We start from the raw sequence: 120,835 nt of genomic DNA on the forward strand, positions 1-120,835 counted from the left end.
CAACAACCTTTCTCTATATATAGGAGGAGAGATTACTCATCAGTAAGAGAAAAGCGTGAGCAGAAACCCCTTTGAAGCAGGCAGTTTACATAAATCGATCTTAATCTCCACTTCTCTCCTTCGTACCAATCCTTCAGTGATATCAGAGCCAGCTTCGATGGTATGTCAGCTTCGGTGGTATGCACGCGACCGACTCCAAATCACCGAGCAAACGTCACTAGAAAGATCAAATAAAAAAAAAGAGGTCAGAGCTATTATTATTTTTGTTTAGATATCGGGCAAAATCTCTCAAGGAGAGATCGACATTTTTTCTTTTTTTCGCAAAGTATAAAAAAAGGGGGCAGACCCCATCTAGGATCTGCATCAGGTTTCAGAGGGTCTCGGGCAATCTCGAGAAAAAGAAACAAAAAAAAAAAGAGAGAGAGGGTCTCCATTTTTTAAACAAAAAAGGTCGCCGACATCCGACGACCTCGATAAATAAATAAATTAAAAAAAACAAAAAAAAATTAAAGTAAAGTTTGATTCCCCGACCTTTGTATCAAAGCAGAAGAGATAAGGGTCTCTTTTTTTTTTAAATACAAAAAAGGATCGCCTCCAGCATGCGACCTCAACAACAAAACAAAAAAAACACAGAAGCTAGAGGTCGCCGACATCGGGCAACCTTAGAAAAAAAAATCAAAACAAACAACATCAAAAGAGGGGAAAGCAACACAGTGGGACGCCCGACCACAAATTTTCTTTTTTGGCATCCTTGTCATCTGACAACTGTGAAAACATAAAAAAAACTAAATAAAAACTAAGGATTACCGTTATTTATCGCCATTTTTTTTGGCATCTATTTTTTTTCGACGACCCCTTGACAACACCTTGTCATTTTTTTGGGGGGAACAACCCATCAGATAACGACATCCTATCATTGACTAAAAAAAAAACTGGCATAAAGCAGTTTTTTTTCTTTGGTGATCTGCCGGTGGTTTTTCTCACTGTCGAGAAACAAACAAAAAAAAAAACAAAACCAAAACAGAAAAAAGGGGATTACCATCTTTTTTTTGTTTTTTCTTTCTTTCTCACCATTGTAACTCTGGCGACACCTGCTCCAGCGACTACAGGACAGATCTGACGCCATCACCGGCTTTTTCCTCTCTCGGGTGAACGAACCAGCAGCGATCTCGCCGGCTGCAAAACAGAAAAGAAAAAAAGAGAAATAAAAACAGAAGCTTCATCAAGAAGCTTCTGTCGATTTAAAAAAAAAAAGACTTATATACTGGTTTCCAGGTCAAATTACCTTTTTGCACCGATATTTGTCAGAAATTTTGGTTGTATCCTTTTTCAGATCATTTACATTAATACCTCAACTTTTAGTTTAATTATCGATTATATCCTTCTGCTATAAAATTACAACAGTATCATAGTCTTTGTTATGTATTACTTTTGGGTCCCTTAATTACAGCAGAAGTCCTAGTTTTTGCTAGAAATTCTAGAAAAGACTCAGTCTCTGAATTTTTTTTCTGAAACAGGGTCAGATTTTCTGTTTTTTGCAAAAAAAAAAATCTATTACTTTTTAAATCCTCTTTTTTGGGGGGATTATTCTTGCAAACCTTTCCTCTGACTTTTCTGAAATTCTAGAAAAGTGGTCAAAGTGTGCAAATTAGTTCAATTTCAATTAAAATCAAAGTGCTTGATTGCCATTTTTGTTTTGCATGAAATAGTGATATTGAACATGAATTTTCTTTTTATTATGAACATATTCTTTTATGCATTCATGGTTGATATTCTCTTATTATTTTGCTTGTTGATTGTTGGACTTAAACTTATCATGTTATACCATATTAAAAAAACCAACAACAAAAAAATGACAAGTAGAGTTTGTGTTACTGAATTAGCTAAAATTGATAAACTCAATGGTACAAATTTTCACATTTGGAAGAGAAAGATTCCTCTTATTCTGACTCAAGAGGGCATAAAAAATGCCCTTACTACTGAAATGAGTGACCCTGGTCCTATTGCTTCTGACGAGGTTAAAACCTTATATACCAAATACAAAAAAGACAACATGTTGGTGAAAACCATCATGTTAACATATATGGATGGTGATCTTATTAGGGTTTTTGAGGATTACCCTACACCAAAATCTATGTTTGACGCTATCTCCAAGAAATATGACACAACCTCAAAAACACACATTCAACTTCTCTTGAAACAATACAATTCATGTTGTATGCAAGAGAATGACAATGTTGTTAACCATGTCAACAAAATGCTAGTTATGGCAAAGGACCTGACAATTGTTGGGAATGTGATTCCTGACCGGATGCAGATCTCCATAATTCTGCATAATTTACCATCCACTCGGAAGATGGTATAAAATGCTCTTAGGTTCAATTCAAAACACCTAACCTTGGAAGAACTTTCTGCTCAACTAAAAATTGAGCAACAACGCATGCAACAAGACTGAAAGAGCGAATTATACTTCGCTAAAGATGAACTTTCTTGAGGCTATAACCCTTTAAGACTCCCCCAATTCAAGAAGAAATACTTTAAAGGCAATGGCAAATCTGATAAGAGAAATGGTCCAACATTCTGCAAGTCGCAGTCAGCCGCCTCACAGGTGAAGTGCTTCAAGTGTGGAAAACCTGGACACTTCAAGGGAGATTGCAGGAGCCGGACAAATAATCACACTGGCAAAAACAATAGAAGCAATCGACAAAATGAGAGGCAAGATATTATCTACGTGATATCAGAATGCTCTTATGTGGACCAAGCTATTTCGGTTGGTGGGTGGACTCTGGGCAACGCGACATATTGCTATGACAAAGGAAGAGATGGTGGACATGATCGATTACAAACTTGGTGAACAACGAGCGTATAAAGGCAACAACACTTACTCTGATGTTATGGGTGTTGGGACATATCGGATTGAAACCACCAAAAATAATATTTTATTGTCCAATGTCTTGTTTGTACTGTCAATAAGACATAATCTAATGTTTGTCCCGACCATGGTTGCCAAGGGTTTTGAAGTTCGTTTTTTACCAGGGAAGGTCACTATAGAAAACATGGTTGAGTCCTATTTGATGGGGTCTTTGATCAGAATCAGGGATTGTTTAAAATTTATGACTCAGACATGAATAAAATTACTTTGACCTCTGCTTATATTGATATTGTCTTTGATATGGATGTAAATGTATGGCACTAAAGACTTGGTCATATTAACTTAAAGAAAATGAAAAAACTTGTTGAATTACAATTAATACCAAACTTTAATGAATCATCATTTCATAGATGTGAACCTTATATTTATAGAAAAATGTCAAGAAAACCATTCCCACAAAATGTCACTAGAGCATCTGAATTATTAGAATTCATACACACAGACATATGCGGTCCCTTCAGGACTCCAACGCATAAAGGAATGCAGTACTTTATATTATTTATTGATGATTTTTGTCGGTACAATTATGTTTATCTTATAACTTATAAATCTGAAGCATTAGATAAATTTAAAGAATATCGTCAAGAAGTTGAAAATCAACTTTGTAAGAAGATTAGAGTTTTATGAGGGGGGGGGGGGGAGAATATACCTCAGATGAATTTGCTGAATATTGCAAAACCAATGGGATCAGACTGCAAACTACTACTCTGGGCACACCTCAACAAAATGGTGTGCCTGAAAGATTTAATAGGACTCTTCTTGATATGGTTAGATGTATGTTATCTAACGCTTCATTACCCAAAGTATTGTGGGGAGAAGCTTTATATACAACAACATATGTCCTAAATAAAGTTTCATGTAAAGCTATTGTCATAACCCCTTATGAGTCATGGATAGAAAGAAAACCTAGTCTCAGCCACCTTCAAAGATGGGGTTTTGTAGCTCATATAAAAGTTATAGAACGATCAAGGGATAAACTAGATACTAGATCTATAAGATGTATTTTTAACGGATATTCCAAAGGATCTAAAGGCTATAGAATCTATCACCCAGATAAGGGTTTAATCGAAAGTAGCGATGTTATCTTCTTGGAAGATCAAAACATGGAAGAAGTTATTTCAAAAATAAATGAAGACGATCCTCTTGATCTACAATATGATTCAAATGACATACATGAACCTATAAGTAACGGTGAACCTTCTGAAATCCCTCTTTCTTCTTCTTCTTCTTCTTCGCAACAGTCTCAGGTTGAATACAAAAGGTCTAGATCTCCTCCGTCTTACTTGGATGACTATTATGTCTATCTATGGGAGGAACTGTGTTATGCTTTAGATATGGATGACATGAAAGATAACATGTCATACGGTAAGGCAATAAATTCATGTGAGTCAACAGACTGGGTAAAAGCCATGGATGAGGAAATTGAGTTCATTGAGAAAAACCAAGTCTGGGAATTTGTTGATTTACCTGAGAAAAGAAAAGTCATTGGTTGTAAATAAGTATTAAAGAAGAAATTCAAATCTGATGTCAGCATTGACAAATTTAAAGCAAGATTAGTTGCTAAGGGTTTTTCTCAGAAAGAAGGATTAGATTATGTTGATACATACTCTTCGGTTGCAAAATTTGTCTCGATAAGGATAATTCTTATAATAGTAGTTCACTATGACCTAGATCTACATCAAATGGATGTTAAAACTGCCTTTCTTAATAGTGAGCTTAAGGAAACCATTTTTATTGAGCAACCTAAAGGCTATACAATAAAAGGCAAAGGAGATAAAGTATATAGGTTAAAAAAATTCCTATACAGACTCAAGCAATCACCATAGTAGTGATACTCAAAGTTTCATAAGGCTATTACATTATTAGGATTTGTGGCAAATAAGTTTGACCACTATGTTTATGTCTGGAAAAGTGAAAGTAAATTTGCTATTCTCTCACTATATGTGGATGACATTCTTCTGACTGGAAACGACAATGATATAATTGTCAAAACTAAGTCATGGTCAAATTCACAATTCGAAATAAAAGACATGAGAGAAGCATCATATGTTTTTGGAATTAAAATCACTCGAGATAGAAGTTCCAAACTTTTAAGCTTAAGTCAAGAAAGATATTTAAATCATATACTCAAGAAATTTAAAATGAGTGATTGTAAGCCAGTTAGAACACCTGTGGTAAAAGATGTTAAGTTGAGAAAAAATGATAGTCCAGGTGATGAACAAGAAAGACTAAATGTCCCTTATGCTCAAGCTGTTGGAAGCTTGATGTATGTTATGCTTTGCACCAGGCCGGATATCAGCTTTGTTGTTTGCCTCGTTAGTCGCTACCAGAGTAATCCTGGTTGGCCACACTGGCAAGCAGTAAAAAGAATATTTTGATATATTAAAGAGACTATAAACTTGAAATTATGTTTTCAAGGTGATTCTTTAGAATTAACTAGATATTCTAATGCTGACTTTGCAAGTAGCAGGGATGATAGTAAATCCACCTCTAGATATATTTTCCTCTTGGGAGGAGGTGCAGTTTCTTGGCCTTGTAAAAAATAAGGTTGCGTAGCACAATATACTCAGAAAACTGAATATATTGCATGTAATGCAGCTGCCACATTTGCCGTTTGGATAAGCTGCTTCATTAGTGATTTGAAGCAGAAAATAACCAACGGGCCAATCCAGATTTATTGTGATAATCAGGTTGTCATCTCTCTTATGAAGAGTGGACCTGATAATTCAAAAAGTAAATATATAATGGTAAAATACCATTATATTCATGATATGATTGAAAGAAATAAAATCAAAGTCAACTACTTGCCTACATCTGGTATGATTGTTGATCTTTTAACAAAGAGTATATCAGAGGAAATGTTTTTAAAATATGTATCATGTATGGGATTAAGATATGTCTAATATAGACATATGTCTGGATGAGAAACTCAAATATATAACTCATTCCGGGATATTGATGCAAGAAAAACACTACAATAGTGGGAGGCCAAAACCTACATCTAATTTTTTGTTTCACATGGTCAAGTGAGAGATGTTAGTAACCATGGCCATGTTTCACGAAGATTTTTCACCCGTTAAAGAGAGAGGAGGGCCCACTCTTTCTTTAACGATTGAGATTGCCCTATATCAGGGCCTTATCCATAATGAGCCTCTTATTCTAGATAAGCTCCAGGTGAAACAGTATATCGTTGCTGGGGGATAAACGGCTACCCATAGGGAGGTAAACTCCCAACAACCCTTCTCTATATATAGGAGGAGAAATTACTCACTGGTAAGAGAAAAAGCATGAGCAGAAACCCCCTTTAAAGCAGGCCGTTTACATAAATCGATCTCAATCCCCTGTTCTCTCCTTTGTACCGATCCTTCAACATCCGTTTTTGGCTGAAAAAGTTTACATAATAGAGATTCTAGAGATGAGTTGACCATGAAAAAGCCCACAAAGCTCAACCTTTCGGCTCGTGTTGTCTATTTGGGGAAAGTGGAGAAGTAGAAAATAAAAAATAAAAAATTGGTCGAAGAAGATGCTTTTATGAGATCTCTATTAAAAACTTTCTTGTGTTAACCGTTAAGATCAAGCAATGGGATGAGCTTACTTTGAGGCTAAGTCGTGTGTGCTTGACAGACATTAAAAATGTTCTTTTTTTGTCAAACACAAACCATTTTCTCGTGAAAAAAGATCGCTTTTTTCTGGCTTGCAAAGGAAACACGGTGTCTGACAGGACAATTCGACTCATGTGGAACCCACATTTCCCCTCACCCGACGCATGCTTTTTCCATCCGATGCCTCATTTGTTGATTAATCCTGAAATGAGGTAGATTGTACTCACTTTTTTGGCACAAATTCGAGTTTTCACCTCAACTTGAAAAAATATTACAAACTAAAAGTATAAACGAACATGGCCAATTTATTGTTTACTTGACACTTTTGCCCTCTTATCGCCTACAAAAGTAGACGCCTTCTTTGAACCTACTTTTATGAGATCTCTACAAAAGTAGGCACGTAAGTCTTGCCTAGAAAAATCAGGCACCGTGTAAGTTGTCGCCTAGAAAAATCTGGAGTCATGTAGATTGTCGTCCCAAAAAATCAGGCGCCTAAATGTGTAGCCAGTAAAAGTATCAAGTGAACAGTAAATTGGTCATGTTTCTTATATATTCTAACTTTTAGTTATCAATGTTATTTCCAATAAAATCGAGGACCATCTATGTCATTGTCCAATTAAATTTAGCAAAACCTTTTTTTTTTAGAATTTTTTCAAACATGAACTAGATATGAACATGTCTTATTTACAAAAAATACCTGTAAAAAATTTATAATTCAGATTTATATGATTTATTGTTTTATATAAGATAGGGCCTACCAAAATGTTAAGAAACTGCTACTAATTATTACAACCATAAATTCCATTTTTTTTCCACAGAAAACACAAAATATATTTAGCCGTCTCTTGCCCTCAAGGAAAACATTATAATTTTTATAAGCAATTACGTAGATTGTCATTGCTAATGGCAAGTTAATTAAAAAATATAACAAACATCGCCAATTTACTTGACATTTTTTCCTTTTGTGGACTAAAAATTTAAGTGATTGGTTTTTTAAGCGAGAACTTGGTGCCGGATTTTTTCAAGCTAAAACTTTCATGACACCTGGGTTTTTTTATGCAACAATTACATGGCGTTTGATTTTTTTAAGGGACAATTACATGACATAGGTGTCTAATTTGTCGGGGGTAAAACCATTAAGAAAAAATTCAAGTGATCATAATTGGCATATTTTAAGCAGCCAATTGGCCATATTTGACATATTTCTTTAGTCTCGGTCAAAAGTAAGCACCATTGTTGTCATTATCGGTAATTTTTAATCATTTGCATATATAAGCTTTTATTTTCAGTTAGAATTTGTTTTGTTTTTCATGTATGCATAATTAGAAATAAAATGCTTAATTTAAAATGTGGGATTCCCATGGGCGTCTCCTCTCTGCACAAGCCGACGTGCAGCATAGGCCTTGGGGGCAAGGGTCACGGGAGTTTTACGCTGCCAACAGGATGATTGTGGGTATCAGTGTTGTAAAATGCTTAGAAATAAAAAGCTTTAAAATTTTATTATTTTATTAATATTATATATTTTATTATTTTGATCATGAAGCTTACGCTTCAACGCCTCGAGGCTTATGCCTCGCTTCGTAACAGGCTCAACGCCGCGCTTCGCCTCATCGCATTTAACAACCTTGGTGGGTATGACAGGTTGAGCAAGTGCGACCTGGTCTTCATACTGGGTGTGGTTTCTTCAGGTTATAAATTTAAAAAAAGTGTTTAAGAAAAAATAATCATAAAAAACAAACATAAAAATTAAATCTAAAAACTTTAAAATGATGAAACCAGCTGATTTATCACAATTTATCTTGATTTTTTCAATTAATCACAATTTGATGAAACCAACAGGGGCTCCGCTTGTTTGGTATGAGCAGCTGGTGCACGTCTCCTTGTGTTCAGACGTTGCAAGTTCAAATCCCATGGTGTCGTTGTATAACCGGTAGGGGTCTCCCTAACCGCAGCTTACCTTTCAAAAAAAAAAAATTTTGCTTAAAGATTTATCATCTGAGGTTGATCGATTTTTTATACGATTAATCGTGATTTTTTGAAGAACAAGCCTTCCTAGTGAAATGCTCGAGTATGGCGGCTATGCAATTTACCCTTATGGAGAGAGAGAGAGAGAGAGAGAGAGAGAGAGATAGAGAGAGAGAGTTGGATATGAATAAAAAAAATGGTACAGTGGAAGTTCATTGTTTTTGCCAGTTTGACTTTGGCCTTTACATCAAAGTTTTTATCGTTTTTATATCATTTATATGACATAATATGACAAAGCATGCTTTGTGGGCGGGTGGGGAGGAGGAATACTTTGACAAAAAAATACCTATTTTGAACTGATGTAATTAAAACGTAAATGACTTTATTCTTACGTTTGTTTATGGCCCACTTGAGTTCCTCCACGACAATTTGGTTCTTAGCAAATTCACCATGCCAAGCACATCATCATATTCTAAAGATTATATATATATATATATATTATCATTAGGGATACCAATGGATTGGGCAAAGAAGGGAGTCTGATTAACTATCCGGGTCAGACCCATGAGGTCTGATTATTAAATGGATCGGGTATGGTTTATAAAATTTTATACGAAACCGGGTCCAACTCAAGTTCCTGTTAAGATCTGTAATTTTTCAATTTAAAAACTTAAAAGATATTATTTTACCAAATATGAACTGGGTCTGGTTTATGTAATTCTTATAAGATCCAGGTATGTTTTTCTTATGAAAAATTCAATCAGACACAAATCAAGATTTGATACCCGCATTACTTAGTCAGATCCGAATTTATACCCACCCATTTTAGCAGCAGGGTCCAACCCCTTGACACCCCTAATTGTCTTTCAAGGATCGATCATGAGCATCGCTGTCTTCCTCTATGGAATTAATGAAGTCGGTAATGCTTCCTTTTTGACCGAGTAATGAAGTTGGATCGCCTATCTCGGGTCAAAAAGCCCCACAACTGTTCGGGCGATGCTCATTTCATTATGGGCTAAATAACATGACAGAATTGACGTTAATGAGAAGATGTATATGGGAGAAATTAAAGCCTGTTTGCATTGATATTTGTAAGAAAAGAGCACAACAATGCCCTGATCTAATACAACTGTTGACAATTGATCATCATCCTTAGAACTCATTGTATTTCTGTTAACAGTGTGTTCTGCAACCCACGTTTAAGAAATAAACAAAATCAGTCCAATAAGAAGTAAAATTCACTGCAACATCATTTTCATTAGCATGCATGATCCTCACTATACTTCAAAGTAATAGTAACAATAGCAGTTTTCTTTAATAACAAAGGAAAACCCTCACCAAGAACCGTGTTACTGAATGGGCCTGCCTCTCTGCGAAGTAAACCTGACTACCCGACCTTACATGCCCCAAAGTGATAACACCAATGACAGCATCTATGCATTAACAAGATTCAATCAGCTTGACACAAACCCCAGCTGACCACATTAGTGGTTAATAATAATTATCCTCGTCACCGCCATCGCCAGTACCAAGATCATCACAACCATCATTTTTTTTATCTTGATCATGTCTACAGCCAGGCCAAGCTCACCGTGCATAAATTGAATTTAAACTTTAGATGCTCCGCAACGGCTTGCGACCAGGATGGTTGGTAAGAGACAGCAAACTCTTCCCAAAAATAAAGACCCCAAAAAATTGCATCGTTATCGCCATCTGGGTCTCCTCCGATTACGCTGACCAGGAACATAATCTCCTCATTCACAGTCCCCAAGTAGTCAACACTCACGCAGCAGCTATCCACTGTCATGTAGAGGAACTCACACTTGACACTGTGATCTCTCACCCAGAACTCCATCGTTAACGCTGCGACATCCAAATGAATCAAACACAAGAACCCTCGAAATTCCGCCAAGAAGTCCAAATTCTTATCTAGAGCCAAGCAAGGTGGATAAGGTATTGTCCAAAACCTCTCCTCCTTGACGTCAAAAGCCACGATCAATGCCGGTAAACCATTAACAACACGGCCGGTTTTTCTATGCCGATTGGAAGGAAAGATCCAATGGATAACCCCCATTGACAGCTGGCCTCTCAAAGAACAGCCGGTGAGACCCATATGCTCCATCGATCTTCCGCCATGAAACATCAGTGCCAATGGTAAAGATATCGCACTCGAAACGGGGATAGATGGGCTCAAAGACGAGCAATTTGTAGGCACCAGAGACAGGATCATGAACAATTTGGCAGATTTCCGGTTTGCACAGGCCAAATTTCAAAAGCTTTCTATGTTAATAAAATCAACTAATTACTATAGTTGATGTCTCTTAAAAAGTGAATCAGATGCACTTGCTACTCCAATAGCTTTGAAACTGAGAATGATAACTTTTCAATTTTTTTTCACACTTAAAGACAAATACATTTGCTCTATTTATAAAGAGAAAAGAAAAATAACCTAACCACTACTCTGCTTCTAATAACTTCTACCACTATCTTATTTTCATAAAACAAAGAAACCACTTTTTCTAACTTATATCATGCTTTCACTTCCTAAAAATTAGCCATTACTTTTGAAACTGCTATTTAAGTAAATAAGCCATTTTTACATTAACCTTACAATTCTCGCCTTTGATGTGAAAACCCAAACACCTTTAATGAAGACCTGAACTTAACAAACTTTTGAATTAGGAAGAACTTTTGTGAATCCATCTACAACTTGATCCTTTGTGGGACAATGCTTAAGCACAACTTTGTTTGCCACAACCTCTCTAATGAATTGAGGCTTGAGTTCCATGTACTTTGTTTTGCCATGGTATACTCTTTTTTGTCATTGAAATGATAGCTTTATTATCACAGAAAAAATTTGTTGCTTTATTGGTCATGATGCGAATCTTCAAGGATGTGCCTCATCCAAATAGCTTGATACATTACTGCAGATGCTACAATGTATTCAGCTTCGGCTAAAGATAAGGTCGTGGAGCTTTGTTTTTTTGAACTCCATGATACTACTCAAGATCCAAGTCCAAACACGAATCCGCTTGTGCTCTTTCGATCATCCACCGAGCCTACCCAATGACTATCAGTAAAACCAAGCAATTTAAAGTTAGTAATTGGTTTAAACCAAATTTCATAATCAAATATGGTTTTAATGTAACAGAGTATCTGTTTTGCTGCTCCCAAATGATGCACGGCTGGGTGTTGCATGAATCTAGATATCAAACTCACATAAAACATAATGTTTGGCCTTGTATGAGTCAAATACATCAACCCACCAATCAAACTTCTGAAATAAGTCTCGTTTGCCTTCATAGTTTCATCATTCATTATCAATTTCTCATAGGCATTCATGGGAGCTGAGCATTTTTTGCAATTTATCATGTTGAACTTCTTAAGCAGGTCTATTGCGTACTTTTCTTGTGATACAAAAATTCTATTATTAATTTGCCTTACTTGAAAACCAAGAAAATCGTGTAGCAGTCACAAATTAGTCATCTCAAATTCTTGCATCATTTTACTTTTGAATTCCTCTATAAAAGTATTGAATGAGCTTGTATAAATAATATCATCAACATACACACAAGAAGAATATTTGATCCTACTACCTTGGTGTATAGAGTGGGTTCACTTTCACTTTTTTGAAAATTATTTTTGTAGAGATATGCATCCAGCCGACTGTACCAAGCTCTTGAAGCTTGTTTAAGGCTATACAAAGACTTTTCCTATTTATACACTTTTTCTTCTTTTCCTTCAATCACAAAGCTTGGAGGTTGCTCTACATGTACATCTTCATCCAAATACTCATTCAGAAAGGTTAATTTAACATCAAACTAAAATACTTTCTATTTCCTTTAAGCTGCCAAAGCAAGAACAAGTCTAATAGTTTCAAATCTAGCCACAGATGAATATGTTTTAAAAAAGTCTACTCCATATTTTTGCACGTATCCTTTAACAACCAAACGAGACTTATATTTATGTATTTTACATTCCGCATCGCATTTCACCTTGTATACCCATTTCATGCCAATGGATTCTTTCCTTGTAGGTAACTCTGTTAGTTCTCATATATCATTCTTTTCTATAACATGCAATTCTTCTCTTATAGAATTTTTTCACTCTTTATTCACACATGCATAAGTAACTGGCTCAACAACCATAAGAGCAAAATCACACTTATGTATATATATATATATATATATATATATATATATATATATATATATAGTCCAAAGTACGTACCTTTCTAGGTGTCGTATTTTCTTTTAGAGTGGATTCAGTGCCCTGATTATCAGTTGGTGGAGATTTGACAACTTTCACAGTTTCATCATAGTTGGTGGTAGTTTTTGACATATTTCTTCTCTCTTTTTACAGCACCACCTCCAACATATTTTCATTAAATAAAAAATATTGAATTTTTTCTTTACTCTAATCCCATACTTGTTCTTCGTAAAAAATAACATCTATGTGAATAATTATTTTTTGTGATAGGATTGTATAGGTGGTAACCCTTTGTTTCATAATAATAACCAACAAAAATGCATTTTCACTCTTTTTATCTAACTTAGAGCATTCACTTGGATCAATCAATGCATAAGCAATACAACCAAATATTCTCATGTTCTTTATAAGGAGTTTTATTTTTTATTGCCTTTGTTGGAGATATATTTAGTAGATACACTGAGTTAACTACTACTTCTGTCCAAAAATTATTTGAAAGTTATTTTTCACTTAACATACTTCTTGTCATTTCTACCACAGCTCTATTTTTTATTTATGAGACTTTATTCTGTTGAGGGGTCTTTCTCACCGTCAATTGCCTGTGGATGCCATTTTGCTTATAAAAGAGACCAAAATTGTCAGACAAAAAATCACCACCTCTATTTGTACGAAGAACTTTTATGGCATACCCACTTTCTTTTTCAACAAAAAACCTGAATTCTTTAAACTTTTCAATGGGTTCAGATTTTTTTGAAAGAAAATATACCCAACTCATTCTAGTAAAATTATCAATGAATAACAAAAAATATTTATTATTATTCATTGACATGGTTCTCATTGAGCCACAAATGTTAGCATGCACTAATTCCAATGGCCTTTTAGCTCTCCATGCTTTTTCAACTGAAAATGGTTGTTGGTGTTGTTTTTCATAAACACACCCTTCACAAATATTTTTTGGAAAACTAATGAAAGGTAATCCAGAAATCATATTCTTTTGGCTTAACCATTTCAGACCATTAAAATGCAAGTGACCATACCGTAGATGCCAAAGAAAAGATTGCTCATCAACGTTGGCTGCCAACACATACTTATCAAAACACAAAATTTCAAGAGGAAATATTTTATTTTAAATCATTTAAATTTTAGCAATAAGCTGCCCAGATTTTTTAATCTCACATGCACCATTATCAAACAAAAGAGTGCAACCATTTTGAATCAATTGCCCCACACTAAGCAAATTCTGTGTCAAACCAGAAACATAATATACTTCATAAATTAAGTTTTCAATACCTGATTTTGTTTTCATTATCATTGTTCCTTTGCCATCAACTTGAACCTGATTATTGTCCCCAAGCTAAACCTTCAATTTCATTAATTCATCAATATATTGAAAGAGACTTTTTTTTCCTGTCATATGGTTACTACATTCACTATCCAAAAATCATATATCATTCTTACTTATATTAGAATCTATACAAGTAAGAAAAAAGATTTTTGTCTTCTTTTATAATATTTGCTTATTGTTTTTGCTTTTTTAAAACAATTTGCCTCAACGTATCCAATTTTTTTGCAAAAATAACATTACCTTTATAACTACTGTTGTATTTTTGGTAGTTTATATTGAACCTACCTTGCCCTCTTTCTCCACTACAATAGCCGCCACGATAACTCCCACGTGCATGACCTCGTCCATCATTTTTGGGTTTACTACTTTCTTTAACTTCAACTTTAGATGAAAAAGTCTGCTCTAATGTGCTTTTAGATGACCTGTTTATATGTTGCTCATGTGCTAAAAGAAAACCCATTAACTCATTAAGTGTATAAACTGAAAGGTCCTTAGACTCTTCTATTGCAGTAACAACATGATCATACTTAAAGGGTAAAGATCTTAAAACCTTTTCAACAACTTTTTGATCAGGAATAAATTTATCAAAAAATCTCATTTGATTCACAACAACTGAAAGTCTTGAAAAAAAAATTAAACTGACTCACCTCCTTTCATTGAGAAAGTTTCAAATTCTCTGCGCAAAGTTTAAAGCTTTATAGTTGTGATCTTGCTATCACCATGAAACTCTTGTTTGAGAATTATCCAAGCTTCCTTGGACCTAGTAGCATTAGCAATTCTGAGAAAAATATTGTTTATCACTGTTTGCTGCAATACTAACAAGGTTTTAGCATCCTTTTTTTGATACTTTTTAATTTCATTTTTTTTTTAAAAAAAAAACAATTTTTGCATAACCATTTTCTACTAAATCGTAGAGTTCTTGTGAGATGAAAAATGTTTTCATCTTAATACTCCAAAACTCATAATTCTGACCATTAAAAATTAGCACAAAAAGACTCTGATATATTCAAAGTATTAGAGTTAGTCACCGTACTAATTTTTAACAAATATTTTTTACTCCAGCTTCAGCCTAGATGCAGAACCCTCTTTTGTTGAATTCTTCTCTTGTACACTTTTCTTCACAAACACGACGCTGATACCACAAATGTTAGTAATCAACTAATTACTATAGTTGATGTCACATAAAAAAGTAAAACAGATACACTTGCTACTAGGATAGGTTTGAAATTAAAAAAGATAACTTTTCAGTTTTTTTTCATACAGGTAAAACCAATACATTGCTCTATTTATAAAGTGAGGGAAAAAAAAACCTAAAAACTGCTATTCAGGTCAATACACTATTTTTAGATCACCCTTACATTATACTCTTCAGAGTTGTGGGGGTTGACGATCCGGATGGACAGGCTTTCCTTCCAGTTCCCGTTTTTTTTTTTCCGCACGGGCCGTGGTGATGGTGGCATTGGAACCGGCCGCCAGAGACCCTCCTTCCCCCACCCGAAAAAGCAGATAGTTCTTCGTACGTTTCCACGACGAAGTAGCTCTTCAGCTTGGCTCGACGGAGTTGCATCCGTACGAGTTCTTTGGAGTCGATGAGGTCACGCCAGCCTTTGCAGACGCACCTGAATCGGAGGAGCGACATGACGGGGAGTCCTGAGAGGATGGCAATGCTGATGTCGGTTGGGATGGTGGGAACCGTAAGTCTGGTAACGGAAGAAGAAGCCGCTTGCTCCTCCATTTACCCTTCTTGTTTCCACATATGGTTGTTAATCCAGATTCAATCCTAAATCATTGGATCTTTTTTTGGATTCATTGTTGTAATCCTCCAAGCTAGCGTCAAATGAATGAACTAAAACATTTTATCACTATCTCAGATGAAATTGTAAGGTGTAGAAAATGCGTCATGGAGGGATTTGGTCGTGAATCCATTCATCCTTTAGGACCCATTACTTATTAGGGCTCATTTCATTTTGCAGCCCTACTGATCAAGACTTACCCCACAACCTTGTAAAGAATAAACCGCATCATGAATCTTGCAAACCTTGTAAAAATGATGTTGTGTTATTGGTTGGAAAATCCAAGCTATCAGATTCGAAGTGGGATGGGAAACTGGTCATACTGAACCCAGGTCAGATCATCCATCGGGTTTGGACTCAGTCACAAAGCTGCATATGGAATCTGACTTTAATTATCAACCGGATCTTTTTTTCTTTACCAAATCCAACTAATCGGGTTCGGACTCCGTCAGATATCGGCTCGAAACTGAACCCTTCCTTGCATTCGGTTGGACGGCTACGACTTTAATTATCAACCGGATCATTGGATCTAATGTTATAGGATACAATTCTTTTTCACAAAGAAAGGGAGAAATTTTCAAAAAGAAAATAAAACAGATTCGACTTATATTATTAGTCAAATGCTAAAGATGGTTAGCAAGGTTTGGGAATCGGTAAACATGTGACATTAGACTGAGGCCAGAACCGATTCCATCCTGGCCTACTATAAACTTTTCATATGGAAATAAGACAATATGCTAATATCCCTGACATAATTTCATGGAGCTTTAGAACTGATCCAGATCCACAACCGATTGTAAAACCAGATCCAGCTTCCAAACGCCACCTGATTTACTACAAATGAAATAGCAGATGCAGTTTGCCCCATTTCCGGCCATGGGAGTGAATGGGGCTGATCTGAGTCATCTGACCAGAATATCCACATCTGCACTGCACACCTTTTTTTTTTTTTTAGGGAAAACGTTTCATTTCATCATTAGAGGTTCTCATACAGGTATGGAGGTTGACGAGAATTCAACCCTTTAGATCTGTGAGCATACCCACGTTCAGATTTAAAAAGAGAGGAAAGTCAGTCAAGAGGTCTGAAACCTCAACGGCTCCCAATCTTAAAGAACACTTCTTTCAGAATGCGCATATAAGCTAATTTAGGGTGTGTTTGATGGTGCATCCAAGATTGAACGACATAACAAACAGAACAAATGTTCTGTCTGTTTTGTAATAATTGTACCTTTGTTTTGACTGAACAAGAAGCTACTTTCCTTGTATTTCATGTTTGATTTTTACAATATATGGACAGCTTAAATACATAGTGCCACTCGATCTGTCCAATCATATTAACAAGTTGATTATGGATTTTAGCCCTCGATATGGATCTTGGATTGGATCTAAATACCAAAATATGTTTAAAATTTGAGTAATTTGAAAAAAATAAAAATTGATATTTTTTGTATACAAATGCTTTAATAAGTATTATATTAGATGTGATTATGAAAGTTTAACAAAAGATTGTGGATTTTAGCCCCGGATATGGATCTCAAACTGAATTCAAGTACAAAAAAATGTTTAAAATTTGGGCAATTTGAGAAAAAATAAGAATTCATATTTTTATATACAAATAAAAACCATAAATAAATCATAAAACCCTAAAATAAAAATAAGTAAATTATAAATAAACCAAAAAACTATAAACTATAAAAAAATAAACCATAAAATTAAATCAAAAAGACTTTAATTCAAACCCTAATCAAAGAAAAAAAACACAACCCTAATCAAATAGAAGAAAAGCCTTAATCAAATTAACTATAAAAAACCTTGATTAAAAATTTTGATTCAATGCCCTAATCAAAGAAAATCAAAGAAACAAATTCTAATCAAATCAAAGAAAAATCTAATTAAATTAACTATAAAAAGACCTAATGTAAAAAATATTTATTCAAAGCCCTAATCAAATCAAAGAAATACCCTAATCAAATTAACTATAAAAAACCCTAAGTTAAAAATTTTGATTCAAAACTCTAATCAAAGAAAATCAAATAAAAAATCCTAATTAAATTAACTATAAAAAGATCTAATTTAAAAAAATTGATTCAAAGCCCCAATAAAACAAAATCAAAGAAAAAAACCTTAATCAAATCAAAGAAAAAACTTAATCACCTTAATCAAAGATTTTGTATTCAGAGCTCTAATCAAAGCCCTAGAGCCCTAATCAGAGAGAGAGACCGGTGTCATCGCCGGCAGTGTTGTGACAGCACCCTGTTCTCGCTGACCAGTGGCTGCACAGGGGAGAGAGAGAGTACCGATGAGGATACTAGACATATGTCTCACTTCCGGCCTCTTGCCAGTGGCCTCACTGCCTGCCCGCTGGACGAGAGAGAGAGAGAGTCGGGTAAACCCCATCCTGACGTTCATATGAAAACATGTGCTTTTGGATCTAAATTAGACCCAAGACAGTAGAGAGAGAGAGAGAGAGGCCATGACCAATGCATTAAATAAAAACAGGGAAAGTTTTCTAAAAAACTAGGGCCTCTAGTTTGGGAAAGGAGCATGAGTAGCATGGTCATTTTAATAAATAAATAAATAAAAGGAATTATTGGTGGTAACTAAATTAAGTACAAGCAGAAGTTTTGGTGGAAAATATCAAACTCCCAAACTTTTGGCATGCATATGTACTAGACGTAAAAGTTTGATCGTGGTTTAAAATTTTTCCTATTTTGTGGGAGTGTGTGTTATAATAGTAAGATCTATTGAAAACACCCAATGACCGATTCACAAATCAGATATATGATATCTGCTTGAAGCCTACAAACGAAAGTAACATTTATAACAGTAAACATTTATAATATTTGGCACTAACAATCATATCATGTGATCATGTCATTAACTAAGAATCCACTACTCCCTATATGTTAAAGATAAAATGTCGACAATAATAATCCATTAGCGTGGGAGCAAACCAACAGTGAAAATGAATTCAGACATATGGTGTTAAATATTGGATAAAATTTTAACCACAAACTATGAAGTCAGACATATGAATTCATCTAATACCACAAAAGGCTAAACTGTATAGTCTTGTTCAATCAATACTATGGTGTTAAATATTGGATAAAATTTTAACCTAAAATTTTTGTCTTTCAAAAAGAGAACACCTGATAATTGATACACAAATTCAGACATATGAATAACTGATTTTAGCCTACAACAAAAGCAAATAATTATAATAGTAAGGTCTATTGAAAACACAATGACCGACACAAATGCAGACAAGAATTCTGCTTACAGACTGCAAACAAAAGGAACATTTATAACAGTAAGATCGATTTTTTTGTCCCTTGTTTTTCATAGGGACCTTGTATCTGCATATATACCATCAAGGAGGGTCTGGGTATTTCAACACCAATTTCACGAAGTAAAAACTTTATCAGATGAATTGGCTAGAGCACTATATTTGGGGTCATGAATCCTTCTTCATACCCCTGGAATGCCTAATATGGGGCTGTCGCAACAAACACATAGGCAAACTGCTCATTTGTCTCACTTAGGTTCAGCATACACAGACCAACTCCATTGGCCAACACCAAAATAACAGCCAGAACAAAATGGATGATAGGAGAAACATATATTCCCACTTAGGTTCTAGGGCCAACACTAAAATAACCAATGTCACAGGGTTCCCAAGTGACAGAAAATAATAGAAACAATAATAAACTCACGATACACAGATTCAAGCATTCCAATACCTATGTATCAAAAAAAATAAGAGCATAATTGACATAAGAAACCGCGTTTTCATTGCTATCTATAAGAAAACACCTACAAGCATAAGAAGCCCTACTCTAAAAGAGCTATCAACATTGAAGCCTTATTCCTAGGGCTGATGATGATGTTTGGGTCAACAGTGCACCATCACCCCCACCGCCATCATCATCAAAGATCTATTACTTTATCTTCAGGTTCGTATTCAACTTCACCGTCACTAGTGCCAGGATCATCAAAACCATCAACATCATCAACATCATCACCATCATCATCTTAACTAACATCATTATCTGTCAAAGAAAATAAATGCAAAAGCAAGGCAAGAACAACAAACAAATGCAAAAAGAGAAATGTGCACAGGATCATATCATCAACATAAAGATTCCTGACTCTCCAACATGTCAAAGAGAAAATGGTTCAACATTACTAATCCATCAGCATGGGACTAAACCCACGATAAAAAAACATACATTTCATAAGCCAAATGCCTAAACTGGTTTTCCTATTCATTCATCGGCATGGAGCTACTTCTTGGAAAAGATGTCAACTAAAAGATTTAGCTTCCAAAGGAGCACCCAACAATTGATAAGCAAACATATACATGTGTTTTAAGTCTACAAAGAGAGTAACATTTGATTCTCTGAATGCAAACATAAAAGCTTGGGGAAAAAACGTTAAAGGGACAATCAAGAAACCAAGAGCAAGTTTGACTAGTTCTATAACTATTATGAGACTCAAATCTCATCTCAAGAACTCTGTTCTCATGCATTTATTTATAAGTTCTTCACAACTCAAGTATACATTTCAACTAACATACAATAATTTAATACATGCAACTCATGCTGAAATATCACATATACATGAAATCATTTATGTCATTCAGGACTAATTCACATGCATTCAATCTCTAATCATAAAAATTTTGTATTTCTATCATGCAGTTGCAAACTCATTAGAATTCAGCCATGATCTCAAGCAAACATGATTTCACACACAAGCATATTTATATTAATAAACAAACATTATCTATATATTGTCAAAATTATCAAAACACTTCTCTCAAGGTGGTCTGTCAGACCTCGATTTTTGTGCCCCTGATTTAGTCGAAACCATAGAACAATTATATTTCTCTCTATGATATGAACCCAACTCACGAAACTTCACTCAATTCTGAGTTCGGGGTGCAAAGTTATGTTCATTTTACTTCATTGGATGTCAAGTTATACACAAGGGTAGTTTGGTCATTTCACCTCTCTGCGATTTGACCTGCCTTGGCCTAGGTCAAATCGGGTTCAGCCTGAATTCAGAATACTAGGTTTACTGAACCTAATCCAGACCCAACTGGGTTTTGGTTTAGACCCATCCGAATTCTTTAAAATTCATCTTGAATCCGCTTACTAAATAGTGCAGATTCGTATCCAGTTTGGTGTAACTGGACTGGTTTTGTTCTGTCCCAATCAAGAACCAGAATTGATCCAGTCCAGAACAGTCTGGATCAGACCCAATTCTAATTTGGATCTAGAATTGATCAGTCTAATTACAAATAAGATCCAGATCCAGTTATTATCTGGATCCAGAACTGATCCATCTAATTATGGACTGCATCCAGATCCAGTTTTGATCTGGATCCAAGACTGATCTAAAAGAAGACACTGTTAAATTGCTCTTAAAGAAGGGGAAAATGATCAGCTTCTCGAAAGGGGAAATCACCTTGGAAGGAGATCGTTCAATTCCACCTCATTGGCACAATCCTCCATATGCTTAGAGAATGTAGATATGAAAACTGGAGCACCAAGATTTCTACATATCTCATGCATCTCAATATGCATCACATATTTGCTTATGGTATACTGGCCGTACATTAAATATATCCATACAATGATCAAAAGTACTGGCAGTCCAAAGGCAATAGTCACTGCTCCCAATGAAACATTTACCTGGAAACCCTATATGGGTCATCTTTCTAAATGCAAAGGCAAACAGCATTTGTCCCACTTAGGTTTGGTACACTATACAAAGACCACTCCATGCCAACAAAAATAACAGCAACAACAATAAATGCATGACACAAATATTCCCACTTAGGTTCAATTTACATAAACTGCACCAACGTAAATAACAGGAAAAAACTAAATGCACAATATACTCAGATAATCAAACATTCCAATGCCAATTTACAGAAAAAAAACATGATTATAATTGGCATTAGGTTTTCACTAATATCTATAAGAAAGGTCTACAAAGGCAATAAACACTAACAGAAATATCAACATTGAAGCCTTAGGGCTGATGATGTTTGGGTTAAAAGTTTTCTGCAACCCATGTTAATAAATCAATAGACACCAGTCCAATAAAAGATAGAGTCATCACCATCATCATCATCATCAATATCATCATCATCACCATCATCATCAATATCATCATCCCCACCATCATGGTCAAGATAAATACCAGCAACACCAAAGAAATCATCATAAAAATCATGGTTACCTCCACCAAGAACATCATCATCACCACCAAAATCAAATTCAACTTCAGGTTCATATTCAACTTCACCATCACCAGTACCAGGATCATCAGAACCATAATCACTATCACTATCAACATCATCATCATCATCATCATCATCACCAACATCATTACCTGTCAAAGAAAAAAATAGAGAAATCAAGGTAACAACAAGAGGGAAACAAATGCAAAAACAAGAAGCGTGCACATGATTACATCATATCATTAACTAAGAATCCCTACTCCCCTATATAAGACAAAATGTTAAGACACTAATAAACCATTAGTGTGGGACTAAACTGACGGTGATAATGAATACATCTAATACCACAAAGTGACAAATGGCTAAACTGGAAATTCTTATTCAACCACTGCTATGGTGTTACATATTGGATAAAATGTTAAACCTAAAAATTTTGGCTTTGAAAAGGAGAACACCCGATAATTGGTACACAAATGCAGACATATGAATAACTGATTTAAGTCTAAACAAATAAAAGCAAAAATTATTCGAGTAAGATCTATTGAAAACACCCAATGACCGATACATAAATTGGACATATGATATCTGATTAAAGCCTACAAATGGAAGTACCATTTATAACAGTAAGATCGATAAAAATACATTTATAACATTTATTATATTTGACACTAATTATCATATCATGTGATCATATAATTAACTAAGAATGCATATTCCCTATATGTTAAAGATAAAATGCTGACAATAATAATCCATTAGCGTGGGAGCAAACCAACAGTGAAAATGAAATACATCTAATATCACAAATGGCTAAACAGGAAAGTCTTGTTCAATCGCTACTATGGTGTTAAGTATTGGATAAAAAGTTAACCTAAAATCCTTGGCTTTCAAAAAGAAAACACCTGATAATTGATACACAAATTGAGATATATGAATATATGATTTAAGCCTACAAACAAAAGCAATAATTATAACAGTAAGTTCTATTTAAAACACACAATGATTGATACACAATGCAGACGTATGAATTCTGCTTGAAGCCTACAAACAAAAGTAACATTTAAAACAGTAAGATTGATTCCGTACTCTCCTATGTTTCATAGGGACCTTATATCTGCATATATACGATAAAAAGGGATAAATGTCGCTCCTTTTGTCCAAAGCTAAACCTTACTATTTCTGTTTCTTTGAAACAATGGATAGACAAAACATTATATTATGGGGTTCACCATAGCAAAATTCTTTTAGTGCCGACACTAATTCACTATTGAATAACTGTCCGAGCAAAGAAATCCTATCACGATTATGGTCCGATACTGAGGTCCTTCAGACCTCTACAACCCATAATTGGATATCACAGATCTAATTCACGACTGTATCAGGGGACATTACAACCATTTATGCTTACATCAAACCTAAGGAAATCAATGCACAAGGAAAAATCATGAAACCAAGAGAGCTTCACCTGCATCGTTTTCAACCGCAATCGTCCTTACGCGGGCAAGACTCTCAATGTATAAATTGAATACAGGACATTGTATATCCTTCGCAACCTTAGGCTCCACGGTTTCGAACACCTTGAGGTTGGGATCGTAAGATAAATTGAATATCTGATCATATCCTTATTCATAGGTAGGCATCAGCTTGACCAGGAATAGAATCTTGTCATCACTGACAGTCCCCAAGTACATGGTATACATCCTGTAGGAACCGATTGCCATTTCAAGGAACTCGCAGTCAACACTGTGATCTCTGATCCAAATCGAATTCCCATAATCCTTCAACACCCAGAATTCCATCGATTGCCAGGCGACAGAGAAATGAAGCAAACAGAGGGAACCCCGAAATTCCACCAAAAAGTCGTAGTCCTCGTGCATAGATAAGCACTCCGGAGGCGGCATTGTCCGAAACCTCTCCTCGCCAACGTCGAAAGCCACTATCAGCACCGGCGAACCTTTAACGACACGACCAGTTTTCCTGTACAGCTTGGGAAAGAAAATCCAATGGATAGCCCCATTAACTGAAGGCCTGGAGAAAAACGCCTGTTTAGAACCATACGCTCCCTCAAGCCTTCGCCACAAGACATCGACGCCAATTGCGAAGATCTCGCACTTGAAACTCGGGTACATGGATTCGACAACTAGCAATTTGTACACACCGGAGGCGGGATCGCCAACAATTTGGCAGATTTCAGGATGGCCCAGGCGGGATTTCGGAAGCTTCACGCTCTTCCGCGTCGCGGGGTTGATGATCTGGTAAATGCGGGGCCTTCTTGGGAATACGAGGTAGACGTCGTTGCCCAAGCAGCAGAGGCCGTCGCACCAGGATAGGATGGTCAGGATGCTCTTGAAATCGCTGATGCTTGATGGCGGCATCGGGACGGGCAGACAGAGCACCTCCTTCTGCACACGGAAGAGGAGATTGTTGGTGTCGAAGAAATGGAGTTCTTGGTCGCCTTCGGTGACGAAGGAGGGCTCCTGCTTCTGCTTGGCCCGACGGAGGTGCTGCTCCACGAAGTCTTGGGAGTCGATGAGGGCGCACCAACCTCTACAAACCAGCCTGAATCTGAGGAGGGGCCTCACGGGGAGCCTCGAGAGAATGGCTGTGGTGATGTCGTCTGGTATGGGTGGGAGTCGTGGGACCGTGAGGATGACAGGGTAAGAAGAAGAAGAAGAAGAAGAACCCCCTTGCTTCATCGAGACCCCCTCCTCCTCGAGCTTTTTTCTTCTCTGTTCTTCCTTCATGGGGTTCCAACGCGAAGGGTAATTCTCTAAGACTGTGAAACTCGGCATCTGGGCGGTTATCTTTCTGCCCTGTTCCCAAATTATAAAAGGGAAGGACACATTTTCAAATGCCCACAAAATTTTCCCTTTAATCATACATCTTCAAATTTCCCCCCAAATCTTTGTGTTAATAATTATCCCGACAGGAAAATTACAATTAAGCAAGCTGTTATGTCTCTGTTTTTTTTAGGAGGATATTTCAAGGATAAAATGTCTAAATTATTCCTATTAAATAACTAATGTATTTTAATATATCAGCAATATTCCGAACATAATACGATCTCGAATAGAAATTCACAGTTTCACCATGATATTGACAAGATCAAAACATTTTTTATATTCTTTTTTGTAATTTATATTTTTTATCTTCATGCACATTTATATTTTTCAAATATTTATGTATACCAATATTGACAGGAGATTTTTATAAAAAAACAATATATCACAAGATTTTTCTTGTGGAGATTTTGTCAATAATGAGATCTAGGACACTACTTTTACCTAATTACTAAATCCCACAAAAAATGATTGTACTATATGACAAAAATGATACGTTTTCTAAAATGCCTTAAAAATTTTTAAATTTGTCATCTATCCAAAATCATAAATACTATTATTTTTATGACCTTTTTACTCATCACACCTATCACTTTCAGTGTGAATTTCATCTATATGTGATTTTTTGAGGTTCAAGTTTAAAAAAAAATTATATTTTTTTATGTAAAGTTATTACATTTTTTATGCGAAGTAACTAAGGCATTTGCGTAGTTTGTCAATTCAAATTTGAAAGAATTTTCATATATTTTTTATATGCATTTCTAAAAAAAATTATGTGAAGTAACTCGAGTCTTTGCGAAGTTTTTATGTTCGAGTTTAAAAAAAATACAGTTTTTTTATGTGAAGTAACCCAGGTATTTGCGCAGATTGTCGATTCGAGTTTAAAAGAAATTTTGCAGATTTTTTATGTGAATTTAGGAATTTTTTATATGAAGTAACTCGGGTATTTGCGAGCTTTCTTTTAAACTCAAACCGACAAACTGCATAAATACATGAGTTACTTCGCATAAAAAAATTTAAAAATAAGCATTAAAAAGTTATGAAATTTCTATTAAACTCGAACCTGCAAACATCGTAAATACTTGACTTACTTCGCATAAAAAAATATAGGCAATTCGCATAAAAAATATGTGAACTGTCTTTTAAACTCGAACTGACTCTTGGGCTTGTTTGTGTTATATAAATAGTAGCGACTAAGACATCGCATATTCTGAGGTTCACATTCTAGTGTTATTCTTGCATAATTTAGGGTTTTCTTTGTGGTCCTCACCAAAATAATTCAACAACTATTTTTAGCATTTCAGTAACCCTTTTTTGGTGTTATGACGATTAAGAACTCTATATCCATGAACTATATCGTCATTTAACCATGTGAAGTATGTGAACGTCTTGAAACTTGGATAGAGTGGGCCACACCCTCACTGTCTTTGCCTCAATATTGGCTGAAACAAAGGTTTTTAGACGTTTACCATACAAAATGTAAGCTGAAATTTATGTCACTCCGTAAGAAGCACCCACAAACACCAGCCAAAAAAATAGATTAAGAGGTTGTTGTCACAATGATGTCTCATATTCCTGAAGCATCTAAGGAGGGGGGTGTTAGGAGACTCAGCGAAAGAGCATTTGTTTAAGTCATGCGCTCACTCAAAGGTTGTTAAAGATATACCTGAGTTGCCTCATTTCTTTATTGCGAATGTAGATGATAAAAGAGTAAATGATGAACCTCAACAAGAGGAGGACCGAGTTGCACAACGAGTGGATGCTTCGCAGCCAGGGGTGGAGACAATTGTGCAACAGGAAGATGCTTCTCAATAAGGGGAGAAGGCAACTCAGCAAAGGAAGGATTGAGTTGCACAACAGTCGAATGCTTCTCAGCTAAGGTTGAAGGCAATTGTGCAATGGGAGGACGCTTCTCAACAAGAAGAGAAGGCATCTCATCAAGGGCCGAAGACATCACAACAAGGGGCGAATGCCAAGAAGAAAGTGTAAGTTTCAAGGATTTTCTCGAAGAGTCGAAGAAGGTCTGATGCTCATGGACAAGAGCCACAAGATGATGATAGTTGCATGCACTACTTCTATTGGTTTGAAGCCCAGCAGTAGTTTCAAGCTCTCCCAAAAGACATGAAGAAAATGCCTGATGATATGCATTTTTGAAGTTTCTTCGAGATCTCACCATGAAGGATCAATCACCCCTTCTTAGAGTCGTGGTAAAGTTTTGGGATCAAAAAACTAACACCTTCTAACTTGGAGATATGAAGAAGACCATCACATTGGAGGATATGACACGAATCACCAGATTAAAGTGTCACAGTGTGCTAGTGAGTAGTCAGCAGTAGAGAAATCATAAGCAGTTGGCTGCCATGATTTTGGGAGTAACAGATGGTGCCTTCAAAAGAGAAATTATGAAATTAGAATGGTAGAAGAATTATCATGTCCTCACAGCGGCGAGGAGGTTAAAGGACAAACTATCGTGAGTTGGAGGGAATGCTGGTAGTACTAGAGAGAAGGATTTAAGAGCATTATTTCTCTACTTCTTCGGCACATACTTATTCATTCACACTAGTGAAAAGTGGATCCATAGTTTCTACGTTAATTTGGTAGCAATCTTGGATTGCTTCGATGAATACATATGGGGGGCAATATGAAATTTATCGTGTTGTTATGTGTTAATCCTTGTATGAATCCCTATAGGTTTAGTTATGGGAGCACATATCTATTGGAAGGCCCATAAGAAGTTAGGTTGTCGATGAATTTATTCGGTTCGTAATACGGATATGAAATATCAACAAAGATGCACCTCATGGAAGGAAGTCTTGTCATCATATGGGTTGTGACTAGTACTTTAAAATTTATAAAAGTTGACTAGGGAAGACCCAAGTATATTTTTTTGTAAATATGTCATACATATTTCGAAGTAATGCAATATATGACTAACCATGAATAAAACTTTATCAGGTAGGTAAAATGGTGCCTTAATGAAGATGCGGGTGAGGAGGAGGATAAAAGTGTTGTAGCATCGAGGCAACAAGCACTATAGAGGGGGTGAATAGTGCTTCTAAATATCGTCTTTGAAATTTTTAAGAATTTTGAGATTCGCAAAGCAATCACACAAAAAACACAAGAATTTATCCTGGTTCGGCCTTCCAGACATACATTTAGTCCCCAAGCAAAACTCACTTGAGATTTTCACTATCAACCTTGTGTAACCACAAGAATATACAGACCAAATCTAGTCCCACTTTCAGTAACAAACCTACTGAAAGCAAACAACTCCTTTAAACCAAGGAGTCCTTTCCTTTTATAGGAAAATATAAGTAAACAACTTACAATCAACGTATGATCCCTTCTTATGAATGCAAATGGAATGCAATTGGATTTTGAGGTTGTTGAAATACTCAACTCATGAATTCACTGTCTCTCAAAAGAATTTGAGTGAAAAACTGGAGTGAAAATATCAAGTGAGTGAGAAAATGAATACTTGAATGAATAGGAGTGAAAAGCAAAGAATAATTCAATTGGATTTGATTCAATTAGATGTTTTTTAGTATGTAATGCACTCATATTTATAGTTGAAAGATTTCATACATTGAGGGTATGAAAGGGTGTTAAAACAGTCCATTTTGAATGATCAAAACATTTGAAAAATGAAAAGACACCTTTTAAAAGTTTTACGAAAAATGATTAAATTAGTCGACTGGAACAATAGTTAGTCGACTGAAATCAAATATTAGCAAACTGACAGTTATCGTCGGTCGAGTAATGTGTTTATTATAGCTGTTTGAAAATCTAAAGTTTTGAAACTTAGTCGACTAAAGAAAAAGTTAGTCGACTGATAATATCATCAGTAGACTGAAAAATCTTTCAGTCAACTGCTCCTAAATTTTTTTAAAAATACACGTTCTGTCTGGTCGACTGATAAAACCTTTAGTCGACTGCTGCTAAATTTTCTGAAAACACACATTATGTTCGGTCGACTGATAAAACATTCAGCCGACTGCTGCTAAAGTTTTCAGAAAACAGACATTTTGTTCGGTCGACTGATAAAACCTTCAGTCGACTAATTCAGAAAATTGATATTTTTGCTTTGAAAATTTGGCACGAAAAAGTTGGTTGACTGGTGAGTCTGTTGGTCGACTAATAAACATGAAAAATTAAGTAAAGAGTTTTCTAAAATGATTTTCATGAAGGGCACTTTTAGAAAAGTTTTTTTAAAGACTTTTTAGGTGAAATGCAATCGAAATATGCACTCTAAGTAAGGTTCTTATAAGAATCTAAGACATTTAATGAATTTTACATTTGAACACTAGTCTTCATAGATTCTTCATCGAATTCTTCAATTCTTGTCATCTTTCTTCATTGCCTTAGCTGAAATGCAGTTGATTCACTTGTTCATCATCAAAACCTTGTACTTGAAGTATCGTGTATGACTTCATTGTCGTAAGAATCTCTCCTTTTTTTATGATGAAAAACTAGTCAAAGATGGAGCATTTAGATGCATAGATTGAAATTTTACTCCCCTTATCAATATGCTACAAAACATAAGAAGTTAGTACAATCAAAGCATATATATCACATATTGATTGTTTTGCATTTTCATCATTACTTCATGCTTTGCAATTTTTAATGCTTTCACATGCAATTTCCTTTTTCTCTCCCTTTGTCATAATCAAAAGGAGTAAGTGCAGTCATAGCATAAGCAAGATGCAATTTCAAGTTCAAAATATTACAACCCAAAAATTATCAAAGGTCATGAAAAGTCATGTTATTTTATCAAAGCAATAACAGTAAACAAAGTTCAAGAGAAATGTTAGTTATGAAAATTTTCAAGTAAAACAAAAATTTCAAAAAAATTTATAAGTCTAATAATGAGTAAATGCCTAGTTCTTCAGACATGGCCAAAAGCCAAAATCCATCATCACAAGCCTCATTGATATTCTTTGGTTTTATTTTAGATATGAAAGCAATATTTGCAATATATTGCAATTGCGTTCTAGCTTGGACACCACTCTTTATTTCTCCAATAATTTGCTCATGTGGATAATTAGGAACTTCTTTCCAAACCAGTGGAAGAGGAATATTTTCTTGAGAAGTACTTTCTATCAAAGGTTCTCCTTGAAGTATGACTTCTTCTCCTTCGCTTAAAGGTATAACCTGCTCACAATTTTTATCAAATGCAACATGTAAAGATTCTTCAATACAAGATGTTCTTTTATTAAAAACACGATAAGCTTTGCTTCTAGAAGAATACCTAAGAAATATTGCTTCATCTGATTTTGAATCAAACTTATCAAGATTATCTTTGGTATTTGACAAGAAGCATTTACTACCAAAAATTTTGAAATATGAGATCTTTGGTATACAATCATAATACAATTCAAAACATGTTTTATGTAAGATTGGTCGAATAGGAATACAGTTTAAAAGATAACATGTTGTATTTACTGCTTCAGCCTAAAAGTATTTTGGTAACTTTTTATCTTGAAGCATGGTTCTAACACATTCTTGCAAAGTTCTATTCCGTCTTTCAACAACTCCATTTTGTGGAGCCACTCTAGGAAAAGCAAAGTTGTGAGATATACCATGTAAATTACAAAACTTTAGAAAATATTCATTTTCAAATTTACCACCATGATCACTACGAATTTTAATAATAGATGTAGATTTTTCATTTATAATTATTCTACAAAGTTTAGAAAATTCAGAAAAAACATCATTTTTGCTTTTTAGAAAAATCACCCAAATAAATCAAGAATAATCATCTATTATAACAAAAGCATACTTGCTACCATTCAAACTTTGAATTCTAGATGGTCCAAATAGATCTAAATGTAAAAGTTCGAGAGGACGTTTTGTTGAAACTATATCTTTTGCTTTGAAAGAACTCTTGATTTGTTTACCCATTTCGTAAGTATCACATAAGTGATCGTTCCTATATGATATTCTAGGTAGGCCTCTAAGAAGATCATTCTTGGATAACTTAGAAATTAATTTAAAGTTAACATGTCCAAGTCTCTTATGCCATAACCATTGAATTTCATTTGAAGTGATAAGACATTTTTCATTAAAAGTGGGTAACTCATCTAGATAAAGTTCATATACATTATTCATTCTTTTACCTTTAAAAATGATCTTTTTAGATTAAAAATAAGAAATTAAACATAAATCATGTTCAAAAGAAATGAGAAAACCTTTATCACATAATTGACTAATGGATAATAAATTATGCAATAAACCATATACTAAAAAAACATTTTTATCAAGGGAAATTTTGGATTACCAATGTTACCAATACCGATTACTTTTCCCTTGTTATTGTCACCAAAGGTGACGGTTCTTCCATCCTTACTTTGGAGGGTGGAAAATAACTTCGACCTTCCAGTCATATGTTTAGAACAACCGCTATCCAAGATCCATTTTCTCCTTATTTTGTGTACCTACAACAAAATTGGAAGACAAAGCATTTGACCCTTTTCTATTTTTGGGTTCATGAGAGCTAGTCTTAGGAACCCATATCCATTTAGATTTCGGTTTCCTTTGAGAATAAATATTCTTTCTATAAAGAGATTTAGCATTTCTAGAGTAATCATGTCTAGGCTTATAAGCTTTATAAGTACCATGATTAGATGCATTTTTATTATAACTAGAAATTTGAGTTCTTCTAACAAATGATTGAGAATTTTGACTTTGATTCTTTACCACATAATTTGGTCTGTTTTAAGTATCAAAGAAGTTATATCTCAATCCGGTTTTGTTAACCGAGCATCCTTGAGAACCAAGAAGTCTTTCTAGATTTTCTTATTCATTAGTGAATTTGGTTACTATAGAAAGAAGATCATTTGATTTTTCTTTTAGACTTGTTATTTCTTCTTGTAAGATATTGGTTCTAATTCCAATTTCTTTTATCTCAGATGCTTGACAAGAGTTTTCCTTCTTGAGATCTTCTATCTCTTGAAGTAACACTTTGTTTTGAAAGTCAAGAGTTGAATTTCAATTTTTAACTCTTTTTTTTTATAACTTAGACTCTTAAATTTAGCATATAAATCATTAAATGCTTCTAATAAGTCATCATACTCATATTAACTTACCGAGTCTTCTTGTGCTACAAAGCACATATTGGTGACTTCTTCATTTGATTTTTCATCGGAAGAGGAGTCACTATCATCCCAACTTGCTTGAAATGCCTTTTTCTTCTTGAATTAGTCATTGAGCTTGATTTTGAGAAGAGGAGAATCTTTCTTGATGTGTCCTGCCTTTTTGCAGTCAAAGCACTTGACTTCATTAGGATTAGAAGAATCAGTTTTCTTTACCTTCCTTTGAAATCTTTCATTTTTTATGAATCTTTTGAATTGCCTAGTGATGAGGGCAATATCTTCATCTTCTTTTGAATCTTAAGAGTCAGAAGTGACCTTGAAAGCAAGAGATTTCTTTTTGGGTTCTTTTTCTTGTCTATCATGAAGTTGGACTTCATATGCCATTAAGTTGCCAACCAAATCTTCAAGAGAAAGCGTGTTTAAATCATTTACTTCCTCTATTGCATTGTTTTTTTTTCATTCAGGAGTTAAACACCTTAGAATTTTTCTAACTAAATCCACTTGTGAATATTCTTTTCCAAGAAATTTTAGAGTGTTAGTAATATCGGTCATTCTTGTTACCATGTCCGATATAGACTCATTTTGCTTCATTTTAAATAACTCAAACTTATGAACTAAAGAGGCAATTTTAGATTCATTTACCTTTGACGTACCTTCATGAGTAACGAGAAGAGTATGCCAAATTTCATTTGTTGTGGAACATTGAGAGATGTGATTGAACTCTACCTTGTCAACGACACAATACATCGCATTCATGGCTTTGGCATTGAGTGAAGCAGTTTTCTTTTCTTCATCGGTCCATAGGCTGAAACCAGTTGATGGTGTTTGGTACTTTTCTGAAATAACTCTCCAAATTTCAAGATCCATAGATTGTAGGAATATAGTCATTCTTACTTTCCAATATCCATAGTTTGTTCCATCGAAGAGAGGAGGACGAACTGAAGAGCAACCTTCTTTGTACTGAGAAGATGTTGTTATGCTAGATGATGGTAAGATCAAAATATAGCAAACCTGCTATGATACCAAATGAAAGTGTTGTAGGATCGAGGCAACGAGCACTAGAGGAGGGGTGAATAATGCTTTTAAATATCGTCTTTGGAATTTTTAAGAATTTTGAGATTCGCAAAGCAATCACACAAAGAACACAAGAATTTATCCTGGTTCGGTCTTTCTGACCTACATCCAGTCCCAAGCAAAACCCGCTTGAGATTTTCACTATCAACCTTGTTTAACCACAAGAATATACAGACCAAATTCAGTCCCACTTTCAGTAACAAACCTACTGAAAGCAAACAACTCCATTAAACCATGAAGTTTTTCCCTTTACAGAAAAATATAAGTAAGCAACTTACAATCAACCTACGATCCCTTCTTATGAATGTAAATGAAATGCAATTGACTTTTAGGTTGTTGAAATACTCAACTCATGAATTCAATGTCTCTCAAAAGAATTTGAGTGAAAAACTAGAGTGAAAATATCAAGTAAGTGAGAAAATGAATACATGAATGAATAGGAGTGAAAAGCAAAGAATAATTCAATGTAATTCGATTGGATTTGATTTAATTTGATGTTTTTGAGTGTGGAATGTACTCATATTTATTGTTGAAAGATTTCATACGTTGAGGGTATGAAAGGGTGTCAAAATAGTCCATTTTGAACGATCAAAACGTTTAAAAAATGAAAAGACACACCTTTTAAAAGTTTCAGGAAAAATGGTAAAATTAATCGACTGGAAAAATAGTTAGTCGACTGAAATCAAATATTAGCAGACTGACAGTTATCGTCGGTCGACTAACGCGTTTATCATAGCCGTTTGAAAATCTGAAGTTTTGAAACTTAGTTGACTAAAGAAAAAGTTAGTCGATTGATAATATCATCAGTAGACTAAAAAATCTTTCAGTAGACTGCTGCTAAATTTTTCTGAAAACACACGTTATGTCCGGTCGACTGATAAAACCTTCAGTCGACTGCTGCTAAATTTTCTAAAAACACACATTATGTACGGTCGATTGATAAAACCTTCAGTCGACTGCTGCTAAAGTTTTCAGAAAACAGGCATTTTGTCCGGTCGACTAATAAAACCTTCAGTCGACTAATTCAGAAAATTGATATTTTTGTTTTGAAAATTTGGCGCGAAAAAGTTGGTCGACTGGTGAGTCTATTGGTTGACTAATAAACATGAAAAATTAAGTAAAGAGTTTTCTAAAATGATTTTCATGAAGGGTTCTTTTAGAAAAGTTTTTCTAAAGACTTTTTAGGTGAAATGCAATCGAAATATACACTCTAAGTAAGGCTCTTACAAGAATTTAAGATATTTAATGAATTTTATATTTGCACACTAGTCTTCATAGATTCTTCAATTCTTGTCATCTTTCTTCATTGCCTTAGCTGAAATGCAGTTGATTTACTTGTTCATCATCAAAACCTTATACTTGAAGTATCATGTACAGCTTCATTGTCGTAACAGAGGAGAACCAGGATGTTGTTGTGCAAACAAAGGCTATAGTGAAGAAAGACATTTAATTGCACATCATGATGAAGTGGAGCACCAGATGGTCAATTGAGTGGTCCGACAATTTGGTTATGTTCAACAATGAATCGATCGCCCTAGCGCAGTTAGCAAAAATATCTCGATGACAATTAAGGATAAGTCAAAGGATTACCCCATCCTATTCCAATTAGAACTTGCAGTCTGACATGAGGGCAGCCAAGACATATGCTTGTCCTCTATGGTAATTGTCGATAATAACGATTATGTAGCTTATTATCATGATGCAAGCAATCCCTCCTAAAAGAGAGTCGAGGAGGAGGAAGAGAAGGAGGAGGAGAAGGAACAGAAGGACAAAGAAGAAGAGGAGAAGGAGGAGTATAGCTAAAAGCACAAAAAAATGCAAGTAGAGCAGATACTCAGTTAGCTCTTGTACTGGCAAAGATCAGGCAACTGAAGTATACACTTGCTGCAAAGGAGGCCTAAATTAGTGTGTTGAATGAAACACTTGTTATAGGATATGAAGGAAAATGCTTAATGGTATGCATTTCTGAAGTTTTTTTGAGATCTCACCATAAAAGATCAACCACCCCCTCATAGAGGCTGTGGTGAAGTTTTGGGATCCAAAAACCAACACCTTTCGATTTGAATATATAGAGATAACCATCATGTTGGAGGGCGTGGCATGAATCACCATATTAAAGTGTCACAGGGTACCTATGAGTGGTCAACGGTAGAGAAATCATAAGTAGTTGGCTACCATAGTTTTGAGAATGATGGATGGTGTCTTCGAAGGAGAAATGCTAAAGTTAGCATGGTTGAGGAATTACCATGACCCCACAGTGATAAGGAGGTTGAAAGACAAACTATCATGTACTGGAGGGAAGGTCGGTAGTACTGGGAGAAGGATTTGAGAGCATTCTTGCTCTATTTCTTCGACACATGCCTATTCCTTGACAGCAGTGGAAAGTTGATTCATAGTTCTTATGTTAATCTAGTGGCAATCTTTGATTGCTTCGACGAATACGCATGGGGCACAACTACACTTGCACACCTTTATGCCTCTTTGAATAAAGTGAATGCTGAAAAAGTAAACTTAATCAACATGTTGGTCTTGTTAGAGGTAGTTACTCCTTTATTATACTTAAACAGTTTTTAAGCTAAAATATTTTTTATATAATTTACCATGTTGGCCGTGTTTTATATTTTTTTATATAATTTAGCATGTTATTATGTGTTAATCCTTTTGGTTATGAGAGCACGTATTTGTTGGAAGGCTCCTGAGAGGTTTGATTGTCCATGAATTTTTACGTTTTGCAATGTGAAGATGAAATACCAACGAAGATGTACCTTATGGAAGGATGTCTAGTCATCATATGGGTTGTGACCTTCAAGAAATTGCAAAAGCTAACCAAGGCAAATATATGTATATTTTTTTGTTAACATGTCATATGTGTTTTGAAGTAATGTAATATAAGACAAACCATGAATGAAACTTCATTACGTAGGTAAAGTGGTGCCCCTATGAAGATGCGGGTGACGAGGAGGAGAACCAGAATGTCGTTGTGAAACCAAAGGTTATGGCAAGGAAGGATGTTTGGTTGCATAACATGAATGATGTGAAGTAACTCAGGTATTTGCGCAATTTCTCAGTTCGAGTTAAAAAAAAATTTATAGATTTTTTATGTGAATTTAGAAATTTTTTATGCGAAGTAACTCAAGTATTTGCGATGTTTGGAGGTTAGAGTTTAAAAGAAAGTTTGCTCACACATATTTTATGTGACATTATTATATTTTTTATGCAAGGTAACTCAAATATTTGCAAGGTTTGTCGGTTCGAGTTAAAAAAATCATAGATTTTTTATATGATGTTGTTACATTTTTTATGCAAGGTAACTTAATTATTTGTGATGTTTGTCGGTTATAGTGAAAAAAAATTATACATTTTTTATGCGACGTTATTACATTTTTTATAAGAGGTAACTAAAGTATTTGCAATGTTTGTCAGTTCAAGTTAAAAAGAAATTCATAAATGTTTTATGTCGTTATTATATTTTTTATGCAAGGTGATTCAAATATTTGTGATTTGTCGATTCGAGTTAAAAATAAAATTTGCAAATTTTTTATGCAACGTTATTACATTTTTTATTCAAGGTAACTCAAGTATTTGTGATGTTTGTCAGTTTGAGTTAAAAAAAATTATAAATTTTTTATGCGACAATATTACATTTTTTATGTGAGGTAACTAAAGTATTTGTGATGTTTGTTAATTCGAGTTAAAAAATAATAATTTTTTATGTGAATTTAGAATTTTTTATGCGAAGTAACTCAAGTATTTGCGGTGTTTGTCGGTTTCAGTTTAAAAAAAAAGTTTGCTCACACTTATTTTATGCAAATTTAATAATTTTTTAATACGTGATAACTCAAGTATTTACTGAGGTTGGAGTTTTTGGTGGAAATGGAGAAAATTCACATATGAAAGAAATTCACACAAAAAATGATAGATGTGAGGGCTAAAAAGGTCATAAAAATAACATTTTTTGTGACTTTTAAATGCAGAAGAATTTGACAAATTTAAAAGCATTTAAGAAAACCTATCATTTTTGTCCTACAGTACGTTCATTTTTTGTTTCATATACATATAGCCAATATTTTAAAAACACAGTGATCTTAAAACAATGTTTGTCAAAACCCGATTCTATCTCCCACGTAACATCATATTTTCAAAATATCTTTTTTTACCTTAGAAATGCACAATTCCATCGTGATATTGAAAAACAAAAATTTATGTATTTTATACCAATATTTTCTCAAGATTTTGCCTAAAAACTTTTAATATAACACAAGATTTCCCGAGGTTATATCGATAACGAGAGTTGTGAAGCTATTTTTACCTAATCATTAAAACCTCTCTTCACTTTGTATTTACAAAATACAACAATTTTTTTTACGAAAAAGTAGACCCTGCCTGAGTGAGGAAGTCATATGACGAAGGGGATGACAGATGATGAGTGGTGAAACCGTATCGAGTCATGTGGCTCAAATTAAAAACAGGCTCATCTGATCATAGAAAGCCATAAACATCTCTCTGACCTCGATTCTTTCACACAAATTGTAAATGGAATATGCATCCCTACTTGCCTTTTGTACATCCTGCCAACCACGGTATCCTTCATTTTGCCGTGTTTCTAGCCTTATAAGAGGCAGCCAACTCTCAAATAGAGTTAGCAATATCAGTTCCAACGAAACACGAACAATTTGATCCTGATGAACTTGTACTAATCGGTAGACAAGTTGATGAAGAGGGAGACTCTTCGAGACTATTTGAACCGACAGCCAGTTCAGGTGACGGGAAGAAGTGCCATTGAATCTTTTGACTCTTTCATATCGCTTCTTCATTCAGAATTAAGAGGCAAATCTCAACGTTGCTTGCCTTCAATAGACGTGATGACAAACACAAACACGGAAACCCTATGTAGTCAACAGGAACAACACTGGGAACAACCAATCTGCAGACCAGAGTTTGTGGTATCATATAACCAAACTTTTGAACAAGGAAAGCATGGGATGATGTGTGAGTTTCAGATTTGTTGATCATACCCTTCTCTTACAGGAGATGAGGCTATCTGCACAAGTCCCTGGCATAGTCCTCCAGCACCCACAACCCCATGGCTCAAGTATCTGAACTGTATGAAAACTTCATCAGTAAAATCTCTGCACATCCCAAACACCTCAATATGCAATGCATATTTGCTTATAATGAACTGGCCATACAATTATCCAAACTCCAAAGTGCCAAACAGCGAGTGCTAGCATAAGATTTGGGCCATTTGACAAATGTTTTAATCTTTTTACCCTTCCTTTCCAGTGAACATGACTCCTTCATAGTTCATACACATGAAAGACAATGTGGGTCCTCGCTCTAGATGCAAAGGCAAACAGCTCAAAGTCCCACTTAGGTTCAGTATACATAGACCAACTCAACTGGCCAACAGCAAAATAACAGAAATAACAATGAATAGCAATAAATGAACAATACACTGCAATTATCCAAACATTCCAGTGTCGATTTACCAAAAAAAACAATATCATAATTGACACTAGGTTTTCACTAATATGTACAAGAAAAGGTCTACAAGTACAATAAAAACTCCTCTAATACAAATATCAACATCGAAGCCTTATGGCAGATGATATTTGGGCTAACAGTGTGTTCGACAACAAATATTTAGGAAATCAATGTGGATCGGTTCCATAAGCAGTAAAATCAACGCCATCATTGTTGCTAGCATCATGATCCTGACTGTCATAGACGAAATAACTTCCACCACTACCACACTAATCATCATAGTAATAATCATGGTTAGCCCCACCAAGAACATTATCATCACCACCAATGTCAAATTCAACTTGGGGTTCATTCATCAACTACAACAGTACTGTGATCATCAAAACCATTATCATTATCATCATCATCATCACCATGAACATCATTATCTGTCAAAGAAAATAGCAGAGAAATCAAGGTAACAACAACAGGGAAACAAATGGAAAGTAATAAGCATGCACATAATCATATCATTAACTAGCAATCCTTACTCTCCTATATGTTAAAAAGCAAAATGGTAAGAGAATACACAGATGATGAATATATTTAATACCACAAACGGCTAAACTGCACTTCTTATACAATCATCATTATGGTGTTACATATTGAATAAAATGTTAACAAAAATTTTTTGGCTTTCCAAAAGAAAACACCCGATGGTTGATAAACAAAAGCAGACATATGGATATCTGATTTAAGTCTACAAACAAACGCAAGAATTATAATAGTAAGATCTATTGAAAACACCCAATGACTGACAAACAAACGCGGGCATGTGAATATCAGGTTCAAGTCTGTAAACAGAAGTAACATTTGTAACAGTAAGATCTATTGTTTGTTTCCTTGCATTTTATAGGAACTATATATCAGCATATATACCATCAAGACGGATAATTGTCACTCATTTCTGATCTAAGTTAAACCTTACCATTTCTGTTCGATGAAACAATCGGTAGACACCCAATTATAATTGTGGGGGTTACCACAGCAAAATTATCTCTGTTCCCACTTTTTTTCCATAAGGGCCTGTCATTATTCACTATTGAGTGACTGACTGAGCAATGAAATCTCATCGCGAATATGGTCTGTATACAGAGTATCTCCAGACGCTCTACGAACCGTAATTATGATCACATCAAAACAAAGGAAAACAATGCACAAATAAAAACCATGAAATCAAGAGCAAGCTTCACCTGCATCGCTTTCAACCCCAACTGTCCTTAAGCAAGCGAGACTCTCAATGTACAGATTGAATACAGGATTCTGCAGATCCTCAGCAACTTTAGGCTTCACGGGTCGGAACAGCTTGAGGTGGGGATGGTAGGAGAGAGTGAATATCTCCTCATATGGTTCACGTACTGAAGGAATTCCATGAACCAGAAATAGAATCTCTTCATCATTGACAGTCCCCAAGTACATCGTATACATCATTTGGAAACTCACTGCCTTGTGAAGGAACTCACACTCAACACTGTGATCTTTTATCCAAACCGAAGTTGCGTAGTCCTTCAACATCCACAATTCCATCGTCAGGCTTGCAACATCGAAATGAAGCAAACACAGGGACCCTCGAAATTCTGCCAGGAAGTCGAAATCATTGTCCAGATGCGAGCATCCCGGAGGCTGTATGTTCCGAAACCTCTCCTCCCTGATATCAAAAGCCACGATCAACACTGGCGAACCTTCAACGACACGGCCGGTTTTTCTGTACGTGTTGGGATAGAAAATCCAGTGAACAGCCCCATTAACAGAAGGCCTCGCGAACAACGACCGGAACGGATCATACACTCCATACGCTCCGTCGAGCTCTCGCCACGAGACGTCGGCGCCAATGACGAAGATCTCGCACCTGAAACGGGCGCCCATGGATTCGATGAGGAGCAACTTATACATGCCGGAGGCAGAGTCGTGAACAATTTGGCAGAATTCCGGATGGGCCAGTCCAGATTTCGGAAGCCTTATGCTCCTTCGCGTGGCTGGGTTGATGATCTGGTAAATTCGGGGACTTGATGGGGTTACGAGGGAGGGGTCGCTCCCCAAACAGCAGATGCCGTCGCACCAGGATAAGATGGAGGGGCAATCATCGTAAACCTCGCTTGATGGTGGCGTCGGAACGGGCTGCCAGAGTGTTTCCTTCTCCACGCGGAAGAGGGGATTGTTGGTATCGAAGAAACGGAGTTCCTCGTCCATTTCAATGACAAAAGAGGGCTCCTGATTCTGCTTAGCCCGAAGGAGGTGGGTCTCCACGAAGTCTTTGGAGTCGATTAGGGAGCACCAACCTCTGCAAACCAGCCTGAATCTGAGGAGGGAACTCACGGGAAGCCTCGAGAGGATGGCTGCGGTGACGTCGTTTGGGATGATAAGTAAAGGGGAAGAAGAAGGGTCCTCTCGCTCCATTGTGATTTGCGACCCCCTCCTCCTCCTCCTCCTCCTGTTCCTATTTCATTCCCCTGTGCGGCTATTTCTGGTGCGTTGCTCTCTTTTTCGTAGCTTTAATTCGGGCGGTTGTTCAGATTTAAATTCGGGGTTTTTCCTGATAATGACGTATTATGATGTGTTTTAAATATGTACCACAGAGAGTGGCCGCATCATCTTGAGATTTTTTTAATAGCTTCCTTGTCAAGATTTTCTAGTGCCAGATTTTTTGTGTCATTGCTGTGAGCAACAGAGAATTCAGTAGCGAATGACAAAATTCTTGTGATTCTGATTTTTTGTTTTTCAAAATTGAGATGGTACTTAACGAATATATTTTGGAATGCAAAGTTAGTTTTTACCGAGTCAGAATCGGGTGCAATCACATGGCACAAAACTTGTGCATTAAACACCTGATTGCCCTCCATCAGACCTTGGGCCCACAACTGACAGGCCCTGTCCCAATCTGGAGGGTGAGGGTGAGGGTGATCAGGTGTGAAGGCTGTAGTCATGTCCACAATTTTCCCTCAAAATGACAAAACATTCGTATCACAGTCATTTCAAAATTAATTTATTTTACCGTTTTATTTTTGTAAAAAGACTGAAGCTATGCACTCTTATACAAACCGTTCAACCATAGTGACAAAAGTTAAAAACTGCAAAATATTGTTTTTCAAAAAACTTGAGAGAATTTGAAATTTTTTCATAAATCTTGCATTTTTTGGTAAAATCTCGATGATAAAAAATAAATTTAAAAGTATATAAAAAATAAATTTTATAAAAAAAAATATTAATAAATATTATTTAAAAATAAAAGCACATGATCTTTTCACAATAAATAGCCCGTTTAAAACGTAAATATCGCATTTAAATCACGGTATTTATGCTTTTTTCATAAATCTTGCAATATTTTGAAAATCTCATGAGAAATTGCCGTTTTAAACTTTCATGTAATTTCTAGTGATATTATCACAAGATTTTTCATAAACGTCGCTATATTTGTCACTATGCGTCCAACCATAATTACCAGAAAGTGAAATGGACACCTCCAAGTGAGGCATGAAGCAAAAGCAGGGAAAATAGTGTTAAAAGGTAGCATGAATTTTCAAGTAAGATTTATTTTGAAAACATATGAAAAATAAAAAGAATGTGAAGGGGAAAGCGTTTAAGAAGTGAATGAGAAGCAAGCTTTACACAAATGAGAAATGAGCTTCCTTAACACTTTTTTTTTTGGGGAAATTTCTACGAATGGCGCTCTCCGTTTTGAAAGTGTGCTAATGCACTTAAGAAATTATGGGTTCAATATATATATATATATATATATATATATATATATATATATATATATATATATATATATATATATATATATATATATATATATATATATATATATATATATAACGAAAGAAAATTCAGTTTGTGCACGGAATTTATTGGCATAAAACCTCAAGCCTTCTCTAACATGAAAGACTACACTATATAGTTACCAAAAAACTAAGCATAAAGTAAAAGTAGAGAAGCCAGCCTTAAAAGTAGTATGAAGTGGAAAGCAGGATATGGCTATTAAGCAATTATGCTAGGGCAAGAGAGAATGAAAAGCAAACACATAGAAAGCAATATGAAGGGCGAGTAAAAGTAATTAAAAAATAATGCAAACACAAATATAAAACCAATATGCCTGAACTGACCCATACCTGACCCAACTATAAACCTGAACTGACCCGACCCGTATCTGAACCCCCTTCATACCCTATCCATATGAAAGTTTCTAATTGGTAAATATTATATATTCAATTAAACATTGAAGATGTTGATAAACTTAGGATTAATATGCACTGCATTTTTTTCTTTAAAAAAGAATGCATTGCATTTTAGTAATCTAAACTTTAATTTATTTTTGCATATATTTTTCATTGTCCTTGTTCTATGAAAATTGTCACATTGAAGTGAATCCTAGAATAATACTAGAGAATTCATTGAATTTACATTTTGAATATGATATAGCATTGTTTTTTTTTTTCAACGTAAAATAATTGGTTGGAGCAGATATTCTTTTTTATATTCAAATTTTGACATTAATTAGAATAATTATTAAGCTTCTATTTTGTTAGCATATAATCTTCTTAATAAACAGTTAATTTCATTAATTTACATATTTTTTATTGACCGGTAATTAGGTCAGGAATACCAATCACATCAAAACTACGAGTTGAAACCCGAACCATTAATACCTGAACCCGTTAGCCTATATGAGGCTACTTTTTTCAGCCATACTCAAACCCGAACCTGACCCGAAACAAAAATGGGTATACTAAAAACCCAATGAGGTTATACCCGACCCTATGCATATCGGAACCTGTTAAATCATATGGGTCCACAATTGAGGTTTGGATCTTACTTTTAGATCCAATTCAAAATCGAGTCTGATAAGACCTGACCCGAACCCGACCTGGTTACACCCTAAGTAGGGAGATATCCCCCTACCAGAACTTCACTTCATTCTGTCAGGCGAAGTAAGCAGCTCTCTAGGGGCGAAGGGTTCACCATGGTTTTATGCCACTAAGATAACGACGGTAAGTACAGCAGGCAAAGTCCAACGCTACCAGGTCTGTAATTCTGAGGGCAGTTTCTCCCACATCAAAAAAAAATAATAAGATAAAGAAAAAATGACCGAGATCCAACTAACTTTGAGCAAGAATTTCACATTTTAATGAGACCACTGAAAACTTGCATCCATGCATTATGGATTTGGTAGCTTTTTGAAGAGTACAACAATTTTATTTTTTTAAAAGGCAAGCTTACCAGTTCAGTTATTCATAGTACCATTGGATTTTGAACTTGCAACGTCTCACCACAAGGAGACGTGCACTGACAGCTCGTACCAATCACGCTGAGCACCCGTTGGATCGAGAGTACAATAATTGCAATATAGAATGTATGCCCTTCAACGGCTTCTGCTTGAATGGAGTTTAAGCGCGAAGAGGATCATCATATGTTATCAAATTTGAATCCCTGCAAACCAGTCTGTCTTGGTGAATTTATTTAGATGCACGCTGCAGATCCCCATATTCTTTTCAATGCTCCAAAACCTGATATTCCTTACACCAGATGCATCGATGCAACAATGAGATAGACATTGAAGACGGGCATGAGCCATTGGTCCGGCGGCGACCGTAGGTATAGCAGGCTGATTCAGCGCGACTAGGTCTTCATGCTGGGTGTGGTTTCTTCGAGTTATAAAATACAAACAAAATGGGCATGAAGGTGTTAAACAATTTTGTTACAATAATATAAGAGGTGACAGAATTTATATGAATTCTATTCAATACCCATAAAATGCTTTGTCATTTGCCAAAAAGATACAGAGAAAAGTTTTTTGTCATTACCCTTGCTTATCCTTTTATAAGATGTAAATTAAGATAAGACAAAACAAATTTACTTAATCCCTTCTTAAATGCCATTTACACTTTTTTTTTTTTAAATTTTAACAGTTGTAATAAAGATATAAAAATAACTTTCCTTCTCTCTCTCTCCGCTTGAGTAAAAAAATGGGCACGATGATACTTTTGGTTAATTTGAAATGTAATATCTGCTTTCACAATCTGCTTAATGGCATGTTCTTTTATTTTTATTTTAACAATTATGTGACTTGTTTTTTTAACCCTTTTTTGTCTTAATAAAAAATTTAGGCTATGTTTGGGAGCCTTTTGTTGAAAAAATAAACAAGGTTTCCATGTGTTGCCAAACATGGAGTTGCGATACTAGCTTATTGTAGATTTCTAATGATTTTTAACATTTCCATGAAACTGGTATTGGCTCACCCATATTTGACTATAACTGCATGTTCAAAACATCCAGGCCAGCCCGTGCGCAATATCTGCCTAAATCAGAAGTCAGAACCCACTTGATGGAAATATGTGTAAAAAAAGAAACAATGGCTGTAGATCACTCGGCATGAGTTTTTTTTTTTTTCACCCGAAGAACGGGTGTTTGGACTCAAAGACTTGATGGTGCTTGCTCAGCCTGCCATACCTATGATCGTCAGCCCAGAGGCCTAAAAGATGCATGTTCGCCCGAATAGAACCTCGACCGCCTGTCCCCCCACCCCACTATGCCAAAACCCCTCGGGGTTAGATACTTAGCATGAGTTCACTGGCATAGAAGCAAAAGATATAAAGATGAATGTAAAAATTAGGAAAAAGAAGCTGAAATATTTTTTCCCTAGAAATAAAGAAACATGGATTTTATGCTATACCTAAAAAATGAGAAGATGAATTAGTCAAATCATGGCACATTTTATGCAATGGCAAATCTCACACGGTGAAGAAAGAAGAAAGAAACCAAGCTTTTTTTCTTTCCTTCTTATATACACCTTCCCCCTCAATTACAGGCAAGAAATTAACAAGGCTAGTAAAAATGCTAATATGCTCTCTCAATCTAAGAATGTCTCCATAATACTTTTGAGTACATTCAAGACTCTGGCCCCTTGCAGCGACAGCATGATGCTGATGTATTACATTCTTGGCAATGTTGCTGTTCAAACCTCGAGTGCCTGCCTTTGGATTGTCCATATTACCCCAGAAGCATACTAATTTCTCCATTCAGGAAGGAGCTAAGGAATGTCAGAAATGACATAATATATGGTAGTTCCCTAAAAAAAATACATAATATATGGTAGAAAAATGTTGTATTGTATGAGGAAATATATAAATGGAAATTGACCCAATCCACATCCCCCGTGTAGTTTAAGTAATCATTCAATGAGAATTGTCTTCTTAGTTTATGGGGAACAATCCATAGACTGCCAAGGTAATCATCATACTAATACTAATGAGCATGACTACCTCCACCAAAACTGCCATCATCACCACCAAGATCTATGACTTCATCTCCAGCTTCCTATACAACATTACCTGCCATGATCATCATAATCATGACCAACATCATTATCTGTCGAAGAAAAGAAAAGCCAAAGCAAGATAAGAACGGCTAAAAAAAAAGCGTATATATACATCATCAACTAAGAATCCTTAATACTCCCATACGTTAAAGAGAAAATGCCTAAACATTATCAATCGATCAGCGTGGGACTAAACCCACAATAGCAGTGCATGCACTGAATAACCCAAATGCCTAAACGGGTGCTCCTATTCAATCACCAATATGCTGCTATATAACGTAATAAGGGAGAATCATGGAAGTAACATTTAAATTTCTGAACCAACAGGGGCTCACCTTGTCTGGTTAGAGCAGCTAGTGCAAGTCACCTTGTGTTGGGACGTTGCAAGTCCGAATCCCAATGGTATCATTGTATAACTGATAGGGGTCTGCCTCACCCCAGCTTGCCTTTAAAAATAAAACATTTAAATATCTGAATGCATGTGTAAACCCTTAGCAAAATAAAGTTCACCTGCATGTTTTTCAACCCCAATCATCTTTACGCAGGCCAGGCTCTCAATGTATAAATTCAATACAGGAGCCAGGTGCGGATTCTCCTCAACCTCAGGCATGACGTTTCGGAACAAATTGAGGCCGAGACGTTAAGAGAGGGTGAATACATGATTAAGTTCAAGCATTGTGTCCCCCAACTTCACCAGAAATAGAATCTCTTCATCATTAACGGTCCCCAAATAACTACTCGTCACGAAGAAACCAAAAGTATACATGCTGCAGCAATCGGCTATATGGTGGATCAATTCACACTCAGCACAGTGATCTCTGATCCAAACCGAAATCTCGTAGTCCTTCAACACCCAGAATTCCATCTTTCGACCTGCAACATCGAAATGAAGCAAACACAGTGACCATTCAAATTCCGCCAGAAAGTCTTAAGTCCTCGCTGAGAGAGAAGCACTTGGGAAACGGTATAGTCCGGAACCTCTCCTCCCTGATGTCAAAAACCACAATCCGCACCCGCGAACCTTCAACGACAGGGGAGATTCTTCTGTACCAATTGGGAAAGAAGAACCAGTGGATTGCCCCATTAGCGGAAGGCCTCGCGACCACCCGCGTGTAAGAACCATACCCTCCTTCAAGCCTTCGCCATAAGACGTCGGCACCAATGGTAAAGAACCTTCATGCTCCATTGCGGCACCCCTTCCCTTTGCTGAGCTCCTTCCTTCCCTTCCCCTTCTCTGTTCTTTATTGCCTTTTGCTCTCCTCAATTATGGTATTCTCAAAATGTTGAGGATTTTTTGAACCACCCCAATACATGTTGATATTTTCTTGAACTTTTATCCATGGTTCCATCCACTGCACCAAACTCCTTGGGGTCTTCTGTAAGTCCAGTTGGTGTAAGACTTTGTGCGGATCCAAGTCAGGAAGGAATACGTAGCTGATGATGGGTTGGTTGTGGGTTAAGTTGGGTTGGACCGCATCCTTCTTAGTTAAGTTGGATATGGTGTGAAAGCAAAGAGAAAGGAACAAAAGATTTGGACAGTTCTCCAGTAAATGATGGTAAAATAATGAGGCTTTTGTTTCACCCCGTTTTCTATGAAAATTCTCTACTTTCTTACCAAACAGCGGACAACCAACGCCCCCACGAGAATCATGCCCTGGTCCCAGATTGCAAAGGCAAACAGCTAGAACGCCCAAAATGGATCGTTGCTCCAAATGCAAAGGCAAACGACTCATTTGCCAACACCAAGTTTCACCGAAATAATAGCATTAACCACAAACGGACCGACACACAGATATCCCACTTAAGTGCTGCATAAATAAAACAAATAATGTCAGGAGGATACTCCCACGTACTCACGTGCCTAGGGATGTAAATGGTTCTGATTCGGAGCGGAAGTGGCCAATACCATATCCAATTAATCCTATGCATTTAAATTTGGATTGAGATTGGGATGCCAAAAAGCTCATACCAGATCCATTTTCTTATACATAAACGATAGGGGTGGCCATCTGGTTGGGCTGGCCCATTAACATGCTCGCAAGAGCCCGAGTGACCCGACAAAATATCAAGCTCTTAGATTTGATCAACAACTCTGCGAACCACCCAAAATTTAAATAGGATTGGGTGCAACTCAAGTCTTTTTTTTTTTTAATCTATAACTCAAAGAAACTGCAGCTGGCATGAAGACCTCATCGCACTGGCTCAGCCTGCCATACTTGTGGTCATCGTGCTAACAGCGTAAAAACTCTGAGGGTAAGACCCTTGCCCTTGGGCTTATGCTACGCAATGACTTGAGCAAAAGGGTGACACCTACCTATGAAAATAGTACCTTGATTGACCGTCAATCAGCCAAGGCCCCACCTCACTACACCAACCTCTCTTTGGGCGGCAACTCAAGTCTCTTGATTTTTAAAAAAATAGGGAAAGACCTTTTTATAAGCATTGGAGGAGGCTTTGCCTCGCCTCTTTCATTGTGTGGGACTAAAAAAACTTGTGATTTGTTTAATGTACTTCTTAAAAGGTAAAAGCTGGTCGTGGAGAGAGAGCCGAAAGTAATTCAACATTACCACTCATGAAGATCAACAAAATGTTGAACCCATGAACTGAACAAGAACAAAAGCCAAAACAAATAAAGAAAGCACAAGAGAAAATAACATTAGACAGATAAAATGGGCTCACGCCGGAGCCGCTAGCCCAGATCGCATAAACATCTAAGCTGCATACGCAAGATCGCATAAACATCTACCAAGATTTTATGCACCAGGTTTTGAATGTTAACTCGAATATGGCAAAAATGAGCATCATTTCGCGCCATCCAAACAAACCATCAAGAAGTAAGCAACCACATCCGCCAGATGAAGCTCCACCTCTTGTTGCGCCTAATACAAACAGGCCCCAAGATCAGATCTAGCGCAAAGGACTCCTCCTTAACAAATACTGGTGGTGGAGAGAGAGAGAGAGAGAGAGAGCATAAATTGCATTGCTAAGCATCTACTAAAAGAAACTGTACTTTTTAATTTTTTTGCATGCAAAGCATTATCAGCAAAAAACTTTAACCGTTTCCATCTAATACATGAATGAAAGTGAGAAGCTTCAGGATAATAGCCTTGTATCGAAGAGAAGACAAGGGACGGGCTCTCAACGTATAAATTCGATACCTCAGAATCTTCCTCAAATTGTTTCATGATGAACAGAACAGATTGAGGTCGGGACTGTAAGAGAAGATCAACATTTCATTCTCTCCATGACGTCGTGTATCCATGGTCTGGACAACAAACAGAATCTCCTCATCATTTACAGTCCCCAAGTACTTGGCACCTGTATAGCGGCGACTACCATAACAGCAGAATGCATTAGGTAGTCAACCATTATCTGCTGGAGCAATTTACACTCAACAGAGATTTTTCTGATCCAAATCGAATTCACGTAGTCCTCCAACACCCAGAATTTCATTTCATAGACAACACCATCGAAATGAATCAAGCACAGAGCCCGTAAAAATTACGCCAAGAAGTCGCAGCTCTTGTTGGAAGCTAAGAGAAGCCGTATCAAAACTGTATAGTCCGAAATTTCTCCTCCCTGATGTCAAAAGCCACAACCAGCACCGGCGAGCCTTGAAGGGCAGGGGCGATTCCTCTGTAATAACAGTGAAAGAAGATACAATGGATTAACCAATTAACGGAAGGCTTTGCGAACGACTGCGGGTGACAACCATACGCTCCTTCAAGCCTTCACCACGAGACATCGACGCCAATGGTGAAGATCTTGTAGTTAAATTAAGAGTCCCTGGATTTGACGACGGCAAGCAATTTAAAAAGACTGGAGGCGGGATTGCGAACGATTTGGCAGATTTGAGGATATCCAGAGCCGAGATGCGGAAGCTTCACGCTCTTCCGCGTTTCGGGGTTGGTGATCTCATAAAGAACAGGCCTTCATGAGTATGTCAGATTGTACAGGCCGTCGCACCAGGACAGGGTGAGCCCCTCAGTCCTTGAGGGTGAAATATCTGGAATAAATAGACTTGTTCGTCTTAGAAAAGTTTCAAAATATTCTGTTTTTAATGATGGTAAAAGTATTTATCTTTATAAAGTTTTGGGGCATTTATTGCTTTCCAAAAAAAGTGTCTTTGAAAGTATTTAATCCAATGTTTGAGAGGGAGAGAAAGCATGTGATTGTTTAGGGTTATTTTCATCTACTTTTTTAAAAGTTGGTTTTATGATAATTTAATCTCATTTATCAGTGTTGGCCTTCCTAAGTCTAAAAAACCTTTCATTTTTGTCCTCTTGGATAATCAATTTTCTGATTCTCAAGTTTTTCTTTTTTTAAAATATTTTTTTTTTGCTCTTGTTTGGCTTACAACATGTGGGAGGTCACCTAGTCTTACAAAGTAGTGATATGCTCTTGTAGTTCAAGCCTAATTATATCTTAGGAGCTCAGTTACGAACAACATACTGAGTTCACATCTTCAAAAATCTTAAAGTGGGGTGATTGAAGTTCTAAAGATAAAAATATTGAGAACATGCATCTAAGTTAGAGACCTCAATTTTTTCTCTAAATCTTGTTTTTTTAACAAGTGTTCTAATGGTTTGTCCCTTTCAACGATGACAGAGGAGAGATTATGCTTGGCCTGGCGGAGGTGCATCTTGATGAAGTCTTGGGAGTCGATGAGGATGCATCAATCCCTGCATACGAAACTGCAGCTGAGGAGGGGCTTCACGGGAAGCCTCGAGAGAATGTCCATGTTGAGGAACCTTGCTGATGTAGAGACCAAGGGAAGGGAAGAAGAAGAAGAACAAAACCGTGAATAAGAAGAACCCTCCTTATCCATTGCAATCATCTCCTCTTTCCATCCCTTGCTTGGATCTTTTTCTTCATGTTGCTCTCTTCTTACTCGGATCTTGCCATGGTTGACATTCTCTTGACTCGGTATCGGATACACAGCCACATACAACTCCGCGAGTCAAGAATTTGTATTTAATTTATTAAAAATAAATAATAATATATATAATATTTTATACAGAAATAGAAACTAACATATTAGATGTGATTCATTATATATATAGTAATAAACATAACTTCATATATATATATATATATATATATATATATATATATATATATATATATATATATATATATATATATATATGTTTTTTAAATATTAAAAAATAGCATTTCATTATTTGAAATTGAAAAACAATGTGTTATTTGCAAAATATTATAATGTACTTGATAAAGCATAAATATCATGTTATAATCATGATATTTTATATTCTAAACATAAAATTTTCAAAAATTATAGATAATTATATGTGAGTTAATTAGATGCATTAAAATAATGTTATATTGGTAAAATGACTATTTATTATTATTTTATTCTAAAATATTATCATTTAATTCTCTCTCTCTCAATCTTAAATGCTAATAAATTCTCATCCACCGGTACCAACACTTTTCATCCACTCAGTTCTCTCTCTCTTATAAAAGCTAATAAATTCTCATCCAAGAGTAGCAACACTTTCTCATCCACCGAGATCTCTCTCTCTTTGTGTCTCTTTTCAAATTTAGCTTTGAAAAATTAAAAGCTTTTAATGCTTTTAATTAATGCTTTGAATTTTAGCAAAAGATGTTTAATGCATTTACCACAACATGCTTTTAATTAATACATGATGATGTTTTATTCCCATGGTAGCTAAGACTCGGCCAGTCAATGATAGACTCAGCCGAGTTTTCGTCTTAACCCAGTTATACTACTATTTTAACTCGGTTAATTCAGGATCTGAGACAATTCGAAAGAGTCACGAGCCGAGTTTGACAATCATACTCCTTGCTTGGCATCCTGGGGCCCACACACAAGTGAGATGTTCGTGATGATTTATAATGTCATATACAATATGAGAATAAGTGCTCTGAGAGACCTATGAGTTGTATTCTGTGGTTCCAATCATCTCCTATTGCCACTTAATCTCTATTTTTGAATCAAATACAAAAATCTACCAAAATCCAAAGATATTATTGGACAAATCACAGGTCACAGCTCAATTATGTCAAGATTGGCTCTTGCTTTCCATGATCTCTATCTCATAAAAAAAAAAAGGAAAAGTTTCATTTTTGGGCCAACCTTTTACCTATAATTTCAAAAATGACCACACCTTTTTGAAATTTCAAATATGAGCCATACATTTCTTGAAAATAGTCAAATATAGACCTGAGCTCAACATTTATTATCTTGGAAAATGTGATTCCTTTTTTATTCCTTGCATTCTCCTTTGACAAATAAAAAATACTCATTCATCAACATAAAAAAAAAACAGTTTTAAGGATTGTTGCCCAAAGCGCCTCCCAAAGGGAGAAAGCACACTTCGAAAGTAAGAACCCTCATGCTTCCCCAAAGGAAGCATAGGGGAAACTCACTTATCAAATTGCTTTCCTTTCTCATCCCTTTTGTTTCTTACTCTATTTTTTTTATCTTCCCACTTGCTTTTTCCTTGTTTATCATGTTTTCATGTTAATATTTATTTTTTTGCTTCTCTAGCTTGTCACTTGTATCCTCTTTGTTTTCTTCCCACATGCTTCCACAATCACATTTAAAATGAATCTTGCTTTTGGCTTCATAGGACTTTTTAACCCTTGCTTCCTTGCTTCTGTTTCATGTATTACTTTTTTTTTATCCATTTCCCTTCCTTGTAACTATGGTTTAAACTCTAAATGATAAAGGTTACTATTATAATTTCACTTATGATTTAGCCTAAATTAAAGGAAAATGATTATTCATGCATGCAATTTCAAAACGGAAGACCCATTCAACAGTCAGTCGATATTAACAAGGGATTATCGAATGGAGGGAATGGCGTTCGCCTTGGGAAAGAGGGATTTCGTAGGCTCTAGCGCTGCAAAAGTCAGAAACTCTTCGTGAATTTTTTAGATTATGGGGGTACAGAATTCTAATTAATTGCACTTTATACGGCCATATATATATGATATGAGTTAATGACACCTAGCTGTTACAGTTTACTTTATCACTATACAATGTGGATCTTTTTTCGTTTGCTCACTTTTGGTGTCAAATTTTTGGCGTCATATAGGAATAAGTACATATACAAGATTAGGGGGTATCGTTGGAAAACTGTCTCACGATAATTAATTCCTAGGAAAAATAGGTTAATGACCTTATGGAGGAACTAAGCATGATATTTCCCAAGTGCAGTCCGTTGATCTCTCTCCCTCAGAGAAAGAAGAAAAAAGAATTTCCTACTGCTGCACATATTAGAAATGGACTGTGCGAACAAAAAGTATAGTCTGAGACATTTGAGGAGCCCATAAGAAAATATGGTCTGAGACATTTGAAAGCTCTGTATGAATGGTATCACGTCCAGAATCCAGAGTTTGTCCCAAGGGGCCTTCCGATCCTAATATGAAACTCGATAAGACGTGCGCCTGACCTGCCTCGAACAGTAAACCAGGCTGGGCTCAGGTCTGGATGAGAAAAAGGAAAAGAAAGATCGTTTCACAAAAATTTTCCGAGGAATCCCTCGACTTTCTGTCGCAAGCAAACGTGCCCTAAGTCTATTAAAGTCTATTTAGAAGAAGGGCTTTTCACTCAACTCAGAAAAGGGGGAATAACCTGAAAAAGAGAAGGCCCGTGGCTCCCGTCGCTCGGATCCATCGGTTTTCTTCTTCTCTGCCGGTCGGGCGGAAGACGACGACGATGGCGGCGACCGCACAGGAGACGGCGTCCAAGGGGCGAGGGGAAGGAGATATCGGACGTGGGGAGATCAGAAAAATAAAAGAAAACCTCAGATTCTAGGGTCTTCGTTTAAGGGGTTAAACCCACTTTCTCCATTGCAAAAGCCTTCAGCTTGGCACAGGACCCCGCTTACCACATGGGATACCGCCTCGGTGGTTTATCATGAGATTTTCCCTCGCTAAGAAATCCCCCTTCTGATAATTTCTCTAGTGCAAAAACTTTCTTTGAACAAGCATCCGTTTGTTTCATATAGTTTTAAATGGTAAAACACTAAGCTGACACCCTTTTGGCTTCCCATCTCTTCCCCTTCTATTGCTTTCTCACCATGGGTGAAAACATACATCCAAAGTGGACCCCAAATTTTCCTACCACCTTCCAATTCCTTCACTTCCTCCCATAAGAACTTTCATGGGAAGACCATGCTAGCAGGCTAAGATCAGTTTAAAATCAAGTTGCAGAGACAATCTGTAAGTAGAATATTTGCGAAGTTATTTTCCTTTTACCAGAGAAAAATTTTCAAACAAACAACAAAACCTGTTTACACACAAATGAAATAACATCAACCATAATAACAAATTTGTATGCAGGATGTCTACATACCTCTTGGATGCTACCATCCTCAATTTCTGCATTGAATAAACCTACCATGTTATCGTCGAGTTTTTCTTCCAGGTCGTCAATGTAAAGGATATCTGAACAAATCACAACCAAATAAGAAAGCGACATAACGACGATATACACAACTCGTCATATTTGAAATCCAAGCAACGCAAAGATTAATCAAGGTTACTTCAAACAACATTGCTGGTGATTCAGGAGTACACTGATGTAAGCTACCCAACTTATCTAATTAAGAGACAAAGCAAAGAGATAGCATCCAAAAAAACAGCGCATAAGAAAAAAATTCCAATTTTACAAGATTAAATATTACCCAGAAAAAGAGAAATAGTATAAATGATCAAAGTATAACCAAACATTCAAATAATTCATAATTAAAAAAAAAAGCAACAACCAAACTCAAATCACTTCATCAAAATAACGAAAAAAATGCATGAACAAATCTAAAATTTGGTGTGAAACTATCAAAATTAAATTGTTTTCATCTTAAATAACAAAATCAATGAACAACGCATCGTGAAATCTAAAAATATTCAAGTCGGTTTTTAACAATTAAAAACAAAAGCATAAAAAGAAATTAAACGATCAAAATCAACACCAATAACAAAATTTAACCATCATTTGAACAACAAAAAAATATATAAAACACGCAAGAATCAAAACAAAATTCATTACTAACACAACAGAATCAAACATAACCATGTTAAACAAAGAAAAAAAACCAAAATATTCCAACAACGAAACAGAGAAGCTAAAATAAGAAGCAATCCCATCAGAATCAGAACCAAACGAAGGAACATAAACCCTAACAAATTCAAGTATCGCGGAAGAGCGCAAATACATAACGCTAAGACTCCATCGGAAGAAGAAAGGGGAAAGATCCACACCTTTGGAACAGGTGAACCACGTGACGAGATCGCCGGCGAATTGCTCAAAATTTTCGCGGGAGCTCTGGCCGCCCCACTCGTTCTCGACCGCAAACCGCAGACACGTCCACCGGGAGAGGACGAGATGGACGGCCTCGGCGAAGAGCCGCAGAGATTCCGCCGAGAGCTTCGCAGAAGACCCGTGGCTCCCGTCGCTCGGATCCATCGGTTTTATTCTTCTCTGCCGGTCGGGCGGAAGACGACGACGATGGCGGCGACCGCACAGGGGACGGCGTCCAAGGGGCGAGGGGAAGGAGAGATCGGACGTGGGGAGATCAGAAAAATAAAAGAAAACCTCAGATTCTAGGGTCTTCGTTTAAGGGGTTAAACCCACTTTCTCCATTGCAAAAGCCTTCAGTTTGCTCTCCCTGGTCGGTTCTTTCTCCTCCTATAACTGTTGCTCTCTTCGTCTGTCCTCCCCCGTGGTTGCTTCCTTCCCTCCTGCAACTGTTGCTCTCCTGGGGCTTTATAATTATCGATGGGCATTGTAGGTTGGGTTAGTAATGTGTACCCGATCCGAACTCAAATTCTTAGGTACGACCAAGAAAAGTGCTGAACTCAATAATTATTCCTGTCGATTCGAACCTGACCCTAGCAATGTGTTGGCCGGATGTAGATTATGATTTTTGCTGACTACATGACTAGACCCGGCTTTTTTGCCAGATGCCCTACCTGAACTGAATATTTTACATGTTATTTTAGTAATAATAAACTTTTAAAATTATTTGGATTCCAGTTTGAGATTTCATTTTCATGACCCATCAAAACTTGAACCCGATAAATTGTTAGTTGGGCAGATTTGATTAGAGTCTGATGGGTTCGGTACACAACCCATTGACAGCCCTCAATCCCAATCCCTAGTTGTTGTTCATGATGCTGGCAATTTATCAGGATATTTTTGGGTGACCAGTACGTCATAATAAAAATTACGGTGTTTTGAATATTTTTATCAGTGTTGAGGCTGCTAAGTTCATTCCTAATACAGTATTTTAAAAACACTGCTCCCGAACAGCATAGACCATGAGAGCACTAGGAAAAACTGTAACACACCTCTCGTTCAAGGCACGATAAATCATAGTTGGCAAACTCGGCGAGTTGACACAGGAATCGTCCGAGTCAACCCGGATCGGACCCCAACTGGCTCACGATTCAGGACTGCCAATCCGAATGTCAGTTATAATTTTTTTATCATGTATTTTATGATTTTAGTACACAATTCTTATATAAAGTGATGAATCTAATATTATTCAATGAAAAAAGTTAATAATCATGTATAATTATATGTTTTTGTAACTTAGCTATTGACATATTAGCTTAAAGTCTAGTTATTTTCATGTCTTATTCATGTGCTTACACTATAAAATATAGAGTCCTGACTCATCCAGTCACCGAGTCAACCCACTGACTCGCGAGTCACGAGTATGTCAACTATGCTATAAATTATCCCTTTCATTTACTCTTTAGAGAGCAAACAATCGTGACATAATTTTGTATACGCGCTGCATGCCCATGGCTTATGCTTGAATGGAGTTTAAGCATGCAGACGATCGTTATATGTTATTTAAAATTTGAATCCTCAGAAATCAGTCTTGGAGAATTTATTAAACATTTAAATATAAGTTGCAGATTCCCATATTCTTTGCCAATGCTTCTAACATGCATCCCTGATTTGTAGTTGACATCTAGTCAAAATAACATGCTCGTGCTTTTAGTGGTGTCACACCAATTATTACAAAGATAATAGAATATGATACATGGATGTGTATTTCTAGCCACTTCAATTTTCAATTGAACTAATAATCTTGAGGATTCCTTTAATACAAGTTTCATTACCAAGTACTGCTAAATTTTTTAATTCGAACCATGGACTAAAAAGTTACAGGCTCTGCTGTGCTCTTTTCAAAGTGAAAACAGAACTGGGTGGGGTGGGGAGGGATTTGTGGGTGGTGTAGAGAGAGAAAAGAGGAGGCAATTGGGATGTGCTACCATGGCAATGTTTGCTGACACAGTGATTCTCTCACTCCCTTATATGCAAGATGGTTATAAGATGTTATAGGAGCTTCCAGGAAACCCTATTTATCGCAAATGGCCCCTTTTCACCGTATCAACCAGATGAAATAGATTGATAAATGCTTATGGTAACAAAATTACAGCACTGACAGGTTAAAGTGTAGTATATTCAAAGGATAATTACACTATGAGAGGAAATAGACCGCATCACTGTCTAGCGGAGAAGATCATCCCATTTACAATACTGTCCACCTGCTAATGCTCGGTAAAATCGATCTCTGCAATATACAGGCCTGCCATCAGCAGCCTCAGCGGCAGCTGCTGCAAGGTCATCATCGCTTATCACCTCCACTGGCAATCTTAGCAACTCTTCTTTCCTGTATTTTTTTTTAATTTGGAGATCACTGAGATATACTAACAATAAGCATTAAAAAAGAAACGGCCCTTAAGGGATTCAAAAACAGATACCTCATGCTGGTTTTCATGGTTGGATTTGACACACTTGAGATGCCATTTTTCACAGAAACAGAGCGTATGAACTCCTGAACTGGATCCGCAAAGATGAACAGTGATACAGCTGCCACAAGCAGCACCCCAGTGCCCACCAGTGTTTGCTTCAACAACTTCATCACTGGTTTAACCTGGATGATCAAATTACTTGCTAGATGCTCATCACCGCAAACAAATTGATAGAAGCATACATTAGGATAGGAAACAAGAAACAATAGAAATTAAACATCTTAATAATGGAAAGGACAGTCTCCAGATAGTGGATTTTAACCACCTCTTTGGGTCAAGTGTCCTGAATTTTCCATTACCAAGTTCAATAATTTGAGCTTGAAGACTTTGTTTTATCGACTTTCTCTTTTTAAATATTATCTAAACTTGGATTACCAAAAGAGGATGAGTATGCAGCACCAGATGATAATACTCATACTACACTTGAACAGTCTAGGATCTTTTAAGCATAGAAAGTAGAGCCTATGAAGCTATATTAGCTAGTCGGATGCAGGTGAGAAATAGTGGACATGTCAAGGTTTATACATATACACAGAAAAGTAAGACGTGAACTTTAAACTACAAAAGAGAGGCAAAGCATGCATTGAACTATAAAGAGGGGTCCAAATGTAATATGAAACTAAAAAACAATTGAATACTAGTATTTTATTTTATAATCATTTCTTTATGATCCAAACAACACCATGAAAGTGTGTATAATGCAGAATCATCAAGATGCTTGTACTTTTAAATATATTTAGTAAAATAATCATAAAAAGGGTGCTTAAATCCAGAAAAGGATAGCCTAAATTTAAAAGGAATACTTGAATACCCATCATCATCACAATCAAGCCTCATTTCAAACAATGAATGCAGCCTTATGGTTTGTGTTTCTTCATTTTTTTTTATAAAAAGCCATCACCACTATCACCTGACAATCTCTCATATCGCCCCTTACTAACTTCAAGTATCCAAAGGTTCTGCTCGCCGCATACACGAAGAGATACAGCAGGATCCGACAACACAACACCTTATTTCTCTGGCGCAGGCAGGGAAGACTCGACGATTTTGGCAACTGGATAGCCTCCTCGTGACAAAAGGGGACACATCTTTGTACCGCGGTGGGAAAGCATCTACCGAGAACTGCTTAAGGAGTGTCATGATACACTATGGGCTGGTCATCCTAGTCAGGAGCGAACCTTAGCACTCCTTGAGCGCGGCTACTATTGACCGCAGATGAAGGACGACGTCGAGAGGTATGTGCGGACATGCCTCATCTGCCAGCAAGATAAGAGGACAAACCAGAAGGTTGTCGGTCTCCTTGAGCCTCTACCAATTTCAGAACGTCTTTGGGATAACATCTCCATGGACTTCATTGTTAATCCGCCAAAGGTAGAGGGCCTCAATTCTATTTTGGTTGTGGTGGATCGTTTCTCAAAGTATATCACCTTTATCCCAGCTTATAAGGAGTGCCCTACAGAGAAGACCACAGAGTTGTTCATAAAGCATGTGGTGAAGCACTGGGGCATAAAAAAGAGCATTGTGAGTGATCGTAATGCTCACTTCATGGGCAAGTTCTGGCGTGAAGTATTTCGGCTACTTGGCTTTGTTCTAATTTATGTTAGTTGCCTTTGAAAGAAATGTGTATCTTTCTGAAATCCTACAATAAGGTGTGAGAAGAGGAAGAAGAAAACAGCTGAAATAAAGGAGCAGTCCATGATTTTGTTGTGTGTGGTTGCCTCCTATTTCATTAGTATTTATATGAAACATTAGGGTTCAGTATTTTACCAAAATACCCTTAATACAAAACACATCTTACATAACATTTTACAGAATGGACTGGGTCTGTCCAGACCTGATCCAAAATATTTACATATCAATTTTCTTATAGCCTCCCTGAAGATGTATATGTAGATTGGATCATGAACAACTTGCTCTTTAGGAACCAGAACCTTGCTCTAGTAAGCACCTTGGTGAGAATATCAACCACTTGATTATTAGAATCAACATACTTCGCCTCAATCTCTCTATCCTCAATTTTCTCCCGAATAAAATGTTGATCTTATTGGATGTGCTTCGTTCTGCCATGATGAATAGGATTCGATGAAATTTTAATAGTGCTCTAATTATCGCAATATATTATGGAGCATCCAACATTTTGATTTAAAATAGTCAAACTATGACGAATCCAAGTGATTTTGGCAGCGAGAGATGCCATAGAACGATATTTCGCTTCTGCACTTGATCTGGCCACAATGCATTGTGTCTTGCTACTCCAAGATATTAAATTACTTCCCAAGAAAACACAATATCCTGATACAGATCTTCTCATATCGGGATCAATTGTATAAGCAATATGTGTACGTGAAGCCCACAATGTTTAGTCCTGATACAAATCTCCTAAACAAGAAGTTGTGTTCGTGAAGCCAAAAATAATTGAAGGATCTCATTTATTTGGGAGGTATCGCAAACCATCATTGAGTGTGCCCTTAATATATCTTAGAATACGCTTTACAACTTTCATATGCCATTCTCTAGGATCATGCATAAATTGTGACACTTGGTAGACTGCATAAGCAATATCTGAACGAGTGAAACTCAGATATTGTAGCACTACCACTATGCTCCTATAGGACGCCGCATCTTGAATGGGTTGACCCTCATCAATTCTCAACTTCTTATTATCAGGCACCGGCATAGAGATCGGTTTACAATCCTTTATTCTATATGACATTTTTGTTGGGAGAGGAACATCCAGTCAGTAGTTCGATCAATCTCTACTCCTAAAAAATATTCCAGGTTTCCCAAATCCTTCATCTGGAAACTCCGTTTTAAATATTCATTTAATTTTGCTACATGCTTATTAGAACTTCCAGTAATCAAATATCATCCACATATATTAATAGGATAGTAATTTCATGTTTTCCAATGCAAGTAAAGAGAATAATCTACCTGACTTCTCTGGAAACCATACCTTTTGGATTTTATCAAAAAATCTTTGAAACCAGGCTCTTGAGACCTATTTCAGTTCATATAGCAACCACTGTAAAAGGCACACTTTTCTCGTCGAACCCCCTTCTGCAAACCCCAAAGGTTGTTCCATATAAACCTCTTCTTTAAGTTCTTTACGTAGGAAAACATTCTTTACGTCCTTTTGATGCATTCTCCAATTATACATCATAGCGAGACAAAATATCAATTGTATGGTTCACATTTTGATCACAATGCTGAAAGTTTCATTATAGTCAAGATTGTGTTCTTGTGTATACCCATTCGCTACAAGCCGAGCTTTGTATCTTTCTATACTTCCATTTGCTTTCTGCTTCACCTTGTACACCCATTTGTTGCCAACCACATTTTTGCCAATAGGTTTGTCAACTATCCCCTCCATGTTTGGCATGAATGTAGTGCACATTTTTTCGTTCATGACATCAATCCAGCGATAATCCTTTGTTGCCGCTAAGTAATATTTAGGTTCTTGGATCTCCATCATTGTGTGAAAATATACCTGATAATCAACACTGAAGGCATCATAACTCACCCACTTGTCAATGCGATGTCACTCTCGGGTAGATATGGGCATTTCAGTCTGTCATTTTTGTTGGCCCGTGTCAGCATTTAATTCAACATTTGCACGAGCATGTTGTATCGTTTCCTGCTGAACAAAATTGTTCGCCATTTCCTTTGCTCTTCTATGATAAACCTGTCCATATTGTTTATCATTGAGAATAGAGGGAGTCACTTAAAGAGGATCTGCTGCTGCAATATTATGTTCATCATTAGAAGAAACATGCTGGGACACAAAATCAGTTGCATTTTCTTGCTGCATATCTGTGCATGGACTATTGTTTCCCAAATCAACAATATGGTGCTCATGACAACACATGTCAGTGTCCTGCTGCATGGAAATGTTCAACTAGTCTTGCAAATCATAGATATACAGAGAAAGCAAAGAAGATTTATCTACATTGGAGCCTTGTTCTGTAAAAACAAAATTGTTTTCATAAAAATTGACATGCCTGGATATAGTTATACAATGTTTTACAGGGTTCCAGCAGCGGTACCCCTTATATTCATCATCATACCCAACAAACCTGCATATCGATGCCTTTGGGAGAAATTTATTACGTTGAGAATTATCAACGTGAACATAACAAACACAATCCTAAACTTTCAAATCATTCAAGCAGGGATCTCGCTGAAAAAGCACTGAATAGGGCGTCATATCATTCAAAATTTTCATCAGCAGTCTATTTATGATGTGAACAATTGTATGAAAAGCTTCGGTCCACAAACCCAAACAAGCATGGCTTGCATGAATCATAGTCATAGCACTCTCAACTATATGCCGATGCCTTTCAGTTATGCCACTATGTTTAGGTGCATGAAGGCACAATTTCTGAGGTACTATGCCATGATTTTGTAAATATTCTATAAAAGCATTGACACTATATTCACCTTTGCCGCCACTGTGGAGCCAGGTAATGTTTTGCCTAAACTGATTTTTTACAAAGGCAGGAAAATGACAAAATAAGCCAAACACTTCAGATTTTTTTTTATGAAAAAGATCCATGTATACCGACTATACCCATCCATGGATGTCACATAATACTTGCTCGTTGAATAAGAAAAAACGGGAGTTGAGCCCCAAACATCAGAATAAACGATTTTGAAAGGAAAAAAAAAACTTTTATTGATAACTTGAAAAGAGAGTTGATGACTTTTACATACTTGACAACTAGGACGTAGACTCTTTGTCACCAACTCTTTATTACAAAGAGCCTGACAATAAACCAGAACTGACTAATGATTGCAAAAGAAGTTGGCCACGATGGGCCAAACGACGATGCCAAAGATCAACCGATGGTTTGGAAGTAGACCAAGACTCAAAAAGGAGCAGTGGAAACTTTGAGGCTTCTTTTATCACATATAAGTTCCCGTCTTTTTCCTCTTCAGCGTACGTTTCCTTCGAATCCAGTCCCTTCACGCAAACAAAAGAATTATTTTATTGACAAAGTTGAGAAACTGACACAAGATTACATTTGAGGCTCGGGACAAGAAAAGTGTTAGACAAGATTTGAGGTTTGGGACTGCTCGAAAGATAACCTTTTACTACATGAGTGATGGGGTGAACAGTTCCATCGCCTGTAACAATTTTACCGTGGCCAGTATAGATTTTGGGTTCAGATATCTTACCCTCATCACCTGTAACATGATTGTTGGCTCCTGAATCTAAAATCCATGCTTTATCCTGAGAACCTTTTAACGTTGGATTCACCTGTATTTGCTGAAATGTGGTAGTTAAAGATTCATGGCTTCGTTATTGCTTATTACCCTGTTGAATTTTAGCATAATTGATATTATATTGGACCTTTTTCGCTCCAGCTGCTACTCCATAACTAGGTAAATCCCAGCAGTCGGCTGCACTGTGCCCTCTTTTCTTGCACAGCTGACAGGTAAGACCTCCACGATTCTGATTTGGATGCTGCTGAAAATTCTGCTATTGTTGTTGTTGTAAGGGAAGTATTCTGCTTCCCCCTTGTCCATAGTTCCTGCCACGACTCCTTGATCTGAAATTATTCGGTCGCCATTGACCTCTATTCGACCCCACATTAACATTAAGAACTTCATTAGGTTTGCTTTGATGATCATCACCTCCTTTATTGACATGTGAAGCTTTCATAAGAGGGAAAGCGCTCCTAACACTCTAAAGATATGACAAGCATAGAATACTCTAGTCCAAGTCCAACAAGAATCTATTGCACCTTATCCTTGTCAGAAACGGGCTGCCCAATCAAGGATAGCTCATCAGTGACGAACTTCATCTTGTTCATGCATTCCATAATAGATGACGAATTATGCTTCAAGTTCATAAACTGATATTTCAGTTGCATTGCTCTAGATTCAGAGACCTGGGAATAAACCTCACGAAGTTTATCCCAGAGCTCCTTTGCACTCATCCCATCATCTATGCTGATAAGAACATCTTGTGAAAGAGTAGACAAAAGATATGCCACCAACATTTTATCCTGCTGAATCCACAGGCGATAGGCAGGGTTTCACGCAAGACTACTTCTAGTATTCCCTTCTCCATTAAGAATTCAGTAGGTTTTGGATCAGAGTCATCCAGGTGTCCCATCAGATCCAGACTCTATATGAAGGGAGTGATTTGATGCTTCTAGATGAGATAGTTCGAAGAAGTTAGTTTTTTCGGAACAAGTTGGGAAAGAAGAAAATGATTCATAGGAAAAGAAGCAGGGATTTGAGCCATTTGTAGGAATTGGGTGCAAGAATCAGATGAACGAAAAAAAAGATGAAATCAGACCCACAAATTTTTTTATAGGTAGGATCGTAAACTGACATTCAGAGGATGAACACCCGAGCAATTCCAGATATTCGAGAGAGGGCGTGATTCTCAAGATCACATTTTGCATGATTTTAGAAAATACGTATGCCTCTTTCTTGATACAAAGGAAAATATTAGGGGAGATAAGAAGAGCAGTGATCTGAAAGATTAAAGCTTTTCCCACTTTAAATATAAAAACAGAAGGAAACGTGGATATGAAAGTTCCAAGAAAAAGATATTTTTGAAAGGATCTGAAAAGACGAGAATAAAGAGATCTAAAAGAATGAATCTTTTTCAAAATGATCTAGAGAAAAATAGGTTAAAGGATAGAGAGATCAAAGAGAGAAAGACCCAAAGGAATGGATCTTTTGGGGAAAAGATCAAAAAAATGGAGTCCTTTTCCAAAAAGATCAAAAGAGTGGAGAGATATCGAGAAGAAGGGGATTAGAAGGAATATCAGATCTGGTTAGGATTTACCTGGATGAATCGCTCGGATACCATGAAAGAAATTTGTACCCTTCTGAAATCCTGCAGTAAGGTGTGAGAAGAGGAAGAAGAAGATAGTTGGAAGTTGTGTGTGGTTGCCTCCTATTTCATCAGTATTTATATGAAACATTAGGGTTTGGTATTTTACCAGAATACCCTTAATACAGAACACATCTTACATAACATTTTACAGAATGGATCGGGTTTGTCTAGACCCGATCCAAAATATTTACATATCAATTTTCTTACAGCCTTATGCCTTCTCTTAGTGGTTGTTATAGGTCTCAGCAGTAATGAATAATGTCCTTTGATATATTCATTCTTAATCTTATCCTTCTTTGTAATTCCATATATCCATCATAACATATGCATTTTTATGATATGTACTCTCCCCTCTTGGCGCTTTTTGGCTGCTCAATGCTCGATACCATAAAAGTGTAATTTTATAGCAGCCCTCTATAAATTTCTTTTAATAGCAGAAACGCTTCTACTGCATAACATACCACTACCATATTGCAATTTTATCCAGCCTGTAGAAATCCTATTAGTGATGGCTTTCTAAAATCCACAATCTTATAGCATCATAAATTTAAGGAGTGAAACTGTTGGCATTGTTGAATTACAATTTATCATATCTTGACATTTATTTTTCTAGCTTTCTCACTAGCTATGTCACATAGGTGTGTGTGCGGATGCAGATATGGGTGCAGTGCAGAGGGTGCGACACGGCAATTTCAAAAAACTTGGGTGCAGGGGTGTGGATGTGTGTGTGTCTGTGTAATCTAGATAAAACTGGACTTGTTAGGGTTTACCGAATCCACTTTCAGACAAAAATGGACCTCAGCGCAGTTGACTTCACTTGATACAAAGGAAGCTATGTCCAAGTGTCGCACCCGTGTCAGTGCGGTTGTGACACGCTTGTGTTGCCCTTATGGAAGAGTCCATGTTACATAACTCATTAGCATTTCATATTTTCCACTTTTGTTTTACTAAATTTTGGACCAATTTTGTCTATACTCCTTCAAAGTTCTTATTTCTTTTGTTGTCTTATTTATCTTGACCAACAAGTACTATGGTATATCTATATGGTGTAATGTCCACTGGTACCTGATTTACACAAAAAGTAACAGTCATAGACTAGAGCTCATTACCTTGTAGGAACCCAACAGTCTATCACGAGCTAAAACCTACAGCAAATAAGATAGAGTGTCATCATCATTCGGGCAAAAACATTTGGTAGATGGTAAGTAGAGCAAGTCAATTAGTTCAAGCTACATACACCAGAAACATTAAGGATCTAATGTCTTAGCTAATGAATGTAAAGAGATTTTCAAGAAACTAACATAGATTTTTACTTTATTATAAAATTTGCAACAAAAGGAAACATGTTTAGGACTAGTCAATGGGTTAGACAAACATGAGGTCCAAAGCATACAGTTTTAGGAGACAGCTCATTACATGTAAATGAGTTGCACTAGGTGCCGGCTAATAATTCTTGGTGTTATTTGCTTAAGCAGTTGGCGGTTATCCAAAGTAATGAAGAATAGTAATATCAATTATGCATTTAAAGCTTCATTATAAGCATCTCTTGCATATAGCTGTTTATGCTCCTTTCTGAGATTTCATTTTTTGCAATCAATTAAAACCATTATTTTTCCGAGAATAAAATAGGAGTTAATGCAGGAACTAATTAACTAGATAAAATACCACGGGATTGTGAAAATCTGGAATGGCGCTGGAAGTTATTGGATGTCTGATATGAATTTCCATTTATTGAGTGAGAACATGAAAGCATAATTTTATGTCTTCATTTTCAAAATAGATGCTAACCTCCGGTGGCTTAACCCACATTTGTCCGTCATACCATCCACTCTCTTCATAGGGTATTACTGCTGATAGCAACCTGTCACCAATATAGCTCCACCCCTGTGGAATCAGAAAGTTTGAACTTTATTAAACCTCCTACTGTTACTTCATGGAAGCAGGAAGATCAGGTATAAAAACATAAATAACTAGCTTTAGAACATGCTAGTAGAGTCCATAACCAATTCAGAGTAATCATTTATTTAAATGTTGCTCAATATGCACCTCATAGCAGTTTGGTCATAATAAAACACAGTCATATCAATTACAAATATGGCATCTTTGTTCAGAACTTGATACAAAGTCATTAGCATTTTCAATAGCGGATATGATGTTTTCATAGATAGAAAATTATTTAATGAGAGCTATTAACTTAATATGGGGCGGTTTTCCATGATTGAATTCTCTCTTCATGTGAAGAGACCAATCTACCTGCAGATGGGAGTAGCTAAAAGTTTGCATTTGTAGCAAAAATGAAGTTCGTTTTTAAGGATAGAAGTTTAAGAGGTCATTGAATAATTATCTCCCTTAGAAGGTAAATAAACATCATTGATTTCACTTAAAGAAGGGAAGAAGTTTCAAGAAATTTTAATTGAATTTTAACAAAGAAAATTCCCTGCCGTACTTATATGCTCAATGAAAGATTTGACTGTGATATCAATCTCAGATTGGCAGATCGAGGTAGCATGAAAGCATTTGTTTACCCAGGAGCCCAAAAAGTAACAGCTAAACCCATCAGTCCACTAAATTAAGCATGACGATATGACTTGAAAGCATCCATGATGATATTCATTGATGTTAATAACCTATGCTTGGAAAACCTTTGCTACATGGTAGTCATAATCCATGATGAAATAAGAGCAAGCCTGAAAATGTGGGTACCAGATATATGCGCAGAACAACCAGCGACACCAAAAAAAGTGGTCCTGTTCCTGCAGCTAACAAAAACTTTAGAGGCTCCTGCATTGTCATAAGGAAAGCATATAACTTAGTGGTTACGATGAGCATGCAAGAATGGCAGCAAAAGAATGTTCATGGAACTGAACCCAAGCTCACCCATCACTCAATTTGCTACAAACAATAAGCTCTTACAGAGAGGGTAAAAACTAGGTTGCCATCCATGGTGTAAAAATGAGGTGGCTTAACCTTGCTCACGCTGGTGAGGATGGGCTTTCAACAGATCACGTTAAGAATGCAACAAAAGCAAAATGACAAACTGCAAAGCAATCTTTATGTGAAAATGATGTTTTTTATATAAGAATATTAGTTGTAGAAAAATACAGCGTGATCTTTTAAGAAAATAAAACTATTTGTATTTCCAATCTGTTTGAAAAAGAAATATGTGGCGAAAATAGGAATCCCATGAGCTGAATCGAATTGATGTAATCATTCAATGCTAACAAAAACTCGAATTCGAATGTTTCAGATGATTTTACACTCAATATGGGACTCTTCCATGAAGGCAATTTATTTGATCATTAACAATTATGTCCAGATCTAGCAGATATTCCGTTGTAGTCAACGATGGTGCTATTGTTGATGTATCATAAAAACCTTTAGGCTCCCACCCAAATCAACCCTCTAGAGGAATATGCGCGAACCAGAAGTATGTATAACTTGCTACAAAGAAAATCATGGCATAATAACAAAAGCCAATTTCTAAAACATAGAAATCTCCACAAATCCCTAAAGATACCCGGGAAGGATCAAAGCTAGCGGCAGAAATTGGTGCACCAAGAACAGCAGACGCCACCAACCAAAGACCACCAAGTCGAAGGAAAAACGATCCGGGGCTGAGCTCTGCCCACGAGTACAAGAGCCCATCTTTTAGAGCCGAATATTCGTTCACCTGCGGAAGTTATGGACAAAATCTCAGTCAAATCACCATATATAAAACCACAAACTTACTAGTTTAGCACACACCGGCCTCTGTTCAAATGGGACTTCAATTTCCAAACCAGGGTCCCAATTCTTTCCAACGAAACCACCATTGGTGCCTCCGTTTTTCTCATCTTTCAACGCCCTGCTCACGTGCACAACCCAACGTTTCGACCCCAAGTTTTGGGGTGGTCGCAGGAAACAAGCAGAAGCAGAGCTCCTGCAGATACTCCACTCTGTTTTACACCCACCACCATAGATCAAATTGCATGCCTTTAGCTGGAGTATCATTCTAGTCCCCATTCTTCCTTTTGGCCCTCTCCTCCCTCCTGCTGTATTCTGAGAGAGGGAGGGAGAGATGCAGGGCGTCTTGTGATCAATATTTGGTTGGATTATAGTCATCCACATTTACGTGGCAAGAGAAATATTTCATGGGGCCCCCACTTACATTATCTTTGAATATCATGGTTTCAATTAATTGTGGCGGCAAGAGAAATATTTCAAGGGGGCCCACTTACATTATCTTTGAATATCATGGTTTCAATTAATTGTGGTTGGGATATAATGTTGTTTGGTGATAATAGATACAGGAACCGCTTAACGATCTTTAGAGGTGCCCTCTCTATGTGGGGGTGGGATGTTAGATTTTGTGCAGTGGAAGCTTACTTCAATTCATGTCGATGATCATAATGTGCTGCCTTGTAGGTCACGGACGATAATTCAGTTCATACGATCAAGATTCACACAATAGGAAAATTACAATCCACAATAGATCGTGTGAATACAAAAATCAAGAGTCTACCCATCAGGAGCTTTTATAAGGTTGGGTCTGAATGAATCCAATATTATTTTAACTTTATTTTATGTCACCTTAATGAAAATTCTAACAATCTTCTACTTGGCATAATATAAAATAAAATAATTGTAAGTATATTCAAAATATAACATTGAATTAAAAGAAGTTTCATTCGAATGCACTCTAATAAACATACCCAACAATTATGAATTTACAATTCAACATTCATACTTACAATAAGAAAACTTATTGATATAGATCATGACGGTTATATACATCAAATGATATATTCTCTTTCATGCATCATACTATCAACAAATTCACTTAAATAAGTCTTATATGGTAAAGAATATAAACAGTCTCACTTTAATGTCAATACAACAAAATCTTCTATTTCACACATGAATGTTAACAAATAAAATAGAAAAAGGTAAACAATCATCCATTATGAGATCTCAAATGTATCAAATACATTGTCAATTATCCCATAAAATTAGACTCATACTCATTACATGTCCTGAAAAAACTTTAAGTGCCAAGGCTTTAGTCATGGGGTCAACAATCATGTCAGAACCACTGACAAAACTAATTGATACAAGATGATTGTAAATCCTTTCTTGTATAGAAAGGTATTTAATATCAATGTGCTTGTTAGCAGTAGTAGACTTACTATAATTGGAGAAAAATACTGCAGAAGAATTGTCACAATCTAAACTTAATGGTTTGGAGATGAAATCCACAACTTTGAGTGTAGTGATAAACTTCTTTAACCATAATGCATGTGAGAATGCTTCATGACAACCAATAAATTCAACTTTCATAGTTGTGGTAGCCACAATGTATTGTTCAGAGCTTTTCTATGAAACTGTCACACCCGCAAGCAAGAAAACATATCCTACCGTGGATTTCTTACTATTCAAACAACTAGCAAAGCCTACAGCTGTATAACCAATCACTTTCAAGTGATCGGTTTTGCCATAAGTGAGTTTGAAATCTTTAATTCCTTGAAGGTATCTCATTATTTTCTTTACTGCTTTCCAATGTTCTATTTCTAGATTGCTTTGATATCTCGTAAGTAATCCCATAGCAAAACTAATATCAGGATGTGTGCAAACTTGAGCATACATTATGCTCCCAATGGCGGCAGCATATGGAATAGTCTTCACTTCCTGCTTCTCAATCTCATTTTGTGAACACTGATGGAAACTAAATTTATGACCTTTAAAGATTGACACTTCACATGATGAGCAGCTCGACATATTAAACATTTCTAAGATCTTAACAATATGAGCTCTTTGAGATAAACCAAGCAATTTTTTAATTCTATCACGATGGATTTCAAAGCCAATAACACATGATGCATTTCCCATATCTTTCATATCGAAATGATTGGAAAGAAAAATCTTAGTCTCACGTAGAAGACTCAAATCATTTGTAGCAAGTAATATATCATCCACATATAGAATCAAAAATATAAACTTGCTCCCACTAACCTTTAGGTATACATTGATCAACAACGTTCTCACTAAATCCAAAGGACAAAACAACTTTATTAAATTTCAAGTACTACTGACGGGAAGCATGTTTAAGCCCATATATGGATTTCTTTAATTTGCATACTAAATTTTTATTTCCTTTCATTTCAAAACCTCCAGGTTGCATCATGTATACTTCTTTATCTAGATCCCCATTTAGAAATATTATTTTTATATCTATTTGATGTAACTCTAAATCATAGTAAGTCACTAATGCCATGATAATTATGAATGAATCCTTTTGAGAAACAGGAGAAAATGTTTCTCTATAATCAATGCCTTCCTTTTGAGTAAATCATTTTGCTACAAGTTTGGCCTTGTACCTTTCTATATTACCTTTGAGATCACGTTTGGTCTTGAAAATCCATTTACAACCAACTGGTTTATATCTCTTAGGTAATGTAATAAGTTCCCAGACTTCATTCTTTTGCATGGATCCAATCTCCTTATTCATGGAATTCAACCATAAATCAGATTTTTCACTTTTAGTGGCTTCTATGAATGAGAATGGATCATTATCAGTACCATCATCATAATCACGCTCTTGCAAATATATAATATAGTCATCTGAAATAGCAAGTCTCCTAACCCTTTGAGACCTTCTAAGTGCAGGAAAATGAACTATATTATCAGTATCATCGTGCGTGTTATTTTACAATGGTACATGATCAACATCAACCTCTACATTGGGTAATGTGATATAGTCTGACTGTTGATCTATCATATCATGATCAATGGGTTCAGACCTCACATCTATCATAGATGTAGTAGGTAAAGGATCACTAACTTCCTCAAATTCCACATTGTGTGGAATGCTACACCTACTCCCACTGTTTTTTATCATTCTCAATAAACTTATCAGTGCCAGTTTCATCAATCTTAATGGTGTGTGATGGACTATAAAGTATATACCCTTTTGATCATTCTGGATACCCAATAAAATAACAAGTAATAGTGCTTGGGTCCAATTTCTTTTATTGTGGATTATATAATCTAGCCTCTGCTTGACAACCCCAAATATGCATATGTCTCAAACTGAGTTTCCTTCCTGTCAATAATTCAAAAAGAGTTTTGGTAACAACCTTACTAGGAACTCGGTTGAGGATATACACAACAGTTTTTAAGGCCTCATTCCACAAATTTAAGGGTAAAGATGAATTGCTCATCATACTCCTCACCATGTCCATGAGAATACGATTTTGCCTTTCAGCCACACCATTTTGTTGAGGTTTTCCTGACATAGTGTATTGAGGTTCTATGCCCTTCTCTTCAAGGAATATAGCAAAAGGTCCAGGAATACGATCCAATTGACCATGTCTACCATAATATTCTTCGCCCCTGTCAGATCTCACAATTTTAACTTTCTTATTTAATTTATTTTCTACCAAGTCTTTGTAAATTTTAAACATTTTCAACGACTCAGATTTTTCATGCAATAAAAAAATAAAACCATAACGTGAGAAATCATCGATGAATGTGATAAAGTATTGCTCTCCACTTATACATTGTGGAAACGGACCACAAATGTCAGTGTGAACCAATTCTAAGAGTTCTTCACGTCTACAACCTTGTTTATTCTGAGCCTTAGTTTGTTTTCCTTTTATACAATCGATGCAAGTGTCAAAATCAGTGAAATCAAGATTAGGTAATATTCCATCTTTCACCAATCTTAACATTCTTGCTTTCGATATGTGACCCAAGCTTTTATGTCATAGCATAGAAGAACTCTCATCAATCAAGAAGCGCTTAACACCAATATTCAAATTCAAAGTAGAAACATTATTAGAGAATGAGCAATCTGCATTTAATTTATAAAGACCATCACATAAAGTTCCAGTACCTACTAAAACAAAATTCTTAAACAAACTAAACTTTAAGTTCCCAAAACTGATTGAATAACCCATTACATCAAGTTTTGATAAGGAAATCAAATTCATAGATATTGATGGAACATAAAAATTGTTATAAAGATCTAAATGATATCCAGTATTAAAACAAAGCCTACAAGTCCCTATAACCTTGACTTTAGATTTGGTCAGATTGCCCATTAAGATGGAGGATTCACTCTCATTTGGTTTTTTGTTGGAAAGGAATGCGTGCAAAGAATTTGTAACATGAATAGCAGCACCAGAATCAGTCCACCAAGAATTAGAGGATACATTCATAAAATTGGTTTTAAAACAAACACATAAATGAGAATTACCTCTTTTCTTAAACCAATTTTTGTGCTTTAGACAGTCTACCTTAAAGTGTCCCTTCTTATGACAAAAGTGACACTTGTCATCCAACTTTCTTTCCTCTCGACCTTTCTTTGGTTGGAATTTCTTTCCTTTTCCTTTCTGAGATTTATAGTACTTTGATGATGAAGTTAACTTGATAACCAGTGATTCTTCTTGTTTCAACCTCTCTTCCTCTTGCACACACATGGATATCAATTCATTCAATGTCCATGTTTCCTTATTGTGTGTTATAAGATATTTTAAACTGTGAAAACTGTGATTGGAGATAGTTGAGTACAAACATAACCAGAAAAGATTCAGAGATTGTCATCCCCAATATTTTATGTTTCTCAGCTATGTCAAACATCCCCATAATGTGCTTTTGCACTCCACTGGTACCGTCATATTTCATGGAGGTCAATTTATTAGTGAGCATTCCTGCCATTGCTTTGTCTGATCTACTAAACTGTTGTTTAATGGAATCAAGATATTCTTTAGCACTCTCATTATCAAGAACAGAACCCCTGATATTCTTTGCTATCGAACTCTTGATTATCATCAAGGACAATCTATTAGAACGCTCTCACCTTTCAAATTTGATAATTTCTTCATATGTACTGTTATCAATAGTGTCATTAGGTTTTTCAGTTCGTAGAGCTAAATCAAGATCTAAACAACCCAACGTGATGAGAAGTTGTTCATGCCAATCATTATAATTTGATTCATTCAGTACATGAATATGAGATAAATGAGAATGCAAGGAAGTCAGAGTCATAGCTGAACAATCAAAATTAAGCTCACATTACTGTCATGATGCAGATAAATCATTGTGTGCAATTCCAATAATCATTAATATAATCATAGCTAATCATTCATAATTACATGAATATAAATTACGAACAATGTTAATAACGCTATGATAATATCATTAATATTTAATAATCAATTAAAATACTTAAAGGCGAAGATATCTCTCCTTTGGGATAAGATTCTTCGTGTTAAGTAGTTTTCAATTGATTGTTAAATTTAAAGTAATATATCAAATTATAGTTACTTTTGAGCAAAACTACAATTCAACACTCTAATGCAATTTTCATTTCAAGAGAAATATCCAAAATTCTCTCAAAAATTAACAACCCTATATATTAACACATTCTAGACCTTTCGGAGCAACTAGAATAGTGAAAATAGAATAGGATTGGTAAATATAAAATTGCCAATAATTAATATTCATAAATATTTCATGCACTTTTAAATAAAATAAGAGCATGAATATTTATTTCAAATCTTGATCAATTATTAGATCCATTAATTATGACTTTAAGTCTTTAATTGGATCTTATTTAAGATCCATTCATACTGAAATTAGTGTATGGATCCTGTTAAATCATGACCCAGATCTACCTCATAACATAACATTTCATGAATACGGGTAACAATGGCAATTAGAGAAGTCATAAGACATGAAGGCAAAATAGTCAATCATGAGGAGGCAAAACGGTTAATCCCAATAAAGTAAGGCTATTCAGTTTCTTCTCCATTTCCCTCTTTACATGCATATGGTAATTGAGGGAGTGGAAGAGAACGTCCAACTGACTGACGTCATCATTTGTAATTGCAGCAATGCAGTTACCATCGATGGATGGCAGCCATCATCCGACCCTCTTTACACGACCATGGTGAAGGTTCTTTAATGGCCGTCACAGAGGGGTCAGAATGGGTCTGATTTACTATGATCGTTGCTGATGAAGGTGGGCAGCCCAACAACACTACTGCCTCCTCAACAACGTTTAGGGTCATCATGGGTTTCAAGCCCAATACATCCCTCTGGATCTAACTTAGATCATGACAACATCACTCCTGCGATCAATTGAGCAGAATGATAACTCTAATGGTTGTATATTGATATTTATATAACTTAAATACAACCCTTGCAACCGATTCAACAAGGCTAGCATACCAAAACAATAATGAACTATAATAAACTGTAAATATTTCATTAATATTTTTAATGAACTGTGAATATTTCATTCAATAAGATCGATTCACAGTAAATACGATTAAAAAAACACAGTCGATTTTAATCCATTATAGTCAATGGCTATAATCATTCGATCATCTTAAACAAGAAGATCATCAACATGAACCAAGATACTAACTTGTAACTTTGATACCATTTGTTAGATTTCGGGCAGTGGAAGCGTACCTGAATCCATGTCGATGATCACAATGTGTTGGCTTGTATGTAACAGACGATAATCCGGTTTATACGATCAAGATTCACACAATAGGAAAACCACGATCCATGATAGATCGTGAGAGTACAAAATCTTCTCTGCGCTATCTTTTCTCTCACTTATTGTTGATGATGATGGGTCTCTTCAAGAAAAATCAACAGCCTTAAGGGACTAAGACTCCTCCTCTCTTATATCGGGTCTACCCATTAGGACCCAAAATGAAATCCATTTTTTTACCCGATTTGAATTGTAAAGAGCTTTTATTAGGTTGGGTATGAATGGATCCAATATTATTTTAACTTTATTTTATGCCACCTTAATGAAAATTCTAACATGGGAAACTTCATACTTCCCAACAAGAAGGAAAAACATGATTTTCCATTAAGGATTTCCATACGCTTCTCAAAATATGATTTTCCATTAAGGATTTCCATACGCTTCTCATATGCTTCAAAAACTCTTCAGGCTTTTACACTGCTATTTGACGCACTTCCCTGCTTCTGCCTTCACTGATACTTCTTGTACCCACTTTCCGCTTTTGGTAACTATGACAATTGCTAAGTAATGTGGTAAGAAATGGAAATGAGGTAGTAATAGGGCATATACGTGGGGTACTCAAATTGCTGCAATCATCTCCCTTGTAGATGACATGATAGAACAACCTTAGGCAGGCTTAGAAACTAAGACCGATGCAAACGGATCGGATTTGGGATCTTAAAATACATCAAAAAGTCGAAACGGTTCGGATTCGAGACAGCCAATTTTTGCAACCCTACCTCCAACAAACGGGTCTACAGACTCAATAAAAACCTGTCCCTACTGATAGAACTCCGGCTCAACCCTAAACCCTACCCACTTAGCCAGGGTAGTCAAGTCCGAGCCCAGCATAACTCAGCCCCAAGAAAGACCAAGCTTTTGTTGAGAGCCGCATTTTACTTCCCGTTGCCGCTCGACGACTATTTTGCTGAAGAGGATGGAGGAAGAAGGCGAGCGCCTGTGTGCGGCCGCTCGCGATGGCGATTGCAGCAAGGCGGAAGAGTTGGTGGGGAGCGGCGCGGACGTCTCCTACTTCGACGGGAACGGCCTCACCCCTCTCATGCACGCCGCCACGAACGGCCACGCTCCCGTCGTCAAGATCCTGCTTGAATCAGGCGCGCCCTGGAACGCTCTCAACCCCTCCAACCTCTCCGCCGGCGACCTCGCCATGGAATCCGGACACCAGGAAGCCTTCGACCTCCTCCTCAATGCAGGTTGGTGGTGGCCGCCTTTATGAAACTCCCACCTGCCCCGTTTGTTCGTTACCCATATGTTTCTTTCTTCCTTTTTGGTAGGGATTCAAGCAGAGTTGGTGCTGGGGACGATAGCGAGGAGGAAGAAGAGCGATGATGGTGATGGTGGTGGTGGGTATTTGGAGGAGAGGGTGTGTTTTAGTGAGGATAGGTTGATGGATTCCGAGAGCAAGGCCGTGATGATGGCGTGGGAGAAGCCGTTGATGGAAGCTCATGCTAAGGCCATCTGCTGTGGAGGTGGGGATGGTGGGGGTGTTGGTCATATTCTCAATGTTGGGTTCGGGATGGGTCTCGTTGATACTGCTATTCAAAGGTACTCGCCCCTCTCTCAAACCATAATTGAGGCTCACCCAGATGTGTATGATCGAATGGTTCGTACGGGGTGGGCGGAGAAACCCAACGTGAAGATCGTATTCGGCCGGTGGCAGGATGTTATTCCACAACTCCAGACTTATGATGGTACGTCAAAAACTTATAAAAAAACAGACATTTATATACGGTCTTTTTGGTTCCCTGTTTCAGGATCTCTCCCTTGAGATTTCTTAATTTAATTTACGCATTTATCGGTTCTGTTATGTAGCTTCTTCTTGAAATTGCTACTCTAGTTTGTGACACCATATTATCTGATGGCGGTTTTCATATGATTTGTCTATTTCAGATAGCTTGCTCGTATTTTAAACCATCCACTTGAATTATCTTCCAAGGTTTCAGTATTTCCCATGTAAAAGAAAATAGTGCTAAACTTTTTAGTCTATCAATCGCCCCTAATGGATCTTAGATAATTTTAAACATATTGTCAAAACTTGAATGCCCCTTAAACTAATTATTGGACATAATCCCATGCAATGATGATGCGAAGTTTGTTATTGAGGGTATTCCCTTTCAATTTTTCTGAAGCTATGCATTGTCTCATCAGGTAGTGATAGGGATATGTATTCTTTCCTTACCATTCTTGGTATGCTTCTCAAGGAGCCATGTCAGGGGAAAGGTTGTATAATATTTAGCAACGCACAGAGATATTCAATTATTGAATCTTACTTGCCTGCGTTTGAGAAAGGGTTTGGAAGAATACAACAACAACAACAACTACGCCTTCATCCCAAAACAATTGGGGTCGGCGATATGAACCAAAAAAGAAAATCATTCTGGGTCTTCCACATGAATCCTTCTCCTCCAATCATTTCTATCCAATGCCATGTCCTCGGTGAGGTTCAAAGCATTCATATCCTTTCCTATCATCTCCATCCAAGTTTGGAAGAATGAGATACAAAATTAAAACCAATGGAAAAAATATTATTTCAAAGCCTGGTTTGTTTCTAAGCATATTTTCCAAGAAATGGGACATTTGGTACTGCAGTGCCATGCACTCTCAGTTTAAAAAATAGGACTGTTGAGTTTAGTCAGGAATACTGTAAGGCCTTTTTGTTTGTGATGTCTCAGATGCTAGTATGATTGAAAAAGTTTAAGGATGCTGTTACGAAATTCTAAAAAGTAAGCACCCTTCTAAATAAAAGTTGAGTATTTTCCTGAGTCGTTCTTGATTAACACTATTTTAATTCATGATGTCAGTAAACCAAGTAAATGGAATACTCAGTAGCAAAAGTTCACCCCATGAATCATATTTTTCATTCAGGATTCTAGCCCCTAATTATCTTGATTTTTTTTTCTTCCATCATTTAAAGCTCGATTCTCCGGATAATTCATCCGTATTTTCATTGAAAACTATGCATGTAACTGAAGGGTAATTATCGAAACTTTGTTAGCTCTAATCGTATAAGTTCATAACAAAGTCTCTTTTCCTTCTATTTGGCGCTGAAAAGACTTCAAGAAGCATGAGTCGTGAAAGCTTTTTGGATTGCTTTGTCTTTGACTTTCTTAGATGATTGTGCTTCTTTCATCAGTATGTTGAGTGCCAAACAATTTCTTGTTGCTGAGAACGTGAATTGCACCATTTGCAAATTCATATCATGTTGGGTTATATTTGCATTTTTCTCCCTAACTGTCTGATAAAACTAGACTATGTTGCCATATATGGTTCTGTGATCCTGGCTGAAAAACAATACATATTTAGAAGTCTAATTAAGCTTATTACTTTATTGACCTGTTAAAAAATGAGCAAGTGATTGCCTTTTATGTCCAAAACTTGATGATACTTTTGTCTCTATTCAGGTATATTCTTTGACACTTACGGGGAGTACTATGAAGATCTTAGAGAGTTCCATAACTTCCTTCCAAAGCTTCTGAAGCCTGATGGAGCGTATTCATTTTTTAATGGCCTGTGTGGAGACAATGCTTTTTTTCATGTGGTTTACTGTCAATTGGTTGCTCTAGAACTTGGGCAGTTGGGTTACTCCACAGAATTTGTGTCCTTGCCTATAAAGGCTTGCTTGGAAGAGAGAGTATGGGAGGGCGTAAGGCACAAATATTGGCAGCTTGATACATATTACCTTCCTGTTTGTCATGTCTCTTCTGATTCTGACTCTTCTCCTGCTGATCAATGATCTTTTTCTTTTTCAATTTTCCTTAAGATTACATGGTCAGGCACAGACAGGAAGGGATTGTAGATCTTTTTTTTTGTGTTTTGTTGAAAGGATAATCGTCCATGATGTGTCTAAGAATTGCACCTCTATCACCTGTTGTAACTGAACTAAGGTTTTGGATAGTCCAAGGGAAAACCCCTCCCATCACCGATGCGCATTGGCTGGTTGGTAAAACCCTTGAAGTCCCCTCTGCCCACCTGGGAGTACACCCAGCTTCAACCTTGCAGCAAGGGATGCCACCCGTGGGTTTCGAACTTGTAACATCCTGTCAACTTGGTGACATTCACAAGTCGCCTCTACCAGTTGAGCTGGCTAAGTTCTTTATCGAATGAAATGTTGGTTCAGTTATACTTTTGTTCTTTATTGAAGCACTGATTGGTGCAAGTTTTTTATAGTATGGGGTAATCAATGGCAGGGCATTGTTGAATTGACATTTTATTTTTATTTAGAAATTGGTGAAAATATTTGTTGTTGGCTGCTTGGAATTGTGGGGATGGATCTGTTAATTTCCTGTGAACTGTCAATGTGGACAATGATTCAAAGGGACATGACTTCTGAAAAGTTGATATTTATTTTTGGGCCATTTGTATGTTGTTGATGGTTTAACATTCAACCACCATATCTGAATATCATTCACCACTGCATTATTTCGTACCATTGTCAACAACACCACATGAACATTATGGCCTTGAACCACGTTAACTCGACCTAACCACCATAGCTATCATCATGATTCATGATTGTTGGATGACTGACGGTTACTAATTTAGTTTTTTGGGTTACAGTTATTTTTTTTAACTCTTCATTTTTTTGGATGGCAACCTGTATAAAATGAAACACAGAGCAAGAACAGTAATTTTGTGACTCTCTCTTTTCTAGTGAACTTTTAACATTGCTGCCGCCCGTGAATGTATGAGGTTCCCCTCCAAACCACGTAAATCTCTGTGTACTCTTACCTCTTTTTCTCTTTCTTCTCGTTCTTAATTTGTAGTTGTTCGATTGTTGAGTGTGTGTTGGTGGACGCAGTTTGTAATCCCATCTGAACCTAACAAACGAGTATCAGAGCCAGGTTTAGAGGTAACGGTCCTAGACAAATGCACAACCATGTCAGCCTAGTTTAAGATCGAGAAGTTCGATCGGAATGTGAGTTTCGGTCTATGGTAGGTGAAGATGCGTGCACTCTTGACGCAACAGGAATTGCAAAAAGCATTGTTGGGAAAAGACAAGATGATAACCTCTATGTCCGCAGAAGACAAGGAAGAGATGGATGAGAAAACTTTGGTTGCGATTCAGTTGTGTCTATCTAATGAAATTCTCAGAGAGGTCATTCATGAAAAAAATGACTGCAGGCTTGTGGCTCAAGTTGGAGTCATTGTACATGACAAAGTCGCTCACAAGGAAGTTGCATTTGAAGCAGCGGTTGTTCATGCTCCGTATGACTGAAGGTACATTCGTTAAGATTCATTTTGATGAATTTAATTCTATTATTATGGATTTAAAAAATATTGATGTGAAGATAGAAGATGAGGATCAAGCACTTTTATTGTTATGTTATTTGCCTGTCTTTCAAGCATTTTAAAGAGACCTTGATTTGTGGGAGAGATTCTATCTCTATAGAGGATGTTAAGGCATCCTTGTTCTCAAAAGAGTTAATGGAGAGAGAATTAACAGGCAGTGTTGGTGAAGGTCAAGGAGAGGGCTTAGTTGCTAGAGGAAGGCCAAATGAATGAAATTCAGGAGAAAAGAAGAGTGAGTTCATATCTAAATCCAATAATAGAAGTAAGATTTGCAATTACTGTCATAAGAAAGGGCACATTAAGGCTGAGTGTTTTAAGTTGAAAAACAAGCAGCAGAAAAATGAAAGCAAAGAGAAAATTGAAAAACTTGCCGAAGCCGGAGTTGTTGAAAGTGATTCAGATGACTTCTCTTATCTTCTAGTGCTAGTAAATCCAAGGGTGAATAGATATTAGATTCAGGTTGTTCTTATCATATGTGTCCTCACAAGGACTCGTTTTTCACTTATGAATCAATTGATGGTGGGGTTGTTTTGATGGAAAACAATGCTCCATACAAAATTGTTGGCATTGGAACAGTCCGAATTAAGATACATGATGAGATAGTGAGAACCTTGTCAGATATCAGGCATGTTCCAGACCTGAAGAAAAATCTCATCTCTTTGGGCACTCTTGATTCCAATGGGTGCAAGTACACAGCTGAAAGTGGAGTTATGAAAATTTGCAGATGTGCTCTTGTTTTAACGAAAGGAAAGAGATCTGAAATTTTATATATTCTGGAGGGTAGTACAGTTACAGGTGCTACCGCAATTTCCTCTTCCTCTTTAACAGAGTCAGATGCCACAAGATTGTGGCATATGAGGCTGGGGCACATGAGTGAAAAGGGCATGATACTTCTGAGTAAGAGAGGTCTACTTGGTGGTCAGAGTACAGGAAAATTGGATTTTTGTGAGCATTGTGTTTTTGGAAAGCAGAAAAGAGTCAAATTCAGCACAATAGTTCACATAACCAAGGGTACATTGGACTACATTCATTCAGACCTTTGGGGTCCTTCTCGTGTTCCATCTAAAGGTGGTGCTTGGTATATGCTTACCTTCATTGATGATTTCTCCAGAAAGGTTTGAGTGTTTATGCTAAAGCTCAAGAATGAAGTGTTCAAGCACTTCAAGCAGTGGAAGGTGTTAATTGAAAAACAAACTGGAAAGAAGATTAAGAGGCTCAAGACAAATAATGGTCTAGAATTTTGCTCATCAGAATTTGAAGAGTTTTACAAAATTGAAGGTATTGTCAGACATCATACAGTCAGAAAAATACTTCAGCAGAATGGAGTGGCAGAACATATGAACAAAACCCTCTTAGAGAGAGCCCGTTGTATGTTGATAAATGCCGATTTTTCAAAGGAGTTTTGGGCAGAAGCAGTCTCTACAACTTGCTATCTGGTGAACCGTTCTTCATCCACAGCTATAGAGTGCAAGACTCCCGAGGAGGTATGGTCAGGTAAGCCTGCTGACTATTCTGATTTGAAAATTTTTGGTTGTCCTGCCTATGCACATGTTGATGATGGTAAATTAGAGCCTAGAGCTAAAAAGTGCATTTTTCTTGGTTATGGATCGGGGGTGAAAGGATATAGGTTGTGGTGCACTTATCCAAAATCACCTAAGTTTATGTTAGAGAGAAATGTTATTTTTGATGAATCTGCTATGCTACATCCTAGGAAAAAGTTTGTTGTTCCTGCAGGTTCTAGCAATGGTACCATTGAGCAGGCCCATCATCTTCTCAGTACAATCATGTGCAGACATCAAGGACTACACAGGTTGAAGAAACTTCACAACATGAGCAATACACTCTTGTCAGAGACAGACAGAGGAGAAATATTAGACCGCCATAGAGGTATGGTTTTGAAGATATGGTTGCTTATGCTTTGTCAATGGCAGAAGAGACTCTGAATGCAAATGAGCCTACCAAACATTCATAAGCAATCTCTTGTAATGATTCTGCAAAGTGGCTATGCATAAAGAGATTGAGTCTCTTCACAAAAATCACACATGGGAATTGGTGAAGCCTCCTAAAGGTAAAAAGATAGTTGAATGTAAATGGATCTTCAAGAAGAAAGAAGGTACTCTAGGTGTAGAAGATGCAAGATATAAAGCACGGTTGGTGGCAAAGAACTATAGTCAGGTTGAGGGTATTGACTATAATGAAGTGTTTTCACCTGTTGTAAAACATAGCTCTATTCGTGTTTTGTTAGCTTTGGTTGCAACCTACGACTTGGAATTGAAAAAAAATGGATGTCAAGATCACTTTCTTGCATGGTGAACTTGAAGAACAAATTTACGTGCAGCAACCTGAAGGTTTTGTGATTGAAGGCAAGGAGGATCATGTGTGTTTCTTGAAAAAGTCATTATATGGTTTGAATCAGTCTCCTAAACAATGGTATAGGAGATTTGATACTTTTATGATTGAGCATGGTTATCAGAGAAGCAAGTGTGATAGCTGTGTTTATTTCAGAAAACTATTTGATAATTCTTGCATTTATTTGTTACTTTATGTTGATGACATGCTCATAGCAGCGAAGGATGTGTCTGAGATCAACAGGTTAAAACTTCAATTGAGTGAAGAGTTTGAAATGAAAGATTTAGGAGCAACTAAGAAGATTCTCATGATGAAGATCTTAAGAAATAGGAAGATAGTGAAACTACTTTTAACACAGGAAAAGTATATTCAGAAGGTACTTCGATGGTTTAGTATGTTTGATGCTAAGCTTGTATCTACACCACTTGCTGCTCATTTCAGGCTTTCGGCAGAGTTGTCTTCACAATCTAAGGAACAAGAATAGTACATGTCACATATCCCTTACTCCAGTGCAGTTGGTAGCATGCTGTATGAATGGTTTGCACACGGTCAGATATTGCTCATGTTGTTAGCGTTGTGAGCAGATACATGTCAAATTCAGGAAGAGGTCACTGGCAAGCAATGAAATGGATTTTCAGATATCTGCATGGTACTTCTAATTACTGTTTGGAGTTTGAGAGGAGTGATAGTTTGACTGGTTTTGTTGATTCAGATTTTGCAGGATCTATAAAAGAGGATCACTCATAGGTTATGTGTTCACAGTTGGTGATTGTGTTGTTAGTTGGAAAGCTTCTTTGCAATCTACGATTGCCATGTCTACAACTGAAGCAGAATACGTGGCAGCTACCGAGGCAGTGAAAGAAGCTATTTGGCTAAGAAGTCTGTACAGTGAGCTTAGTCTAAAACAAGAAGTGACTGCTGTTAATTGTTATAGCCAGAGTGCAATTGCAATTCATTTGACCAAAGATCAAATGTTTCATGAGAGAACAAAGCACATTGATGTGAAATATCATTTCATCAAAGATTTTGTCGCACAAGGTGAAATTTCAGTCAAGAAGATTGACATGGTTGATAATCTTGCAGATATGTTGACTAAGTCTCTTCCAGTAGCCAAGTTCAAGTATTATTTGGACTTGGTTGGAGTTCACAGCATTTGTTAAAGTCCCAACGGGGCGTGGAGATGGCGATGTTCATGATGAAGTTAGTTTCGTGAAGACTCTCCATGAGGAGGATTTGTTGGATGACTGCCTTTTCTCATTAGGTTGACGGTTACTAATTTAGTTTTTTGGGTTACAATTCATTTTTTTAACTCTTCATTTTTTCTGGATGGCACTATGTACAAAATGAAACAGAGAGCAACAACAGTAATTTTGTAACTCTCTCTTTTCTATTAAACTTTTAACATCGCTGCCTGCCGCCCGTGGATGTAGGAGGTTAAATCTCTGTGTGCACTCTTACCTCTTTCTCTCTTTCTTCTCGTTCTGAATTTGTAGTTGTTCGATTGTCGGGTGTGTGTTCGTGGACGCAGTTTGTAATCCCATCTGAACCTTACAATGATAATCTTCTGCCTCACCTAAAGGCAAGTCTTACTAGCCATTTTTGAACTCTGGGGCTCAGAAATTTGACTTAAGCCACAATTACAATGACAACTAAGAATATATATCGCAGATCAATAATTGTATTTATCAGGAACAAACAGGTTTGGACTTCTCTAATATTCTTCATTAATCTGTTCTCTGTGTTCCTTGGTCTCTGGAGAAAATTTCGTTACATGGCAGGCACGACTGATGGTTTAGTCCTTAGTTCATAGCCTACATTTTGGAACTCTTACAGCCTTCCTGCCATGGAATTAGACCTCGATACTGATCAAGCAGATGGCGAAGGCTCAAGCATTAGTCAACCGAATCAAAATAAAATTTAAGGTTGAACTCATTCTCTGGCTGACTGAGCCAAATAAAAAAGGCTACAGTTACCTTAAAAGGCTCTTTGTGGTCCATTTGCAATCCCACGTTTGTGGCCTTGTAAAACATTCATCTATCCTGCGCCCTAGTGTTACGAGTGTCTAAGTGAGTTTGTATGCATAAGGCCATTTACAATACCAACGGGGGCTCCGCTTGTCTGGCAGGAGCAGTTAGTGCACGTCACCTTGTATTGGGACGTTGCAAGTTCGAACCCCAAATGGTATGGTTTATAACTGGTAGGGGTCAGACTAACCCCAGCTCTCTGTCGAGAAAAAAAAATAGTAAAATATCATTTTTACCTCCTAACGCAAGGGAATCCAAAACTTTGCTTTTTATAGCATCAAGAATGTATGATTATTTATGGACTTTCAGCACAGGCACAGAAAAACTGTAAGAAGCTCCATTTTTGGAGCACCTGGGAAATAGTCTATCAGGAAGGTATTCACAGAAATTACAAAGTGCTTGGCTATACAGAGGGAAAACATGGGAAGCTACAAGAACTAAAACCTGTAACTGTACAAAAGAGAAGTCGGGATCAGCATCTATATACACCTCTAATGGCTTGATCAGTAGGATGGCAGCTGTGCCTAGGAAGACTGAATATCATCAGGTATCATGGCCACTGTTACAACAAAATACTCGCTGCCGATTGGAAGGCCGTAAGGATTAGTGATGGAAATGGCCGATGCTTTGTCAATGCAATGTGACTCGTCTACCAAGGGAAGCTCCGAGATCTCAGCTTCATCCAGATGATCTGATTTAACTGCTGCATCTCCAAAAGAAATCGGCCCCTTCACTACTTTGTGTTCAATATGCACAATCTGCCCAATTATGTAACTTGGCTTGCTTGGCAGGTTTTCCACAAATAGGGCAACCGACTCTGATGAAAGGAAATAATTGGAGCAGTTACTGTTAATTGCTTTATAGTGCCCTCCAGAATTGAGAACAAAAGCAGCAGTCCCTTGGACTTCCAAGCGACAGAAAGAAATCTTATCCTTGTTTGCCTGTTACAGATAAATATTGCCAATAAGCTGATTATTAGTACATGGAAACAATTAGCAAAATTAGCATTTCAACAAGCAGGATATAATTGACCTGCTTCTCAAGCTTGAGCTTTGCAAATAAACTTTTAACCAATTCATTTTTCCCTTCCAACTCTTTCAAGAGATGTCCTTCTGCAGCTTCAGCTTTGGAACACCGCTCTTGAAGCTCAGAACGATGCCGCGAAAGGTAACCCGCTTTGTCAGCAAGAACTTGAATACAGATGTGAAACTCTGCACCAACATCATCCTTGCTCTCGTTGACAGAGCTGAAATAAAATCAGAGAAAAAAAAAGAATCATTAGCAGAATGGCATTGTACAAGTTAGAACATGACACCGTTGCCAAAAAACTGCAAAAGTTCCTCGTGTGATCAATGAATTGGTAGAAGACATCAATGCTGATGTGCTTCCCCAGCTAATTCTACCAACCATAAATTTTGAAACCCAATGGCACCAAAGAGAGTCTACTTTGCTAGAACACCTGAACCAAATCGGTGGTTTGTATGGACTTGGTACCATTCAGAAAAATGATTCTACCTGAATGAAATTAGGGGTTGGTATCAACTTGGTACCATTCAAAAAAACTAATACAGGAGTGCAACATTCAAAGAGAAGTTTATTCAGGTAAAAGTGGCCTACATATCATATTCAGATAGTGAAGTAAATAATAGTGCATCTACGAGGAAAGATACAAGAGCTACTCAGTTTCTCAAACGGAAGGAGGTTTAAATAAAAAATGATCATGTAAGGTTCAATCCTCATACAGTATGAAAACAAAAGGTGGTGGGATGGAGAAACAGAAGACTTTGAAAAGAGGAAGAAAGACAAGATTACACAAATGAAAAGATGAAATAGAAGGTTACAAGGGACTACAAGATCACAAGGGCTTGCAAGACACATTTCATTTGGAATCCATGGACCTCAATCATGTCATGATAACAGGAAAAATGATTTTTTTAACCAGCAACCAAGTTTGAAAAATAATAGCCGCTACAGTTTGCAAGCATGTATGAAACATTTCTCCTCCCCCAACCCCCCCCCCCCCCCCCCCCCAAATCTCCTTTACAAGCATCAGCAAGAGAAAACAGGCTTGATTTAAGGTTCTACTGTTTAATGATGACACGACATGTCAGGGATCCAAGTTGAGGAAAAAATGTCCACGTGCATACTTGATGGTAGACCAAAATTATCCATGCATGGAACAAAATTCCATGAGAAGTAGCGCCATTGTGCAATGCATAGAAACCAAAGAATTTGAGATTTACAAGCATGTGTAAACGGTAATCTCGCAATTATGAGACCTATATAATTAGTTATGCATCATAACAAGATAAATTGTACAATTAATCCTCCAAAAAGAAAGAAGCGCTCACGCAGAGGGAAAAAGTACCCACTGTCTTACTCAGAATTAAAGCAGGGTATGATGAAGCAGCAAATCAGGCCTTTTAAGTTTTGTTGGTTTGTCAATATTAGGAAAATGAGAAATAATCATTAGTTCATGTTATAATTGAATTTCAATAGGCTCCAACCAGTGTTGGTCAATATTTTAACCAACCCGAAATGGTGGGGCCATGCAAGAAGATAACAGTACTACAAACACGTTCTCTTCTTTGTTTAATAAACAATGTTCATTACTTGGCAAAAAGAATCACAAATATGGGTTTTTGCAAAGCATACAAATTGTCCAACTTCACATTCCTACATTGGCAAGATGCAGAACCATCCCTTGACTTGTGAAATTTAATAACTTCAAACATGATCGTTTAATTATTTTCCAGAACTCAAGTGCAACAGGCAGAAAGCATCAATATTACAGAAAGCTAGAAATTTGGCTCAAATTCAAAAGCACTGCACTATCATGACATCTTATGAAGAGTATTCATGGTAGTGTTAGGTAGATAAAATAGTCTTGAAGAACTGTGAGGAGGGCATGATTACATATATAGGATTGAGTTTCTCTAATCATATGTTATGCAATCCAAAACGAGCAATATGTCCAGTATATAGCAAACAAACTAGCAAAAGCATCTAAGCATACACAACATTATTGCCCATGCTATCAAATATATGTTATTTACTTCATAATTATTCTATGTCTAGGATCAACTTGATCAAGTTAAAGTATCTTGCCAGCTAATAGAACCAAAATAACAGCATACCTTCCCAAGGAAAGAGACAGAGACCGTAATGATTCAGCAAAACCACCTACTCCTGCTGAAGCAGATACACAACTACGAAGCCTCTCAAATAAACCACGTATTTTGACAGCAGAAGCACGCAATGCATTATATTCAGAAGCCCGCCTATCGGCTGCACATAGATTAGTATGTGCTTCTTCCCTTGCCTCATGCAAGCAATTCTCTAAATGTGCACAGTTCATCTGTTTCATCCAAAACAAGAATAACTTATTCACCAAAGGATCTGTCTTGTCAATCAACATAACTTCACAAGCAAAGGCAGAATGTCATGTATCATACATCAGAGTATCTAAGAACAATATGATATGCATACAACCTGATATTTTGGTGCAAGAAAAAAGATAAACAGTTACGATGCAATACAGCAGATAACATTATATGAGGGGCCTTTACAATCCAGTTTCCGATTCTGCCATTTTTTTTGCTATGTCAATTACACCAACTGAAAATGCATAATGTTGGAACGTGATATGTTTATGTTTTGGATCCAGATCTGCTGGAACATGATCCAGATATGGATCCACATTAAGATTTGCTGTGAATCATGTTTCCTTTGTATTATTTTATCTGTCCAGTTTACCCCTTATCATTTAATAGTTGTATTTTATAGTTTGAGGGTAATATTGTATTTTCTGATGCAACAGTTATAGAAAGCATATCAATATAATGAGGAAACCCACACACATCTGAGGTATTGATGTCTCTGGGTATTCTGCTGCAGCCCTCTCCTCTCTTTCTCTCTGGCTTTCTCTCTCCTACCCTAGATTCTGGTGGATGATCTCATTCTCACATGATATCAGAGCAGGCGATATCTAGTTGACTATCAAGGTGAGTCCAAGATCTTGGCTTTCAATCTTCTTTTCTTGATCTCTTTTCTATCTCAAATCAGTATCTTTCATCCGATTTCTCTTTGTTCAAAAACCCAGATTTCTATCTGTCAGAAACTAATATCTTTCATCTGATTGCTCTTTGTTCAGAAACCCAGATTTCTATCTGACCAGAAACTCAGATTCACTATTTTATTCAATATCTTTTATCTGATTTCTAAATATTCAGAAATCCAGAAAATATTTTCTTGAATCCTGAAATCTTTCTCCATTTGATTTCTCTCTGTTTTATCTCTTGTTTTCACGTGAATTGCAAACCCAGATTCACGTGAATTGCAAAATCCTTCTCTCTTCGTCTCTTTCAGGTTCCCATGTGAGACCTGTTTTTACATGAATCTCAGAATCCATATTTCTGCAGCATATTTCAAGTGATTTTCTTTTTCAAGAAATTCTTTTATTTCAGATCTGATATGGTTATTAAGATCAACCCTTTTTGAGATTTAATTTCTAGTTAGCTGTTTTTTGCAAAAAAAAAAGACCAGATTGCTGTTAATAGTTGATCTTATCACTGTTTCTTGGATCGTTGTCTTTATCCCGATATGGATTCCTCTACTTCTATTTTTGCTAATTTCTTGAATCAACTCGTATCCAAAAAACTTAATCATTCCAGTTTCCTCACCTGGAAGAGAAAAATTATTCCTTTCATTCGCAGTCAGGGTCTTTCGGGTCATTTAGATGGATCAATCCGAGTTCCACCAGAATTTATTGTGCAGGAAAAGAATGTTGGAAAAGAGGCTGCAGAATCCAGATTTTGTCTCTTGGATAAAGAGGGACTAGGCACTTGTGGCATATATTACATCTACACTGTCTCAGGAAGTTTTAATTAGTATCCTTGGTGATTGCACAGATACGGAACTTTGGAGTAAGTTGGTTCAAACATTTTCACAAGTTTTAGAAGCAAAAGTCATGTTTTTAAAGAAAGAATTTCAAAATCTTAAGAAGGGTTCCATGTCCATAATGGAATACCTGAATAAGATGAACCAACTCGCTAAGGTTGGTTATGAAGTTCCAAAAAAAGATAAAGTGCAGCAAGCACTTAATGGTTTGGGACCTGAATATGGTGTGGTATATGCTACACTATCTTGCTTAGAAACATTACCCAGTTTTGAAGTATTGAGATCTAAATTGTTGCTTTTTGAGATGAACATGCCCGAAACTTTAGGGACAAATTCGGCTGCTGCAGATAATCATAATGTCTTCCTGTCTGAGACAATATGGAAGAGGACATGGTGGAGTACGAGGAGGAAAGGGGTGTGGACGTACAGGGAACCAGGGAGGTCGTGATCTTCTTCCACTTTCAAATACTTAACCATTAATGGGTCAAAACAGAAAGGCCCCAACATGCTATGTGTGCAAAAAAACAGGTCCCCAAGTACAATCAAGGAAAACTGTCAGATAAGCAAGGAGAATCAGGGTCAAGTTCAGATGTTTAAGCACCTGTGGATAAACAACTTATATTGGCAGCACTTGCAGGACTTAATCTGAAACAGAATGATCAAGGATTTTGGTACGTGGACTCTGAGGCAGCAAACTACATCACGGGAGATGAAATTAAAATTCGAAACTTGGTTCCTTATTTTAGAAAAGGTAGAATTATTACCGGAGATGGAACTCAACACCCCATCATTGGCACTGGAAAAGTTTTTATTCCTATGTCCAAATCTAGCCTTCAGTTATCAAATGTTTTTCTCGTTCCCAACATAAAAAACAATCTTGTGTCTGTTTCAAAATTAGTTGATGACACCAATTCGTGCATTATTTTTACCCCTTTTTCTGTTTATGTGAAGGATCTTCAACCGAAGAGGACGTACGCTGAAGGCCAAAGACAAGGAAACATGTATTTCTTTAAGGAAGATCCATCTGTTGAGGTCAAGAGTAAATCAATTCAGCAATCCAAAAGTTGTTCTTTATCATTGTGTCTTGTTAATGAGTTTGAGTTAAATAATTTAGTATCTGGCATAGTCGTCTTGCACATTGTAATACAACTTTCATTGGGAAGCTAATTTCAAGTAAATTGATTTTCATTTCTGATTTAAATTTAGAGTTGAAGTCAGGTTTGTCCTAGTTGCCAAATGTTTAAGAGTCATGTACTAAGTTTTATTTTTAGCAACAAAAGAGCTTCCAAGGTATTTGAAATCATTCATTCAGATGTTTGGGGACCGGATCCAAATCCTTCTTCTTCTGGCAGTAGATTCTATGTGATCTTTGTTCATAACTATTCTCGATACACTTAGATATATTTCATGAAACATAAGCACGAAGTTTTTGACATTTTCAAAAATTTTCATGCTATAGTTTGAAATCAATTTTCCACGTCCTTAATGAATTTTTAGTGTGATGGTGGAGGAGAGTATTATTCGAATAATTTTATTGAGTAACTCAAAATAAATGGGATAAATCAAAGAGTCTCTTATCCCCACACACCTCAGCAAAATGGGCTTGCTGAAAGGAAGCACAGACATATCGTTGAAAGTGTGTTAGCCATGATACATGAAGAATGTGTTCCTGATCATAAAACTTTAAAGGCCTATGTATGTGTTTGTTTTGTTCATATCAATGCATCATTGAGAAATAAACTTGATAAGAAAGCATACAACAACAACAACAACAACAACAACAACAACAACAACAACAACAACAACAACAACTACGCCTTCATCCCAAAACAATTGGGGTCGACGATATGAACCAAAAAAGAAAATCATTCTGGGTCTTCCACATGAATCCTTCTCCAATCATTTCTATCCAATGCCATGTCCTCGGTGAGGTTCAAAGCATTCATATCCTTTCCTATCATCTCCATCCAAGTCTTCTTAGGCCTACCCCGACCTCTTTTAACTAATATATTTTCTCATTCTCCATCCTTCTAACTGGAGCATCATTAGGCCTTCGCTGAATATGTCCAAACCACCGTAAACGATTATCTCTCATCTTATTTTCAATGGATGCAACGCCTACCTTCTTACGTATCTCCTTGTTTCGAATCTTATCTTTTATTGTATTTCCACACATCCATCTAAGCATACGCATCTCAGCTACACTAATTTTTTGAATATGATGTCTTTTGGCAACCCAACATTCCGTACCATATAGTAAAGCGAGCCTAATTGTCGTCCTATAAAACTTTATCTTCAACCGCAATGGCATTCTACGATGGCACAACACTCTAGTTGCACTTTTCCATTTCATCCACCCAACCTTTATCCTATGATTTACATCTCCATCAATTTCTCCATACTTTTGAATGATAGATCACAAATATTTGAAACAATCATCCACCGGTATTTCTTGCTCACCAAGCTTCACTACACTCCCATCACTACTTCGTTGCTTACTAAACCGACATTCCATATATTATGTCTTACTCTTACTCAACTTAAAACCTCTTGCTTCCACTGTCTGTCTCCCTAATTCTAACTTAGCATTAACCCCAGCTCTAGACTCATCAATCAAAACAATATCATCAGCAAACAACATACACCACGACACATTTTCTTGAATTGCTCTCGTAAGCTCATCCATCACTATTGCAAATAGGAAAGAGCTTAATGCAGATCCTTGATGTAACCCAACCGTTATAGGAAAATTGGTTGTCACCCCTCCACACGTGCGGACATTGGTTACTACTCCTTTGTACATATCTTTAATTATACTAATGTACTTGAGAGAAACACCTTTCTTCATCATTGTCCACCAGAGAACATCCCTAGGTACTCTATCGTATGCATTCTCCAAATCAATAAAAACCATATGCAATTTTTTGTTCCTCTCTCTATATCTCTCAATAAGTTGTCTAAGAAGATGTATAGCTTCCATAATTGATCTTTCAGGCATAAAACCAAATTGATTCTCCAATATCATGACAACCTTCCTCAACCTATACTCAATCACCCTCTCCCAAAGTTTCATAGTATGACTCATGAGTTTTATACCACGATAGTTTGTGCAATCTTGTATATCACCCTTATTCTTATATAAAGGCACCAAAATACTCTTCTTCCACTAATTAGGCATCTTATTTGTCCGCCAAATCTTGTTAAAAAGATTTGTCAACCATTCTAAACCTTTCTCACCCAAGCATTTTCAAGCCTCGATAGGTATACCATCTGGGCCAACTGACATTCTTGATTTCATTTTCTTCAAAGCCTCTGCAATTTCTTTCTTTTGAATCTTGCGCATGAAGTCACGATTCATTTCATGAAAAGGAATGGAGAAGTCTCCAAGATCCTGAGCATAACTTCCATTAAATAGCTTATCAAAATAATCTTTCTATCTCTCCTTAATCTCCTCATCTTTGACTAAAACCCTTTGCGTTTCATCTTTGATAGATCTAACCATACTCAGATCCTTCGATTTCCTATCTCTCATCTTTGCAAGCCTATAAATATCCTTCTCGTCCTCTTTGATATCTAACTTGTCATAAACCTCCTTATATACCTTATCTCTCGCGTTTCGAACTACTTTTTTAGCTTCCTTCTTTGCTATCATATACTTCTCCAAATTCTCATTATCACGACTCTTAGATTTCTATAACACTCTCTTTTAACCTTAATAGTTAATTTGACATCCTCGTTCCACCATGATGTATCCTTACCTAGTGGTGCACCGCCTTTAGACTCACCCAATACCTCCTAAACCACCTTTCTCATGCCACCCGCTATCTTATTCCACATTGATTCTGAATCCTCCTCGAGACACCAATCAGCTTCCTTAACTACCTGCTCTACAAACATACCTTGTTTAGCTCCTTTCAGTGCCCACCACTTAATTCTAGGATTTATCCTATGTCTATCCCTTTTGCGGCATTGTCTAATTCTAAGATCTAAAATTAAGACTTTATGTTGTGTAGCTACACTTTCTCCCAGTATAACCTTACAATCGATGCAACAACCCCTATCTCTCTTTCTAAGTAGGAAAAAATCTATCTGACTTGTATTAACCCCACTTTTAAATGTTACTAGGTGAGACTCCCTCTTCCTAAACCAAGTGTTTGCTAATATCATATCATAGGACAAACCAAAATCTAAAATCCTTTCTCCACTTTCGTTTCTTTCTCTTATACCATAGCCTCCATGGATACTCTCAAATCCATCCCTACTAATGCCTACATGTCCATTAAGGTCACCGCCGATGAAAAACTTTTCTCCATAAGATATCCCTTGTACTACTCCATCTAAATCTTCCCAAAATTGACGCTTAATGGAATAATCTAAACCTACTTGAGGTGTATAAACACTAATAATATTAATAATATTCGTACCTAATACTAATTTAATAAGTAAAATCCTATCACCCTTCCTACGGACCTCAACTACATTATCTATAAACTCACGACTCATAACAATCCCTACTCCATTCTTATTCCTATTCATTCCTGTATACCAAATCTTATATCCCCAAGGTTCTATCACTTTTGCTTTCTCACCTACCCATTTGGTCTCTTGTAGACATAAAATATCAATCTTTCTCCTACACATAACATCTACTAACTCTATCAACTTACCAGTTAAAGACCCTATGTTCCAAGTGGCTAACCATAATTTTATGGTCTTGGACTAACTTCTTTACCCCCACCCGTCCAACAAAGTGAGGGAACCCTTGCCTATTTGACACCACACCCGGGTGCCGGTGTGACGCGTCGCTTCAGGGCGACGACCTAGCAACTCTTGCCCATTTATCACTGCCTCCGGGCCTATAGAGTACAGTGCGTCGCTCAGTAGGGAATGCCCCAACAAAATTCTCATATTGGTTCATATTACTTTTGCAAATTTGTTGATTATGCTAATGAGTACAAAGGTTATTGATGTTATGACATTGAGAACAGGTGCATTCGAGTATCAAGAAACATTTTTTATGAAAGAAAATTCAATCACAAAGATAACATGCACGAAAGAGTACAAACAACCACATTTTACTAGCCCTAGTTAAGTGAGAGTCTATTTTCAGCAGAAAATGATGAGACATCACAAGACTTGGGAAACAAAGATGAATGTGCAGGTGAAATTCATGTACAGCAGCAGGGTGATGACTTAGGAAATCAACAATATGATGTATCAAACGCAGTTCCAACATAACATAATGATAGATTTGAAGGGATAGTATACAACCGCAGAAATGGGAGTGAATTTGACACAAGTTCATTACAAGAAATCACAGCCAATCAGGTGCAGTATTGATCACATGGCCTCAACTTTAAGAAGATTTGATCATATCAAACATCCATTGGAAAGATAGGTAAGCTATGAATCTCATCAAATTTTTTTAACATTTGTCTCAAAACAAGAAGAGCCCAAAACATATCATCATGCATCAAAATCAAATAGATGGATTGAAGCTATGAATGAAAAGATGAAGGCATAATATAAGTGTCAAACATGAGATATGGTATCAATGCTTCTTAACAAAAATGTTGTGGGATCAAAATGGGTTTATAAAATCAAATATAAACCAGATGGGAGCAGAGAAAGGTATAAGGCTCGACTTGTAGCAAAGGGATTCACACAATAACACGGATTGAATTATGATGAAACTTTCAGCCCAGTGGTTAAAAATGGGAACTATTCGCGTTATTTTATCTCTTGCACTCAATCATGGTTGGATATTAAACCAATTGAATGTTAAAAATGTGTTTTTACATGGAGACTTAAAGGAAGGAGTTTACATGGAGCACCCGGAGGGATATAGTGAAAGGGGTTCAAACAAATATGTGTGCAAGCTGAACAAGGCTATCTCTGGGCTTAAGCAGGCATCCAGATCGTGGTTCGAGAGTTTCTTCCTTGAAATTCAAAAACATGGATTCATCAGATCGCAACTTGATCATTCATATTTTGTGTATAATGGTAAAGATTGGCTATTTGTCTTACTCATTTATGTAGATGATATAATAGTTGCAGGGAATTCAGAAAAGCATATTATTGAGATCAAAGAAGTTCTAAGTCGAAGATTTAAAATGAAAGACCTAGGCAGGCACAAATATTCCTTAGGAGTGGAGGTTGATAGAACGAAGGATACACTGTTGCACAAATACACCATTGATTTATTGAACAAAACTGGTATGAAAGATTGCAAACCTCTTCTAACTCCTGGTCTTTTAAATCAAGGGCTCAATTGTGATGAAGGAGAAGTGTACGAAGATCTCGCCGAATACAAGAATGTTGTAGGGATGCTTCAATAGCTCACATTTACTCGACTAGATGTTGTTTATGCAGTAAATCAAGTATCACAGTATATGCATTGTCCAAAAACCAGTCACGTAGAGGTTGTCAAAAGAATTCTTCAGTATCTTAAAGGCACACTTGGGGATAGTCTTTGTTACAGAAAAATGGATGAAAAGGAGAACCTCATGACAATAATGGCTTACTCCGATGCGGATTGGGCAGGTGATCCGGATGAACAAAGGTTGATTTCATGATATAGTGTTTTTGTTGGGACAAATCTTGTTTCATGGAGCAGTAAGAAACAAAAGGCCGTTGCTCATTCTAGTACAAAGGCTGGGTATAGGGCTATGGCTGAATCATCCTCAGAAGTGACGTCGATTAGATATCCACTAAGTGACTTGGATTAGAAAATGTCATATTAAGTGTTGTTTTGTGATAATCAGAGTGCAACTAAAATTTCACTCAATCCAATTCAGCATGGAAGAACGAAGCACATTGAAATAGACCAGAACTTCATCCGAAACAAAATAAAAAATGGTGAGATTGAAGCAAAATTCGTTGGGACAAAAGAATAGATGGCTGATCTATTCACAAAAGGCTTGAGCAAGCATCGGTTTTGGTTTCTAAAAAGCAAGTTGCCCATGATTTTAACCATGCACAACTTGAGGGAGGGTGTTGGAACGTGATATATTTATGTTTTGGATCCAGATCTGTTGGAACCTGATCCAGATCTGAATCCACATTAAGATTTGATGTGAATCACGTTTCCTTTGTATTGTTTTATCTGTCTAGTTCACCCCTTATCATTTAATAGTTGTATTTTAGAGTTTGGGGGTAATATTATATTTTCTGGTGTAACAGTTATAAAAAGCATATCAATATAATGAGGAAACCCACACACTTGTGAGGTATTGCCGTTTCTAGGTATTCTGCTGCAGCCCTCTCCTCTTTTTCTCTCTGGCTTTCTCTCTCCTACCCATGATTCTGGTGGATGATCTCATTCTCACACGTACTTCTTCTATGTTATTTCTATATATTCTGTTGATTTCCATGGCATGAAGTATTGGGCAGAAAATCACTTAAAAGAAAAACAGTGGAAAGGAAACACTTCAGAAAGCTTTCAAGGATACAGGAAGAGAAGAATTATGGTTAATGATCATTAGAACTACATTCAGCAAGTAGACCTGATACATTGACCATAACAATCGTGAAGAGTAAACAGAACTAGCAGTTGTTTAGCACCTCCGAAGTAACATTAGGCACGTGTGATGTCTTGTTTAAACACAGAATCTAGATAGACCAACTGTCTAGAACACTAACAAAGACATAAAGAATTCAAATGCAAAGTAGAAAAGAAGTATGGAATATCAAGTCCCACATACTGCATGTGGAAGAAAAGTTCTTTTAGACCGATATACCTGAGATTCATCCAAGAGCTTCAAACTAACTTCAAGTTCTCTTCTGAGTGATGCGACTTCTTCCAAAGCAGAAGTGAGTTTTGATCCAGTCTCACTGCATTCATTTGATTTCTCTGCCAGTGCAGTTTGCAGCTCTGAGATGAGAGTGTCCTCCACTTTGGAAGCACCACTAGAATGATCGGTTGCATTGACTCCCTGAGAAACAGTGTCAAGATGACCTTCTATGCTTGCACTTATGGTACTTGCTGCTTTTCCCCCAAGTCTGTTTGTTGCACTATCTATTCCATCTTTTTCACCTGTTAGAAGTTCATGTCGACGTGTATCTAGCATTGATGCATCCAATGAACAAGGCAAAGAATCTTCATGCACTTGTGGCAACACAGAAAGGTCGGTCATATTCTCGTCCATAACTTCTCGAAGTTTTGCTAGTTGTCCAGGGAAATGCTCTTCTTTGGTGTCTAACGAAGCTGAAGTGCAAGAGACCTCATCCATGGGCTCAGAATAACCATAGGTGGCTGGTCCTTCTGCATCCGCAGATACAACAGAACCATAATTATCATTCTTCAATGATGTTTCAGATGCATTTTTTCCATCTGGTACAGGATGCACCTGGAGAAACTGTTCAGATAACCTCTGTTCAAGCTCTTGAATACGTTTTTCATAAGAGAGACACTGCATCTGTTTCACCTTTACCATATCTTGGAGGTGTTTGCAATATTCATCCTTCAGATGCAAGGCTTCTGCAGTTCTTTCAGCGGTGGTCTTCAGTAAACTGTCTATCTTACTATCATCCAAATATTCATAATTGATTTCAGGGCTCAAAGAGCAAAGTAAAGCTACTGCTGAAGCTAGTTCTGCTTTTAGCCAAGCATTTTCAACTTCTATTTTGCTTGTTCCTGCAATCTCAACTGAGTCACAGTCCAGTAGCTCTTCTGTTTCATTTTTTTGAACTGTATCTGCAGAATTTTCACCAACCTGTTCAGACTGGCAACTTGCATTCGACGTGGAAAATGAATCCTTTGCTGCTGCTGCATTCTTCTCCATTTTTGATGAAAACACAGATATATATTCAGGTGCATACCGATCTATATCTGCTACATCAATCTCGAGTAAGTTTGTGTCAAACGGGACTACATTAACATCACACTGACTAGGAGAATCAAACAGCCCCATTAGTGCCAGTATGTCTCGAGGAATGTATGGACTCTGTGTTTTTAAGAACTCCTCTCGTCTTCTAACTTCAACCTCCCTTTTCCTCGCCAGTCTTTCTGCTAACTGTCCAGCCAGTCCCATGTAGAGTTTCATACAAGCCTTTCTCCTGACTATCTCAGCAAGGCAAGCCCTGTAGGCAGGTCCGATCCTACATACCATTTTGAAATCACCAAAGATTTCATCCTGACGACCCATTGCTTCCTTAAATGCTGGAAGTTGTAAACGGATGTCTCTGATGAATGATTGAACTGATGCTATCTTTTGCATACTAGTGTGAACAAACAAGTTCATGTCATTCTTCTTAAGCCTGCAAAATTCAAGCAGCTTGCTAATATCACGATCACAGGCCAGCATCTTGGGGATGTGACTCTTGTGATGGACATCGTACATGGGACCAAGAGCAGAAACTGCATCATGAGGACGAATTGATGCAGATAACAGGCCACTTAAACAGTCATCGACGAGTTTCTTTACAGTGTTAACATCCTTGCTGCAGCAGATAAGCTAGTTTCAGAGCCTCCTCATGTCTAATTACTAACATTAAGACACACTACATAAAGCAGACAGCAAATACAAATCACTGCAAAAGTTGATCAGAACCTATAATAGTTTTGGCATTGCCTGTGCCATAATGGTTTCAAAAATTGGGAAGGGTGTTCAAAATTGACCAAACTGTATCTCATGGTACAGCTCTTTCCCCTTATTGTCAGGGGTATCTATCAGATTCACACCCACTATAAGGCTGAAAACAGTCAGAGAGGTGACTGTAATGAAAGCAAGATAAATACAAAAGAGCCAACATAGGCAAAATAAACAGCCACTATGGGCAATACAATGCACTAAGGCACAAGAGCAAGAACAACAATCATAAAAATAATAATATTTTATTCATAAGAGCATGTCAAAGAAGTTTAAAACACAAGTTAAGCAAGATCTCATAAGATCATGCGTGTGAATATTACACAAAATTATTATGAAAAATTAAAAACAAAAATTTGAAATCATTTCAAACTTATTTAATCAAGATTGAAAAACAACACCAATATGAGCTCAACTAAGTCCAAGATAAGGATAATACACAATAAATTTTGAAAAGGCAAGAAAACATAAAGACATTAAAAAGAGCTCAATCATATGCTTAGGATCAACCAAGAAATGAAGAATGTCTCAAAAACTTTTGAAGGAACAACAACTGACTATTAATAATTTTCTTTTTCTTTTTCTTTTTCTTTTTTTTTCTTAAATGCTCTCATACAAAATGCATGAGATAGGCAACAAAAGTAAGAATAAACAAAAAAAAATTAAAATACTCGCCAGACTAAGATTCTCTTATCTCCACGATCAAAGAATTCTGAAATGATCATTAAAAGCCAAGATGGTTGTATCCTGGCTCTGATACCATGTAATGAAAGCAAGAGAAATACAAAAACAACAACATAGGCAATACAATTACAAACAGACACTATGGGAAATATAATGCACTAAGGCACAAGAACGAGAACAACAATAAAAAAAATAATAACATTGTATTCGTAATAAAACTCACAAAGGAGTTAGAATGCTTAGAAGAGCATTATCAATTACAAGAGGGAGAGTGTCTTTAAATAGGCACTCAAGGACTCAAATGGGCTAGTCCAACTAGTCGTTGGACCAGCCTCAACGGCAATAATTATAGCCATTGGGACCAGTCCAACGGCTAGTTGGACTGGCCTAACAGCTGTAAACACTTAATAATAAAAAAGGAAAACCAAAAAAATAATAAAAACATTTAATAAGTCAGTCCCTAAAGGGCCGGCATCTATTACAATGTGAACAGAAATACCCCTGATCGTATTTCAGTTTACACAAAGAACAGAACATATATATACGAAGACACTATAATTTAATAATAATATATAGGTATATATATAGTTATATTATATGTATATATACATATATATAGTTATATATCTTAACAGTGACGTCCCGACCAACCAAAACTAAACCCACCAGTTTCTAGAAACTACCAAAATTCTATACTCACATCTGTAGGTTTATCACTTGTATATTTTCCATTATATCTATACCCAAGGAATAAATATACTAAGGGAGCATTTGTTTCACACCCTCTTTCATACAAAAGGTCCCTTTGGTATGAAAATGGTGCTCCTTCCTGCTGGGCTGAAATGAACACCAGGCAGGAAAGAGCTGGTGGGGACCACCCCTTTTCCCCAAACCAACAGCTTCAACAAGAAGCCCATGTCGTTTCAGTTTCTCACGAGTTGCATGACTAACAAATGCACCCTAAGAAAGCAGTTTGCTTCCATCAGACTGAAAAAAATTTAAAAAAAACTTAAGTGGCTAGTAGTAGAAGTAATATTTGTAAAAAAAACATTGTTTCAATGCCTCTTCCTAATTTAGCAAGAAAAACATTGTTAATAGAAGTTTTTTTTGCTAGGAGCAAAACAACAATCAGTGTTTTTAGCTTGCAGGAAAGTAGATTATGATTTGGGCAATTGCATCAAGCAGTTGGGGTTTCATAAGACTATCGGAAATGTGTGTCACAAAAATAAAACATAAATATGCAACTCCTAACATGACAATCTGAATCAATGAACAAAATGGGATAACATTCGGGATCTACAGAATTCAGAATGAAATTTGTCCGAAGAAAACAAACCTCAGAGATTGCATTATACTGGTCTGCTCATCAAGATAACGTTGGTGGTCTTTAATCATGTGCTCCACCTCCCTTATGCAAACAGATGATTTATTCAACAGAAGATCATCAACTCTACATTTTAGTTCGGAGTACACTGCCTTGAGCTGCAAAACCTTTGCTTCAAACTGCTTGTGAGAGCCTGCACAATTCTCAGCAGACTTACGCAGGCCTTCCTCTTTGATGAAATCCAGAATGCATTTACGTACATCAGTCTGAAGAGCTGGATGCAGTTTGCATGACCTCAGTTTCTCCACTTCCTTATCCAAGTTTGTCAAGAGATCCAAGTGGTACCGATGCTGTTGGGAGGAATACTTCATGAAGTCCATGTACAGTTGATTAATCATCTGGTAATAGTGATCCATATTCCCTCTAGCAGTCTCCAATGCCTTCTCTTGCACCTTTTGCTCTCTCAAAAGTCGTCTACAGATCTCAAATTTAGCTTGAGACAATCCATAGGTAGTGTGGCCCTTCTGGAAATGGTAACGGAACTGTCTTTCATAGGAAGACAATGCCTTCATTGCTGGGTCTGATGCGTCGTCCAAAGGATGAGGGTTCCGTGAAGATGAAGGCGATGGGGGTTCGACAATTTCCGGCAGTTCAATCCGTTCAGGAGCAGGTGGGGGACAGTCAGGGACCAACCTAGATCGGTTATACAAAAACAAATCTCGTCCATTGCATGGGAGCTTGTAAGCCGAAAGAGGCCGATTAGGCTCCAGCTTCATATCCCCACACAGGAGAAGCTGCACATTGGAAGGAATTCCAGATAACAACTCCAAGCAAGTCTGGACCGCCACAACAGACATTCCTTCATCGCAATCGACTTCGAAACTGCGCCCGTTTTCTGCAACATGAATCATCAATTTCCCACCACCACCAACATATTCGCTCCCAGCCGAGCTCATTGTTGCCAACATACCACAAACCGCTGAACAAAAACCTTCATTCAGAAATCACCCCAAATCAATTGTACTCAAACCCATTCAATACCATAAGAAACAAAAACAAAAAGAAAGCAGTATTTCCATCAGAAAGGAAACCCATCAATCTCTAATCGTGCATTACATGCCTCAAACAGTAATCCAACAGAATTTCTGCAGGAACAGATTGTCCAATTTAAATGGCACCTCTCATGTAATGAATTTCCGTCTTATAACAAACACCCAAAACGGGAAAACCCTCATTTAACCGAATTACCAACTCTCCATCATCTTTTTTTCACGGTAATACACAAAGAAAGCCACACCATCATCAGAGAAAAAACCAAAACATCAGAAAACCAAAATACGAGTTCTCACCAATAAAAAAACACCAACGAATCGAATCTCGGAAGAAGATAACGTACCTCAATCACCCAACTGTTCCGTCACATAATCAAAAAGATGGATGACCTATCGCTTCGTCCCCACCTTGAGGAAAAACCAGGAATTTCACACCTGACGCAACCCGCTTCCTTCCTCCTCCCCTCCTCTCCTTACCATTATCATTATTTATCATTCACCCATTTATTGGTTTATTTAATGGAAGGAGAGGAGATCGAATAAATGCTTCTGCAACAAGCAACCCCCTTCGTTACCCACAGCAGAAGACCCTCCTCAACAGCAATAGTTTTGGGAAAGAAAAATAACACCGGTGGTATCTGTGAAAATATCTTTTGAATGGAAATTATTACTACTTTTTAAGTTTAACATATAAACTAATGGAATAAATATTTCCAAACTTGCGGTCTCCTAGCGTCCTTTTCAATCCTTAAAAGTAGACGACTCCTTTTGCTATTTTGCTTCCTTATCTTGCAATGTTTTTTTTTTTTTCATGATGTTGTATATGGTACAAGTTAACTTATGTTATAAGTGTTTTATTGGGATGCTAACTTATTGTCTGCTTAGTTTACAAACTAAGAACAACTTGGTGCAGCTAGGTGATGTTGACATACCTAGATAAGGGTTAGGTTTGTTGGGGTAAATTTTACCCCACATAGGGGACTAGTGGACTCTGTGTTGGTATCCTAATAGGAATCTTCCTCTATCATTCAGCATGTTAATTATTGGTTTGCTTTCTTAACCGACGCAATCATTCACCTTTAAATGATTTTGTTCACAATACATGTTGAAATTATTACCCAAGGCACTTTCTTGCAGTTGGGTTGGCCAGCCTTGATATGACTATCGGTTGGTCTATGGGACGCCCAAGTTTAATTAAAATGGTTTTATTAGTAGAAAATGAACTTTAAATAATGAGATTGCAGTGTGTGTGCAAGCTTTTCAAGAGCTTTAGAAATCAATGGTTCAAAATATACCAAAAATTTATGTTCAAAAGTTACATCTTTGTGTTTGACCAACACGATTTAAGGTACAATATCTAGCAAAAATATCATATTGAACACATGCACTAGGCCATATTGAATAAGTACAGGTTGCCTTGCAACTATGATTTCCAACTAGGCAAGATGATATAGTTCTGTCATAGAACGTATGTCCCGTACATTGAGGGGGGACAATGTTCGATTGGCATTGATAACATATTATTTGGTAGACTAGGCCTTTTTTTTTTTACTTTTTAAAAAATGTTTGATGCATCAAGCCCCGAATATGACTCTACATAGTTTCCTTAACAAAGTACATGCTTTGAATCACACGACTGTGGTGTGTAAATATGTTTTCAAGAGATTTAAAAACCAATGTTCCACAATACACCAAATTTTGTGTTTGAAAAAAAAATCAAGGTTTTACATCAAAATCACTCAATCCAAATTGTGTTTTACACAAAATCAGCCATGTCGAATACATCTGTGGGGGTTATGTCGAGCAAACAAAGCTCACAACTATGATTTGACACCAGCAAGAATGGTACTGATGAAATGGCCAAATATTATCTCATACCTATAAACAAAAGGAATCAACAGAAGATGGCCGAAAGAGTTGACGCCAATCACGCCCTTTTCTCATCCTTTTGCCAAAAAAAATTGACAAATCTAGGCTTACAAACTCTTGGGATGCACCAAAGGGAGCTCCGCTTGTCTAGTAGAGCAGCTAGTGCAAGTCACCTTGTGTTGGGACGTTGCAAGTTCAAATCCCAACGGTATAGTTGGATTACTGGTAGGGGTCTGCCTAACCCCTGCTTGCCTTTTAAAAAAAAACTATTAGGATGCATCTTCCCAACATCCTATAAGTGGGTGATGTGTCCAAGTCTGTAACAATCAACCTAAGTCACAAGACTCACAACAGCAGTTTTATTTATGGATTCCAGCTTCATAGGAAGAGTAATAATGGTGAGGCATGAGGGTGATTCTGAATTTCTGATGGTTGTTTAATTTTACACAGTTGCCTTAGAAAGCAAACTAATAGAAAATAAAGATGGGATAGGTCTACAACTTGCATAGAGATTGCAACTAGACCATTAAATTTCTTTATACATGTAACGATGATGATGGGGAAGACGTGCCACTGCAGTGTGGTGTTTGGATCACATCCCTCATTATGACAAACACATGGTTGTTAGACAACCCATGTTGAATGGTTCTTTCTTAGCTTATATGATATGGATGGTGACATCCCATGGCCATCAAATGTTGAAGAGGGTAAGTGCGGCAGATGAAGACATTGAAGAATTGACATTCACGTGAGCTCACGAATTATGGGGGCTTCCACTAGCAAACACGAGGGCATCAATTTAATCATTTCCCATGAAATGAGTCGCTTTTTTCTCCTAAGCAGTTGAAAAAAATAGCATAACTAAAAAGACGAAAGTTGGTTGTGTAAATAAATATTTTACAAGTAGAATCACATGGCTGTCTGGGGTCACCCTTTTTTTAGTTCAAACTTCAAAACATGGAAATGAGATTATCATGGTATATTGCTGTGGCCACTAATTGTGATTGAATGCTACTTATTTTGTTTTTCCATCAGTAGAGGCAACTTGCGAATGTTACCAAGTTGACGTGACGTCACAAGTTTGAAACCCACGAGTGGAATCCCTTACCGCAGGGTCGAAGCTGGCTTACTCTCCGGTGGGCAAAGAGACCTCGAGGGTTTTACTAACTGGAGGTCAGCCAATATACGGTCGGTGAGGACGTGTTTTTTCCTTGGATTATCCACAAAAAAAAATGTGGTCAAACTTATACTATGTGATCTAGTGTCAACCACGTCTCTGGGAAACTTTGCACCGGATCTCTCTCTCTCTCTCTCTCTCTCTCTCTCTCTCTGAAATAATGATTGTGCTTTGTAGAACACTGCTTTTGACAGTGAAAGCGAACAGGGAATTCCAATGATGGTACAAAGCATTTCTGCAATTTGCTTCATATTTGGCCATAAAGTACTATTTACAATACACCATAAGCGGAACCACCGGGTGGGTGCAGATTGTTTTCTCGTCTAGATTGCACATAGCTCCGGCTTGCACACTTTCAAATATCACATACAGTATCATACACCAGCAATTTCCTGTGTTAAAATGAGTGGTTTTCAACTAATCCCCAATTAGAACTCACACAGCAATTTCCATATTAGCAACCAAAGAAACAAAAACCCTGTATCTATTGCATGGCCACCTATTGGGTGAGTGGTGTACTTGCACTTTGCTATACCTAATGCACAAGTATTGATAATAGGCTTGCGGGAGAAAACATGCATATATGTTCTCTGCAGTATCTCCTTGAAAACAGAGTAACGATGAGACACTCTTTCTTAAGAGAGAGAATCATTGCACATGCGTTCACCCCAACCTTGCGGAATTCAACGTGCAAAGTGAGGCTAAATGAGTCCTCACTTCTGCTGTAAAAGAAAGTCCTGAAACATTCCTAGTTGCTGAGGATGAGCTGGAAAATTGGCAAAATTCAGGGAACAGCATAGCCCACTGTCTATAAGTCAAGCGGAATGGCATAACATTATAAATCAGTCGAATGGCCACCATACAATTTAGTGTTCTTACTAAGATGGATATGAATCAGTCAAGGATGACTGCAATGTACCTACTCTTCTATAAATCGGTTGAATCAGATCAACATACATCAAATCAATGTATGAAGTTACTTGTTGACTGCCAACTAAGATCAAAACAAAGCCACGAATAGAGAGGGCAGTTAGTGAAAGAATACAAGGAACAATTTGAGAAAGATGCTGGTTCATCTATAGCAACGTGGACTTGGATGGATTGAACTAAAGATGCATGAGGCCATCATGAAAACATTCTTTGAAGAAGGACACATGCAAAAGATTCAAATCTCATGTCATGCATTCCAACTGTTTCATGCCATGCCACAGAACAAGGTACTTTTTTGATAGACATGTTGGGATTGATAGACATGCCGGAAAATGCATCGCCTCCCCTGAATGGCGGTGGCTCTGCGTAAAGACAGGAAAACAGAGAACAAAAATGCAGGGAACTCATACCTGATCCGGCCATTAGCAGGTTGTGGTAACCGCAGATGGAGGTCGTCGCAGGTTCTCTGCTCAGCCGGGCTGCAGCTACCACAAGCGCAAGCTTCTTCAGGCAGCCGATGAGTAGACCTGTATTCCTCGTATCAGGGTCGCTCATGATACACTGTATTTATAAAGCATAGGGTGGGAACGGTTTGCGTAACCGTTCTCCCTTATCGTATGTTGATTTATCGGATGGATCATCCATGATGTGGGGATGTATTCACATCGTGGATAACCACCACATCAATCGTGGTGGTTAATCCAGCATTCTCCCACTTGATCCGACGATAAACCTTTTTAACCAGAAAACCTTATGGGAATAATTTGATGAATATAATGACCTTTTTATTCTATTCTATATGTCCTTAGTCGAATCTCTAATCCTTATGAGATTAACAACAACCATAATGAGAATCAAAAAACTGAAAGTGATCACTTTATTTATGTGCATATGTTAAAAAAGAGTTTAACAATCTCATCCGCATTACATGTTCGGAATATAATCCCGGTGTTAGCCCTTTAGTAAGAGGATCAACGATCATCTCTTTGGTACCAATATTAACAATATGCACTAAATGATTCTTCGTTCTTTCTTTAACAACAAAATACTTCAATTCCATATGCTTGCACGACGTAGTACTTTTGTTGTTTTTAGAAAATGACACCGCAGCTTCATTATTACAGTAGACCTTTAGTGACTTCCCAATGAAATTGACCACCTTTAACTGTGATATAAAGTTCTTTAACCATATAGCCTGCGAAGTAGTCTCGTACAATGTTATGAATTCTGCCTCCATGGTGTGGGCAGCAGTGGTCCTCTCCTTTCCACTCCTCCAAGAGATCGCGCCCCCAACAAGTAAGAAGACATACTCAGTAGTAGACTTTCTACTATCAAGGCATCCTCCTAAATCCGCATCTGAGTAGCCAATGACCTCGAGGTGATCAACTTTATGATACGTCAACATATAGTCTTTTGTCCCTTGCAAGTACCGTAAGACTTTTTTGACAGCCTTTCAATGGGGTAAGCCTGAGTTAGACTGAAATCTGCCAAGTACCCCTACTGCAAAAGAAATATTTGGTCGAGAACATGTCTGCGCATACTGCAAGCTGCCAATAACTGATGTATATGGATAAGCACTTGTTTGTGCTTTGTCAATATCGTTCTCTGGACAATCCTTTAGGCTCAGCTTGTCACCTTTTGATATGGGTGTAGAACTAGGAGAACAATTCTCCATCCCATATCGCTTTAACATATTATCTATATAGGATCTCTAAAAGAGGCCAAGAAAACCTTTTGCTTTGTCTCGGCGGATCTCAATGCCAAGAACATAAACAACCTCACCCATATCTTTCATATCAAAGTGTGATGTAAGAAACTATTTTGTCTCTGAAAGCAACTTTTTATCGTTGGTTGCAAGTAAGATGTCATCCACATACAACATCAATATAATGAACTTACTTCCACTTTTCTTAAGGTATATACATTGATCAATAATGTTTTCTGTAAATCCGAAAGTCACAATGACTTGGGAAAATTTAATATATCACTGTCGGGAGGTCTGTTTAAGTCCATATATTGATTTGTTAAGCTTGTAAACAAAACAATCATCTTTAGAGAAACCAAGAGGTTGTTCCATGTATACCTCTTCATTCAGATCCCCGTTGAGGAACGTTGTTTTTGCATCCATCTGATATAGCTCTAAGTCATAATGAGCTACGAGGGCCAAAATTATCCTCATTGACTCCTTAGTTGAGACAGGAGAAAATGTCTCATTATAGTCAATGCTCTCCATCTAGGTGAAACCTTTAGCAACCAATCTTGCTTTATGTCTTTCTATGTTACATTTGGAGTTCTTCTTGGTCTTAAAGACTCATTTACACCTTACGTGCTTTACTCTCTTAGGTAACTCGACAAGATTCTACACTTGATTTTTAGCTATAGAGTCTAACTCTTCTTTCATGACTTCTATCAAGTGCGAAGATTGTTTGCTTTCAATAGCTTCCATAAAAGTCAATGGGTCATCATCCATATCTATGAAATCACCAGGCTCCTTAAGGTACACCACATAATCAGGATGTATGACAGATCTCTTAATCATTGTGGATCTCCAAATAGGTCGTTCTTCAAGCTCAGATTGAACTTGATCATCCTTTTCGTGCTCTTCTACATTGTCCACAATGGGTGCACTTTAGATTTGTGCATTAGCAACCGAATGATCAACCACATCATCATTAGGAATAATAATGTGATATCTTTCGATGTTTTTCTTAACAGGTGATGAAACTAGATCATGTACTTCCTCAAAATCAAGGCTTTGAAATGAACTTAATCCTACTGAACCATCTTCTAGGAATTTTGCCTTATCCGTTTCAATAATTTGTGGTGAGTGAGATGGTCAATAAAACCTGTACCCTTTTGATCTTTCTGGATAACCAATGAAATATTCACTGGTTGTTCTTGAATCAAAGGCTTTAATGTGTGGGTTATACAACTTAGCCTCTGCAAGACATTCTCATATGTGCATATAAGACAGTGATGGTTTTCTACCTGTTCACAACTCATAAGGAGTTTTAGGCACAGATTTCGTAGGAACCTTATTCAAAATATGCATAGCAGTCCTTAAGGCTTCACCCCATAACTTTATGGAAAGCGTTGAATAATTCAACATAGCTCTGACCATTTTTTTAAGCGTACGATTTCTCTTTTCAGCTACACCATTCTGATAGGCACTACCATGCATGGTATATTGAGGCACAATGTCTTCATCTTTGAGAAATCGCGCTAATGGTCCTTCCCTTTGTCCCATCTTAGTAAATCTACCATAATATTCACTACCTCTATCAGACCTGACTATCTTAATAACCTTATCAGTTTGTTTCTCTACTTCTTTCTTAAATTCCTTAAACATCTGCAAAATATCAGATTTTTCAAAGATCAAGTAGAGATACATATACCGAGAATAGTCATCAATAAAGGTGACAAAATATTTTTCGCCTGTGTAATAGGGGGAAAACGGTCCACATACATCTGTATGGACTATCTCCAATATCTCACTACTGCGTTTGACACCCTCTTTATTTGTGTTTGTATGCTTAGCCTTTATGCAATCAACACATGGGTCATTGTCGGTAAAATCCAAAGATTTCAAGATCCCTTTATTTACAAGTCTCTTTATTCTCTTTTCAGAGATATGACCCAACTTTCGATGCCGAAACATGTAAGATTTATCATTTATCAAGCTACATTTATTTCTAACCAATGCGTATTCAGAAGTCAAAGACTATTGAGTTTGGATCTTCACATTCAATCTATATAAACCATCATAAACTGATACAGAACCAATTTCAATTGAATTTCTATAAATGAACAATTTGGAATTTTCCAACTTAAAACAATATCCAAATTTATCCAACTTCGAAATAAAAATTAAGTTTATACTATATGATGGAATATAAAAGACATTATGAAGATCTAAAACTATGCATGTATCTAGAGTGATCCTGCAAGTTCCAACACCCTTCACATGTGAACACATCTTGTTTCCTAAATAGATGCTCTTCTCATGCAGTGTTGGTTCCCTTCTGCTCAGGAACAACTGTAGACAGTTGGAAATATGAACAGTAACACCAAAATCAATCCACCAGTTATTTTCAGGAATTTATAATAAATTATATTCATGAGAAACAAATGACAAATTACCTCTCTTTTCCAATCACTTCTTGTGTTTTATGCAATCTGCCTTTCTGTGTCTCTTCTTCTTGCAAAAGAGGCACCTTATAAGACTAGAGTCAGATTGCTTATCTTGGGATGACTTATCTCAAGTTGGCTTCTTCTTAGCATTTTTCTTAAATGTATTCTTCCTTTGTCCTACCTTAGATGTATGAGAAGCCATATGTGCACTCTGCACCTTCTCTCCTTTCAACATCTCTTCTTTTTCAACACACTTAAACATAGGTTCATTGAATGCCCATTCATCATTATATGTGTTGTAAGAGATTTTGAAAGGTTTATATTCCAAAGGTAAGGATGTTAGAACTAAATGCACTAGGAAAGAATCAGAGATGGTGAGCTTCATGTCATTTAGCTGAGACGCTATGTTCCTCATCTCCAAAATGTGTTGGCGAATGTTTTGCCCTCCAATATATTTCATAGATATGAGTTTTGACATCAGGGTACTGGCTCTGACCTTATTTGAACTCATAAATTGTGCCTCAATGGCACTCAGAAAGTCCTTCACAAATTTGCATTGTGGAATAGCACTCTGAATATTCTTAGCTACTTTAGATTGCAAAAGCAACAAGCTAAGCCTATTCGAGTGCTCCCACTTCTCAAAAGCAATCTTTTGATCAACAGTACTTTGATCTGTGAGGGCAGCGGGTTCATCTATCCTTAGGGTCAGATCTAAATCCATATATCATAATTTAAAAAAGAACAGTTTCTTTCCAATCACGAAAGTTAGATCCATCAAGAAAAGTTATAGAGTTTGATCTATCTAAAATCACAGAACTAAAAATTGCATGACAAAAGACACGTATCAAGAAGCATTTGTACGAGACTAAAACTTTAATGGAAAGAGCAAAAGAATAAAAGCCTTAATATGCTTATTTCCAGGCGAGTGAAGGGGGTCATCGGAGTCCTACTTTGGTAAGAGCTCCGACACGCGAAACCACTTTGCCTACCGACCATATTTGGTAAAACTAAGGTTCTTGTGAAGTTAAACCATCAACACAAGGTACATTTGGATACACATTGTGATGTATCTCAACATATTTACCTTATTTCACCCTACTTAAATTTCAAACACAATAAAACTATCTTTGGGTCGTTTATCGTTTCATGAATCTGAGTACAACAATAATATTGGCTAAAACTATATGATAGTATAAAATTTTGACAACATATGTGTATTTAGTCACTTTGGTGACATGAATTCACTAAGTCATCTTGCTATCCTTGATGTCAATATTTGAACAATCATTCACGCATGCATAATTACAAATAAATGCATGAACTATAACCAAAGTCAAGCTTAAATGGGTAAAACCCTGGGTCCTCAAGCAGGAACCGGTTTGAAAGCACTCTGAACCGGTTTGAAACAGCCTCAAAGCGGTTATCTAAGGGTCTGAACCGGTTCAAAACCTTATAAACCGATGTCAAGTATGAACAAAAGTTCATAAAACCCTGTAACCATATGCCAAAATCCCTGTATTTTCTTATATTTAAGAAAACATGGTCTTAGCATCTCAGAATCGGTGAGAAACTGGAAGGAACTGGTTAAAAATGGCTCTGAATCGGTCCTAAAAGTGACTGAATCAGTCCCTGATCCGGTTCAGGCGAAAAAGTGCTTGGACCCTACTAGATCCGGGTCAGAACCCGTTCAAACTGGATCCGGGTCAGACTCGACTTTAAATTGGATCCAGGTTGGACCCAGTTTGAACTGGATCCGGGTTGAACCCAATTTTAACCGGATCTGGGTCAGACCCGATTTGCAACCAGATCTGGGTCGGACCTAGTGTTTAACTGGATCTGGACCAGACCCGGTACTAATCAGATTCGGGTTTGACCCAGAATTTAGACTGATCCGAGTCAGAACAGAGTGGGTCCCCACCCAAAACCCGGATCCGACCCAGAGGAGCCTTACAGATCGGTTCAGGTGGGGCTGGTTCAGATCCAAACCAGGACCCGAAAATCCAAAACAATTTTAAAAGAACTTGAAACACAAAATAGGGTTTCAGAAAACCCTATTTCGCTCGTTTTCCTCCAGATGCAGATGAAGATGGCGGTTGTCGGCCGCGGCAATCCTGCAATCCGATGATTGCCGACGATCCAAAGACAAGGGCGGGGTTGCTGCCACCATTAGTGACCCAATGGTCACTTGCTTTCGATGGTGGGGCGAAACCAGCCATTACAGACCCCGCTGCCATGCTCCAGCAACTCGACAATCATCGGCGATAGCATCATCGGCTCTAAAGAAACCCTGACGGCGGAGAAAAACATCAGTAGCAGTCGGCGTGTCGTTCTCGACTGAAAACCCCCAAACTTGGAGGTAAGCCGATCATTTTTTTTTTCTGTCACCCAACGGCAACAGTCGTCGGTTGTCGGCGACCAGCTGCAGCGTCACCCCACGGCGACCTGCATTGCTGGAAAACCGGAAAACACGCCCCACAGTGGAAGCAGGGTGTTGTCCCATAACCCATTGTTGGGATTGATCGTCCGGCAAATGCATCGCCTCCCCTGAATGGCGGTGGCCCTGCGTAAAGACAGAAAAACAGAGAACAAAAATGCAGGGAACTCATACCTGATCCGGCCATTAGCAGGTTGTGGTTACCGGAGATGGAGGTCGCTGAAGGTTCTCTGCTCAGCCGGGCTGCAGCTACCACAAGCACAAGCTTCGTCAGGTAGCCGGTGAGTAGACCTGTATTCCTCGTATCAGGGTAGCTCATGATACCCTGTATTTATAAAGCATAGGGTGGGAACGATTTGCGTAACTGATCCCCCTTATCGTATGTTGATTTATCGGATAGATCATCCCTGATGTGGGGATGTATTCACATCGTGGATAACCACCACCACCATGTGAATCGTGGTGGTTAATCCAACAAGACCTGCTACTTCGGATGGTCAAGACTGACAACAAAATCTAATCAAGGCAAAGGAAAATGAGAATCATGTGGCAAATACTACTATCTACATATCCCTTTGAACGAATATAAGTTTAGTATTACCTAGAAAATGAGTAGTTTCTTGAAGGGATGAACCAATACTGCCAAAGCATGCATTAGACAATGAATCCAGGTGCAAAGAAGCAAGAGCAACTCATGATATATGGATGACAAGATTTATTTTACAAGTCATAGAAGAAAAGGTTCTAGCTGTAGGAAGCAAAAATGTTGATACAGAAACTGACGGAAATATCACAAGATTAAGAAACTAACAAATTTGGAAAATTAAGAAACAAGATATCACAGAGCAAGCGTGTTGTTGAAATTTCTATCTTGGAACTATGTTTGCCTCACAAAATCTGTATGGATTATCCAATGTAGGTTTACAAGTGATCATTCCTACGATCTCGTGGAGATTTTTAGTTGTGCTTTAGCAGGACTCCGATCGCAGTAGAGGTATGAATTCTCAAAGTGAAAGACTAGAAAAGCGCTGGCAGGATCACTGAGTGGTATAAAAGTAGATGAGGCACCAGGAAATCCAACAGGCAATAATAAATGTAATGAGATATGAAGAAAAAAATGATAATGATCATGTAACAATCACAGAATACATGCGTAGATCTATAGATGCAACATTAATGTTACACAGTTAGTCAAAGTATTCTAGTTACTCCAAAGGCAAGAGAAACACAGATAAACACTGTAGTGACCTCAAGGATGTTAGGCAACAAGGCCAAGCAAAAGAGAATAAAATTAGCATACATTGTAACGCCTGAAATCTCTAACTTGGAAAATTTCAGGAAAAATTTAAAACTTTTGTCATTGGTTTAGAAATCAGTTTTCATAGCACAACAGAAATCATTTAATAGTTTTAAGTTAGCAAACCTCGGGCGGGTTACAGGTGTGAACCACGTAGGCCGGGATCAAATTTCCCCATAGGGCTTGGATCCTGGTCTATCAACGAGGATTCCATTCCAAACTCTAACCAAACTGATCCCCAACAAATCAAAGTAATTTAAATGATCGTAAGTAAAACAAGAATAATTCGAGCAAAACCGATGTAATTTCAAAATAAAAGGGATGAAAGGTTTATACAATCCAGTGTTAGAAAATTTTACAAGTGTAGCAAAAACATCATAAGAACAACTTAAAAGTTTTGGTTCTAGCCTGCACGGCTCAACATGTCATTCTTCACATGTAATAACTTTGAAGGGAGTTTGGCATGTATATACACCAAAATTGTAATGAACTATATAACATTAAAACATACATTTAATCACATTGTTCTAATACAGAATCACCTTGATATATATGGAATGGAAACAATGCAATATGTATACTCATCTATTTGGTATTTTCAGAAATGTTTTCATAAAATATGTGATTAAAAAGGACTTTGTTTCTACTCCTTCTTAGGAGAGTCGACCTCGGTACTTTGTGAATCAACTCTTTTGAACAAGAGTCAACACCAAGATTGTGTTCGTTGAATCCTGAGTTGAGAGAGTCGACTCCAACCTATTCTTCATTTTTGGATAATTTAAGTAAATGAGATAACTTTCTAAGGCTTGCAATGGAGCTTAGGGTTTGTGGAACCTATCTCGACATGTAAAACATGTTCTTATATATTTTTCTATTATGCTATATAAAATGACACATGAATTGCATGTATGATGGCTCATATCGTAGTCTGTAGTATAATAAACCCTTACTATGTCATTTGAGCACATCAGTGTGTATGGCATGTGATTTGTGTTATACTGAAAGACATGAAAAACATGTTATTGCTCGTATATGAGCTTTGAGATTGATACAAACTCATGAGGTGCGAAAGGGACATCATAGTATGAATGATACATACATACTTAATATGTTGGTCTTCACAGGCGAAGTGGTCATATAAGCTAAAGGAGTTCAAGCAATAGTGAATGGGTTTAGTACATACAAATGAATCATGATTACCCTGGAGGGGTACTAGGGTTATTGAAACCTAAACTTGCCTAATGGTATGGGGCACATGTAATGAGAAAATCTCACAATAAAAACCCTGAACTCATTCAAATTTATGATCTACTTGAAAATGTAGGTGGTACATGCCTCAAGTGACACTATTATGATTTATGAGAACAAGGCATCCCAATGGTCTTTACTTACTCAGTGGTTAGAAGACTAAAGCTATCAACATGTCCTAAGTGATAGATCTTCAGCTACTGCAGTTAGCACATAATACATCTTAATTCTTGTTATTCCTTTGCGCGAGCTATCTCTCGGCTATGGGCCGCCAACTCACCTTGGATCCTGAGCAGTTAGACCTTCAGAAAACCTAAAATACATAGCATAATAAACACCGAAGTGTTCTCTTACGTTGCATCGTGTGTCCCTGAGTACTCAAGAGAGTCAAAGCAAAGGGGTCAACTCTCCCTCTTCAGAGGAGCCGACTCATAAAGAGTCAAGGGTCGGCTCAAAGTACATGGGGTTGACTCCCACTTTTCAGAAGAGTCGACACATACAATGTTCAAGGTCAGCTCTTTGTTCAGAAGAGTCGACACATGTCTCAGGGGGCAACTCTTTCAAAACAAAGAGTCGACCTTGTTCAGAAAAGTTGACTTTTATTTCAGGGTTTTTTTTTTCAACATGAAGATTCACAGAATATTGTTCATTGAGAAAAATTAGCCAAACACTGAAGAATCCAACATTTAATACATAAATTCGACACCCCTAGAATTAGAAGTCGACCCTTACTGCAAACATCCAAGGATCAACTCTTGACTCAGCAAAAGTCAACCCCGAGGAAACAGGGGTCGACTCTCGTGTGTCAAGGGTCAATACCCAGCAAGAGTTGATCACAAGGGTCGACCTTCATGAGTTTTAGAAAATAACAAAATTCAGTAGGGGTCGATCCTTTAGGAACAGGGGTCGACCTTTGTGGGTTTAAAAAAACAACAAAACACAGTAGGGGTCTACCCTTCAAAAGCAGGGGTAGACTCTCGTGGGTTTTAGAAAACAACAAAACACAATAGGCGTCGACCCTCACGGGTCCAGGTTCACACAATACACAACAGGGACCCTTCAAAAACAAGGGTCGACCCTCACTAGTCCAGGTGCACACAGTACACTGCAGGGGTTAACCCTCCAGAAACAAGGATCAACCCTCACTAGTCCAGGTTCACACAGTACACCGCAGGGGTCGACCCTTAAAAAACAAGGGTAGACTCATGGGCCTGAATAGTGACTCTATGAAGCGATAGGGGTCGACACTGGCATGAAGGAGTCGACTCCTGTGCTTCACAACCTTGGTTATCTCCTTCAAAACTGAGATTTAAACCGAAATGACGCTCGAGGTGCTGTGTAAGGTCTTCATACATGTAAAAGTATATTTTAATATCACATAATCCTATGCAATTCACGTAATAAAACCTACCTAAAAGAAATCTGTGTAGCTCTACGAGGCGAAGCGAAACACTGCGTAAGGCGGCGATTGCTCCAAAGGTCCAGTGAAAACGATGGTAGTGGGCACAGTCAGTGGTGGAGGAAGCACCCAGTTGTGTGTGATCGTGAACATGGGAGTGAGAGAGCTCGGTGAGGTCTCATTAAAAAACAAGGAGAGAGAGAGAGAGATGTGCCTTTTATAGGCATGGGAAAAGAGTGGGGAGTACATGGTAGGTGAGGAAAAAAGGGGTCAGTCAACCAAGTACTGGGGGTTTAGGGTGGCTGATTGGGAGTGCATAGGGGAGGGGCATTCGGCTCCCTGAGATGGGATGACTAAGGGGATGGCGGGTGATGGGTGGTGTGATGTTTGGGGTGGGTTGAATCCATTTGGATCTAACCCCAAATTATAGGGTGATGGGAGGTTTAAGTGATGGGGATGCTGGGGTTTGGGTCCCATTTGTTCCCAATCCAAGTGGGTTATATAAGGGTGTGAGTAGGGGTGGCAATTTCTGACACTACCCGCCAACCCGCTTCTTAGGTGGGTTCAGGTTTGGCTTAAACGGGTTCGTGTCGTAAACAGGTCGACCCGCTTAACCCGTTTATTAAACGGGTCGGGTTCGTGTTAGGGGTATGTAAACCCGCCAACCCGTTTAATAAACGGGTTAGGCGGGTTGGGTCAACCCGTTTACCCGAACCCGACCCGCCAACCCGCCCGCCAACCTTCCGCTAAACCGCCAACCCGCCCGCTAACCTGCCAACCCGTAAACTTTTCAATGTAAAACCCTGAACCCGACCCGCCAACCCTCCTGATAACCCGCCAACCTGACCTGACCCGACCTGACCCGTTTATTAAACGGGTTAACTGTGTCATGTCGGGTTACCCGTTTAATAAATGGGCCAGGTTCGTGTTTGCCACAGCCGACCCGTTTAATAAACGGGTCGGGTTCGTGTTGAGGTATGCTGACCTGCCAACCCGCCCGATTGCCACCCCTAGGTGTGAGTGAGAGTTTGGGTTTTGAATCTCATTTGGACCCAAATCAACCTGCCTTTTAGTGTGACGTTTTGGATTGGGTTTGGGTCTGCTTGGATCCAACCCCAATCCCAAGTAAGTTTAGGTATGGATTTAGGCATCCATTAAGGAGGCCCATTTCAGTCTCAATGGACCCAGATCCAGAATTCATTTTTTTCTTTCTTTGAATCCTAGTATGAATCCAAACCCAACGGGAATCTATTCAAATTTGGATCCTCACATGTGTCCAAACTCAAAAATGGATTTTAAACTTCATAAAAATCCTAAATAACAATTCATAATTAATATTTGTTACATATTATCGACAATGGATAATTTAATCGATAAGACCTCATAATTCATTGCCAGAATAATCCCACTTTATTTATTCCGAAATCCCAGAAATTTCGCGGGTATTACATACATGGCTCAAGAATATCTGTGTGAAGATTCATGCCATGTCTTGGCTCTTAGTTCTTGCTATAAAGTGAGTATTAGGTTATCCAGCAAAAAGAATCCAAAAAACTCAACTAATCAGTGGTTATGAGTCCCAAAAGAAGAATGCGATAAAGATTGTTGAAGCAAAGAGTTATTGGATTGGAAGCTGATTTTCACAACAGGTGAATCAAGTACCACGTCAACTGAGTTATCCATGATTTGAGAGGTAGATTGGTTATGAATCCCAAAAGAAGAATAACATAAAGATTGTAGAAGCAAAGAGTTAATTGGATTGGAAGCTGATTCTCACAACAGGTGAATCCAGTACCACGCCAAATGGGTATCCATGATTTGAGAGGTAGATGCAACCACACAACATCAAAAGTAACCGTCACAAGCCCATTAAAACAAAAAAAGTCACAGTTTGCCAATTCGAAAGTAAAGGCATATAATCTTATTAGTCCATCAATCTCATGGCCCCATGATCTTATCCAATATTTGGGTGGACAATTATTAAGGAATGAATGCCACCATAAAGAGTAAACTTTCAGTCCCAATGGCATATGAAAATGTAACATAGATTTACTGCTAAAGCAGTAGAATCCAAAGTAAGATTGAATCAACCATCTGAAAATGAGGTGGTGAAGATGCCAATGCACTTCCAGAGAGAAATGCCTTAAAGAGTACAAGAGCCTGTTTGGGTCTATGCCGAGGGACTTCATGGCCTGAACCTCTCACAGTTACAAAGGTGAGCCCCTTGTATCCTTGACTCCATCCTCCTACCTGTTCATATTTCCACAAGATTGTAGTCATACTAAATTTCAATGCAACAAGTGAATGCAAAACTTGCCTATGTTTAAACATGCATAGGGACTAGTTGCAGCAAACAAATGTTATGATTCACTTTTCCTAAGAGTGATTATGATTTTCAAACAGAAGAACCTGATTCTGTAAAACAGATGGCATACAATTATCTTTTCTTTAAATTACTAAGGTCCAATTTTTATTGCCAAAAGTACTAAATGTATGATGTGCATGATTTACACAGAAAACAAATTGGTAGCACCATTCATAAGAAGGAAGAACACAACCATCCAAAAATTCACCATGTAATCAAAATTTATTTTATTTTAATTATTTATAAGATTTATTTATTTTTATAAGTCCTCTAAATGTCCATATTTTTCATGGAGAATGGGTTTTACATTCAATTGCATGGTTTTATTTTGCCTAAATACAAACCTTAGAACACTTTATTCCAGTAGAGCCTTTCAGCAGAAACAAAATAGAGAAATATTATGTATCGGCTTTAGAACAGAACAAAGAATGATTTTTGCAATGATAGCATACCTCCCCATCAACATACCAAGCATGCCAAGGGGTCACAGTCGGAAGCATGAGAGTCTACATTATACCTCGTGGATGTAAGAGGGATTAGAGCATCCGTATCACCACTACAATATAGAGAAGGAAGAAATCCCAATATCATCATCCCCAACTAGTAAAATTGCATGTGGATTATTATTTTTTTTTTACTTAGAGAAACCGCCCCAGGAGCAGAGACCTAGCCGTGCTGACTTAGCCGGCCATACTATGGTCTTTGTCCATGTCGGCGTAAAACTCTGAGGGCTTACCCCTCGACCCCAGGGAGTTGCCAAGGTTCGGCTTAGGCAGGGGGTGACTCCCATGGGATTTGAACCTAGACTGCCCGTCAAACGGTCTAGGCACCATCCCACTACGCCAAACCCCTTGGATCGTGGATTATTAATTATTAAAGTAAGCTAAATGAGCTGCTACTAAATCAGGTCTGCTTTGGCGTTCTACAACAGTTTGTCACCTAGGATGCAGGAGTTTAAGTATAAATTGCAGACATAAACAGGCATCTGCAAAAATATGCACGAGCTATTTTAGTTTATTTGCCTCTTTTAAGGTGTCGTTTTAATTATTGTATAGATTACCAAGCTCACATGCATTGTGTAACTTTTGAGTCTTAAAAAGAACTTGAAGTGACTATAGATTACCTGAACATCCAAATCCGAAGTCCCATATGGATAAGCTCATGGTATACAGGAAGCACAGACCTTGGAGAGTCCTTCCAATTACTGCTAACCAGATTGCTGCATATCATCCAGCCTGAAGAATATCACCAAATAGCTTTGAAATAAAAAAACAAACTTATAATCTCTCTGGTTATTGAAGCACTCTCAAAGACATAAAGAGAACAGTAGGAAGGAAGCATAGAATCAGTTTGTGTCAGTTACCAATAACATAGGCAGACAGCATCCTCGCAATCTATCAGGGCCATTGTTTCGGCGACCCTTCTGTTTTTGTTTTTTAGATTAGCAAGCTGGGGTTAGGCAGACCCCGACCAGATTACAATGATATTACATATGCGCTGTTCATGATTTGAAAGGAGACCAGTCTGGCTGGCGACCCCGTTGAATACATCATATTTAACAACCATTACTTTATAATGTTAAATAGCATTAAGCATGGAAGTAGCCTACCACAAAAACC

The 120,835-nt window shown here is 37.1% G+C and overlaps 6 protein-coding genes across 12 annotated transcripts; 1 reads left to right on the forward strand and 5 right to left on the reverse strand.

The window, feature by feature from the left end:
- Positions 1-21,756: 21,756 nt before the first annotated feature.
- Positions 21,757-24,796, reverse strand: LOC149841631 (putative F-box protein At1g32420). Its single transcript, XM_090001098.1, has 2 exons — positions 23,562-24,796; positions 21,757-22,248 (listed from the first exon to the last, which is right to left on the reverse strand). The coding sequence occupies exon 1, from the start codon at positions 24,790-24,792 to the stop codon at positions 23,719-23,721; it is 1,074 nt and encodes a 357-aa protein (XP_089857224.1). The 5' UTR covers positions 24,793-24,796; the 3' UTR covers positions 21,757-22,248; positions 23,562-23,718.
- Positions 24,797-37,488: 12,692 nt separating this feature from the next.
- On the reverse strand, positions 37,489-41,090 carry LOC149841632 (putative F-box protein At1g32420). 3 transcript variants are annotated; one of them, XM_089998594.1, is made up of 3 exons: positions 39,818-41,090; positions 38,117-38,202; positions 37,489-38,025 (listed from the first exon to the last, which is right to left on the reverse strand). In XM_089998594.1, exons 1-3 carry the CDS (start codon positions 41,019-41,021, stop codon positions 37,996-37,998), a joined length of 1,320 nt encoding a protein of 439 aa, XP_089854720.1. In that variant the 5' UTR covers positions 41,022-41,090; the 3' UTR covers positions 37,489-37,995. The 3 variants fall into 3 exon arrangements, with proteins under 3 accessions (XP_089854720.1, XP_089854722.1, XP_089854721.1); XM_089998596.1 differs by lacking the exons at positions 37,489-38,025; positions 38,117-38,202 and adding an exon at positions 38,563-38,955; XM_089998595.1 differs by lacking the exons at positions 37,489-38,025; positions 38,117-38,202 and adding an exon at positions 38,563-39,013.
- A 7,942-nt stretch (positions 41,091-49,032) lies between these two features.
- LOC149841633 (uncharacterized) lies at positions 49,033-55,607 on the reverse strand. Of its 2 annotated transcripts, none has more exons than XM_089998597.1 (3): positions 55,192-55,607; positions 54,287-54,378; positions 49,033-49,575 (listed from the first exon to the last, which is right to left on the reverse strand). In XM_089998597.1, the coding sequence occupies exons 1-3, from the start codon at positions 55,394-55,396 to the stop codon at positions 49,525-49,527; spliced, it is 348 nt and encodes a 115-aa protein (XP_089854723.1). In that variant the 5' UTR covers positions 55,397-55,607; the 3' UTR covers positions 49,033-49,524. The 2 variants fall into 2 exon arrangements, with proteins under 2 accessions (XP_089854723.1, XP_089854724.1); XM_089998598.1 differs by lacking the exon at positions 49,033-49,575 and adding an exon at positions 53,629-54,151.
- Positions 55,608-57,323: 1,716 nt separating this feature from the next.
- LOC149841634 (protein CONSERVED IN THE GREEN LINEAGE AND DIATOMS 27, chloroplastic-like) lies at positions 57,324-68,711 on the reverse strand. 3 transcript variants are annotated; one of them, XM_089998599.1, is made up of 7 exons: positions 68,357-68,685; positions 68,130-68,282; positions 67,316-67,393; positions 66,401-66,496; positions 65,722-65,757; positions 57,709-57,881; positions 57,324-57,617 (listed from the first exon to the last, which is right to left on the reverse strand). In XM_089998599.1, exons 1-7 carry the CDS (start codon positions 68,612-68,614, stop codon positions 57,455-57,457), a joined length of 957 nt encoding a protein of 318 aa, XP_089854725.1. In that variant the 5' UTR covers positions 68,615-68,685; the 3' UTR covers positions 57,324-57,454. The 3 variants fall into 3 exon arrangements, with proteins under 3 accessions (XP_089854725.1, XP_089854726.1, XP_089854728.1); XM_089998600.1 differs by lacking the exon at positions 65,722-65,757 and having other exon boundaries at positions 68,357-68,711; XM_089998602.1 differs by lacking the exons at positions 57,324-57,617; positions 57,709-57,881 and adding an exon at positions 62,403-62,719 and having other exon boundaries at positions 68,357-68,687.
- Positions 68,712-76,021: 7,310 nt separating this feature from the next.
- Positions 76,022-79,360, forward strand: LOC149841635 (protein arginine N-methyltransferase 2-like). The gene is made up of 3 exons (XM_090001099.1): positions 76,022-76,348; positions 76,430-76,846; positions 78,557-79,360. Exons 1-3 carry the CDS (start codon positions 76,072-76,074, stop codon positions 78,886-78,888), a joined length of 1,026 nt encoding a protein of 341 aa, XP_089857225.1. The 5' UTR covers positions 76,022-76,071; the 3' UTR covers positions 78,889-79,360.
- A 5,723-nt stretch (positions 79,361-85,083) lies between these two features.
- Positions 85,084-102,994, reverse strand: LOC149841636 (autophagy-related protein 11-like). Of its 2 annotated transcripts, none has more exons than XM_089998607.1 (6): positions 102,711-102,994; positions 101,327-102,305; positions 97,456-99,157; positions 87,955-88,175; positions 85,850-86,063; positions 85,084-85,758 (listed from the first exon to the last, which is right to left on the reverse strand). In XM_089998607.1, the coding sequence occupies exons 2-6, from the start codon at positions 102,280-102,282 to the stop codon at positions 85,342-85,344; spliced, it is 3,510 nt and encodes a 1,169-aa protein (XP_089854733.1). In that variant the 5' UTR covers positions 102,283-102,305; positions 102,711-102,994; the 3' UTR covers positions 85,084-85,341. The 2 variants fall into 2 exon arrangements, with proteins under 2 accessions (XP_089854733.1, XP_089854734.1); XM_089998608.1 differs by having other exon boundaries at positions 101,327-102,293; positions 102,711-102,963.
- Between the last annotated feature and the right edge of the window lie 17,841 nt (positions 102,995-120,835).

The sequence above is a fragment of the Nuphar pumila genome, chromosome 3 (genome assembly GCF_984573655.1).
Source record: "Nuphar pumila chromosome 3, dmNupPumi1.hap1.1, whole genome shotgun sequence".
Lineage (NCBI taxonomy): Eukaryota > Viridiplantae > Streptophyta > Magnoliopsida > Nymphaeales > Nymphaeaceae > Nuphar > Nuphar pumila.

Bases quoted from the DNA above. Each gene is read 5' to 3' on its own strand.
- LOC149841631 (XM_090001098.1), bottom strand. From the start codon at position 24,792: ATGAAGCAAGGGGGTTCTTCTTCTTCTTCTTCTTCTTACCCTGTCATC.
- LOC149841632 (XM_089998594.1), bottom strand. From the start codon at position 41,021: ATGGAGCGAGAGGACCCTTCTTCTTCCCCTTTACTTATCATCCCAAAC. The intron at 38,203-39,817 runs GTGAAGCTTGCT...GTTTTCATACAG, and splicing joins TGGGGTTGAAAGCGATGCAG to TTCAGATACTTGAGCCATGG. The intron at 38,026-38,116 runs GTATGATCAACA...TCTGGTCTGCAG, and splicing joins TCATCTCCTGTAAGAGAAGG to ATTGGTTGTTCCCAGTGTTG.
- LOC149841633 (XM_089998597.1), bottom strand. From the start codon at position 55,396: ATGGATCCGAGCGACGGGAGCCACGGGTCTTCTGCGAAGCTCTCGGCG. The intron at 54,379-55,191 runs GTGTGGATCTTT...TGATTTGTTCAG, and splicing joins GTGGTTCACCTGTTCCAAAG to ATATCCTTTACATTGACGAC. The intron at 49,576-54,286 runs GTATGTAGACAT...CTGTTATTACAG, and splicing joins AGGATGGTAGCATCCAAGAG to AGGAATCGCCCCTGCCCTTC.
- LOC149841634 (XM_089998599.1), bottom strand. From the start codon at position 68,614: ATGGGGACTAGAATGATACTCCAGCTAAAGGCATGCAATTTGATCTAT. The intron at 68,283-68,356 runs GTGTGTGCTAAA...TAACTTCCGCAG, and splicing joins TCCCATTTGAACAGAGGCCG to GTGAACGAATATTCGGCTCT. The intron at 57,882-65,721 runs GTAATGAGCTCT...TTGATCATCCAG, and splicing joins GACTGTTGGGTTCCTACAAG to GTTAAACCAGTGATGAAGTT.
- LOC149841635 (XM_090001099.1), top strand. From the start codon at position 76,072: ATGGAGGAAGAAGGCGAGCGCCTGTGTGCGGCCGCTCGCGATGGCGAT. The intron at 76,349-76,429 runs GTTGGTGGTGGC...CCTTTTTGGTAG, and splicing joins CGACCTCCTCCTCAATGCAG to GGATTCAAGCAGAGTTGGTG. The intron at 76,847-78,556 runs GTACGTCAAAAA...GTCTCTATTCAG, and splicing joins ACAACTCCAGACTTATGATG to GTATATTCTTTGACACTTAC.
- LOC149841636 (XM_089998607.1), bottom strand. From the start codon at position 102,282: ATGTTGGCAACAATGAGCTCGGCTGGGAGCGAATATGTTGGTGGTGGT. The intron at 99,158-101,326 runs GTTTGTTTTCTT...TATCTGCTGCAG, and splicing joins AGTATAATGCAATCTCTGAG to CAAGGATGTTAACACTGTAA. The intron at 88,176-97,455 runs GTATATCGGTCT...TGGATGAAACAG, and splicing joins AGCTCTTGGATGAATCTCAG to ATGAACTGTGCACATTTAGA.